Raw genomic sequence first — 144,179 nt, forward strand, 5'->3', positions numbered from 1 at the left:
GTTTTTGCACAGCTCCACGTATACTATTATCAGGATTTGTTCATGTGTACATTGAGGCTTATATCTGTTCATCCAATTTACAGAAATGATAAAACTTTCATCTGTTCTTAAATTAATATATCCACCGGCGTCTGACAGACGATAAAATGAATCAACAATGTGTAATTACTCACCTTGTTATCCTGGCACTGACTCTCACGGTTAGGCTCATTGTCGACTACATAATACATGGTTGATTTGCGTTCCAGTATAATCAATCTGAACCGCATCTTACCTCACCTGTGATTACCGGATATAAGCCTCTGGTTGTCTGTATTCCCTCATTGACAAACCATGAGGTAGGACGCAGTATGCATCTGAAACGCGTAGGCAAACATCCTTGAGTCATCTCCCTATACCTGGAAGCTATTTTCTGTTTTAAGAAGTTTCGAATAAAATTGAAACGAATGTTTCATTTTTAAAGTCTAACAAGCGCTGGATCATCGCCGCTTTCCTGTTTCAACGCCGTGTGCCATCGAGGCGATCCTGACGCTGCCTGCAGTTAAATCCTGCTAAATGGTGAGCTGGAGGATGCCTCCTTACATTTTTTTTATAATTAAATAACTTAGGTATTTAGCATACAAAGCATATTTTATAGGAAATAATTTCCAAAATGAAGTATAACAAAATCGAAAAAAGAGAAAAGGTTATTAGTACGTAGACTATTGAAGTCTATGCCTCTTTCCCTCCAAGATGGAGATTACTCAGAAAGTCATATAATCAGGAAACAAACCTGAGAATGGGGGCCAGACAGAAGCCCTCCTGGGAAAAGAGAAAAGGTGGGGTAGGGAAGGTGCTGATGATAGGCGGCAGGGAGGCAGTCAGCGATGATACCCTGAGGCCAGGGCTGTAACTAGGAAAGACGGTCCCATAGCAAACTCTTGACTGGGCCCCCCCAGGGGCCACACACAGCCCCCCAAATAGATAATGCCACCTGTAGATTGTGCCATACAGCCCCGCCTGTAGACAGTGTGACACCCCACTTGTAGATAGCGCCTCCAACCTCCCCTTTTAGATAGTGCCATACAGCCCCCTGTAGATATCGCCATAAAGCCTCCTGTATATAGCGCCATACAGCTTCCCCTGTATATAGTGCCACACAGCCCCCCTCCCTTGTATATAGTGCCACACAGCCCCCCTTAGTAGATAGTGCCACACAGCCCCCCCTAGTAGATAGTGCCACACACAGACCCCTGTAGATTGTGCCACACACAGACCCCTGTAGAAAGAGCCACATCCCGCCCCCCTTGTAAATAGTGCCATACAGCCTCCTAGTAGATAGTGCCACACAGCCCCTTGTATATAGTGCCACACAGCTGCCCATGTACATAGTGCCACACAGTTCCCCCTTGTGTATAGTGCAATACAGCTCCCCCTTGTGCATAGTGCCACACAGCCCCCCTTGTATATAGTGCCACACAGCCCCCAAAGTAGTACAAGGCAATGGCGCATCCGAGAAAGTTGTATCAGCCAGGGGGATGTCAATCAAACATGGAAAGGTGGGTTTGGAGGCAGGACTATGTGACTCTTCAGGATAGTGGCACCGACCCATGACCCTTTAATGAGTAATTAGCATATAGTGTGCACCGTTTTAAAAGTTGATTTTTATAGTTTTTGCTGCATCTGAAAAAAACATACATTTGGAAATATTGTCAGGTCATATATTACCGCATGGTGGCAGTTCAAGGGGTTAAAACTACCAGACAGGATCCCATTAAATATACAATGAATTGAAAACAATTCCATCTGCCCTGCAATTTTGTTATTATAAATATATCCTATATAATTACAGCTCCCTAACCAAGCTCTGAAATATATACAGTACCAGAACCAAGATCAGTACATATATACAGTATCACAACCAAGTTCAGTACATAAATACAACACTAGAACCAAGCTCTGACATATATACAGCACCAGAACAAAGCTCATACATATATACAGAACTAGAACCAAGCTCATACATATATACGGCACGAGAGCCAAGCTCAATACATATATACAACACCAGAACCAACCTCAGTACATAAATACAGCACTAGAACCAAGCTCTGTACATATATACAGCACCAGAACAAAGCTTAGTACATATATACAACACCAGAACAAATGCAGCTCAATTTAGTGCAACCCCTGCCACATAGGTTTGTACGGCATAAAACTACAGCTCCCATCATGGCCCGAACAATGGTAAGGATATGCTGGGAGATGTTGCTTCATAAAAAAATTATAATAACATACCACCCATCATCTAGCTGCAGATCATACAGTGACTACAGTACCAATTAGAGGCAGAATAAATATTTACATTAAATGACTCGCCGGTGACGTCTCAGATTCTAGTTCTTTTTCTCTTTTCTTCTCCCTCCGGTACAGACCTCTATGATGGATTTCTTCTGGCCACGACCCATTTCTGCAGTTCTCCGCTCAGATGTCTTCAGCTTCTCACTTTTAAAACATTTCTGCACCTATAAAGAAAGATAAAATTCTCAAAACCTCTAAAAATAATAGCGCCATACACTGCACCTTTAACTATAATAGCGCCATACACTCTGTCCCTGATTATAATAGTACCATACACTGTGCCCACCCCACACACACACAAACACTGTGCCCCCTCTAGATAGTGCCCCATAGCCCCCCTGTAGATAGTAACCTCCATAGAGCCTTTGTAGATAGTGCCCACATATGGACTCCAGAGCTGCAAGGCAATAGTGCTAACCACTGAGCCACCATGCTACCCTACATATAGCTTCCCCTATAGACAGTACTCCACGTATAGCCCACCCCTGTAGACAGTGCCCTACATATAGCCCCCCTGTAGATAGTGCCCCACAGGTAACCCACCCCTGTATATAGTGTCCCACATTTAGCCCACCTCTGTAGATAGTGCCCTACAAATGCCACTCACAGTTTTAGTATATAAAAAAAAAAAACTTTACATACTCGCATGATCCCGTTCCCATGCCGTCTGGTGGCAAAGCAGATCTGCTCTCTTCTCAGCAGGTCAGCTGGAGCTGAACATGTGGTGCGTCGTTGAAAGGCGCTGATTGGCAGAGCAGAATGACTTGCCCCGTCAATCAGCGCCTTTCAACTACGAAAGCGCTGCGATGACGTCATCGCACCTGGTAAATACCCATAAACTTAAATTCAACCGTAGACTGGTTATGGAAAGCCTTGATGTGAGCTGCAAGTGGATTTTTTTTATCTCACCCTTTTTAATGTCTGAAATGTGTTCGCCAATGCGTGTCTGGAGCGGTTGTTTAGTTTTCCGAATGTACATCTTCCCACAAGGGGAATCAAGTAGACTACTGTACTTGATCGACAGTTTATATAAGTCTGAACGTGATAGTCTTTAGTTCTTTTTGCATCGAAGAATCTATCTGTCTTAAGGGCATATTTACAGGAAGTGCATGACACGCATTTATACATACCCTTCGGGCGGTTTGTGAGCCAAGTTTGATTTGTCTCAGACTTTCTCCTAAACTCAGAATTTACTATGATATCTCCTAAAGTTGGTGCTCTTTTTGGTACCATACTTGAAACTGATCCTACTATTGATTTAATTTGCATGTTGAGAGTAAGATGTGGCCAGTTTTTAATCATAAGATTATGAAGAATATCCCAATGTGTGCCATACCTGGAGATAAAGCGAACCCAGTTATCCTCACAGGTTCTTTTTTTCTTTTTCATTAACAACTTATTTCTGTCACTTCTTCTTCTTGCTCGATTATAGCCACGTTTAACCCCTTCCCTCTTTGGCCACTTTTGACCTTCCTGACAGAGCCTCATTTTTCAAATCTGACATGTTTCACTTTATGTGGTAATAACTCCGGAATGCTTTTACCTATCCAAGTGATTCTGAGACTGTTTTCTCGTGACACATTGGACTTTATGTTACTGGCAAAATTTGCCCGATACATTCAGTATTTAATTGTGAAAAACCCCAAAATTTAGCGAAAAATTGCAAAAATTAGCATTTTTCTCAATTTAAATGTATCTGCTTGTAAGACAGGCAGTTATACCACACAAAAATGTTGCTAACTAACATCCCCCATATGTCTACTTTAGATTACCATCGTTTTTTGAACATCATTTTATTTTTCTAGGACGTTACAAGGCTTAGAACTTTAGCAGAAATTGCTCACATTTTCAAGAAAATTTCCAAATGCTATTTTTACAGGGGCCAGTTCAGTTGTGAAGTGGCTTTGATGTCCTTAGATATTAGAAACCCCCAATAAGTCACCCCATTTTAAAAACTGCACCCCTCAAAGTATTCAAAACAGCATTTAGAAAGTTTCTTAACCCTTTAGACATTGCGCAGGAATTAAGGCAAAGTAGAGGTGAAATTTACAAAGTTCATTATTTTTTTCCAGAAATTCATTTTGAATCTATTTTTTTTGTACCACAGAATGTTTTACCCAAGAAATGCAACTCAATATTTATTGCCCAGGTTCTGCAGTTTTAGGAAATATCCCACATGTGGCTCTAGTGTGCTACTGGACTGAAGCACCGGCCTCAGAAGCAAAGGAGCACCTGGTGGATTTTGGGTCTCCTTTTTATTAGAATATATTTTAGGCACCATGTCAGCTTTGAACAGGTCTTGTGGAACTAAAACAGTGGAAACCCCCCAAAAGTGACCCCATTTGGGAAAATACACCCCTCGAGGAATTTATCTAGGGGTGTAGCAAGCATTTTGACCGGCCAGTTTTTTTGCAAAAATTTTTGGAACTAGGCCATGAAAATGAAAATCTAAATTTTTTCAAATAAAATGTAGGTTTAGCTAATTTTTTTTCATTTCCACAAGGACTAAAGGAGAAAAAGCACCATAATATTTGTAAAGAAATTTCTCCCGAGTAAAACATTACCCCACATGTGGTAATAAACGGCTGTTTGAAAGCACGGCGAGGCTGAGAAGGGAAAGAGCGCCATTTGGCTTTTGGAACTCAAATTTAGCAGGAATGGTTTGCGGAGGCCATGTCGCATTTGCAAAGCTCCTGAGGGGACAAAACAGTGGAAACCCCCAACAAGTGACCCCATTTTGGAAACTACACCCCATGAGGAAATTATCTAGGGGTACATTGAGGAGTTTGACCCCACAGGTGTTTTACAGAACTTATTGGAAGTAGGCCGTAAAAATGAAAATCTACATTTTTTCAAATAAAATGTAGGTTTAGGTATTTTTTTTTCATTTCCACAAGGACTGAAGGAGAAAAAGCACCATAAAATTAGTAAAGCAATTTCTACCGAGTAAACCAATACCCCACATGTGGTCACAAACATCTGTTTGGACACACGGTAGGGCTCAGAATGGAACTAGCACCATTTGGATTTTGGATAGTGTCTGGGCGCCATGTCACATTTGCTGAGCCCTTGTAGTACTAATGCAGTGGAAACACCCCAAAATTGACTCCATTTGGGAAACTGCACCCCCTGAGGAATCATCTAGGGGTATAGTGAAAATTTTGATCCCAAAGGTTTTTGCTGAATTAATTAGAATTAAGCCATCAAAATGAAAAATATTTTTTTTTTTCCAACAAGATGTAGTTTTAGATCAACATTTTTCATTTTTACAAGGAATAGAGAAGAAAAAGCACCCCAACATTTGTAAAGTAATTTCTCCCGAGTACGGTAACACCCCATATGTGGTTATAATAGGCTGTTTACGTATATGGGAGCATTCAAAAAGAAAAGGAGCGGTATTTATCTTTTGGAGCGTAGATTTTTCTGGAATGGTTTGCGGACGCCATGTTGCATTTGCAAAACCCCTGATGTACCAAACAAAAGTGACCCCGTTTTAGAAACTACACCCCAAAAGGCATTTATCAAGGGGTGTAGTGAGAATTTAGACTCCACAGGTGTTTTTCAGAAATGAATATGCAGTGGATGGTGCAAAGTGAAAATTGCAATTTTTCCAATGATCTGCCCTTTCATCGCACAATATGTTGTGCCCCTAGAGAATCTTACCCCATAAATTGTTAAGCGGGTTCTCCCGGGTATGGTAATGCCTTACTTGTGGCCATAAATTGCTGTTTGGGCACGCTGTAGGGCTAAGAAGGAATAGACCGCCATTTTGAGCATGGATTTTGCTTGGTAGTTTTGTTTGAGTTTTGCTGGTATTTCCGTTTATAATGCGGTGGCATATGTAATCTGTGCGGAGTACATCAGGGTATAATAAGAGGGTATAATAATGGGGTAAATAATACAATTCTCCATAGATGTGTGTTACGCTGTGAAGCGATCCGCTATGCACAGGCCAGTGTCACACTGATAAACGGTTTTCTTTCTCACGCCCCTTCTGTAACGCTCTGCACCTTTTGGGGACTTTTTCTCCTTCGTAGTTTGGGAAATATTACTGGGAAAGTTTTGCGCTGGTATAATACGGGCGCCCTCACTTCCAGCGGATGTGCGATGTCCCTTCACTTTCCTAAATACTAGGGCCCTGAAACTGAAGGAATGTTCCCCTCCGGCCTGCGCATTGAGATGTTTTTCATCACCGCATTACTAGTGCCAGAACTTTTTTGTTTTTCAGTTGATTGAGCGATGTGCGGGCTTGTTTTTTGCGAGACGGGCTGTATATTTTATTGGTACCATTTTAGAACACATACGACTTATTGATCACTTTTTATTTCATTTTTTGGTAAAGGAAATTACCAAGAACAAGCAATTCTGGAATAGTTTTTTATTGTTTTTTTTATCGGCATCCACAGTGCGCCCTAAATTACATGTTAGCTTTATTCTGCGGGTCGATACGATTACGGCGATACCAAATTTATATAGTTTTTTTTATGTATTGCAGCTTTTGCACAATAAAATCACTTGTTTTATAAAATCATTTGTTTTTTGTGTCGACATATTGTAAGACCCATAACTTTATTATTTTTGCGTGCACAAAGCGGTGTCAGGGATTATTTTTTGCGGCACGGATTGTCGTTTTTCATTAGTACTATTTTGGAGTAAATGTGACTTTTTGATCACTTTTTATAGCATTTTTTGGAAGGAGATGTGACCTAAAAACAAAGATTCTGGCGTTGTTTTTCATGTTTTTTTTTTTACGGCGTTCATCATGCGGGATAAATTACATAATAGTTTTGTAGTTTGGGTCGTTACGGACGCGGCGATACCAATTATGTATAGTTTTTTTTAATTTTTACGTTTTTTCCCATAATAAAAGACTTACTATGGGAAAAAAGGTCAGTTTAGCTTTATTTTTATTTGAAATGTGTGTTTTTATTGTTTTACCACATTTTTATTAACTTTTTTTTACTTTTCTGACTTGTCCCACTAGGGGACATGAGGGCCTGATGCTCCGATCGCTACTCTAATACACTGCACTACATACGTAGTGCAGTGTATTAGCGCTGTCAGTTATTCACTGACAGCAAGCCTATGAGGGCACGCCGCAGGCGGGTCCTCATCGGCTCCCGTACAAGGCAGACTCGGACGCCATTTTCTGGCGTCTGATTGCCACAGCAACCCAACGATTGCATCACTATCACTATTGAGCATCTGAGGGGTTAATCTGCCGGATCGGAGAGTAGCTCCGGTCCTGCCAGTTACAGGAGGGTGCCAGCTGTATAATACAGCTGTCACCCCGCGGTGATGGTGCCGGCTCTGCTTCTGAGCCCGCACCATCACTGCGCCGTACATATACGGCGCTTTGCGGGAAGCACCTCCCGACAGTGCCGTACATGTACGCCGCATGTCGGGAAGGTGTTTTAATCATACTTTTAGAGTAACCCCTAGATTAAAGCCGTTCTGATATAGCTTTGGCTTCGATTTTTAATTTTTCAAAGTCAGAGCAGTTTCTGCGGATTCCCTTTTATCTGTGAGTGGAGATGGTGACTGCTTGCCGCAAGTAAGGTATTCCCAGCTGTCGGTTTGTGATATGTGTAGGTTGATAGAATGTTATTTTCTATACAGATTTTCAGATCTAAAAAGTTAATAAAGGACTGGCTATATGTATATGTTAGCAAAATGTTTAAAGTGTTTTGATTTAGTTCTCTTACAAAACATTCCAGTTCCTGGATAGAGCCCTTCCAACATATGAAGACATCGTCCATGTTCCTATACCAGCATGTCACATGTTTGTGAAAAAAGGGTTTGTATATATTACAATTTATTCCCACCACCCCAGATGCAGGCAGGCATATTATGGGGCACAAGAGGACCCCATCGCTGTCACCTACACCTGGCGGTAATATCTAACATCAAACAAAAAACAGTTGTAATTAAGTACAAACTCCAACATTTCAATTATAAATTCGTTTTGGTGCGCCCAGTAATTTTATGTTTTTTAAGAAAGTACTCCATTATCTTCTTATTGCACATTATTCACAGGGCAGGACAAATTACATAAAGGTTTTGGTCTATGAAGCTCATTTATCAAACTATGTACAACAAAAATCACTCAAATTCAACAGTAGATATGGCACTCACTACATGCATTAAATGTACTCATGGGAATGAACAGATTAAAGGGGAAGACAGGTACAGTATTGTCAATACAGGAGATTATGCAAAGAATGCAGAAAGGAAATAGGTCGGTTAGAAAAGCTATAATCTCAAAACAATGGTGAGAAATGCACTTCTTTATAATAAATAGGCTCTATTATGATTTTAGTATTCTATTAGAAAGATATGTAATTGATTATAAGAATCAATGCCCAAAATGCGGAGAATTTAAATCTTCTCTATTCCACGGCTTCTGGAATTGTAGTATTATTAAGCCCTTCATTAGAGATGCAGAAAAGAGAATTCAGTTAGTTGCAAGAATTAGACTCACACTAGAAATGTGGCTCTTTTATTGTTTCACTTTCATGAAAATTCGAAGATGGTTTTAAAACAATTTGGTAATTTTGGCAGCTAAAAAAGCAATATTAACAAAATGGATCAAACCTCAAACCCACTAAGGGAAATGATAGTAGATAACTTAACAAATATTATGAGGATGGAAGTTTGCGTGGAAAGGAGACAAGATGGGAATGTTCTTCCCCAGGAGAAGTGGGACCTTTTTTTTTAAAGCAATGCTATGGAATAACATTCCAAGATATTTTCGCCAATGGAATATTGCTTTTCCGGAGGAAAAAATTAAAATAAATATGTAAAGCACATGGGATCAGTGGCTGGGGGGTTGGAGGGAGGGGGTGGGGGTAGAAATGAATTGTAAAATGTTTGTAACATACGTTTTTTTCTTCTTTTCTCTGCTAACAAAAAAGAAAAAAAAAAAGAATCGAAACGTTATTCAATGAATATATATGCAATTTACACGTGTGTTGGAATAAATCCTCAATTTGTTTAAGCATACAAAAAAAAAAAGAATGTAAGCTATAAAATACAGCTGACACCCACTGGTGGTGGCTTCCGAGCCGTAGCTGTACAGCGATTTGCAGGGAGCACGTCCAGACAGAGCCGTAACTATATGGCAGATATTGGAATGGAGTTAAGGTTTATTTACATATTACAGGACAACTTTAATTATTACTCCTAAAATCTATTATAACTAATCACTATTCATACAAACATTGCAAAATTGTAGCTATCTATAGGTCACTTTATTTTGAATTTTGTTATTTTAATTACTTTAATTTATGTTGTCATAGAATGCGCTATTCCTAAATGAAATGTCTGAATGCAGTAAAGGAAACCAAAATCCCAATAAAAAATAAAAATAAAAATTTATTCATGGAATAATTCCCGCCCCCCAAATACTGACCACTATGACAAGTTTTTTTTAATTTAGTGAGCGATATGGCTGGGCAGTGGTTCAATTGCATTTTGTGCAGCATATTATTATGCAAATTTTATTAGGCAAAAAGAGAAAAATAAGAAACATGTAAGGCACACAGTTCTATGTATGGTGGGCTAGTCAGTTACATTTTAATAGTTGTGTGGAAAATCCATCTGTTTAATATGTTTTAGAAGCACTTCTTGCATCTAATAAAAAATAAATTAAGAGGCTTCATGGCCGGGATAAGTAGTAGGTGGTTTCCTAGGGTGCCATTGAGGAGGAGGAGGAAGCGTTTTTAATGAATAAAAATAAAATATTACTAAAAAACAAAGCTCTACCGTTAATTTGATTTTTATAGGCAAAAGAACTCTGTGTTTGAGCAGCTGATAATGCTGTAAGCGCCAGGGTTTAATAAGCCTAGGGCCAGTGTCATCACAAGGCAAGCCAAGGCAGAGGCCAGTGCCCACTTTTAAGCCAAGGGTGGGACAAACAGCAGGTCCACTGTGATTCTGTAGCCCTGAGATCCACATACACCTAAAGCTAAACCTGAATGGGCCTATTCGGAAAGCCTAGCAGTGGGCACCAAGAATGCTTGTCCCACCTCTGAAAAAACCCTAATCGTTATATCTATTTTACACTTAGTCTATGGGCTGCTTCATGTGAGAATATTTCAGGTACATTCTGTATTTGCATCCTTTTTTAAAAAAAATTGAAATGGAACCAGGAAAAGATTTACCTTTCTTTCTCCATCTATAATCCAATCTAATTTTTTCAAAAAGACATATGGAATGAAGTTTAGATGTGGAGTATGAATGTGTGAATGAGCCTTACATATAAGCAGAGCTGACCAGGCATTCACTTTGGTTAGTTCACATTTTGCAATAAATATATTGCAGTAATTTTCAAGTCAATTTCCCTTTTGGAGTGACACTATTAATTTATTGTCAGGAGACAAAGGAATGAAATGTGGACCTTTAGACATAGCATGCACATTCTTGGTATAGCCTTGGTATAGCCTCTTCCATGCCTATTTAGATGCACTATAAAATTGGTTTACTATGCCCAGAAAACGAAATTCAAATGAATTGTGTCTTTTGACATATGGTACTAGTCTCAGCCAGAACAGTGGCTTTTACATGGCATATGGTTCTAAAAAATGTTATTAACATAAGAAATTGTATTGGGTGAGAGAGATTTGACATTTACGTAAGTAGTCACTTTGACAATCATAACGTGTTCATCTAGTATATTTTAGTCATTGTTAAAACATATCACCCCATATTCAGTGATATTGCAGGTTTTTCTCTACACATAGATTTTCTACTTTAAAAACGAATTGCTCAATGGTTTATCTACTAAGTACTGGTATGAGCATTGTACAATACGTGCAAGAAAAGTCCGATTTTTCTTTTCCGATTTCCCGTCATTAAAGGGAACCTGTCACCAGCATTTCACCTATTGTACTTTACTTATCCCTCACTGGCAGCTGCTATCAAAAGTTCATTGCCGTTATCCCCTCTCCTAAACTCCTCCTCCAACTGTAAATAACGGTCTGCAGACATTTTGTGCCTTTTATCGTAATAATCCGGTGTCCCTTTGTGCGCACACACCAGAATAGGACATCAATGCACAAGCGTGGGATTGAGTGTGCTGGGAGAAGATGAGGAGCTGTCAATCAAAAGTAAGGAGTCGGGGTAAACTCGGAAAGACGTGAGGGATGAAGATTTGACTCTCTTGAAGCGAAGATTTGACTCTTTTCAAATGAAGATTTGACTCTTTTCTGCTCATTAGCATACGGTTTGGGAACACTAAAAAGCTGAATACTAAAGCTACAGAGCCGACTAAGAAGATAATTATAGGTTACATAAATATGATTTTTCACCCACTACCACCAGGTATTGCTGGTTTAATAGGTGAAATGCTGGTGACAGGTTCCCTTTAAGTACATGGTAGTCCAGTGTATTGGTTTACCTGATTAACAACCGCACTGTTCTGCGCTGCTTTTCAATCACGTGATATCCACTCTGACCACCCAAATTCTACAGCATCTGCTGTAGGAACCAGAGGTCGGTATCTAGATGCAAGTCTAGACTCATATCAAGGCTCTTTTAGACTTGCATTGCGAAACTGACTTACGGTCCCTACGGCAGGAATACGAGTTAGACTGAAAAAAAACAATGGAGTGCTTCTTTACGTCCTGATAAAGTGGTGTTTCAACACAAGCCTTGGAAGGTCTTTCTGGAGTAAAAACAATTGCAGATGATAGACTAATAGTTGGGCAAGGTGAAGATCTGGAATCAGCAGCAGAGGACCATGATCAGAAGATGATACAATTCTTGGACAGTTGCAGAGAAAACAAAGAATCAAACTGAGCTTGGGAAAGTTAAAGCTGAAAATGACAGAGGTTCCATACATTGGATATCTTCTAACCTCCAATGGTATGTGTAATGGCAGGAAGGAGGGAAGGGAACAAGTGAGCCCTAATCTACCCACCGCCCTGTCCCTGCCTACTTGCAACGACCCGCCCTAGGCGACCGGGTACAACTTGGCGGCGGTCCCTACGCTGTCTAAGTGCAAGGGAGTACAAACAGGGAACACGCAAGGGAATACAGTAGCCCACGGAACGCCGCGAGGAAACGGAGCGGAGAATGAGCCAGTGGATCAGGAAGTAGTGGAGTATACAAACGGGAGCACGGAGCAGAAGCAAGCCAGGGGCAGAGCAACGCAGGATAAACGGAACTGAAGCAAGGCAGAAGCACGGCAGAAGCAGGCTGGAGCAAGGCAGCAGTGGGGCCAGGAATCCAAGAAGAATAACAAGCAAGGAGGAAGAGAAAACGTCAGGTATAAATGGACAGGGGCGGAGCTAACTCTGACTGACCAGGCCGCGATAGGCTCTCCCACTCCTGAGCCTGCCACCCTGATTGGTGGGAGCAGGTGTCAGTCTCAGAGGTCTGGCCTCAGGTGTCGACTGATTAATCCTGGGAGTATACCCAGACGTAGTGCCTGGCAGATCCTTTACAGTACTCCCCCTTTTATGAGGGGCCACCGGACCCTTACTAAGAGGACCCGGTTTAGTGGGGAAGAGAAGGTGGAACCTCCTGATCAATACCCCAGCGTGAACATCTCGAGCAGGTACCCAAGTCCTCTCCTCCTGGGGAAGCTTGGCACCAGGCACCAAATCGATGGCGCAATCGTAATCTCTATGAGGGGGCAACACCTCGGAGGCCTCCTTAGAAAACACATCAGCGAAGTCCTGAACAAACTCAGGAAGCGTGTTTACCTCCTCCCGGGGAGAAATAGAGTTAACCGAAAGACATGACATCAGGCATTCACTACCCCATTTGGTGAGATCCCCAGTATTCCAATCAAACGTGGGATTATGCAGCTGCAACCAGGGAAGACCTAATACCAGATCGGACGATAATCCCTGCATCACCAGTACAGAGCACTGCTCCAAATGCATGGAGCCAACACGGAGTTCAAAAACAGGAGTATGCTGAGTAAAATAACCATTAGCAAGAGGAGTGGAGTTGATACCCACTACCGGGATAGGATAAGGTAAATCAATAAAAGGCATCTTTAGAGACATAGCAAATTCCACAGACATGATATTAGCAGATGAGCCCGAATCCACGAAGGCACTGCCAGTGGCAGACCGGCCAGCAAACGAGACCTGAAAGGGAAGCAAAATCTTATTGCGTTTAGTATTAACGGGAAATACCTGTGCGCCCAAGTGACCTCCCCGATGATCACTTAGGCGCGGAAGTTTTCCGGCTGCTTATTCTTGCGCCTGGGACAGGTGTTCAGTAGATGCTTGTCGTCCCCACAATAGAAGCAGAGACCATTCTTCCTGCGAAACTCTCTACGTTGTCGAGGGGACATGGAGGCCCCGAGTTGCATAGGTACCTCCGAGTCCTCCGTGGAAGAGCGAGGAGACGGGACCTCGGGGGGAATCGCAGGGCAGTCAGAGGGGAAAACATTGAAACGTTCAAGCTGACGTTCCCTGAGACGTCGGTCAAGTCGTACTGCTAGGGCCATAACCTGGTCTAGGGAGTCAGAAGAGGGGTAGCTAACCAGCAGATCCTTCAGGGCGTCAGATAATCCTAACCTAAACTGGCACTTTAGGGCCGGGTCGTTCCACCGAGAAGCTACGCACCACTTTCTAAAATCAGCACAGTATTCCTCAACAGGTCTCCTACCCTGACGTAAGGTCACCAGCTGACTCTCGGCTAAGGCAGTCCTGTCAGTCTCGTCGTAAATGAGACAGAGGGCAGAGAAAAACCGATCAACGGAGGAAAGTTCAGGGGCGTCAGGAGCCAAGGAGAAGGCCCACTCTTGGGGCCCTTCCTGGAGTCGGGATATAATGATACCCACCCGCTGGTTCTCGGAACCTGAGGAGTGAGGTCTTAGGCGGAAATAAAGTCTGCAACTCTCCCGGAAGGAGAGAAAAGTCTTACGGTCCCCTGAGAACCAGTCAGGTAACTTGAGGTTGGGTTCTAAAGGTGAGGTGAGGGGTACTACAAAGGCAGCGTCAGACTGATTGACCCTCTGAGCCAGGGCCTGGACCTGTAGGGAGAGGCCCTGCATCTGCTGGGTCAGGGTCTCAAGGGGGTCCATGATAGCGTCAGCGTAGAAGAAATGGTAGACTAGGTAAGGCTTGTTATTATGTAATGGCAGGAAGGAGGGAAGGGAACAAGTGAGCCCTAATCTACCCACCGCCCTGTCCCTGCCTACTTGCAACGACCTGCCCTAGGCGACGGGGTACAACTTGGCGGCGGTCCCTACGCTGTCTAAGTGCAAGGGAGTACAAACAGGGAACACGCAAGGGAATACAGTAGCCCACGGAACGCCGCGAGGAAACGGAGCGGAGAATGAGCCAGTGGATCAGGAAGTAGTGGAGTATACAAACGGGAGCACGGAGCAGAAGCAAGCCAGGGGCAGAGCAACGCAGGATAAACAGAACTGAAGCAAGGCAGAAGCAGGCTGGAGCAAGGCAGCAGTGGGGCCAGGAATCCAAGAAGAATAACAAGCAAGGAGGAAGAGAAAACGGCAGGTATAAATGGACAGGGGGCGGAGCTAACTCTGACTGACCAGGCCGCGATAGGCTCTCCCACTCCTGAGCCTGCCACCCTGATTGGTGGGAGCAGGTGTCAGTCTCAGAGGTCTGGCCTCAGGTGTCGACTGATTAATCCTGGGAGTATACCCAGACGTAGTGCCTGGCAGATCCTTTACACTATGAAAGAGAATTCCGAAAAGGTAAGGGCAATACAAAATATGCCTTCCCCTACAGATATACTTATAGTACAACAAATCATGGGTATGGTGAAATACCTTTCCAAATTTTGCAAGCATCTATCAGATATTTGTGTGAGCTGCTGAGACAGCTAACATAAATTTATACTGTGGTAATGAACAGAAACCCAGGAAACTGCTTTCCAGTCAGTGCAGAATGTATTGCAGACAAAGAAATATTTTGATTAAGATTAAGCGGTGGTGGTACAATGTAAAGCCTCAGAAACAGGCCTTGGCGCCACATTAATGCAGGACAAAGAGCCATTGACATTTGCGAGCATTTCACTAACACTTACAGAGCAGGGATATGCTCAGAATCAGTAAGAACTACTAACTGTAGTATTTAGGATGGAGAAGTTCCACCAGTACACCTATGGTCGATAAGTAATGGTGCATTCTTTGGAGGGCTTTATAAAGAAACCACTACTAAATGCCACAAAAAGCGCATGTTTTTATGACTTTAGAAATATGACTTTGACATCTGCAACTGTCCAGGGACAAGACTCACTGATTGCAGACGATCTAAAGGAGCTTACCTACCCCTCACAAATGATGAAGAAAAAACATTGAAGGCAATAATGTGTGTGAACACCTGTTCGGGTGAATAGACAAGCTTACTTTGTCAGAATATCATCATTTCATGTGAATCCCTAGAGGTCTGAGGTGCAACCTAATGACTACCTTGTACTTTGATAATTTTAAGATACAAACTACTGTGCCCAATTTAAGAAAATACTAAAACAGGCCTCAATGGACTGAAAGGGTTATTCCCATCTTCAAAAATGTAGCTAGGAAGCTCCCCCATGTAAAGTTAAGAATTTTTCTAATTACCGTCGCCCAGCGATGTCGTTTTCTTGCGATTCTTGATTGAAGTCCACGTCAGTCCCTCTTTGTTTCTAACTGGATGTCTAGGTTCCCGGCCACCGCTACTTACCTTTAACGGTGGCCGCGCATGCGTAATGACATCCTCTCCGTCCTGAGCAGAGGGTGTCATTTTTCTCGTGAACGCACATCTCGGCGCATAACGGCGCATGCGCAGTAGATGCAGGGCGAAAGCACCAGTCACGAGGAGAAGTCTGCGCTCCGCTAAAGGTAAGTGTACAACTGTATATATATATTATGTGTGTGTTTGTGTATATATGTGTGTTTGGGTATGTGTCTTTGTGTGGTTTTGTTTTTAAATGTGTGTTTGTGTATGTGTGTGTTTATGTGTGTGTGTTTGTGTATATATGGGTGTCTTTGTGTATATGTGTTTGTGTATATGTTTGTGTGTGTGTTTGTGCATATGTGTGTATATATGTGTGTGTGTGTGTTTATGTGTGTGTTTGTGTATATATGGTTGTGTTTGTGTATATGTGTATGTGTATATGTTTGTGCGCGCGCGTGTGTGTGTGTTTGTGTGTATATGTGTGTGTTTGTGTATGTGTTTGTGTGTTTATGTGTGTGTGTATATTTTGTTGTGTTTGTGTGTATATGTGTAAAGGATCTGCCAGACACAGCTTCTGTGTCGACGCCCGTGGTTAGTCAGTCTGCACCTGCTCCTAAGTCTGATCGAGTGACCCCTCCTTCTACCAATCAGGCTGGGAGGCTGAGGAGTGGGAGAGCCTATCACAGCCTGGCCAGACGGAGCTAGCTCCCGCCCTCTGTCTATTTATACCTTCACTTCCTGCTCCTCCTTTGCCTGTGATTCTCCTGTTTCCTGGCTCTGCTGCTGCTGCTTGAACTATTTGTCCCTGCTTCATATTGACCCTGGCTTACTGACTACTCTCCTGCTCTGCGTTTGGTACCTCGTACACTACTGGTTTGACTCGGCTCGTTCACTACTGTCCTGCTCTGCGTTTGGTACCTCGTACACTCTTGGTTTGACTTGGCTCGTTCACTACTCTTGTTGCTCACGGTGTTGCCGTGGGCAACTGCCCCATTTCCCTTAGCTTCTGTGTACCCTTGTCTGTTTGTCTGTCGTGCACTTATTGAGCGTAGGGACCGTCGCCCAGTTGTACGCCGTCGCCTAGGACGGGCCGTTGCAAGTAGGCAGGGACTGAGTGGCGGGTAGATTAGGGCTCACCTGTCTGTCTCCCTTCCCCTTCATTACAATATGTGTGTTAGTGTATATGTGTGTATATGTTTGTGTGTTTATGTGTTTCTGTGTGTGTGTTTGTGTATATATGGGTGTGTTTGTGTATATGTGTTTGTGTATATGTTTGTGCGTGTGTATGTGTGTGTTTGTGTATATGTTTGTGCTTGTATGTGTGTGTGTTTTTTTGTGCATATGTGTGTTTGTGTATATGTGTGTGTTTGTGTATATGTGTCTGTGTATATGTTTGTGTGTATATGTTTGCGTGTGCGTTTGTGTATATGTGTGTAGGTGAGTATAAGTATTGGTATTGTTCACATTACTAACTTCTTTTTTATGTTGTTGGAGATTTTGATGTACCGATTGGACTACATCTTTGATTCTTTGGACTAATGCGTAGATCTACGTTTTCTGAAATGTTAATAAAATGGTTAACGAGGGTTTAGTGGGGGATTTCTTATTTCAATAAAAAAAAATTGTACTTGTGTTGTTTTTTTAAACTTTATTAGTGCCTAGATAATGGCAGTTGGCTGATTGATAGCATCCATTATTAAGGCGGTACTTAGTGTTAGCCGGTGCAGAGGCTAGCACTAACCACCCATTAATACCCCGGTACCCACCACCACCAGGGGTGCCGGGAAGAGCTTGGTACGATCCAGTACCCGACCATCTGTTGTGATGGTCAGGCAGTGGGGCGGCCGCAGGCTGGTATTATGAGGCTGGGAAGGGCCAAAAACAGTGGACCTTCCCACCCTTGTAATGCTAGGCTGCTGCTGCTGTGTTGTATCTGGCTGGTTATAAAAATGGGGGGGACCACCACGTCGTTTTTTTTTAAATGTAACAAATTTAACAATACATTTTTAATAACCAGCCAGATAGAACGCAGCAACAGCCTGGCATTACACGGGTGGGAAGGCCAACTGTTTTTGTCCATTCCCAGGCTAATAACAACAGCCTGCGTCCGACACAGTGATCTACCATTTCTTTCTTCTTTAGTTTGGGGTGCTTTATTTTAATAAAATTTTGTATCTATATCTGTGTATTTTCCTTGAAAATTTTATTCCTACAACTTTACTAATGGACGCTGACAGATTGACAACGTCCATTACTAAGGTGGTACTTAGTGTTAGCTGGTACAGAGGCTAAGACTAAACCCCATTATTACCCCGGTACCCAACGCCAACAGTGTTGTTGGGAAGAGATGACTACGATCCAGTACCCAACTATCTGTAAAGATGGTCGGAAACTGGGGCGATCGCAGGTTGGTATTCTTAGACTGGGAAAAGAAAAAAACAGTGGCACCTCCCAACCTTGTAATTCTAGCTTGCTGCTCCTGTGTTGTATGTGGCTGGTTATGATAAATTGGGTGGAACCCCATGTCTTTTTTCAAAAAAATGAAAAATTAATAAATAAATAATAAAAAAAATGAGCAGCCTAGCATTACAAAAGTGGGAAGGTCCACTGATTTTGGCCCTTCCCGGCCTCATAATACCAGCCTGCGGCCGCCCCAGTGCCCAGCCATAACAACAGATGGTCGGGTTCTTTATCGTACCTGGCTCTTCCCGGCAACCCTGGTGGTGGTGGGTACCGGGGTAATAATGGTGGTTAGTGTTAGCCTCTGCACCGGCTAACACTAAGCCTCCCCTTAGTAATGGACGTTGTCACTCATTACTAAAGTGGTAGTAATAAAAGTTGAAAAGAAAAGACAAAGATATAGATAAAATATTTTATTGAAATAAAACACCCCCAACACAACCCTCATTAACCATTTTATTGTAGAAAAAAAGGCATCATCAAAGTAGTCCTCGAAACCGACGTAGTCCAAAGACCAAACCTGTAAAAAAAAACACTATACATTAGTGGACTATATACACACACACACACACACACACACACACACACACACACACACACACACACACACACACACACACACACACACACACACACACACACACACACACACACACACATATATATATACATACATGCAAACATGCATACATATATGCATACATACATGCATGCATACATACATGCAAGCATACATACATACATATATACAAGCATGCACAAATATACATGCAAACATACATAAATGCAAACATACTTACATACATGCACATATATACATACATACATACACTACCGTTCAAAAGTTTAGGGTCACTTTGAAATTTCCTTATTTTTGCAAGAAAAGCACAGTTTTTTTCAATGAAGATAACATTAAATTAATCAGAAATACACACTATACATTGTTAATGTGCTAAATGACTATTCTAGCTGCAAACGTCTGATTTTTAATGCAATATCTACATAGGTGTATAGAGGCCCATTTCCAGCAACCATCACTCCAGTGTTCTAAAGGTACATTGTGTTTGCTAACTGTGTTAGAAGGCTAATGGATGATTAGAAAACACTTTAAAACCCTTGTGCAATTATGTTAGCACCGCTGTAAACAGTTTTGCTGTTTAGAGGAGCTATAAAACTGACCTTCCTTTGAGCTAGTTGAGAATCTGGAGCATTACATTTGTGGGTTCGATTAAACTCTCAAAATGGCTAGAAAAAGAGAGCTTTCATGTGAAACTCGACAGTCTATTCTTGTTCTTAGAAATGAAGACTATTCCATGCGAGAAATTGCCAAGAAACGGAATATTTCCTACAACGGTGTGTACTACTCCCTTCAGAGGACAGCACAAAGAGGCTCTAACCAGAGTAGAAAGAGAAGTGGGAGGCCCCGCTGCACAACTGAGCAACAAGACAAGTACATTAGAGTCTCTAGTTTGAGAAATAGACGCCTCACAGGTCCTCAACTGGCAGCTTCATTAAATAGTACCAGCAAAACGCCACTGTCAACGTCTACAGTGAAGAGGCGACTCCGGGATGCTGGCCTTCAGAGCAGAGTGGCAAAGAAAAAGCCATATCTGAGTCTGGCTAATAAAAGGAAAAGATTAATATGGGCAAAAGCACACAGACATTGGACAGAAGAAGATTGGAAAAAAGTGTTATGGACAGACGAATCGAAGTTTGAGGTGTTTGGATCACACAGAAGAACATTTGTGAGACGCAGAACAACTGAAAAGATGCTGGAAGAGTGCCTGACGCCATCTGTCAAGCATGGTGGAGGTAATGTGATGGTCTGGGGTTGCTTTGGTGCTGGTAAAGTGGGAGATTTGTACAAGGTAAAAGGGATTTTGAATAAGGAAGGCTATCACTCCATTTTGCAACGCCATGCCATACCGTGTGGACAGCGCTTGATTGGAGCCAATTTCATCCTACAACAGGACAATGACCCAAAGCACACCTCCAAATTATGCAAGAACTATTTAGGGAAGAAGCAGGCAGCTGGTATTCTATCTGTAATGGAGTGGCCAGCGCAGTCACCAGATCTCAACCCCATAGAGCTGTTGTGGGAGCAGCTTGACCGTAGGGTACGCAAGAAGTGCCCATCAAGCCAATCCAACTAGTGGGAGGGGTTTCTAGAAGCATGGGGTGAAATTTCTCCCGATTACCTCAGCAAATTAACAGCTAGAAAGCCAAAGGTCTGCAATGCTGTAATTGCTGCAAATGGAGCATTATTTGACGAAAGCAAAGTTTGAAGGAGAAAATTATTATTTCAAATAAAAATCATTATTTCTAACCTTGTCAATGTCTTCACTATATTTTCTAGTCATTTTGCAACTCATTTGATAAATAAAAGTGTGAGTTTTCATGGAAAACACAAAATTGTCTGGGTGACCCCAAACTTTTGAACGGTAGTGTACATACATGCAAACAAACATATATGCCAACATACATACATACATGCCAACATACATACATGCAAACAAACATACATACATGCAACCATACATACATTCAACCATACATACATGCATACATACATGCATACATACAACCATACATACATACATACATACATACAAACATACACACACACATATACATATACATACATACATACATACATACATACATACATACACTACCGTTCAAAAGTTTAGGGTCACTTAGAAATTTCCTTATTTTTGCAAGAAAAGCAGTTTTTTTCAATGAAGATAACATTAAATTAATCAGAAATACACTCTATACATTGTTAATGTGCTAAATGACTATTCTAGCTGCAAACGTCTGGTTTTTAATGCAATATCTACATAGGTGTATAGAGGCCCATTTCCAGCAACCATCACTCCAGTGTTCTAATGGTACATTGTGTTTGCTAACTGTGTTAGAAGGCTAATGGATGATTAGAAAACACTTGAAAATACTTGTGCAATTATGTTAGCACCGCTGTAAACAGTTTTGCTGTATAGAGGAGCTATAAAACTGACCTTCCTTTGAGCTAGTTGAGAATCTGGAGCATTACATTTGTGGGTTCAATTAAACTCTCACAATGGCTAGAAAAAGAGATCTTTCATGTGAAACTCGACAGTCTATTCTTGTTCTTAGAAATGAAGGCTATTCCATGCAAGAAATGGCCAAGAAACTGAAGATTTCCTACAACGGTGTGTACTACTCCCTTCAGAGGACAGCACAAACAGGCTCTAACCAGAGTAGAAAGAGAAGTGGGAGGCCCCGCTGCACAACTGAGAAACAAGACAAGTACATTAGAGTCCCTAGTTTGAGAAATGGACACCTCACAGGTCCTCAACTGGCAGCTTCATTAAATAGTACCCGCAAAACGCCAGTGTCAATGTCTACAGTGAAGAGGCTACTCCGGGATGCTGGCCTTCAGGGCAGAGTGGCAAAGAAAAAGCCATATCTGAGACTGGCTAATAAAAGGAAAAGATTAATATGGGCAAAAGCACACAGACATTGGACAGAGGAAGATTGGAAAAAAGTGTTATGGACAGACGAATCGAAGTTTGAGGTGTTTGGATCACACAGAAGAACATTTGTGAGATGCAGAACAACTGAAAAGATGCTGGAAGAGTGACTGACGCCATCTGTCAAGCATGGTGGAGGTAATGTGATGGTCTGGGGTTGCTTTGGTGCTGGTAAAGTGGGAGATTTGTACAAGGTAAAAGGGATTTTGAATAAGGAAGGCTATCATTCCATTTTGCAACGCCATGCAATACCCTGTGGACAGCGCTTGATTGGAGCCAATTTCATCCTACAACAGGACAATGACCCAAAGCACACCTCCAAATTATGCAAGAACTATTTAGGGAAGAAGCAGGCAGCTGGTATTCTATGTGTAATGGAGTGGCCAGCGCAGTCACCAGATCTCAACCCCATAGAGCTGTTGTGGGAGCAGCTTGACCGTATGGTACGCAAGAAGTGCCCATCAAGCCAATCCAACTAGTGGGAGGGGCTTCTGGAAGCATGGGGTCAAATTTCTCCCGATTACCTCAGCAAATTAACAGCTAGAATGCCAAAGGTCTGCAAAGGTCTGCAATGCTGTAATTGCTGCAAATGGAGCATTCTTTGACGAAAGCAAAGTTTGAAGGAGAAAATTATTATTTCAAATAAAAATCATTATTTCTAACCTTGTCAATGTCTTGACTATATTTTCTAGTCATTTTGCAACTCATTTGATAAATATAAGTGTGAGTTTTCATGGAAAACACAAAATTGTCTGGGTGACCCCAAACTTTTGAACGGTAGTGTACATACATACATGCATACATGCAAACAACCATACATGCAAACATACATACATACATGCCAACATACATACATGCAAACATACATACAACCAAAAATACAAACATACATATATACAAACATACACACATATATACATACATACATACATGCCAACATACATACATGCCAACATACATACATGCATACATACATGCAAACACACACACACACACACACACACATATATACATACATGCACATACATACTGTACATGCAAACATACATACATGCAAACAACCATACATGCAAACATACATACATGCCAACATACATACATGCAAACGTACATACATACATGCACATATATACATACATGCCAACATACATGCAAACATACATACATGCAAACATACATACATACATACAACCAAAAATACAAACATAAATATATACAAACATACACACATATATACATACCTACATACATGCCAACATACATACATGCCAACATACATACATGCATACATACATGCATACATACATGCAAACACACACACACATATATACATACATGCACATACATACATACATGCAAACATACATACATGCAAACTTACATACATGCAAACATACATACATAAATAAACTCACCTAAGACGTTCCCACGAAGATCTGAACGGTACCGTCACTTTTCTTCTTACTGCTCCCATTCACAATAACAAAGTGGTGTGTGGAGATGACGTAATCACGTGTGCCTGATATGATTATGTCATCTGCGCCACAGCGCATTGTTACTATGAATGCGAGCGGAGCCAAGTAGCAGGAAGTTTGCAAGTGATGGGACCGTTCCGAGCTCCGTACGAACGTCTTAGGTGAGTTTATTTTTTTATATATTTTTTATGTTGTTCGCCGGGTGCTGATTCAGCACCGATGCGGCGGCTACAGAAATTACATGTAGTGAGAGGGTGGGGGAGGGAAAAGTGGCTTGCTGAAATGGCTTGCCAAACGGGGAGAATGTAGTGTAGTGTAGTGTAGTGTAGTGTTGTTGACATTCACGGTAAGTTCGTCTCAACCGGGCTTACCATGCCCGGCTGAGACGAACATTCTCCCGATGTTGCTAGAACTACAGTGTCTAGCAACTTCGGAAGCGCGCACACTGCAGAGCGGCTTGATTGACATCGAGCCGCTCACGCCCCTTTTTGGAAAAGATAACTAGCACTTGCTGAGTTATCAAGTGTAAAAAAAGGGTACTTAGGAAATGAATTTTTTTTTACATTTTAACAGCAAATGTTTTAATATTAAATTCCAGCATAGAATGTATAAAAAAAAAAATTTGACTCAACTTGGGAATAACCATTTGATACTTTATTTCTTGAAACAACACAGAAGGAATTGAGAGACATTATAGAAAAAGCTTTTATCCTTGAACAAAACATATACTCGAAACTCAAGATGAAGTGAATTCTTATAAAACAAATCTCGATCAGAAACTCGGATCGTACTGAAAGAGTCTAGAAGAACAAAAAAGGTCCAAATTCTTGAGTAAGGCACATGATTACAAAACCGGAATGATTTGTAGAAGCTTTGAAACTAAAAGAGGATTTACCAACGGCCTGCGCCGTCACTTCCAAGACTCCGGCTCAATTATTGACTCCAACGTGGATTTTCAAGGTTCGCGTAACTATCCGAGCAGGAGAAGAATAAACCAGGAGAAGGGGTAAGAGGCATCAGAAATAGAAAGCGACTAATCCCAGAGAGTCCCAATTTAAACAAGATCCCTCACTCAGAAAATAAAAAAAACTTAATTTCTTTCAGTTGGAAGAGAGAATAGAACAATTCTTCAGGAATTTACGCCTCAAAGCTTACTTATCAGTCCACAAACCTTCATGGGTTAACCCCACCACCCCAGCATTCCACAAAGCATCTTCTAAGAATGAATCAAATTCCGCAGACCAACCAGCAAGTTTACCCTACCTAGAACTTTTCCGGCCATTGAAACATACATCTTTTTTGGTAAGACTTACAAGAATTATAAGACAAGGTAAGATCTATTCATGATCTGCACAACCTTACGTTGGCTGGGAGATAGGCTAATGAGTCCCTTTAAGACCAAAAGCAAATCCTAGTCATGCCAGCAGGTAGACTCTGGCAATTGTGATTATGGATAAGAAGGAATAAAAAGAGATTTGATCCCAAGTTAGGGACAGTAAGGTGTATCAGCTAATCGATTTTGTCCCTTCTGGGAAACTCCTTAGTAAATTAAATAACATAGTCTATCATGGGATATTCTTTCTAATAAACTGAAAAAAATGTCTATTACCAGAAAATTTGAGGATACCTATACTGTACCCCCCCCCAAAGGTCCTTAAGAACTTAAGAAATCTGCCAGGGAGACCTGTAGTCTCAGGGACAGATTCAATATTACAGCCTACAGCACAGCTGCTTGATTGTCTCCTACATCCTTACGCCCTGCAAAGGAGGTCATTTTTCAAAAACACCATAGACTTCCTGAAGAAAATCACAACTGCAGACATCCAGTGGGACAGGTATCCTGGCCACTATGGATGTATATACTAACATTCTCACAAAATAATGGTATGGACATTGTTAAGAGTAAGACATTACTCATTTTGGAAATACTTGACTTTGTACTGAGCAAAATTATTTCTTATCTAAGGATCAGTTTTATAAACAAATATCTGGTACCGCAATATGCTGTAACGTGGCCCCCACATATGCAGTTATGTTTTTGAATCTTTTTGAGAGAGGTTTAGACTACAACCATACATTTTTAAGAACAATGGAAAATAATGGCTTCCATATATTGATAAAATCATTTGTATCCAGCAGGAATCTCTACAAGACTTCCTTAAGTTTCTCAACAACTGATTACCGCCCATCTCCCACTCCCTGGAACTGTAGCATGACTGAAATTCCGTTCTTGGACGTCTCAGTACAGGTAAAGACTATTTGTTGCGATATCTATTCCAATTCCACTGATATATAAGTAATGAATGATGATGAAAGATAAAGTCCACCATCCAGACTTCTTTTTAATGAATTCTCCGTAATATAAATAGAAAAGAAAAATAGATCCGGAGTTTTTTGTATATAAAAAATAGCTTTTACTTGTTTCTCTTAAAAAATTACTTTAGAAAAAACACAATCGTACAGACAATATATAAAAAATGTACTGAAGTTTTGATGCTCATTCAAAGCCTGTATCCAGTATCGTGAGGTGATACGACATTAACAGCAGTTCATGCGTGTATAAATTGAATAAAGAGTGTTCATCAATTTTCGTGTCTAGAGATCCCTTAGTGACCAACAGGTAATGATTAGTGACCAACAGGTACAAGAGTATGAGGCTCAGTGCCCCCCTACCCATATGGATGTCATCCGTTTTCTCTGACAACCTTTACAGCACTCCTGAGAATTTGGATCTAGCTGGATACGGCCCCTCTCCCCTGAAGAATCATGTGGCCGTGAGGAAACGCGTTGGGAGATTTTAACTACATTAAGAGAGTTCACAGAGGAGATCCTTTATACAGATAAGGAGAGCTTTTTCCTGATCCATCGGACAGCAAGCTGTAAAGGTTGTCAGAGAAAACGGATGACATCCATACGGGTAGGGGGGCACTGAGCCTCATACTCTTGTACCTGTTGGTCACTAAAGGATCTCTAGACACGAAAATTGATGAACACTCTTTATTCATTATATACACGCATGAACTGCTGTTAATGTCGTATCACCTCACGATACTGGATACAGGCTTTGAATGAGCATCAAAACTTCAGTACATTTTTTATATATTGTCTGTACGATTGTGTTTTTTCTAAAGTAATTTTTTAAGAGAAACAAGTAAAAGCTATATTTTATATACAAAAAACTCCGGATCTATTTTTCTTTTCAATTCCACTGATAGAAACAGTTAGTTACAGCTTTATAGCCATCATCTGCCTACACCGATTGAAGAAGTTATCCAGAATCTTAACATTGATGGCCTATTGTTAGGATAAGCCATCAATATTAGATTGGTGGGGGTTCGACTCTTGACACAACCACCGATGTGCTGTTTGAATAGGACAACGCTGCAATACTGTACCTTGTATAGCCACTACGAAAGTAATGGTGTGCACAAGTACAAACTAAAATGAAATCGATGTAAACAATGAAGAGGTTACGGCGCTTGTATGAGAGCCGCAGCCCCTTCAAACTGTTGGTCGGCGGGAGTGCTGAGACTCAGACCTTCACTGATCTAAACTTGATGGTCTGTTCTAAGGATAGGCCAACAATATTAAAATCCCGGATAACCCCTTAAACTCTTTACCCTTCTCACAAGAGAGTAATAAGAATTGTGTCTGACCCAACAGTAAGTGACCTACGGTTAAATAAAATATCAGATAAAGAGGCTTCCCCGGGTCTTTAAACCACATGTTAGAAAAGTGCATAACTTATTCTGCAATTCCTTTTTAGAGAGTACCAGGAGAGATAAGTCCCCTGAAAAGCGTAACAACTCACACGAGACATAGCCCCGCAATCAAAAGGATTATCAACAAACATTGGTATACCTTACAGAGGAATCTCCCTGAAGTGTTCTATAGACTGCCACTTATGTATTACAAGAGAGCCAGGAACCTGAATGATGTGCTTGTCAAGTCCAATATTGGGCCAACTAAAAGGTTGGTACAGACCACTAGCACTGGAAATGCCAATCCTGGCACATTTCTATGTTTTAGTTGCGCACAGTGTGACAATGTAATGAAATGTAAAACAGTCTCCCACCCACTCACCGGCAAAAGGCTTACAATAAGAGGCCATTACACATGCGATACGAACTATACTATAAACTTTATCAAATGCCCATGTGGGCTAGGATATATGGCAGAAACTACCATAGGAGTTAAGGATCGGATTAGCAAACATAAGGGACTAGCAAACATAAGTCCAATATCCACACGTTTTTTACCTACTACGACAGCCCTGCATGATACTACATGTTTCGGTTTTTACAGCACTTTAACAGCTTTTTTATGTGGTGTGTTAAAGGGGTTGTCCAGACATTTTTTATTGATTGCATATCCTTAGGACTCCCAAGACCATCGCCGATCAGCTGATTGGTCAGTTTTTCCAGTTTACAGACACAGCGCCGTACACATTCAGAGCGGCTGTGACTGAGATTGCAGGCTGTGACTGAGCTACAATTCCAGGCACAGCTGCTACCGATGTGTACGGCGCTGTGCCTGGTAAACACTGCAGAGGTTGTGGTGATGAACGCTGTGGCCCCTTCAGTCAGCTGATCAGTGGGGGACCCGGAAATCAGACCCTCAGGGATCTGATATTGATGACCTATCCTAAGGAACGGCCATCAATAAAAAAAATGTCTGGACAACTCCTTTAAGTTGTGAGACTTTGTACTGCACCGTACTATTTGTAATTGGCCATACTCCAGTTTTATAGCTGTGGCACATTGTGAAATCTTTCCTTATGCATATTCTTTAAAGAATGTATAAATGGTGCAAAGAAATGGAACAGTTGTCTGATATTGCAGGAAAACTTACAAAGCATATGTCCTTAAGCGTTTTAGGTCTGCACAATCCTTAACTGTACTTTTAAGTTAGACTTAATGGAAATAAAAAATGTCCACCATGTGGTTTATACTGGTGCCTTATGGTAGCATTTTAGGAACTGACAAATGCTGTACCAAGACTGTTAAGCAAGTTTGTGCTTTTTATTCCTTGCTGAACATATGGAGAATACATATGGAGAATGTGTTTTAAGCTGTTCTCTCAATATCATTTTTTTCTAATTTAATTTTCAAGTCACTGTATGAGAACACATTTCATTTTAAGCCATGACACTGTATAAGAAATAAGAATGCACATTATGGGGGCGGCATAATTGGGTTGATATGATTTTTATTGATATAACCAGACAAATAGTTATGCTCTCCAATTCACACAAATTGCAGCTTTGTAACAATTGATTCTACTTCCATTGACTGTTCAGATATTTTCATGCTGTATAACTTCGAATATTTTTTTTTTTTTTCACTTTTTATATTAAAAAAAAATGTACAGTACGGACTTTGTGATGGAATACATTTAGGAAATGAACATTCTGGGAAAAGAAGAGGAGCGTGTTTAGCTAAGACAAAAGAAAGTAAAAAAAATATAAGAAAAAGCATAAAACCCTCATTATTGTCGCTGTTAGGCCAATTCATGTTTTATTTCTCAACATTTTGTGTGTATGCTGGGAAAGCTCCTCACGTACACACTAAACGTGTCCTTAGCTGTCTAGAGTGTCCTTTCAGCCACTGCCTGGTTTGTATACATCAGTGTACTACAAAAATATGGTATGGAAAAGCATAGTAGACTACAGTGGTATATATAACGTATATGTTAAGTGTATATATTTTAGTATAATAAGATCTTATGCGTGAAAGACACCACTGCATGTCATCTATCACCAGTCTCTGGTAAGCATATTGGAAGCTCCAGTGATGTAACTGTTCATATATGTACAGTAATCCCTGGAGATTCCCCTTGACAGACAGCAAACCTAACACGCAGGGTGTCAACTCCCTCCCCTCCTCCTGTTCTCAACAAGTCGGTCGGTGCTGGCGGTCACAGCGGAAAAATTGCATCCTCCATCTCAACCTGTGGAAAATGCCTCCCATCAGATACCCATCGCATATTCTCTCTGGTGTCAGCCCATCACAGTGGCACATATAGGAGCATAAAGCTTGTATCTGGTGTGAGGTTGTAGTCTCCAGAGCTGTGCAGCCATAAAGCTTGTATCTGGTGTGAGGTTGCAGTCTCCAGAGCTGTGCAGCCATAAAGCTTGCACACTCATCACCTCTGTGATCCTAACTCCCAGCGTCCTGCCCTTCATCCTGCCCCTGAGCAATCTGTGGCCTACCCTGCAGCAGACCTCCAGTACAGGCCGAGTCCCTAGGACATATCATCAAGATTCATATATGGTTACATCACTGGAGCTTTCCCGGGTGCAGATAAAAATCATGAGTCCCCGGACAGAGCATCAGAAGAAATCTGAATCCTGATGCAATGTCCTGGGGACTTCGGCATGCATATGCACATGATAAATGCCCGAGTGAGAAGCAGCCTAAAGAGAGCCTTCCTGCCGGTGCTGCCTCCTACTCAGCCTCTCTGTTTCCTGACATGTGCGGACAAACATAGCTGACAGCGAGGATGGAGAAGGACAAGACGCAGGGAGATGGAGAAAAGGGCCTCAGCCTAAAGGCGGTGTATCCTGCTTTATGCCTATACAGTGGGATACATCGCAGCCTTCCATCAGAGGTATATGTCAGAAGTCTTCCCAACATATACCTCCTACGTAGGCAAAAATTATTATGTGAACAGGGCCTTAGAAATGTAGCAATCCTTAAGAAAAGCTAATACTTCACATTTATTAATAATGTGTAACGGCAGGGGGTAGGGAGACGGACAAGTGAGCCCTAATCTACCCGCCACTCTGTCCCTGCCTACTTGCAACGACCCGCCCTAGGCGACGGGGTACAACTGGGCGGCGGTCCCTGCGCTCAGTAAGTGCACGACAAACACGACAAACATACAAAGAACACGAGCAAGGAAAAGGGGCCGTTGCCCACGGCAACACCGTGAGCAACCAGAGTGGTGAACGAGCCGAGTCAAGCCAGGAGTGTGCGAGGTACAAAACGAAAAGCAGAAGAGTAGTCGGTAAGCCAGGGTCGGTATGGAGCAGGATCAAAAATAGCAGGAGCTGTAGCTGGGCCAGGAACCACAAGGAAGGAAACAAAAGCAATAACAAGCACCGAGGGACAGGAAGTGCAGGCTTAAATAGACCGAGGGCGGGAGCTAGCTGAGTCTGGCCAGGTTACGATAGGCTCTCCCACTCCTAAGCCTGCCAGCCTGAATGGTGGAAGCAGGAGTCAGTCTCAGGGATGTATTCTCAGGTGCTGACTGATTAGTTCTGGGAGTTAACCCCGCAGTGCCTGGCAGATCCTTTACAGTACCCCCCCTTTTATGAGGGGCCACCGGACCCTTTCAAAGTGGACCTGGCTTACTGGGGAAACGCAGGTGGAACCTCCTGACCAATACCCCAGCGTGAACATCCCGGGCGGGTACCCAAGTCCTCTCCTCGGGCCCGTATCCTCTCCAATGGACCAGGTACTGGAGGGAGCCTTGGACCATCTTGCTGTCCACAATCCTGGCCACCTCGAATTCCACCCCCTCCGGGGTGAGGATGGGAACAGGAGGTCTCCTCGAGGGAGCCAAGGACGGGGAGCAGCGTTTGAGGAGGGAGGCATGAAACACGTCGTGTATCCGAAAAGACGGGGGTAACTCCAGCCGGAAGGAGACAGGATTGAGGACCTCAATGACCTTATACGGCCCAATAAACCGGGGAGCAAACTTCTTGGACGGAACCTTGAGACGCAAGTTCCTAGATGACAACCACACCAGATCCCCGACCATAAACAGGGGGTTAGCAGAACGTTTTTTATCAGCCTGAGTTTTTTGTACGCTCTGGGACACCTCTAGGTTTTTCTGAACCTGGGCCCAGACTGTGCACAGTTCCCGATGAACGACCTCTACCTCAGGATTGTTGGAACTACCAGGTGAAACGGAGGAGAACCGTGGATTAAACCCAAAATTACAAAAAAAAAGGAGAGACCCCAGACGAGTTACTGACCCGGTTATTAAGGGAAAATTCGGCGAGGGGAATGAAAGAGACCCAATCAAATTGACAGTCAGAGACAAAACACCTTAAGTATTGTTCTAGAGACTGATTAGTCCTCTCCGTTTGGCCATTGGTTTCAGGATGGAAGGCAGAGGAGAAGGACAGATCAATCCCCAACTTCATACAGAAGGCTCTCCAAAACAATGAAACAAATTGTACCCCTCTGTCCGAAACAATATTGACAGGGACCCCATGGAGACGCAGGATGTGTTTGACAAACAAGGTAGCCAACGTTTTGGCGTTGGGTAGTTTCTTGAGGGGCACAAAGTGGCACATCTTACTGAAGCGGTCCACCACCACCCACACCACCGACTTGCCTTGGGATGGAGGCAAATCGGTGATAAAATCCATGGAGATATGTGTCCAAGGTCTCTGGGGAATGGGCAACGAACGCAGTAAGCCCGCTGGTCGGGACCTGGGAGTCTTGGACCTAGCACAAACCTCACAAGCGGCGACGTAGGCCTTAACGTCTTTAGGCAACCCAGGCCACCAATAATTTCTGGTAATGAGGTGTTTGGTACCCAGGATGCCTGGATGGCCAGATAGTGCGGAGTCATGATTTTCCCTAAGTACCCTTAGCCGGAATTGCAGGGGAACAAACAGCTTGTTCTCAGGAAGGTTCCCGGGAGCTGCACCTTGATCAGCAGCAATTTCAGAGACTAAATCAGAATCGATCGAGGAAATGATTATACCTGGAGGCAAAATACAAGCAGGATCTTCCTCCGAAGGAGGGCTGGCCATGAAGCTACGCGACAGTGCATCAGCCTTAATATTTTTAGACCCAGCCCTATAGGTAACCAAAAAATTGAATCTGGTAAAAAATAACGCCCATCGAGCTTGTCTCGGGTTTAGCCTCCGGGCAGATTCTAGGAACACCAGATTCTTGTGGTCGGTAAGGACCGTTACCTGGTGCCTAGCCCCCTCCAGGAAGTGGCGCCACTTTTCAAATGCCCATTTAATGGCTAAGAGTTCGCGGTTGCCAATATCATAGTTACTTTCAGTTGGCGAAAACTTCCTGGAGAAGTAGGCACAGGGGCGGAGATGGGTGAGGGACCTGGTACCCTGGGACAAGACAGCCCCCACTCCCACCTCAGATGCGTCAACTTCCACGATAAATGGCTCCATTTGGTTGGGCTGAACCAGCACCGGGGCCGAGACAAAGCACTTCTTAAGGACCTCAAAAGCCTGGACAGCCTCAGGAGGCCAGTGGAGGAGATCAGCACCTTTGCGAGTGAGGTCCGTAAGGGGCTTAGCGATGACCGAGAAGTTAGCAATAAATCTCCTGTAATAATTAGCAAACCCCAAAAAACACTGTAACGCCTTCAGGGAGGCAGGTTGGACCCATTCCGCCACAGCCTGAACCTTGGCGGGGTCCATGCGGAATTCATGAGGAGTGAGGATTTGACCCAAAAATGGAATCTCCTGTACCCCAAACACACATTTTTCGGTTTTGGCAAACAGTTTATTTTCCCGAAGGACCTGGAGCACCTTCCTGACATGCTCCACGTGGGAGGACCAGTCCTTGGAAAACACCAGTATGTCATCAAGGTACACTACCAGAAAAATCCCCAGGTAATTTCTCAAAATCTCATTTATGAAATTCTGGAAGACCGCAGGGGCATTACACAACCCAAAGGGCATGACGAGGTATTCGAAATGGCCTTCGGGCGTGTTAAACGCAGTCTTCCACTCATCCCCCTCTTTGATGCGAATAAGGTTATACGCCCCCCGTAGATCCAATTTAGAAAACCATTGGGCCCCCTGAACCTGATTAAAGAGATCAGGAATCAAAGGAAGGGGATACTGGTTCCTTACCGTGACCTTATTCAGGCTACGGTAGTCAATGCATGGCCTAAGACCACCATCCTTCTTCCCCACGAAGAAGAAGCCAGCACCTACCGGAGAAGAAGAGGGACGAATGTAACCCTTGGCCAGGGATTCCTGGATATACACTCTCATAGCTTCACGTTCGGGACAAGAAAGATTAAATATCCTACCCTTAGGAAGCTTAGCTCCTGGTACCAATTCGATAGCGCAATCGTATTCTCTATGAGGAGGTAACACTTCAGAGGCCTCCCTAGAGAAAACATCAGCGAAGTCCTGAACAAACTCGGGTAGCGTATTCGCCTCCTTAGGGGGAGAAATAGAATTAACAGAAAAACATGACGTACAACATTCATTACCCCATTTGGTTAGCTCCCCACTATTCCAGTCAAACGTAGGATTATGCAACTGCAACCAGGGAAGACCTAGCACCAAATCGTACGATAATCCCTGCATCAACAGTACAGAGCATTGCTCCAAATGCATGGAGCCAACAAGGAGTTCAAAAACAGGGGTATGCTGTGTAAAATAACCATTAGCAAGAGGAGTGGCGTCGATACCCACTACCGGGACAGGTTTAGGCAAATCAATAAGAGGCATAGCAAGGGACATAGCAAATTCTACAGACATGATATTAGTAGAGGACCCTGAATCCACGAAAGCACTGCCGGTAGCAGACCTACCACCAAAAGAGACCTGAAAGGGAAGCAAGATCTTAGTACGTTTCATATTTATGGGAAATACCTGTGCGCCCAAGTGACCTCCCCGATGATCACTTAGACGCGGAAGTTCTCTGGTTGCAACCTTACGCTTAGGACAGTTGTTCACTTGATGCTTGTCGTCCCCACAGTAGAAGCAGAGACCATTCTTCCTGCGGAATTCTCTACGTTGTTGGGGGGACACGGAGGCCCCGAGTTGCATAGGTATCTCTGAATCTTTCGGGGAGGAACGAAGCAACGGAGCTTCGGGAGGCATCATGGGGGAGTCGGAGGAGAAAACACATAAACGTTCACGTTGTCGTTCCCTGAGACGTCGGTCAAGTCGTATCGCTAAAGCCATAACCTGGTCTAGGGAGTCAGAAGAGGGATAGCTAACTAGCAGGTCTTTCAGGGCATTCGACAGACCCAACCTAAACTGGCACCTTAAGGCAGGGTCATTCCACCGAGAAGCTACGCACCACTTCCGAAAGTCAGAGCAATACTCCTCAACAGGTCTCTTACCCTGACTTAAGGTCACCAGCTGACTCTCGGCAAAGGCAGTCCTGTCAGTCTCGTCATAAATAAGTCCGAGAGCAGAAAAGAAACAATCAACGGAGGAAAGTTCAGGGGCGTCAGGAGCCAAGGAGAAGGCCCACTCTTGGGGCCCTTCCTGGAGCCGGGACATAATTATACCCACCCGCTGGCTCTCAGAACCTGAGGAATGAGGCTTTAAACGAAAGTAAAGCCTACAACTCTCCCGAAAGGAGAGAAAAGTCCTCCGGTCCCCTGAGAACCGGTCGGGCAACTTGAGGTGGGGTTCAAGAGGTGCGGTGCGGGGAACTACCAGGGTAGCATCAGGCTGGTTGACCCTCTGAGCCAGGGCCTGGACCTGTAGGGAGAGACCCTGCATTTGCTGAGCCAGGGTCTCACGGGGATCCATAGTGGTGTCAGGGACCAGGGGTAGACTAGGTATGGGCTTGTTATTATGTAACGGCAGGGGGTAGGGAGACGGACAAGTGAGCCCTAATCTACCCGCCACTCTGTCCCTGCCTACTTGCAACGACCCGCCCTAGGCGACGGGGTACAACTGGGCGGCGGTCCCTGCGCTCAGTAAGTGCACGACAAACACGACAAACATACAAAGAACACGAGCAAGGAAAAGGGGCCGTTGCCCACGGCAACACCGTGAGCAACCAGAGTGGTGAACGAGCCGAGTCAAGCCAGGAGTGTGCGAGGTACAAAACGAAAAGCAGAAGAGTAGTCGGTAAGCCAGGGTCGGTATGGAGCAGGATCAAAAATAGCAGGAGCTGTAGCTGGGCCAGGAACCACAAGGAAGGAAACAAAAGCAATAACAAGCACCGAGGGACAGGAAGTGCAGGCTTAAATAGACCGAGGGCGGGAGCTAGCTGAGTCTGGCCAGGTTACGATAGGCTCTCCCACTCCTAAGCCTGCCAGCCTGAATGGTGGAAGCAGGAGTCAGTCTCAGGGATGTATTCTCAGGTGCTGACTGATTAGTTCTGGGAGTTAACCCCGCAGTGCCTGGCAGATCCTTTACATAATGGCATATTTTGCACCAGTGAAATTAGAGTGGATGGTTGGATAATTAGAGAATTGCACGTAATTTATTATAAGGCACAAACCTCTTAAGAAATCCGGTGCATTTGGAATTGTCCGACCGCTCCATAACCGTGGGTTCACGTGACAGCGTTTACTGTAGAAACCAGATGTCAGTCTCTCAATGCAAGTCTATGGGACTCACATCGAAGCTCTCACAGACTTGCATTGAGTGCCTGCCTTCCAGTCAGTGCTTCATAGTTTTCAACTGAATGCGGGGTTTAGGGCTAAACATATATCGGGATATGTAATACGATAGCTGATTCCTTGTCTCGTTCCCAGGTGCTGTACTTCAGAAAATTGCATCAAGGTACAAAGGTCACGGGGGATCCTTGCCCGGAACACTTGTGGTCAGTGGTCGAGGTGAACTTGGTGAAGAATTCATTTGTCCCGTCCAGTGTTGAACTAGGGTCCCTTGGCCCCACCAAAGGAGATGATACTGAGGGCCCTCCTCTATCTATACAGAACGTGTAAACGGACACTTTTGATTGCATAGTAATCTATGTTGTTATCGTTGCACACACAGGACACATTTTTATTAAGATTTAATAGGTTATTACTCAATCATCTCATAAAAAATAGACTCTAAGGGCAAGTGATTGGGTCCAAAGTCTCCTCCAAATGGGGTCCTATGTTTGATCATTGGGGTCTATTATTGTGTCATAGCCAGGGCCCACGGGGGATCCCCTGGTACCCTGGCAGGCCAGTCCGACCATTGTGCCATCTATGTGGAGGAGTCATAGCAAATCCTGGAAGGTCTGGATGCGATTTGGTTGGAGTTTACTTTGGATTACTTCATGCATTGTTGAGTGTAGGGGGCATCTGCATTGGTGGTACAAAAAGGCTTAGCCAGGATAGCTTTCATGTTAAAATCGTGGGGCTTGCAGGATGCTATATAATAATTTGTAGTTAAGCAATATCTGAAATGCTGGTGTAAAAAAATGCTCTAACAGGGATCGCAGATTGAATGTTTGCTTTTTAGGGTTGCATTTTGTTTGGCCATTTTTGCAGCACTGCTAATTGGTCTGAAACAGTAACCAGGGAGCATCTTGTTTGGATGTGGTGTTATTGGATAGAGATGTAAAGCTATGTGTGACAAAGATCAAGACCAATCAGCTGGGTAGCAGTACGTGGTTGACTTTGGGTGGGTTGGGTGTTAAGGTATGTCCTTCAAAGCTTGTAAGAGATTGCCAGGTCATCAGGGCTGTGGGCCCTCAATTCCTAGTACATGCTAATGGTCTGCCATTAACTTCTCCAATTTAAAGCAGTTTTCAAGGCATGCTTGTGGCGACTTGGTGTTGAAGTATCAGATTTTAGACCACATTCCTTTAGGTTTGAGACTGAAATGAAAGCTGATGCCTTGGGCATGGGGGGAGGATAGTATAAAATATTTGTGAAGGCAGAAATCTAGTAGCTGTCTTATATGCATCCTGATCTTTTGATATCATTCATTTTTCTCATGTGATGCCTGGTGCCCACATGTCTAGATCGTGGGCTATTTGTTTGTATTTTGGGCTGCCCAGCATGGTGCACATCATTCTGTTGGTTTAAATCTAGAAGTGTCATCAGCTGACATCAATTGGTGGCGGATCAGAGGACACCGGTGGGTGCATCTGTTGCGTGAAATGGTAGCCATCAGTAGGCAATTTAGCAGGCCGGTCATTTTAGTTGTTAATGCAGGTGGGAATAACCAAAAATGAGCTGAGCTTCTAGCTTTGATTAAGTCCGACTGGTATTTTTCGGTATTTTTTTAGAACAGTGTAGTGGTATGGTCAGAGGTTGTGCCACAAAGGTGTGGAGCGTTTCTAGGAGACAATATCTGGTTTCTCACCACAAAAGCTCCTTAATGTGTGCATCTCCAGGTTTGTGCTGTCCATTGGTACCCCTCTAATTGACCGCACAAAAATTGAGATGCACACATTAAGGAGCATTTGGAAGGGGATAGTTTTGACCTTCTGTTGGAAGACGGTGTACATATGAATCCCATAGGCACATATACATTTCTGTTGGGTATTGAAGATAGGGTTGAAGATGCGTTGGTCTTGCTAGGTGGAGGTGGTCGGCGAGCCGAGTAGGTCGTTCTGTCTCCTCCCTTCACAGTAAGAAAGCAACAAAAGGTTTAAGATGATTCCAGGGCAAGGTTTTAAATATTCTGAATAATGTTTGGGAATTTTAATGAAAGCTGTGTCCACTCCCACTTGACCCAAGAAAAGTACTGTTGTGTCTTCTTAGAGAGTGTTTCGTTACAACTGTCGGTTCTGACTTAGTGCTTAGTCAGGAGCGACTGTTGTGTGTCTTTTTCTTGATTATGTCCCAGGAGTATTAAGAAGAAGATCTACAGCAACTGAGCTGTTTATTATAAGGATAGCTACCATTAAGAATAGATTGACGTTCCAACACACACACACACACACACACACACACACACACACACACACACACACACACACACACACACACACACAGAATTAAAAATCTATTTAAAGAATGTTACTAAATTATATTAAACAGTATCAGATGTTATTAACACAAAATTATATTGGCTCTTATTAGAAGACAATTCCAATTTTTCCAACTTTCCAATAGTAATTTCCAATTACTATTATACAATTTTAACAAAAGTTAAAATAGTGCCAAAAATAACTTTCCAGTAGAAGGCAAAATATTGCAACTTAGCCCCAAGTAATTTCGTGATGAAGGGGCAAAAAAGCTTGTGTTCCACAGTCAACATTCTTGTGCTGGAGCTACCAGCTCTCTGTGTACTTTGCTGTTCTTCCAGATGGAAAATTTGTCTGGAAAGTCTCTAAATAAAGCCAACAACATGATGGACATTGATTTAAGCATTTGCGTGCACAGTTCCCTGCTTGGTGTCCTTAGGCCATCTATTTTTAATCCTATTAAATTGTCTCTTCATATTTTGGTTTGATACATTTTCTGTCGTATTAAATGTTTGTTTTTGCTATTTGGCACAATGCTTTAATTCCCTTGAGGTTTGCACATGACAACATTTATTTGATATGGTGAGTAAATCATAGTGTATAGTACATCAATTTGTTTACATTGCCAGTCATTCTCCACTCACTGATGTTTATGTAATATGGGTTATAGATGCTTCTAATTTAATGCGTGAGATCAATATTAAACTTTTTGATTGTATTTTCAGAGAAAAATATTTCATCATATAGGCTATGTGCTTGAGAAAAGTTAAAGGGAAGATCTACCTTTACTGAAACTTCACTTCTATTTCAGTAAAGTGTATTATCCGTAACTTCCTAATATACTCCTTGTACCGAATTGTTCTCCTTGAATGGGCGACACGTGTAAAAGGGTAAAGGTGCTGTGCTCCCCCATGCCATCAGAATTCAGAAACATAAATTATCATGACTCTTCTCTATCAGAGCTAAACTTCTCTTGATTTTAGAGGCCTGCAGATATCAATAGAAACGGAATTATATAAGTAATTGCAATGGCATCGGGCACAGTTAAAGGTTTCTCTGCGGCTGGTATACTTATGAGGACAGTGTGGCTGGCACAGTTTTAGGTATTCTGAGGTTAACACAGTTGTGGGGGGCTCTATGTCTAGTACTATTATTTGGGCTTTTTGGCTTTCACAGTCATGGGGCTGGCACTGTTTCTGAGGCTTTGTCGCAGGAACGTCAATAGGGCATTGTTAGTGTTGCTGTTATGGGGGCACAGCGGTTGGCACTGTTATGGGAACACTATGGCTGTCACTGTTATGGGGTACTGTGGCTTCCCCTGTAATGGCCGTCACTTTTATCGGGGCACTTTGTTACTATCATGCGTCACTGAGGTTGTTACTGTTAGGATGGCACTGTGGCTGTCACTTTTATGAGACATGAAGGTTGACACTAGTATGGCTATATGTGACTGCAAATAATTTTGGAAGCACTGAGGTTGTCCCTGTTTTTGGGGCACTGTGACTTTTACTTTCTTAGACCTCAGTTTATAGGTTACTGAGTGTTTTACCCGTTATCATATGGGTGCTAAAGTGTGGTGGAGAATTCCAAACTCTTAAAAGAGACTTTCGTACATATATTGCACGTTTGTATGTATGCCGAAAAAAAATTAGTTTATGCACTGTGCCTTTAAGTGCTGTGATTTTTGTGCTGTTTTCATCCCGCAGATGGTGTTCCACAAAAGGAGTGGCCTGTCTGGCCTGTTGTACTTATATTGTTCTGTAATGTTGTTTTTACACCGTAATGTTACTTTTATTTATGGCAGGTGCAGCGCATGATGGTTTTATAAGGGGTGGTTTAAATTACTGATACCGGAACACATGGCCTGTACTCCATCTTTGTTAATATTGGCAACTCCATAAGAGCACCAGGACGTCACAGCCTGGCTATGCCACTTCCTTTTGCTGAGGGCAACACCTCTTGTATAAAATGGCTACTGTTGCCGCCAATATTGTTCAGTGTTCAGTTGGAAGAGGAGGAACTTGGCTAGAGAGAGAGAGAGTAAGAGAGCTGTTGTGCGAAGTGCTAAAGAGCGAGCTATGAAAGAAACTAAATTGGTGAGTGTGCGACAACACAAGCTAATGGACTGTAGTCTGTGGGTCCTGGAGCTGATGTCGGGGATGGGCAGGAGCCTTTCCATGTGTGTGTATGGTGCCGCTTGAGCTGTTGTCTGTAGGTGTTGGGCAGGAGCCTCCCCACATAAGACAGTGGAGCAGGGCAGCCAGTTGTAGCCTAGAAGGCCTGAATTTACCAGATGTCACCTGCATCAGGGAGATGTGCCCTGGACCAGGGGCATAGCTAAAGGCTCATGGGCCCCGATGCAAAGGTTCTTCTTGGGCCCCCCTCCAAAACTTCTCAGGGCCGATGGCCCGCAGCTTTCAGCTGCATTGCTGGGTCTCCTAAGTGACCCAACAATGCAGCACTAGCAACCAGGGCCGTCACTCAGTCACTAAGGACTTAAAACATGAGGGGGAATAGCCCCAATACATATGTGCCCCCCCCAAAAAAAAAAATATGTGCGTGTATGAATATGTGCACACACATATATATATATATATATATATATATATATATATATATATATGAGACAGCATATCTATAGCACTACGACCCTAAAGCTATGGATAAGATTAGATACAGCAGCTCAGCAGACAGTATCAGACATTATAGGATTAGATACAGTGGCTCAACAAACAGTATCACACATGATAGGATTAGACACAGTGGCTCAGTAGACAGTATTACACATGATAGGATTAGATATAGGGCCCAGCAGACAGTATCTGTCACGGACACTGGGTTTGTGGACCCACTAGGCCGCTCCGCCGTAGCGGGGAGGCAGCTGACCAGGTCACAGTCTATGTGAAAGTAAGATGGCAGACAGTAATGCTTAGGTACCTGAAATAGTCCGGGCGGTGGCTGTGGCTTCAGCACGGATGGAGGCAGGCGCGGAAAGTGGCGCCAGACGTGGCAGGCAGTGTCCGATGAGCAGATGACACTTGACGTGGCAGAAGACACTTGACGTGGCAGTTGGCACTTGACGTGGCAGATGGCACTTGACGTGGCAGATGGCACTTGACGTGGCAGGTGGCACTTGACGTGGCACATGGCACTTGACGTGGCAGATGGCACTTGAACACGGGTAGGCACAGGAACAATGCGGAATACAGGAACGGTAACAGGGCACGGGTAACAGCTGGAACGGGAGACACTAAGGGACCATTTGCGAAACAGACTGGGAAAGACTAACAACGCTCAGGCAAGGATCGGAAGGGCTGGGGCATTCTTATAGGGCAGGAAATCATGTGGGTTAATGAACATTGTTTTCATGTGCGCGCGCTGGCCCTTTAAGAGCGGGCGCGAGCGTGCGCGCGCACCCTACGGGACCCAGCCGGACGGAGCGGAAGTGAGCGCTGGCATCTCCTAGGAGGGAGACGGAGGCCAGCGCTCACAGATCCATGGCTGCGGGCGTCGGGAGGTGAGTGAACCCGACGGCCCGCGGCCATGGGCGCTACAGTATCCCCCGCTTACACCCCCTCTTCTTGGGACCAGAGTGAGAGAGGAACTCTTTAATAAGAGTAGGGGCGCTGAGGTTCTCTTCTGGCTCCCAGGACCTCTCCTCAGTACCAAACCCTCTCCAGTCCACCAGATAGAAAGTCCTTCCTCCAAAAATCTTGCGGTCCAGGATCTCCTTTACCTCGAATACATCAGAAGGACCGCTGGAAGCAACTGTGGAACTAGAGGTCTTGCTGTAGCAGTTCAGGACCACTGGTTTCAGGAGGGACACATGGAAGGAGTTAGGGATTCTGAGGGTAGGGGGCAGCCGCAGCTTATAGGAAACAGGGTTAATTTGTTGCAGGATCTCGAAGGGACCAAGGAACCTGGGAGCAAACTTGTATGAAGGCACCCTCAAGCGAATGTTCCGAGAGGACAGCCAGACTTTAGTCCCAGGAAGATACTGAGGTGGCTCTCTTCTTTTGGTATCTGCCTTACGCTTCATGCGATCTACCGCCTGAAAAATAGAGGACCGGGTCTGTTGCCAGATTTGCAGGAAGTCCCCATATGCAGAGTCAGCAGCGGGTACCTGAGATGAAGTCGACACTGGAAGAGGAACTCTGGGATGTTGACTGTACACGATGTGAAACGGAGTGGAGGTGGTGGACTCACTTGTGTGGTTATTATAAGAAAACTCCGCCCATGGTAAAAGCTGTACCCAGTTATCGTGCTGTGAAGAGATGAAGTGGCGGAGATAATTTTCCATGATCTGGTTGATCCTCTCAACTTGCCCAATGGACTGGGGGTGATAGGCAGAGGAAAAGTCCAAACTCACATCCAGGAGTTTACAGAGGGCTCTCCAGAACTTGGAGGTAAACTGAACCCCCCGGTCGGACACAATGTGAAGAGGCAAGCCATGCAAGCGGAAGATGTGCTGAATGAAGAAGCTTGCCAGTCTAGGAGCAGAGGGTAGGCCGGTCAGCGGGATAAAATGTGCCATCTTAGAGAACCGGTCCACCACCACCCAGATGGTGTTGCATCCTGCTGAGAGAGGAAGGTCTGTGACGAAGTCCATAGCGATGTGCTGCCAGGGGGCACTGGGTACAGGCAGGGGTTGAAGCAGGCCGGCAGGCTTGGTGTGAGCCACCTTGTTAGAGGCACACACCATGCAAGCAGAGACAAAGTCCAGAACATCCTTAGGTAGCGTGGGCCACCAGAAGTGACGAGCGATCAGGTCTTGGGTCTTACGGACACCGGCGTGCCCAGCTAGTTTAGAACTGTGTCCCCAGCAGAGAATTCTTTTTCTGTCTGCCAACCGAACAAAAGTTCTACCTGGAGGGATATTTCTAAGCTGCAGAGGATTGGCGGTGACAACGCAGGATGGGTCTATGATCGTCTGAAGGGATTCCACCGTGTCTTCCGTTTCGAATGATCTGGACAGGGCATTGGCCCTCACGTTCTTGTCAGCGGGACGGTAGTGGAGCAGAAATTGGAAACGGGTGAAGAACAGTGACCACCTGGCTTGACGAGGATTCAGTCTTTGAGCGGACTGAAGGTAAGTGAGATTCTTGTGGTCGGTGAAGATCAGAATGGGGTGAGCAGCGCCCTCCAGAAGATGTCTCCACTCCTCCAGGGCCAATTTGATAGCCAGTAGCTCCCGATCTCCAATGGAATAATTGCGCTCAGCAGAGGAAAACAGTCTTGAGTAGTAGCCACACACTACTGCCTTTCCTTTGGAGCTCCTCTGGAACAGAAGTGTGCCTGCACCAACAGAGGAAGCGTCCACTTCCAGTGAGAACTGCCGAGATATGTCAGGGTGATGGAGGATCGAAGCTGAAGTGAAGGCTTTCTTGAGGCTAATGAATGCGGACTCTGCCTCCGGAGTCCACACCTTGGCATTCACACCCTTCTTGGTAAGGGTAGAGATGGGGGCCGTCAGAGAAGAAAAGTTCGGAATAAACTGCCGGTAGAAATTGGCGAAACCCAGGAACTGCTGTATGGCCCTTAGGCCTTGAGGACGTGGCCATTCGAGGACAGACTTTAACTTCTCAGGGTCCATCTTAAGGCATTGATCCGAGATGACATAGCCCAGGAAGGGCAGAGACCTCTTTTCAAAGGTGCATTTCTCTAACTTGGCATACAAGCGATTCTCTCTTAGTCGCAGAAGAACTTGACGAACGTGCCTCCGATGGGTCATCAGATCTGGGGAGAAGATTAGAATATCATCGAGATAAACTACAACACATGTATAGAGGAGATCTCGGAAGATGTCATTAACGAACTCCTGAAATACTGCGAGAGCGTTACACAGTCCGAAGGGCATCACTCGGTATTCGTAGTGCCCATCGCGGGTGTTAAATGCCGTCTTCCATTCGTCACCCCGGCGAATCCGGATTAGATTATAGGCCCCTTGCAGATCTAGCTTGGAAAAAAATTTTGGCTCCTCGTATGCGAACAAACAGCTCGGAAATGAGTGGCAACGGGTACTTGTTCTTGACCGTGATCTGATTGAGACCGCGGTAATCAATGCAGGGTCGGAGAGATCCATCTTTCTTTTTAACGAAGAAGAATCCTGCCCCGGCCGGGGAGGAAGATTTTCGAATAAAACCCCTCTCCAAGTTCTCCTTGATATAGGCTGACATCGATAAAGTCTCTGGCAAGGAGAGAGGATATACTCGTCCACGGGGAAGAGAAGCATTGGGAACCAGTTCAATGGGACAGTCATAATTCTGATGTGGAGGCAACGTCTCAGCCTCTCGTTTGCAGAAGACATCCGCAAAACTGGCATACTGAGAAGGTAGATCGGTTAGTGACTGAGGCAGAGGGGGCACAACAGGACGGCCTTGTGACAGGCAATGGCTATGGCATCTGGAGCCCCATTGAAGAACCTCTCCAGAACTCCAGTCGAGTGTCGGGGCTTGTAGACGGAGCCATGGCAGACCCAGCAGGATAGGATTGATAGCCTTGGGTAGTACCAGGAAGGAGATCTGTTCTGAGTGAAGAGCTCCGACCCGTAATGTCACCGGCTCAGTGATGAGCATGATTGCATCAGGCAGCGGTAGACCATTCACAGAGGCAACTGCCAGGGTTCTCTCCAGACGGACTGTGGGTAGTTGAAACCGATCCACTAGATCTTGGTGGATAAAATTAGCAGCCGCTCCGGAGTCAAGATAGGCGGAGGAAGGATGTGAAGTCTGTCCGGTGACGATGGCCACAGGTATCGATAATTTGGAAGAGGTTTTAACGTTTGGAGACGTTCCACCTAGAGTTGCCTCTCCAACCAACCCTAGGTACTGGAGTTTCCCGGTTTCTGTGGGCATTGACGCACAAAATGACCCTTGAGGCCGCAATACATGCAAAGTCCAGAGGAGCGTCTGCGCTGCTTCTCCTGTTCCGATAACCGGACTCTGTCTACCTGCATGGGTTCCTCAGGTAGCGCACTAGGAGTGGGCAATAGTGGTCTCTGGGCAGGGGGTGCTGGTCTGTGGGCCCGGCTCTCCTGACGAACCTCTTGAGAGCGCTCCCGGATTCTCATATCAACCCGGGTGGCTAACAGGATGAGGGCATCCAAGGTAGAAGGAAGGTCGCGGGCTGCCAGTTCGTCCTTGATGTGAGAGGACAGTCCCTGCCAGAAGGTCACCACCAGTGCCTCATTGTTCCATGCCAGCTCGGCTGCTAGGGTACGGAAGGAGATCGCATACTCCCCTACTGTGGAGCCTTCTTGCTTGAGGGTCAACAGAGTGGCTGCGGCAGAGGATGTTCGACCCGGCTCCTCGAACACGGCACAAAAGGACTGCAGGAACAAGGCTAGGTCCGAGGATACAGGTCCCTGTTGCTCCAAGATTGAGTTCGCCCACGCGAGGGCCTTGCCAGCGAGGAGGGAGATAATGAACGCTACTTTAGCCTCCTCGGAGGGGAAGAGATGAGGCCGTAGACTAAAATGCACCGTGCATTGATTAAGAAATCCTCTGCATGCTCTGGGGTCACCGTCGTAGCGAGGAGGAAGAGGCAGAGGAACTGAGGATCCGGAACAAACAGGGGGAGCAACAGGCAGTGGCACGGCAACAGCCTCTGGAGGAAGAACCGGGGGTGGAACAGCGAGTAGATCCAGGCGGACCAGAATAGAATTCACCGCCTCAAGGAGTTCATCCTGACGAGTGCGTAGGTCATGCATCTCTGTCTGAATCTTCTGTACTGGGGTCTTGGGCTGGCCAGCGGGTTCCATGGCCTGAGCGTACTGTCACGGACACTGGTTTTGTGGACCCACTAGGCCGCTCCGCCGTAGCGGGGAGGCAGCTGACCAGGTCACAGTCTATGTGAAAGTAAGATGGCAGACAGTAATGCTTAGGTACCTGAAATAGTCCGGGAGGTGGCTGTGGCTTCAGCACGGATGGAGGCAGGTGCGGAAAGTGGCGCCAGACGTGGCGGGCAGTATCCGATGAGCAGATGACACTTGACGTGGCAGAAGACACTTGACGTGGAAGTTGGCACTTGACGTGGCAGATGGCACTTGACGTGGCAGATGGCACTTGACGTGGCAGATGACACTTGAACACGGGTAGGCACAGGAACAATGCGGAATACAGGAACGGTAACAGGGCACGGGTAACAGCTGGAACGGGAGACACTAAGGGACCATTTGCGAGACAGACTGGGAAAGACTAACAACGCTCAGGCAAGGATCGGAAGGGCTGGGGCATTCTTATAGGGCAGTAAATCATGTGGGTTAATGAACATTGTTTTCATGTGCGCGCGCTGGCCCTTTATGAGCGGGCGCGAGCGTGCGCAAGCACCCTACGGGACCCAGCCGGACGGAGCGGAAGTGAGCGCTGTCATCTCCTAGGAGGGAGACGGAGGCCAGCGCTCACAGATCCATGGCTGCGGGCGTCGGGAGGTGAGTGAAGCCGACGGCCCGCGGCCATGGGCGCTACAGTATCACACATGGTGGGATTAGATACAGTGGCTCAGCAGACAGTATCACACATGATTGGATTAGATATGGGGCCCAGCAGACAGTATCACCCATGATTGGATTAGATATAGGGCCCAGCTTGCTGACATTGCAGCTCCAGCGCTGGACCCAGGAAAGGTAAGAATAATAATTATTTCCCTTTTTGACGTGATACTAATTATTTTTGTGTGTTTGTTTTTTTACAAGTTCGGTTGTTGGACTACTTCAGATTCGAGGACGACTTCGATAACTGCGTTTTTTTTATTCTCAATAAAATGGATAACGAGGGTTGTGTGGAATTTTTATTTCAATAAAATATTTTATCTATGTCTTTGTATTTGTTTAAACTTTATAACTACCGCCCTAGTAATTGTCGCTGGCTGATTCACAACACCCATTAATAAGGGGGGATTTAATGTTAGACATGAAGAGGTTAACACTAATCCCCATTATTACCCTGGTACCCAGCGCCACCAGTTAGAGCCGGGTATGATCTAGTACCCGACCATCTGTAATGACAGAGGGGCACTGGGACGGCTGTAGTCTGGTATTATTAGGCTGGGAAAGGCCAAAAACTGTGACCCTTCCCACCCTGGTAATGCTAGGCTGCTGCTGCTATGTTGTATCTGGCTGGTTATAAAGATGGGGGAACTCAACATCGTGCTGTCCAATTATTTATATAAAAAAAATGACGTGAGGCCCCCCCATTTTTCATAACCAGCCAGATACAACACAGCAGCAGCAGCAGCAGGCTAGCATTACCAGGGTGGGAAGGGCAACTGTTTTTGGCCTTTCCCAGCCTAATAATACCAGCCTGCGGTCACCCCAGTATCCGACCATCACTACAGATGGTCGGGTACTGGATCGTACACGGCTCTCCCTGGCACCCCTGGTGGCGGTGGGTACCAGGGTAATAATGGGGGTTAGTGTTAGCCTTTTCACCGGCTAACACTAATCCCCGCCTTAGTAATGGACGCTGTTAATCTGTCAGCGGCCCTTAGTAAGTTGGCAGCGATAAAGTTAACAAAAAAAATACAAAGACATAGAAAAAATAGATTTATTGAAATAAAACACCTCCACACAACCCTCATTAACCATTTTATTGAGAATAAAAAAGCCATCATCGAAATAGTCCTCGAATCCGACGTAGTCCAACAACCGAACCTGTAAAAAAACGCAAAAAAAAAAAACATTAGTAGGGCCTGTACACATCACCGCTGCCCTTCCGTTGATGGGTTCCGTCGGGTTAACCCCTCAACAGAAAGGCAAACTGAAACCTAAGCTTCAGTTTCCCTCACCATTGATCTCAATGGTGACGGAAACGTTGCTAAAGATTTCCGTTTGTGACCGTTGTGGCAGGGTTCCGTTGTTTTGCATTGTTGACTGCGCTATTGATTCCGCCAAAACAACGGAACCAGTTTACAACGGTGTCAAACGGAAACCATTAGCAAAGTTTCCATCACCATTGAGATCAATGGTGATGCAAACAGAAGCTATTGTTTCCGTTTGCATTTACGTTGAGGGGTTAACCAGATGGAACCTCTCAACAGCAGGGCACCGGTGATGTGAACAGGGCCTTAGATACAGGGCCCATGTGCATGTGTGATACTGTTTGTTGGACCCTGTATCTAAGCCTAAAGTAGGCTTAGATACAGGGTCCAGCAGACAGTATTCTTATGTAGTATAAGCTGGGGCCCTGTATCTAAGCCTAACACACGGTAGGCTTTAAAGATTGTCCAGTCCCTAAACATTGATGGCCTATCTTCAGTATAGGCCATCAATAGCTGATGGGTTGGGCTCAGACACTCGGGACCCCCGCCAATCAGCTATTTTGAAGGGGTTGCAGCCGCTCGTACGAGTGCTGCTTCCCCTTCGTTTCCCTCACTTGCTCACACTGTGAATCGCTGACACGTCCGTGTCGGCGATTCAGTGAGAGAAAGTGACCGGAATAAAGGGGACGTAGCACTCGTACGAGCGGCTGCAACCCCTTCAAAACAGCTGATTGGTGGGGGTCCCGGGTGTCTGACCCTAACCCATCAGCAAGACATTAAACTTACCTCCTCTTCGGCCGCAGGTCCTCACTCCATCAAGTGTCGGGATGCTGTGCGCAGCGCATAGCATCGTGACGTTATGCGCTGTGCACAGCGCTGTGACGTCAGAACCTCCGATGCGCTCCAGGAAGAGGAGGGGTAAGTACTGTCAGTTACTATAGTAACAGGGGCCCGTGTAGTTTATTACATAGGCCCCAGTTACTATAGTAACTTTTCATTGATGTGGTGCGGGCGGCTGCGGGCCCCCCTGGCTTCTGATCTCGGTCGCAAGTGCGACCCCTATACCTACGCCACTGCCCTGGACTCTGTCTGACGAAAGTGTAAGCCAGCCATCAACCGCCGACCTGAACCACCACTTGTAAGAGACTCTGCCTCTTAAATGTAGTATGTGTTTGTTTGCCTGTGGTGGCCACGTGTGGAGTTAACGGCTTAGTATAATTTTTTTGCCACAATCTGCTGGTCTCCATTCCATCTCTTCCATGACAAACCTGCATGGGCCATACACGATCACGGGCCCTCACCCTTATACAGTGATCTAAATATTGCATCTTGGCCCACCACTGACTGCACTTTATAGAGTAGACTGCGCACTAAGATGCCAGTCAGAGCATTTGATGGGACATGGCATAAAAGCAGACATATAGATAGGTTGTCACCACTACAAATATGTTACTAGTGTATTTGTTACGGAGACTAGGATGATCATTTGCCCTGGGCGTTGGCCCCAGATTTATTAGGACCCTAGCAACAACCCTGCCGGAACCCACAATGTAAGACATAATATTAATAAAAAACTTAGTGACAGACCATGTGTTATTAAAACAAAAACTGAGTTAGGCTTCGTTCACATCTGCGTCGAGGTTCCGTTCATGGGTTCCATCAGACCTTTCCATCAGGGGACCCCATGAACGGAGACCAAATGGAAACCATAGCTTTCCTTTTGCATTACCCTTGATTTCAATGGTAATGCTTCCGTTAATAATGCTTTCCGTTTGTCTCCGTTCCGTAAGGTTTTCGTTTTTTCTGCAAAATTAATAGCGTAGTTGACCCATCTATTGATTCTGCCAAAACAACAGAAACCTTACGGATAGAGATGAGCGAACCGGGACAACCGAACGCGGTTTCGGTCCGAACTTCAGGAAAAGTTCGGTTCGCAGCGAATCCGAACCTTACCGGGTTCGGCCGAACCCGTTTTGACCGAACCCGGCTACATTTTGGCGCCTGCCACATGTTACATCTAAAATGGAGGATTACAGAAGATCACCTGACATCAGGCTACCCCATAATGCCTTGCAAACGGCTCTCCCAGCCAATCGGGAGGCAGCATAGGGGCGGGCTCAAGCCTGCAATAAAAGTCTATGCACAGAGCTCAGCGGCCATTTTACAGACAGGAGCTGTAGGGATAGCATCTCTGTGCAGTAAGGGAAAGCTTTAGGAATCTAAAAGGCAGGAATTCAGAAATCGAAGGGGCTCATCCACTACTCACTACTCAGCCAGTGTGTGAATACGCTTTTATAAGGGGCTCATCCCTATTGCATCCAACTTGCAATACAGGCAGCCTTTGTAGTAGTAGTAGTAGTAGTACTACAAGGCCCAGCATTCCCTGAGTGCACTGCAGCGAGGCTGATTGAAATTCTCATTCATTGCCATTTGCCAAGCCAGTGTCCGTGTGTGAATACGCTTTTAGAAGGGGCTCATCCCCATTGCATCCAACTTGCAATACAGGCAGCCTTTGTAGTAGTGGTAGTAGTAGTACTACAAGGCCCAGCATTCCCTGAGTGCACTGCAGCGAGGCTGATTGAAATTCTCATTCATTGCCATTTGCCAAGCCAGTGTCCGTGTGTGAATACGCTTTTAAAAGGGGCTCATCCCTGGCCGTTATTAACAGGAATAACAATCCAACTTGCCATACAGGCAGCCTAGAAGTACTACAAGGCCCAGCATTCCCTGAGTGCACTGCCGCGAGGCTGATTGAAATTCTCATTCATTGCCATTTGCCAAGCCAGTGTCCGTGTGTGAATACGCTTTTAAAAGGGGCTCATCCCTGGCCGTTATTAACAGGAATAACAATCCAACTTGCCATACAGGCAGCCTAGAAGTACTACAAGGCCCAGCATTCCCTGAGTGCACTGCCGCGAGGCTGATTGAAATTCTCATTCATTGCCATTTGCCAAGCCAGTGTCTGTGTGTGAATACGCTTTTAAAAGGGGCTCATCCCTGGCCGTTATTAACAGGATAACAATCCAACTTGCCATACAGGCAGCCTAGTAGTACTACAAGGCCCAGCATTCCCTGAGTGCACTGCCGCGAGGCTGATTGAAATTCTCATTCATTGCCATTTGCCAAGCCAGTGTCCGTGTGTGAATACGCTTTTAAAAGGGGCTCATCCCTGGCCGTTATTAACAGGATAACAATCCAACTTGCCATACAGGCAGCCTAGAAGTACTACAAGGCCCAGCATTCCCTGAGTGCACTGCCGCGAGGCTGATTGAAATTCTCATTCATTGCCATTTGCCAAGCCAGTGTCCGTGTGTGAATACGCTTTTAAAAGGGGCTTATCCCTGGCCGTTATTAACAGGATAACAATCCAACTTGCCATACAGGCAGCCTAGTAGTACTACAAGGCCCAGCATTCCCTGAGTGCACTGCAGCGAGGCTGATTGAAATTCTCATTCATTGCCATTTGCCAAGCCAGTGTCCGTGTGTGAATACGCTTTTAAAAGGGGCTCATCCCTGGCCGTTATTAACAGGATAACAATCCAACTTGCCATACAGGCAGCCTAGTAGTACTACAAGGCCCAGCATTCCCTGAGTGCACTGCAGCGAGGCTGATTGAAATTCTCATTCATTGCCATTTGCCAAGCCAGTGTCCGTGTGTGAATACGCTTTTAAAAGGGGCTCATCCCTGGCCGTTATTAACAGGATAACAATCCAACTTGCCATACAGGCAGCCTAGTAGTACTAAAAGGCCCAGCATTCCCTGAGTGCACTGCAGCGAGGCTGATTGAAATTCTCATTCATTGCCATTTGCCAAGCCAGTGTCCGTGTGTGAATACGCTTTTAAAAGGGGCTCATCCCTGGCCGTTATTAACAGGAATAACAATCCAACTTGCCATACAGGCAGCCTAGAAGTACTACAAGGCCCAGCATTCCCTGAGTGCACTGCCGCGAGGCTGATTGAAATTCTCATTCATTGCCATTTGCCAAGCCAGTGTCCGTGTGTGAATACGCTTTTAAAAGGGGCTCATCCCTGGCCGTTATTAACAGGATAACAATCCAACTTGCCATACAGGCAGCCTAGTAGTACTACAAGGCCCAGCATTCCCTGAGTGCACTGCAGCGAGGCTGATTGAAATTCTCATTCATTGCCATTTGCCAAGCCAGTGTCCGTGTGTGAATACGCTTTTAAAAGGGGCTCATCCCTGGCCGTTATTAACAGGATAACAATCCAACTTGCCATAGAGGCAGCCTAGTAGTACTACAAGGCCCAGCATTCCCTGAGTGCACTGCAGCGAGGCTGATTGAAATTCTCATTCATTGCCATTTGCCAAGCCAGTGTCCGTGTGTGAATACGATTTTAAAAGGGGCTCATCCCTGGCCGTTATTAACAGGATAACAATCCAACTTGCCATACAGGCAGCCTAGTAGTACTACAAGGCCCAGCATTCCCTGAGTGCACTGCAGCGAGGCTGATTGAAATTCTCATTCATTGCCATTTGCCAAGCCAGTGTCCGTGTGTGAATACGCTTTTAAAAGGGGCTCATCCCTGGCCGTTATTAACAGGAATAACAATCCAACTTGCCATACAGGCAGCCTAGAAGTACTACAAGGCCCAGCATTCCCTGAGTGCACTGCCGCGAGGCTGATTGAAATTCTCATTCATTGCCATTTGCCAAGCCAGTGTCCGTGTGTGAATACGCTTTTAAAAGGGGCTCATCCCTGGCCGTTATTAACAGGAATAACAATCCAACTTGCCATACAGGCAGCCTAGTAGTACTACAAGGCCCAGCATTCCCTGAGTGCACTGCAGCGAGGCTGATTGAAATTCTCATTCATTGCCATTTGCCAAGCCAGTGTCCGTGTGTGAATACGCTTTTAAAAGGCGCTCATCCCTGGCCGTTATTAACAGGATAACAATCCAACTTGCCATACAGGCAGCCTAGTAGTACTACAAGGCCCAGCATTCCCTGAGTGCACTGCAGCGAGGCTGATTGAAATTCTCATTCATTGCCATTTGCCAAGCCAGTGTCCGTGTGTGAATACGCTTTTAAAAGGGGCTCATCCCTGGCCGTTATTAACAGGATAACAATCCAACTTGCCATACAGGCAGCCTAGTAGTACTACAAGGCCCAGCATTCCCTGAGTGCACTGCAGCGAGGCTGATTGAAATTCTCATTCATTGCCATTTGCCAAGCCAGTGTCAGTGTGTGAATACGCTTTTAGAAGGGGCTCTGAAATGTCTGGGAAAAAAAAGGTTGTGAAAGGACGGGGTAGAGGAAGAAACACCCATGCCGTCTCCTCTTCCAGTCCAAATGTTGGATCTGTTGGTGCCAGACCCAGTAGCAGCATTTGTGGCACAAGACATGTGCCCAGTTCCACTAGTAGCAGCTGCCATGTGCCTGCTCGTAGTAGTATCAGCAAGCCAGACTTGTCCATCTCCTCCGGTGGGCGGGTTACTTTAGACAATACGGCCATTGTGGACTGGTTGGTTGGCTCGCGGTCATCTCAGCAGGAAGACTCTGACGATCTGGCTTCAAGCCAGGTTTCGTTGGATTCCAGATCCTCTACAGTTCCTTGGCACGGTGACAGTAGTAATATAGGTATTTCTAGCGTTTCCATTCCATCATCTATGTCTTCGCTCCCCCTTCCTAGCGGGAAGCCATCTTTCCTGAGAGTCATCTCCTCGGGTGCGAAGGCAGATACTGAACAACATAGTGATGATGATGATTTGTTTTCCGCGAGTCAGCCAACGGAGTGTGTTGCGGCGGTGGTGGAGGTGGAAGCGGTGACCGAGACGCATAGCTGCGGTAGTGGGGGTGTTGGTGGTGGTAGCCGTGGTGGCAGACGCAGTAATGAGGGGGGGCATGGAGCCCGCCATGATGTCACATCACATTCACAACACAGTGACAGAAGTGGCGGGGATGATGAGGAAGGCTATGATGATGATGTTGTTTTAGACAGGACGTGGGAACCAGGTGACGAGGTGATGACGGCGTCAGAGGAGGAGGGTAGTAGTGGCGGCACTGGATGTGATAAACAGCCAAGCCGAGGTAGGGCAGAAGTCAATCTGCAAAACGTTGCAGCGGTAGGGTCAGCTCAGGAGCCGGTGACGGCGACACAGATGCTGGTGTAGGCTCCCGAAAAAAGCCTGCCAGACAAGGGGCAAGCTCGGGTGGTTGTGGTGGTGGTGGTGGTGGTGGACGTGGTACTACCTCTTTACGGTACTCTGCCGTGTGGCAATTTTTCTGTACCTTCCCGGAGGAGGAAAACATGGCACAGTGCCGTATCTGCAAGCAGAAAGTAAGGCGTGGGCAGGGCAGCAATGTAGGAACTACTGCTCTACGTAAACACATGGAACGGCATCACAAGGCCATGTGGGACAATCAACATGCCCCACCATCATGTACATCTAATGAAGACCCCTCTTCCGCTGCTGCTGCTGCTCCGAGTCCCTGTCATCTAAGTAGTAGCCAGGCCTTATCCACCATGTCGTTGTCATCATCATCATCACTGTCATCTAGTGCTCCTCCTATGTCCCGTCAGTTATCCATTACGGAATCGTTGTCCAATAAGCAACAATATATACCCAGTCATCCACTTGTCGTGCGGCATAATTCACACCTGGCTAAGTTGTTGGTGGTGCAGTCGCTGCCGTACCACCTGGTCGACTCCGCCGGCTTCAAGCAATTGATGGCGTGCGCTCAGCCTAGGTGGCGAATACCTAGCCGACATTACTTCTCCAAAACAGCTGTCCCTGCCTTGCACAAGCATGTGGAGGAAAAGGTGTCCAAGTCCTTGCAATTATCCGTGTGCAGCAGGGTACATGCCACCGTCGACACGTGGAGCAGCAACTATGGGCAGGGACAGTACATGTCTTTCACGGCCCACTGGGTCAATATTTTGCAGTCCGATGCACCACCGCAGCAATGCCAGGCATTACCACCTCCACGCTTGTATGTTTCTAGTTCAACTCCGGACACCAGGCGCCTACCATCCTTCTCCTCCTACTCCTCCTCCTCCTCCTTGCCTTCCTCCGTGGAGGTCTTCCCGTCCCCGACAGGACACAGCGTATCTTCCACTCCTCCTCCCTCCTCTTTTCATAGGTGCAAGGTGAAGCGCCACAACGCTGTCTTACACCTGCTGAGCCTGGGCGAGAAAAGCCACACAGGGCAGGAGCTGCTGCTGTGCATCAAGGAGGAAATCGCACGCTGGCTGTCTCCTCTGAAACTCACACTGGGCAATGTTGTCTCTGATAACGGCAAGAAATTTGTGGCTGCACTGCGTCTAGGTCACCTGACACACGCTCCTTGCATGGCACATGTGATCAATCTGGTCATAACACGCTTCTTAAAGTCATATGTTGGTTTGAAGGGTGTGCTGGCCATGTCCAGGAGGGTTTGCGTTCGCTTTAGACGTTCGTATGCATTTAAGCACGCCCTCCTGGACTTGCAGCGTCAAAACAATCTCCCAGAACACAGCCTGATTTGCGACGTTCCAACACGATGGAATTCCACCCTGCACATGTTGGACCGTCTGTACGAACAGCGGAAAGCCGTGAATGATTTCCTGATGCAGCAGACGGGCAGCGTTTGGAGCCAGTGTAATTTTGAGCTCAGGCACTGGCAGCTGGTTAGAGACGCATGTCGCGTTTTGAGGCCCTTTGAAGAGGCCACACGATTTGTGAGCCGTGACGCTAGCGGAATGAACGATGTTATGCCGCTGATATTCATTATGGAGCAAACGCTCACAGCGATGATTCAGCAAAGGATGGAGGAAGGATCACATCTGGCTATGGATGTTGAGGAGGAGGAGGAGGAGGATGAGGAAACAGGACCTGAAGAGGAGCTGGATTTGGAGATGGAATCACAGGAAGGGATAGGGGACGAGGCAGCCGCACAACATGACAGTGATGGTGGTGATGACGAGTCTGACGACGACCTTGATGATGGACAACCATGGCAGTATGGGGCGGAGATGGAACCAACCGGGCCCTCTGAAACGCTGGCCAGGATGGCGAGCTGTATGCTTCGTTACTTGTGCGCTGACTGTCGTATTGTTAGCATGAAGCAAAGAGATGACTACTGGATAGCCACACTTTTAGACCCTCGGTATAAAGCCAGAATGGGGGAGTTTTTTGCGCCTTCCGAGAGGGAGGCAAAATTGGCTTATTATAGAGAGAAGCTATGCAGCCAGCTTGTCACGGCTTTCAAACGGCAGACACCCGCTGCAAGCATGTCTGACCGGGGGGCCACTCTCCGCTCCCCACTGTCTCATCGTTCCACCGCCTCTGGCAGAGCTACCTCTGCAATAGGCGGCAGCCGTGGCAGCAGCGGCAGCAGCAGCAGCAGCCAATTCAGTTTGGAAAATATGATGACAACATTTTTACATCCAATACCCCGACCTGACACACATCGTAGTACTAGTCACCAAAGGGATGTTCACCATCTCCAGGTGCAGCACCTAAACAACCAGGTTCACTCGTACCTGGACTGTGCCCTTTCTCCGTCAGAAATGCTGATCCCAGACCCCATGGACTTCTGGGTCAGCAGATTGGATCATTGGCAAGAACTGGCCCAGTTTGCCATGGGTGTACTGTCTTGTCCACCCTCCAGTGTAGCGTCAGAGAGGGTATTCAGCGCAGCAGGGGGCTTCGTCACCCCTAAGCGAACAAGGTTGTCCGCCAACAGCTTGGAAAATCTCACGTTTCTGAAAATGAATCAAGCGTGGATCGGTGAGGATTTTAAAACCCCTGTGCCTGATGCCACTGATTAGATCTGACATTGCTGCTGCTGCTGCCGCTGCCGCCTGCTACTGCCGCCTGCTACTACGGGATTCTGTCCTGTCCACTTTTTTTTTAATGTGCCGCTGTTAGTGCTGCAGCTGCTACTACTTCTACCACCAATCCACCCCAGTGCCGTCTGCTACAAGCAGGCCTGCCCCACCAGAGGGCTTTGTCCTGTGACTCTCCAGTCTCTTTTTTTAATGTGCTGCTACTACTGCTACTACTGCTTGCACCCTTGCTGTCTGTGTTGGCTAGTACCTCTACTACCACCAATACACCTACACTGCCATCTGCTACAAGCAGGCCTGAGGCCTGCCCCACTACAGGGCTTTGTCCTCCTGTGACTGTCCAGTCTCTTTTTTTTAATGTGCTGCTACTACTGCTACTACTGCTTGCACCCTTGCTGTCTGTGTTGGCTAGTACCTCTACTACCACCAATACACCTACACTGCCGCCCGTCTGCTACAAGCAGGCCTACCCCACCACAGGGCTATGTCCTGTGACTGTCGTCCAGTCTCTTTTTTTAATGTGCTGCTGCTACTACCAGTCTACCACCCTTGCTGTCTGTGTTGGCTAGTCTACCTCTACTACCACCAATACACCTCCACTGCCGTCTGCTACAAGCAGGCCTGAGGCCTGCCCCACCACAGGGCTATGTCCTCCTGTGACTGTCCAGTCTCTTTTTTTAATGTGCTGCTACTACTGCTACTACTGCTTGCACCCTTGCTGTCTGTGTTGGCTACCTCGACTACTACCACCAATACACCTCCACTGCCGCCCGTCTGCTACAAGCAGGCCTGAGGCCTGCCCCACCACAGGGCTTTGTCCTCCTCTGACTGTCCAGTCTCTTTTTTTAATGTGCTGCTACTACTGCTTGCACCCTTGCTGTCTGTGTTGGCTACCTCGACTACTACCACCAATACACCTCCACTGCCGCCCGTCTGCTACAAGCAGGCCTGAGGCCTGCCCCACCACAGGGCTTTGTCCTCCTGTGACTGTCCAGTCTCTTTTTTTAATGTGCTACTACTACTACTACTACTACTACCACCCTTGCTGTCTGTGTTGGCTACCTCTACTACCACCAATACACCTCCACTGCCGCCCGTCTGCTACAAGCAGGCCTACCCCACCACAGGGCTTTGTCCTGTGACTGTCGTCCAGTCTCTTTTTTTAATGTGCTGCTGCTACTACCAGTCTACCACCCTTGCTGTCTGTGTTGGCTAGTCTACCTCTACTACCACCAATACACCTCCACTGCCGTCTGCTACAAGCAGGCCTGAGGCCTGCCCCACTACAGGGCTTTGTCCTCCTGTGACTGTCCAGTCTCTTTTTTTTAATGTGCTGCTACTACTGCTACTACTGCTTGCACCCTTGCTGTCTGTGTTGGCTAGTACCTCTACTACCACCAATACACCTACACTGCCGCCCGTCTGCTACAAGCAGGCCTACCCCACCACAGGGCTATGTCCTGTGACTGTCGTCCAGTCTCTTTTTTTAATGTGCTGCTGCTACTACCAGTCTACCACCCTTGCTGTCTGTGTTGGCTAGTCTACCTCTACTACCACCAATACACCTCCACTGCCGTCTGCTACAAGCAGGCCTGAGGCCTGCCCCACCACAGGGCTATGTCCTCCTGTGACTGTCCAGTCTCTTTTTTTAATGTGCTGCTACTACTGCTACTACTGCTTGCACCCTTGCTGTCTGTGTTGGCTACCTCGACTACTAGTCTACCACCAATACACCTCCACTGCCGCCCGTCTGCTACAAGCAGGCCTGCCCCACCACAGGGCTTTGTCCTGTGACTGTCGTCCAGTGTCTTTTAATGTGCTGCTACTACTCACCCTTGCCAATAAAAAGGGTCAATTTTTGGAGGGCTTGTCAAAAGCCATTGCTTGTTGCTTTAATGCTTTTACATCCATGTATGGAAGAACCCCGGCAGGCATCTGCCAATAAAAAGGGTCAATTTTTGGAGGGCTTGTCAAAAGCCATTGCTTGTTGCTTTTACATCCATGTATGGAAGAACCCCGGCAGGCATCTGCCAATAAAAAGGGTCAATTTTTGGAGGGCTTGTGAAAAGCCATTGCTTGTTGCTTTAATGCTTTTACATCCATGTATGGAAGAACCCCGGCAGGCATCTGCCAATAAAAAGGGTCAATTTTTGGAGGGCTTGTGAAAAGCCATTGCTTGTTGCTTTTACATCCATGTATGGAAGAACCCCGGCATGCATCTGCCAATAAAAAGGGTCAATTTTTGGAGGGCTTGTGAAAAGCCATTGCTTGTTGCTTTAATGCTTTTACATCCATGTATGGAAGAACCCCGGCAGGCATCTGCCAATAAAAAGGGTCAATTTTTGGAGGGCTTGTGAAAAGCCATTGCTTGTTGCTTTAATGCTTTTACATCCATGTATGGAAGAACCCCGGCAGGCATCTGCCAATAAAAAGGGTCAATTTTTGGAGGGCTTGTCAAAAGCCATTGCTTGTTGCTTTTACATCCATGTATGGAAGAACCCCGGCAGGCATCTGCCAATAAAAAGGGTCAATTTTTGGAGGGCTTCTCAAAAGCCATTGCTTGTTGCTTTAATGCTTTTACATCCATGTATGGAAGAACCCCGGCAGGCATCTGCCAATAAAAAGGGTCAATTTTTGGAGGGCTTGTGAAAAGCCATTGCTTGTTGCTTTTACATCCATGTATGGAAGAACCCCGGCAGGCATCTGCCAATAAAAAGGGTCAATTTTTGGAGGGCTTGTCAAAAGCCATTGCTTCTTCTTTTACCACCTTATATGTATGAACCCTGGCAGGCATCAGCCGCCTAAAATGGTTAATTTTTGTACCTTTTTTAACAATGCATTAAGCATACAACATGCACAAGTGCAGTGGTTTCTGTTAGTTATCTCCGTGTCCCATCCGTTTTCCTAGAGCCATACATGTTGGCGTAACTTTGACACCAACTTTGCATTAAAGACAGCTCAAAAGTACTTGGATACACTCATGGGTGACCTAAGAGTGTTATACAGGGCTTCTAGGGCTTTAAAACAGTGTTATACACGATTTTTAGGGGCTTTCTTGTATTACAGGTTCGGTCAGAACTAGTTCGGTCCGAATCGAACTTTTGCACGAAATTCGGCGAACTTGCCGAACCGAACTTTTCATAAGTTCGCTCATCTCTACTTACGGAACAAAGACAAACGGACTGAATGAATTTGGAGGCATCCAGAGGTACAGTATGGACGATAGATTTTTAAAAAAGTGATCAGCAATATGGTCTTGTATGTATGTACTTGAGGCTTTATACAGTTGCCTAGTTGTAACTTCTGCAGGGCAAGTACTAGGAATTTTACATTTTCCCCAGCTTGGAGGTCATTATTATTGGAAGATACTCAATTCTGTTAATAATATATTACAAAAATGCAAGTTAAAAAATAAAGTGGCTTTAAAATGAATAGCTGCCTATAATATGTAGCTTTTAAAAAAAATAAAATTAAAAAATTAAAATAATTGCAGTCAAATGTGCAGATGAAAGTGACCTAAGGGATGAAATGTTTTTTTTTTTACAATACACTCTATAAATCAAATAATATTTAACAAATTTGCTGTGTGGCATCAACTCAGTCTAGATATGGGTATGTGCTATGATAATGGACTGTGTAAAAGATTGTTACGACCCTGTTTACTACAAAGAAATTGCGTATTTGTACAACAAATTACCGCCTACCTATTTGGTGCTGAGTACAAATTGCCTTTTCAGTTTTTAATTTGCTTCATTGGAATCTGAGTTGCAATTTGGATGAAATAACAGTGTTCATAACTAATCTAATATTAGATCGATACAACCCACCTACTCATGAAACAACCAGGCTTAATGTCTTACAGTCCTAAATAATGTCCGTCCAGTAGAACATCAGCCAAATACAGGCTAAGAAATAATATGTTACATAAACTCCAGATCAGAAATCTACTAATATGGCTCATGATGTCTATATAAGCATTGAGTAAACTGCTACTATACCAACATTCGTACCTGCGCGAGTATTTAATAAAAGATTAAGCTAATGTGAGAATTTCACACATGGTGTTTTGATAAAACGAACAAGTGTTTTACAAATATATTATTACTGCTTTGATCACAATAAGGTTACAAGTCACTCAAAATTGTTTCAATTTATATAAAATTGATACATTGTTAATGGGCTCAAAACTTCTTTACAAATATGGAATATGACATATAGTATAACAGCTAGGAGGGGTGTTTAGGTTGTTTACACATGTGTCATAACAATCTACTAGATGTGATATAAATTAATTTCCTTGTAAATTTCTCAGCTAGATAATCTTCTATAAGAATGTACATAAGGAAATAAAGACACATGGCACAGTTATAGAAAGTGCCAACAGTACGTAATACTTACAGAAATGGTGTGAATACTATATATTGCTGTACTATTGCCAAAACCATTCAATGAGGTATAGATCCTAAAGTATTATGATAAAGTGCAGTTGTAACATACATAACTATTAAATCAATTTTCCAGCAGATATGACAGGCGTGTTAGAATAATCCATTCACACATTATAGTCAACATAAAATACCCCTAGTATACCGATTTGATACTATAACTTACATGATGCAAAATTAATGAGACGTCTCATCATGCAATACCAGAAAGCACCATTTTAATCTTTTTAAAAAACCTACTGCAATGTTTAAAATTAAAATAAAGGAAAGGATAAAAAGAAAGCAATTTCAGAAAGTTGGCAATGATGGGTTTAACATAGTCATGCATTATATACAGTAGTGTCCTTTCAGTTTATTCACTTTTTGGGGCATATAAATCTGGTGTTCAAAGTATAAACATCTAACCCCATTTTTGTGATACCCTAAGGATAAGGTCAAGCGAACCCAAAATTTCCTAAGCGTCTCATCAAACAAAATATTTGGAGTATTATTGCATTCAGAACACTCAGTTATTTCAGGTTTGGTGGGTTTTATAGTTGTTATATTCTACCGATGTGATCCGGGCCGGCATCAACAGACAGCAAGCTCAGGCAGATGACTGGGCCCACTGAAGGAGGAAGGACCCACCGCTGCTCTTTGTCCTGCATTATGCACTTTGTAATTTCTTTTGAGGAATGAAGTTGTAAAATGTTATTTTTATGTACTTTTACAAAAATCACGTTTAGGACCAAAATTGCAGTAGCAATGGCTAAACTCAGTAGACGGTAAATGCTAGAATGCAAGTCTATGGCTCATCCCCACCTCTCCTGAATGAAATCAAGAGAATGTGAGGGGAACCAAATGGGAACGATGCTAAGTGTCACAGCCACTGTATTCTATAGACAGACGAGAGGTCGAGCACCAGTACTGTAATATTTACTAAGAACCTCATGTTTGTACATTTTTATGTTTCTGAGCCACAATAGATCAAGTATAGCAAGTGGATGTGTGGTCCAGGTTTACTTTTTCTTTTCTCCCCGGTGGATAGATGTATATATATATATATATATATATATAAATATATATATATATATATATATACACTACCGTTCAAAAGTTTGGGGTCACCCAGACTATTTTGTGTTTTCCATGAAAACTCACACTTATATTTATCATATGAGTTGCAAAATGACTAGAAAATATAGTCAAGACATTGACAAGGTTAGAAATAATGATTTTTATTTTAAATAATAATTTTCTCCTTCAAACTTTGCTTTCGTCAAAGAATGCTCCATTTGCAGCAATTACATCATTGCAGACCTTTGGCATTCTAGCTGTTAATTTGCTGAGGTAATCGGGAGAAATTTCACCCCATGCTTCCAGAAGCCCCTCCCACAAGTTGGATTGGCTTGATGGGCACTTCTTGCGTACCATACGGTCAAGCTGCTCCCACAACAGCTCTATGGGGTTGAGATCTGGTGACTGCGCTGGCCACTCCATTACAGATAGAATACCAGCTGCCTGCTTTTTCCCTAAATAGTTCTTGCATAATTTGGTGTGCTTTGGGTCATTGTCCTGTTGTAGGATGAAATTGGCTCCAATCAAGCGCTATCCACAGGGTATGGCATGGCGTTGCAAAATGGAGTGATAGCCTTCCTTATTCAAAATCCCTTTTACCTTGTACAAATCTCCCACTTTACCAGCACCAAAGCAACCTCAGACCATCACATTACCTCCACCATGCTTGACAGATGGCGTCAGGCACTCTTCCAGCATCTTTTCAGTTGTTCTGCGTCTCACAAATGTTCTTCTGTGTGATCCGAACACCTCAAACTTCGATTCGTCTGTCCATAACACTTTTTTCCAATCTTCCTCTGTCCAATGTCTGTGTGCTTTTGCCCATATTAATCTTTTCCTTTTATTAGCCAGTCTCAGATATGGCTTTTTCTTTGCCACTCTGCCCTGAAGGCCAGCATCCTGGAGTCACCTCTTCACTGTAGACGTTGACACTGGCATTTTGCGGGTACTATTTAATGAAGCTGCCAGTTGAGGACCTGTGAGGCGTCTATTTCTCAAACTAGAGACTCTAATGTACTTGTCTTGTTGCTCAGTTGTGCAGCGGGGCCTCCCACTTCTCTTTCTACTCTGGTTAGAGCCTGTTTGTGCTGTCCTCTGAAAGGAGTAGTACACACCGTTGTAGGAAATTTTCAGTTTCTTGGCAATTTCTTGCATGGAATAGTCTTCATTTCTAAGAACAAGAATAGACTGTCGAGTTTCACATGAAAGCTCTCTTTTTCTAGCCATTTTGAGAGTTTATTCGAACACACAAATGTAATGCTCCAGATTCTCAACTAGCTCAAAGGAAGGTCAGTTTTATAGCTCCTCTAAACATCAAAACTGTTTACAGCTTTGCTAACATAATTGCACAAGGGTTTTCAAATGTTTTCTAATCATCCATTAGCCTTCTAACACAGTTAGCAAACACAATGTACCATTAAAACACTGGAGTGATGGTTGCTGGAAATGGGCCTCTATACACCTATGTAGATATTGCTTTAAAAACTCAGACGTTTGCAGCTAGAATAGTCATTTAGCACATTAACAATGTATAGAGTGTATTTCTGATTAATTTAATGTTATCTTCATTGAAAAAAACTGTGCTTTTCTTTCAAAAATAAGAAAATTTCTACGTGACCCTAAACTTTTGAATGGTAGTATATATATATATATATATATATAATATGAAAATATTACATACGTATTGTATATTAATAGTATGGATAATGGTTGTTCTAAAAGTGCATATGTACTGTAATATTTATAATGGTAGGAATGATTTTCCCGTCGCAAATTCTGCATTGCACCATATAGGAGGTTCTCAGCTGATTATAATAAAAACATAAAAGCATAGACTAGAGCACTCTGTAGTTGTGAATTTGCAGTATTCTTTTATTCAGAAAATAGTGTAACGTTTTGGCCTGTAGTTGACCTTCATCAAACACTTTTGCCGTAGTAAGTAGGGAAGGACTGCTAAGAAGTGTGGTGCTAGGAAGTGGTGGTGTAGTTCTCAATGGAGCACCACACGTCAGTAATAGTGATATTGTCAGGTCCGTATTTCACACCGAATAACCACCTCTGTAAATTGAAAGCTGAAGGCATGCCTGGAAAGAAGTAAACCAGCCAAAGATGTTTGGTACACAGCTTCCCTTGATCAGACAAGGAGAGAACTGAACTTTATTCAGAACAAAGAAACACACAGAGAAAAGACACATGCCACTCGCTAGAGATGTGGCACTTGCTTAAGTCCCATTGGCTCCTCAGCTGTAAGTTCTCCTGTACATTCTTCTGCACACTCCTCTTTGCATTCCAGGGGGTGGTGTCTTCCATAGGTGTGTTATGCAGGCTCTTTGTGCTCCATGAATCCAATCTCTTTGTGTAATATACTGAATATATATATGTCAGGATAATATTTTTCAAACAATATACATGGTAATGATCCCTGACAGTCCCCCCTAAAAATATTATTACTCTATCCCTGAGTCTTGCCTATCAACCTACCACTCACCACTCGAACCAGGTGGGTAGGGGTTTTGGATTTCTTCACCAGCTTGAGACGAGCTACTCCTGATGAGTAACCCCTCTTTGTACCTGGACTTCCAAGGTTTCAGAGTGGTCCTAACTTTCCCTATTCTCCTCAGGATACAGGATGGTTGTCTTGGTATAATCTACAAACCGCTGCTGGTTGTAATATATATATATATAGGAGGGTTCCTCCAGCTCACCTTTGCAGATATGCTGAGTCATTCAAGCACGGATCCCCGTGTCGGCACACGTGTAAGTACAGGAAAAAACAAAGAATTGGATCCAGCGAAGAGTCTGTTAGGTTCTGTTAAAATATAGGAAACTTCTTCCAAGTTTTAATGAAGCAAAGGATAAAACATGTGCAATGAAATGTGAATTCCCAAGCATGCAGTAGAGGGATGAACAGCAAATGGAGCGGTGCCTACGCGTTTCTGACGCTGACTGCGTCCTTAGTCATGGCTGCTGTTCCTTTGCTTCATTAAAACTTGGAAGAAGTTTCCTATATTTTAACAGAACCTAACAGACTCTTCGCTGGATCCAATTCTTTGTTTTTTCCTGTACATTTTTGTTAATGGTAATAATTGTCGCACTGTCACTTACTGTCCTAAGGGACTTTTACCACTGCAGATATAACAGGTCATGGGCAGCACAGTGACCTTCACTTCACACCTTCACATAAACTCCTCAGATTGTAATTTGCAGCACCGTGGCATATTTACACACATTATAATTATAAACCTCAGACATTATAAACAATAGGGCCTCAACTAATAACATAATGCTATCACCAATCTCATGCTATCACCCTCAGGTTTCGGGTCCCATCAGTTCATTGCCAGTCCTGTACATCATCGTCCCCTTCTTCTCCTGTCTTCTGCTCTTCACTGACTGTCACCATCAGGGTAACCCACACAATTGTGGAGTCAGACTACATTGGTGTCAAGTGGGGGAGTTATTATTACCCCCTCCTAGCCACTTACTTATCAAAACACTTGATACTGCTGACGGATTCACTCAGGTCTTTGGTCTTTACTTTGATCTTTGCTGATGTCATCAGGACTTGGTTTGGTCCTTCTCATGTGTCAGACACCGTCTCCTTTAGTTTACGTCATCAGGCTGTACATAGCACCTCATACTGTGAGCCTGTGGTGGGATCCCACGTAGGCGGATTAGTGGAGTTGTATTGTGACTATCACAAACCCTCCGCATCTGTACTCTTCCTCTGGCAAGTTACTTGTCTGGGCGGCTGCTTAGAATTGTGACACTGCCGTCAGTTCATGATAAACGCGTTGTACTGGCTCAGGCTGTGCCTGCCGCATCTCAGTGATGGAGTTCATCGTGTTAAAAGTCTTTTAGTTCATGTTTACTGGCACTTGGTGGGGACCCCCAACTGTTGTCAATTGTTAAAATAAATACTAATCTGGTGATAACATCATCCGCATACATTATAAACGTTGTTCTAAGTACATACAATAATGTCAGGCCCTTAAACGACATCAAACACCTTTATATAAGGAAAAAAAAACTTCTCTGTTACAATGGACAGGGCACCTAGAAGATGTGTAATTATTGGGTACATTTGCACTTGGTGATACTTTTTCAGCAGGATTTGTACCTTGATCTCAGCTGATTGTCTAGAACATCTCCACCTCACAAAAACATACACAGGTTCCACATGTTTATCTGACAAGTGTCTCAAACCAATTTTTTCTTACTCTAATCTGGTTCGTTCTACCTGGGAAGGCCTCTCAAGGTCGGTTCTCTTCGTGGGAGGCGGGTATGATAAGGTTGGCACCGGTCTGCCAGGACTGTTCTGTAGGCAAATCAAACAGCTCTAACAGAATTTAGCAGCAACAGCTGTAAAGCCTGGGACATACCAATTAGATCTTACCACGTCGATCCTTGCAGTCTTGGGGCATATGTGAGGTCATACACCATCAATACAAGTGCTATCAAGAATGCATTGGGCACTACCGGTGTACCTTCCTTTATCCGTACACATTCTGTTAGAATCTGGTTCTCACGCCTTCTGCTCCCAGTTGGACTCTTCCTGTGAAGAACAAGCTTTTCATAGCCTAATCAGTAATTGATCTTAATCAGATAATTAACTTGAAGAAAAACATTAACAATGACCGATTTATGTTAAACGTTCACACTGGTCAGTAACTAAAACTGATACCTACAAACTGATTCTTCTTCTTTATATATATATATATATATATATATATATATATATATATATATATATATATATATATATACACTGCACAGAATTCTCTGCTCTAAAATTTCCCTTTCACAACAACACCAAAAATAAACAAATAAAAATGTTTTCGAATGGGAATATTCCGCTTCTGTACCTTTTATCTGACACATCCAACAGTCCAATGCTGAGGCTGATCCAGAACTTTAATTCACTGTATTCTACGATATATATTTACTTGTGCTCCCACAAAGTATAGGAAATTGTAATTCACTGAAGTGATATATGAGTAAAACTTATACATTTTATTTCATAACTCTCTAAAAACAGGGGTATAGTCACCACTGTGAAAAGCCCCACCGTGTGCATTAAAAACGTATTAAACACATACTCCAAATCCTGGTTCGTTTGTGAACCCTCTCTGACTGGGTATACTTGAAAGATACAAATATGGGATCAACGTTTCAACATTGGTGTAACAGTGGATTAGACCCTAAAACACACCAGAGCCTGCAGTTACCGCTCCTAAATCTCCTGGTGCTAAGGTGCACAACAGTGCCACTGTCCCCTACGCTATGATCCCTCTCTAACCTGACCCTACGCGTTTCTATACATATCATCAGGGGTCTGTAACTTGGTCATTCTGGCTAGGATGCCAGCGATATTAATTCATTAGCAGATATTCTGCTGTACAACACGGAAGCGTGCACGCATGGATGTCAGCGGCACGCTTCACTCGGGACTCAGAGTTGATATAACTAATACTCTTCCCCCGGGCCTTGGCAGTGCACTTTGAAACAGCCAATCACAATAGCCCACCTCATTCGTGACGCCTGACCATGTGACTCCCGGCCGTCAGCTGACCTACCCGGAAGTAACATCGACAACATCAAACGAACGCCCAGGCGCAGTGGGAGGCTGTAAGCGCATCTCCTTACTGCACAAAAGCCCATTCTCATCGAGGATGGAGTATAATAATAACAAATAGGTATACCTATAAGCAAAGGTCAATTAACACTCAGATGATTTATAGAAAAATTACAAAGCTTTATTAGGACATAAATACACACATAGTAAATGATAAAAATAGAACCATGCTATGCAGAGAGTGTCCTGCAGTTGGAAGCAATACAGAAAAATTGGGATCCAAAAAGTATCGTACGGTGCAGAGATTCGGCGTTTAGTAATAAACATAAATTATATAACAAAAGTCAAGTGACACATGTATTAACGCCCAGTGTTCCCTGCATGTACTATTGTAAAGTCTAAACATGGGCCAGATGTAAGGTCAAAAGAAGACTTACCCATGAGTGATTGCTCCTGCAACTGCAGAGACACCAACCCGACGCGCGTTTCGGCAGAAATGCCTTCGTCCGGGGGTGGTATCTCTCCAGCGGAACAAGGTATTTAAACAGCCAATATCCAATAAAAATGGTAGGGGCACATACGGAGAGATAATCAATGTGATAAGCCACTATAGAGCGACACGCGTGAGGTACAGAGCGAACCCGTGACGTACTTCCGGTACTGCGTCATCAGGGAGGACGGAACAGGAGCGCACCTGGCGCACATGCCACGCCCCTCCAGATGAAGACACATAGACGAAAGACGTCCGAGACACTCCCCCCTGACGTGAGCGCTGGGCTAGTCATCTATCAAAATATATAGTAAGTATGTGAACTCCGCCCTACATGGGATACACAGCTGTTAATGGAAAAGAAATAAGACAGAATAAAAGATGAGGCTACAAATAAGATATCAACACATATAGATGGAGCAGGTATTAGAGAAATAATACTGATCATAATGAGACATAATACAGCATATTATATATAGATCGAAGGTTAACAATAACAATGTGGTCTCAAAACTGTAGATACATAAAATAATAAAAAATGAGAATAGGCATAGAATATGCCACAAATATTCTATATATATATATATGCTGTTTAAAAATAATAATAAATAATAATAATAAATTCCAAAACAATATATATACACGTACATACGCAAAACATATATATACATTATATACACCCACAAAAATATGGGGAAATTATGCATAGATCCATTAATAAATAATACATCAAAAATAAATAAAAAATGATGAAAACCAATGAAAAACTAAAAGATATACGTATAAGATATATGAAATGTGAATATGATACTAAAATACATAAAAAGTGTATATTATAGTGTATAAATATGAAATAATTGTTGTGTGAATGTAATGAACCAAAATTACATGATGTGATGCATTGTGACGTGAAAACAAAAAATGAAATGTTGAATATAAATATGACAAAGTGATATAATGAAATAGAAAATGCAACATATATGTATATATGAATAAGAATACATAAACATGCATATGTGTATAAGTGTGCGAAAATATACAGAAATATAGTATAAACAAACATGTTAATAAAAACAATTATTGTTGTATATAGTGAAAGTGAAACTGAAATAAAAGTGCCTACGAGAAATTTTTTTTTTTTTTTTTTTTTTTTTTTTTTCATTGGTTTCAAATAAGTCAACTATTAAATGTACTATGTGACAGATAATAATTGCATGAATAATAATATTTACATACATATTCCAAAGAAAATACATAAATAAATAAATAGGTATATGAGCTGATCCATGTCGTTCATCATCAACGGGTTGTGTTCCAATATGTCATCTCCATCTTTCCAGAAGAAATACAAATCTATGGTGCCTCGAACATTCATCTGTCTATATATAGGAAATACAAAAAGTATAATTAAAAACAGATTAAAAACAAGTTAAAAATGGGACCGCTGGGGATACCATAGGTCAAAGAAACGGTGCAAAGCTGAGAACTTCATTTAATCCTTGTGGAGAAAGGGTTTTGAGAGTCCAAATCCATTTCACCTCGCATTGAGCCAACTTTTGGCCAATGTCTCCCATTCGAATGCCCATCCTGATGCAATCAATGCCCTTAACTCTTAAACCTTTTGGATTGCACGCATGATGTGTTTTAAAATGACGGGCTATGGGTTTAAGTTTAAGTTGGTCCATAGAATCCATATTCTCTGCCCCAGCAATATCACGCATATGTTCCCTGACTCTCACTTTCAATTCTCTAGACGTTAGACCGATGTATATTTTTGGGCAGGGACATGTGGCGTAATATACGACAGCTTTTGTAGAGCAATTAATATGTTGCGTGATTTTGTATGTTTTTTCCCCTTTTGCGTCAACAAATGTGGTGGCCCGGTCAATGTTTGGACATGCCACACAATGTCCACATGGAGTGCAGCCCCATTTTGGTCCCTTGGTCCCAAAGGGGGATTTTAAATTTTTCGGTTGATAGTGGCTTCTCACTAAATGGTCTCGCAAATTGCGAGAACGACGAGCCGATACACATGGGAATTGTGTGACATGTCTTTCAATGTTAGGGTCTGCCAAGAGAATAGGCCAAAATTGTCTCAAAATAGCGTTCATCTGAGGCCATCTGGAGTGATAGTTTGTGGTGAACCTAACTCTGGAGTCAATTTGTTGTATTTTTTTGGAGAATAACAAATTCTCCCTTGGGGTTGTTTTTGCGCGATGATATGCTGTTTTAATACACCTTTTGCTATACCCACGACTCAAAAAACGTTCTGTTAGTGCAAACGCCTGTTTCTCAAAAATTTCCTCTGATGAACAAATTCTTTTAATTCTAAGAAATTGCCCAATAGGTACAGCTCTTATAATATGTGTCGGGTGGGAAGACGACGCATGGAGTAATGCGTTGACAGAAGTCGATTTTCTGAAAACGTCTGTCTGTAGAAACCCTTGTTGGTCCTTGAACAATTTAACATCCAAAAAGTCTATCTGATCTTTATGATACTGATAGGTAAGTTTGATGTTCAGATTGTTAGTATTTAAACTGTCCATAAAGTGCTTCAAAGAGTCTGGGGTACCCCTCCAGATGATCAGGATGTCGTCTATGTACCTGGCCCAAAATATGACCTGGTCCATAGAGACATCCCGACCCCCATCCAACAGGTTCCTCTCCCACAGCCCCAGGAACAGATTAGCATATGAGGGTGCGCATGCAGCCCCCATTGCTGTGCCCTGAAGCTGTAGGAAGAAGGACCCGTTGAAGGTAAAAAAATTGTGCGTGAGAATATATTCAAGAAGACTCAATAGAAATTCTCTAAAAGATGTTTCCATATTCTCCATCGATAGAAAATAGGACACTGCTCGCAAGCCATCAGTGTGCCGAATGCTTGTGTAAAGCGACTCGACATCACAGGTTACGAGCAGCATATCATCCTCCATATTAATGCCATTGATCTTTTGTAGTAGATCTGTTGTATCGCGAGTGTAAGATGGTAAGTTTTTAACAATGTCTTTCAAATGATGATCAATAAACAGACATATTTTTTCCGTGAGACTACCTTTGCCGGAAATAATAGGGCGACCAGGTGGAATTGTGGCATTCTTATGGATTTTAGGTAGCAAATATAAGGTTGGAATAGTCAGTTCAGAAATGGTAAGTGCTAAATGCACATCCTTTGATATGATATTCTTCTGTACCGCTGTGTTCAAAAGTTTCTGAAGGTCAAGTCTGTAAGCAGAGAGAGGGTTATAGGTCATTTTTTTGTAGCATTCTGCGTTATGTAACTGGCGATAGGCCTCTGCCTCATACATTTTGCAGGGCCACACAACTATGTTGCCGCCTTTGTCCGCCGCTTTGAATACTATGTCGTCCATTTTGGCAATTTGCCGAAGACTTTGACGTTCTATATTTGTGAGATTGTCACATCTCACACTCCTAGATATTTTTTCAAATTCTCTGCTTACAGACTTGACAAACATATCAACAGCCGGGCAAACAGCCAAAGAAGGAAATCGTTTGGACTTAATTTTCAGATGTGCAGGTATTTTACCTGTTGTATCCGTATCTTGTTCATTAAGGAGCTCTTCCAGGGCACGTAAGGCTAGTTGTTCTTCCATAGTAGTGAAGGTTTCCTCAGAAACGGGCCTATAGAAAAATTTCTTATATATCAAAGACCTGCCAAATATATGCAAGTCCTTGATAGCAGAAAAAACATCAAAGTTATATAGCAAAAGGTGTATTAAAACAGCATATCATCGCGCAAAAACAACCCCAAGGGAGAATTTGTTATTCTCCAAAAAAATACAACAAATTGACTCCAGAGTTAGGTTCACCACAAACTATCACTCCAGATGGCCTCAGATGAACGCTATTTTGAGACAATTTTGGCCTATTCTCTTGGCAGACCCTAACATTGAAAGACATGTCACACAATTCCCATGTGTATCGGCTCGTCGTTCTCGCAATTTGCGAGACCATTTAGTGAGAAGCCACTATCAACCGAAAAATTTAAAATCACCCTTTGGGACCAAGGGACCAAAATGGGGCTGCACTCCATGTGGACATTGTGTGGCATGTCCAAACATTGACCGGGCCACCACATTTGTTGACGCAAAAGGGGAAAAAACATACAAAATCACGCAACATATTAATTGCTCTACAAAAGCTGTCGTATATTACGCCACATGTCCCTGCCCAAAAATATACATCGGTCTAACGTCTAGAGAATTGAAAGTGAGAGTCAGGGAACATATGCGTGATATTGCTGGGGCAGAGAATATGGATTCTATGGACCAACTTAAACTTAAACCCATAGCCCGTCATTTTAAAACACATCATGCGTGCAATCCAAAAGGTTTAAGAGTTAAGGGCATTGATTGCATCAGGATGGGCATTCGAATGGGAGACATTGGCCAAAAGTTGGCTCAATGCGAGGTGAAATGGATTTGGACTCTCAAAACCCTTTCTCCACAAGGATTAAATGAAGTTCTCAGCTTTGCACCGTTTCTTTGACCTATGGTATCCCCAGCGGTCCCATTTTTAACTTGTTTTTAATCTGTTTTTAATTATACTTTTTGTATTTCCTATATATAGACAGATGAATGTTCGAGGCACCATAGATTTGTATTTCTTCTGGAAAGATGGAGATGACATATTGGAACACAACCCGTTGATGATGAACGACATGGATCAGCTCATATACCTATTTATTTATTTATGTATTTTCTTTGGAATATGTATGTAAATATTATTATTCATGCAATTATTATCTGTCACATAGTACATTTAATAGTTGACTTATTTGAAACCAATGAAAAAAAAAAAAAAAAAAAAAAAAAAAAAATTTCTCGTAGGCACTTTTATTTCAGTTTCACTTTCACTATATACAACAATAATTGTTTTTATTAACATGTTTGTTTATACTATATTTCTGTATATTTTCGCACACTTATACACATATGCATGTTTATGTATTCTTATTCATATATACATATATGTTGCATTTTCTATTTCATTATATCACTTTGTCATATTTATATTCAACATTTCATTTTTTGTTTTCACGTCACAATGCATCACATCATGTAATTTTGGTTCATTACATTCACACAACAATTATTTCATATTTATACACTATAATATACACTTTTTATGTATTTTAGTATCATATTCACATTTCATATATCTTATACGTATATCTTTTAGTTTTTCATTGGTTTTCATCATTTTTTATTTATTTTTGATGTATTATTTATTAATGGATCTATGCATAATTTCCCCATATTTTTGTGGGTGTATATAATGTATATATATGTTTTGCGTATGTACGTGTATATATATTGTTTTGGAATTTATTATTATTATTTATTATTATTTTTAAACAGCATATATATATATATATATAGAATATTTGTGGCATATTCTATGCCTATTCTCATTTTTTATTATTTTATGTATCTACAGTTTTGAGACCACATTGTTATTGTTAACCTTCGATCTATATATAATATGCTGTATTATGTCTCATTATGATCAGTATTATTTCTCTAATACCTGCTCCATCTATATGTGTTGATATCTTATTTGTAGCCTCATCTTTTATTCTGTCTTATTTCTTTTCCATTAACAGCTGTGTATCCCATGTAGGGCGGAGTTCACATACTTACTATATATTTTGATAGATGACTAGCCCAGCGCTCACGTCAGGGGGGAGTGTCTCGGACGTCTTTCGTCTATGTGTCTTCATCTGGAGGGGCGTGGCATGTGCGCCAGGTGCGCTCCTGTTCCGTCCTCCCTGATGACGCAGTACCGGAAGTACGTCACGGGTTCGCTCTGTACCTCACGCGTGTCGCTCTATAGTGGCTTATCACATTGATTATCTCTCCGTATGTGCCCCTACCATTTTTATTGGATATTGGCTGTTTAAATACCTTGTTCCGCTGGAGAGATACCACCCCCGGACGAAGGCATTTCTGCCGAAACGCGCGTCGGGTTGGTGTCTCTGCAGTTGCAGGAGCAATCACTCATGGGTAAGTCTTCTTTTGACCTTACATCTGGCCCATGTTTAGACTTTACAATAGTACATGCAGGGAACACTGGGCGTTAATACATGTGTCACTTGACTTTTGTTATATAATTTATGTTTATTACTAAACGCCGAATCTCTGCACCGTACGATACTTTTTGGATCCCAATTTTTCTGTATTGCTTCCAACTGCAGGACACTCTCTGCATAGCATGGTTCTATTTTTATCATTTACTATGTGTGTATTTATGTCCTAATAAAGCTTTGTAATTTTTCTATAAATCATCTGAGTGTTAATTGACCTTTGCTTATAGGTATACTTATGATATTTTAAGGTCAATACACCAAGTTTTACTTGGTTTCACATCAAACCTTTGTTGTCTGTATTTCAGCTAACAACTGTAGGTTTATTCCTGAATGTACAAATGAGTCATTTGTAATAACAAATAGGGTAAATATTGCGGATCAGCTCAAAACCGTAACTCAGCTGCCATAGATAAAGCACCTTCTCTGTAAATACACTTTGTATGGATAAATAAGCGATATTTATATTTGCCACACTTTAGAATCTGAAACACTTCTTTTGAAAGGAAAGACTATACCTGTTAACAATAAATGGTGTACTGCAAGTAACTGTATTGTAACCAGGGATAACAGCTACACACACACTTTAACAACCATAAGTAGTAACATTGAGATGTGTATTTAAATGAAACAGGTATAGTTTGTTTGCTCATTTAGACCTTCAGGCTGTACGCAAGCCAGTCTATAGATCCACTGGGCCTCTTTACGCAGAATAAGATTGTCCCAGTCCCCTCCCCGTTTTGGAGGACGTACCAGTTCAATCGCCTGGAATTTTAAGCATTCTGCTCTGCCCTGATGTTTTGCATGTACATGTTTGGATATGGGAGTATCTCTTTCATTTGTAACATCTCCAACATGTTCTCTAATGAGGCGCCAAAACTGCCGCACCGTTTTGCCCACATAATTCAGTGGGCATGGACATGTTATCAAATAAACCACCCCTGCTGTTTTGCAGTTAACAAAGTCTCGAATATCATACTCGACCTTGGTGGTAACACTTTTGAATTTTCTCCCATTTTGGATAAAGTCACAAGCCTTACAACTGCCACATCTATGTGTGCCTGGTATCTGCCTATTCAGCCAGGTTCCTTTTTGTGTTATAGGGTCAAAGCAGCTGTGCATCACCCTATCTCTGATGTTTTTGCCTCTGCGGAACGTGACTGCAGGCCGTTGTGTAATCTGATCCACCAAGTCCACATCTGCACTTAGGATACACCAGTATCTTTTTAATATTTGCATAATCTCAGATTGTTTGGAGTCATAAGTACCTATAAGTCTCGTAACCCTTTCCTCTTTACGTTGTCTAGGGACTAAAAGACTCTGCCTGTCTGCATCCCTCGCTCCCTCATAGGCCTTTCTGATTACCCCCTTAGGGAAGCCTCTCTCCTTCAATCTATTTGTGAGATCCTGTGCCTGTATCTCAAAATCAACCATCGAGCTACAGTTCCGGCGTACTCTCATAAATTGGCCTCTGGGGATACCTCGTTTGAGGGGATAAGGGTGTCAACTATCCCATTGTAAAAAGCTGTTAGTTGCTGTCTCCTTTTGGTGTACTTTAGTACGAATTGTGCCTTCCTTAGTTTTCATAATCTTTAGATCTAGAAAAGATCATTCCTGATCACTGATTTCACATGTAAACCTCAGCCCTATATTATTTTCATTAAGGGCTGCCACAAAGGTATTGAATTCCTCAACTGTGGAATTCCAAAGCAACAACACGTCATCAATGTATCTAATCCAGATACCTATTGATGAAGTCCACTTTGCAAATTTATCCCCAAACACTACTGTCTCTTCCCACCAGCCAAAATATAAATTCGCATAGGTGGGAGCAGTAGGACTCCCCATTGCTGTGCCACGTTGCTGATGAAAAATGCAGTCCTCAAAGATAAATACGTTCCTTTCTAACACAAAATGTAACAATTGCAACACAAGCTGGTTGTGAGCCACATATTGAGTGCCTCGAGATCTTAAAAAATATTCCACTGCCTCACAGCCAAGTCCATGTGGAATAGAGGAATACAATGCCTCCACGTCCAGGCTAGCCAAAAATGTATTTTGTTCCAGCGTAATACCATCAATTTGTTTTAAAACATCCATAGTGTCACGCACATATGATGTAAGACCTAGCACAAAGGGACGCAACACTTCATCTATGTATGTACTCACATTCTGGGTTAGATTATTGATACCTGATACAATAGGTCTGCCACGTAAGGGAGGGTACCCTTTATGAATTTTGGGCAGGCTATAAAAACATGCCATGATGGGAAATTGTGGAAACAAAAAGTTGAATTCACTAGCACTAATCAGGGAACTACTCTTTGCATCACGTAGGATGCCTAAAAGCTCCTTTTTGAATAGTGCTGTGGGGTTCTCCTTTAAAATGGTGTAACAGTCAGGATTGAGCAAGATGTCCTCACACATCCTCTTATAGTCTTCTCTACTCATAACCACGATATTCCCACCCTTATCGGATGCTTTCAGAATAATGTTTTGTCTTTTTTCTAAAGTGGTAAGAGCTACACGTTCAGACCAAGACAGATTGTTGTCTATTCCACTCCCATCCTGACCCAAAGCCTTAATCTCATCTCCCACCAAATCAACAAACAGATCTACATTTGTAAAGTCTCCCAGTGGCGGTAGTCTCCTACTTTTAGTTTTTAAATTGGTAAATGGACCTAGTCCTGGAGCTCTACTTGATTCCTCAAGCAACCCTTCCAAGGCTTCTAGGCCTTCCAAATCAGATTCTTCTAAACCCATTTCCAGACATTTCTTTCTATTGTGATGCTTAAAAAACTTTATCCATTTCAATTTGCGAGCAAACAAATTCAAATCCTTCACCCAGGTAAATGAATCAAATTTCACTGTGGGGACAAATGAAAGCCCCTTCTCCAGAAGCATGATCTCAGATGGACTTAGATTGTATCCAGATAAATTAATAATTTGTAACTTATCTGTTCCTCTTCCCTTTATAAATCCTTTTGCCCCCTCAGCATGTAGGGTGAAATGGGGGGATTGTTGGATAAAAAAATTACTGCCACTGTTGGAAGAAGCTCTTGCCCGGCCTCTATTCCTGCCTCTGGCACCCCCCCTATATTTTTGTCTACCGCCACTAGTCCCAAAGAATGGGCCCACTCTTTCAGAGTCTGTAGTTTCACTCTCAGATGTGGAAGGGTCAGATTCTCTTAACCCCTTAATGACCGCCGATACGTCTTTTTACGGCGGTCATTAGTGGGCTTTATTCTAGAGCGCCGCCATTCTACGTCGCTGCTGTAGAATAAAGTAAACAGAGCAGGGAGCCATGAAATCTCCCTGCTCTCAGCTGCCAGAGGCAGCTGAGGGCTGGGGGCGTCCCTGCTCTGCCGAGTGAGATCGATATTAGTATCGATCTCACCCGTTTAACCCTTCAGATGCGGTGCACAATAGCGAGCACCGCATCTGAATGGTTTTGGAGAGAGGGAGGGAGCTCCCTCTCATCTCACTGACACCCGGCGATAAAATCGCCGAGTGTCTGTGTCTTCTATGGCAGCCGGGGGTCTAATAAAGACCCCCAGGTCTGCCTGGAGCGAATGCCTGCTAGATCATGCCGCAGGCATGACCTAGCAGATGCCTGTCCGTTTTAAACGGACAGGCAGTAATACACTGCAATACAAAAGTATTGCAGTGTATTATAATAGCGATCGGAGGATAGTGAAGTCCCCTAGTGGGACTAGTAAAAAAGTAAAAAAAGTTTAATAAAGTTAATTTTAAAAAAAAGTGAAAAAAAAAAAAATGAAAAACCCAGCTTTTCCCCTTACAAAATGCTTTACTATTAAAAAAACTACAATAAAGCAAAAAAGTTACACATATTTGGTATCGCCGCGTCCGTAACGACCCCGACTATAAAGCTGTTACATTATTTAACCCGCACTGTGAACGCCGTAAAAAATAAAATAAAAAACAATGGAAAAATTGCTGTTTTCTGTTAATCCTGACTTTAAAAAAATTTGATAAAAAGTGATCAAAAAGTCGCATCTACTCTCAAATGGTACCAATAAAAACTACAAGTCGTCCCGCAAAAAACAAGACCTTATACAGCTATGCCGACGCAAAAATAAAAAAGTTACAGCTCTTTGAATGTGACAATGTAAAAATGTAAAAAATAATGTAGCAGAGTTCAAATCTACATCTCAACATAACAAAGTCGGGCACTAGTTTAACCCCCTGTAATGTACAACAGCCTGAAACAAAAATGACCTTTTCCTGACGAAAAGACATTTTATCTTTACAATGACATAACTCATGTGTGAAATCAAAAACAAAACAATTGTAGTTAGTTATTCAATAAAACAGAAAATATTATATCTGATAACATTGATTACTGCAAACCAATAAACTGTATATAAAAATAGTGAACGGTGGGGGGCACATACATTTTCAAAACTCCGTGTCTCACAATATCTGTAGTTTAATACATCTGAATTAACATCAAAACACATGAAATCTGATCACATCATAACACATAAATATCGTTACTTTTATAAACAACAGCGCATGCGCAAAGAGAAGAAATGTATTTAGGTTTGTAGACATTACTGATATATATATATCAAGTGGTTCAAGAATTTCTTCCAGACAATAAAAAAACGGAACAAGACGGTAAGAGCTACTTATATAGAAAGAATATACAACACATTTACAGTATTATAAGAACAATTGCATGTTATGGAAACATATCATTCAGTATGGACACTCTCTCCCAGAAAAATGCAGTGGACGGTCTGCTCGGAGAGAATGTCCATACTGCATTTTTCTGGGAGAGAGTGTCCATACTGAATGATATTGGACTGTTACCAGTGCTGTCTGAGCGGTAAATTTAACTGTACTTATATATGTCATTTAGGGTATTTGTTGGATCGTACCCAATTTAGTTTTGCCTGCTCCGGTCTGAGAGATATATTGTGGGTATTTGAGCCAGGAGCAACTACCATTATATTTATGAAAACATAGGTTTGAGATCATTATATATAATATTGTTTTTTGGTCCTGCCATGTTAATAGAGTAAGATGACCACTGACCTCCAGCACTAGGGTCTGGATTTCTGTAAAATTACTTTTTATTAAATGTGGGTTGTGAAACGAATAAAGTTAGAAAACTGTGAGACAGCTTTTATCTCCATCAGGTGGTTGGTTTTGGTGAGAAATATATTACAGGAGAAAAACATTTACATGCCGCTCTTTTATTAGGACATACTCTAGATAACTCTTACCCTCGTTTGTCTTATGGTGCTTTTTCATTGAAATATATATTGGCACATAATTTTTCAGCAATGTACTGTGTATTTATACTTATTTAACCTGAATTTCGAACTTTAGATTTAATTCTTCAATTCTGATTCTTTATACAGAGACTCTTGACCTTACTCCAGCAGAATCTGACTTCAGGTAAGAGTCCATAAGGGTACTCACGCAGCAGTGTTCGAATGCAGCCAAAACCCTGCTCACTTGTGGTGGCCAATGGCCAAACGATTTTTCAGAATATTATCAGCAAAATTGTGCAGCCATTCGCCACCACATGTGGGCAGGGTTTCGGACGCATCCAAACACCGCTATGTGGGACCATACTGTTAGAAGGAAAGCTAATAATTCTCTATAGAAAAAACATCCATGAAATGTTGGATCAGAATAAACCTGGTTTTCTTTACTCTCACTTGTATGACACTAAACTAATATATACTAGGGAACAGATTGCTTTGTATCTGGGGGCACTTGATATACCTCAATTGTCTGCAGAGAATAGGGAATATTTAAACGGCCCGTTGACTTTGGAGGAATTGGAAAAGACGGTGGCATCCATGGCTAATAATAAATCCCCGGGGGTTAATGGCCTTCCTTTGGAAATGTATAAGACATTTGGAAATACTCTACTCCCTCAGCTGCTTACGGTCTTCCATGAGGCATTTGAATCTGGGCATTTACCGTGTACTATGATGGAAGCAATTATTGTGGTTTTGCCTAAACCTGGTTAAGACCCTCTTATACCTGATTCGTATAGGCCTATATCATTACTCACTACGGATATTAAAATTCTAGCGAAGGTGCTGGCCCTCCAATTGGCTTCCGTAGTTTCCACAATTATGCATTCTGACGAGTAAAAAATAGCGCTGTATGTGGTTGACGCTCTTTTTTTTTTTTAGCTAATGCAAAAGGATCGTTTGGGGGGTAGCCATGGAGGTGATTGCTAATTTTGGAGGATACTCTGGGCTGGTTATTAATTGGTCTAAGTCTACCTTATTGCCATTAGATGTTCTTCAGGATGAAGTTTCTTATACTCAGTCTGGATTGCAGGGGGCGTCTGATTTCAAACATTTAGGAGTGGTGGTGACCCGTTGTCTGTCGGATTATGAAAAACGTAATCTCTCTCCCTTATTAGACATATTTAAGCGCACTATGGATGTCTGGACTAAGCTGCCTTTGTCTATGGTGGGCCAGGCGAATTTGATTAAAATGATCTACATGCCACAATTGTTGTATCTGCTGCATAATGCCCCAGAGTGGATACTATTCTGATTTTTCCATCAGGTCAATAGGTGCTTTCATGAACTTGTATGGTGTGGCAGATTTGCACGTATTAGATTGGAAACTCTCCAGCGACCAAAAACAGAGGGAGGCTTGGCAGTCCCTAACCCATGGGTGTACTTTCTGGCAGGTCAGCTTCAGCATGTGAGGTGATGGGAAGGGGAAGACAAAGACTCACAGGGAATTATACTACAAGGACTTTTTGAACAGAATAACCTGTATGCAATGTTGGATGCAGGGAAATTTAATTTGCTGGCGAATCGTTTACCTACTATAAATTTGATCAATAAGATATGGTGGAAAGAGAGAGACATTCAACTCATACAAGAGACCACACAGTATACGGCCATATGGTACACCCCATGACTTTCTAATTTATACAAGCTTGAGGGTTTGAACAACTGGAAACGAGCAGGCCTTACTTGAGTGACACAGCTGGTCAGTGACGGCACATTACGCTCCTTTGGACAACTCCGAGGCTCTTATGTGCTCCCTTCCTCTGATTTTTTTTAAGTACCGTATTTTTCTGACCATAAGACGCACCCAGGTTTTAGACAACAGAAAATAGGAAAAAAATTATTTGTTAAAAAATAATATATTCTGTTTCACCACATTCTGAGAGCCCAACATTTTTTATATATTGTTTTTTTGATTTAGCGGTGTGAGGGTTTATTTTGTTCGGGACAAAATAATTTTATTATTTACATTGTGCTTGGGGAAAAATGGTAAAAGTTTTTTTTTGTTTACACTCTTAAAAATGTGTCTAACATTTTTTTTTTTTTTTACACATTTTATTAGTTCCCCTAGGGGACTTGAACCAGCGGCCACTTGGTTACATGTGAAGTTACTGAAACAGCGTAACTACGCTGTTTGCCTAACTCCCATAGTAGTGAATAGCAGTTACGGAAGCAGCGTAGCATGCGAGCTGCGCTGTTTCCGTAACTACTGTTTAGTTCTACTGTTCAGTTCTATGGGAGTTATGGAAACAGCGCAGCTCCGCGAGTTACGCTGTTTCAGTAACTCCACATGTAATCAAGTGGCCGGGAAAGCAGAGAAAGTTAGAACAGGGTTTAGGGGGCCCCGTTCTAGAGATAGGTGCGGGTCCCAGCGGTGGGACCTGCATCTATCTGACATTTATGACATATCCTGTGGATATGTCATAAATCTCCTTCATAGAAAAACCCCTATAAATGCCACGGTCGCTATTGACCATGGCATTTAACTAGTCAAAGGGGTTTGCCATAAAACACATATCCCCTATCCACAGAATAGGGGCTACATGTGAGATAGCTGGAGGTCCGACCGCTGGGACCCCCAGTAATAAGGAGAACAGGGGAGCGAAGGTCACCCAAAGCGCTACATGAGAAGCCTGGACTTCCGGGTTCTGTGTCCGGCTTATCTGTTCCGCAGCTCCATAGAGATCAATGGAGAGCCGCTCGTGCATGCGCAGAAGAATCCTATTGATCTCTATGAAGCTGCCGAACACAGAACGCGAAGTCACAGCTTCTCGTGCAGCGCTCCTGGTAACTTTCAGTCCCCGTTCTCCTTATCGATCACACATGTATCCCCTATCCTGTGGATAGGGGATGCATGTGTTTTATGGCACAAGCCCTATAAACTGCCAGGAACAGCGAAATTGCTGTTCCTGGCCGTTATAGCAGCGTGTCAGAAGCTGACACCTGCAGTGTATGGAGCGGGCTCAGCGCGTGAGCCCGCTCCATACATCACCCCACTCCATCTCCATGATGTGCCGGCACGTCATAGGTCGGGAAGGGATTAAGTAATGAAGCGGTCATGGGGCCCGGCGATGCCGGGTCCCCTGACTGCCGACTATAAGACGCAGGGACTTTTTAGCAAGACTTATTCTTGCTAAAAACTGTGTCTTATAGTCCGAAAAATACGGTATCTTCAATTGGGACACGCCAATTGGGACACGCCTTTCAGGCAGACTATACTGGAGAAAACAAGTGTATTGTCACGGATAAGGCAATTGTTAGTACTATAGAAAACACCTCAGCGTTTTGCCTAGAATTTACAAAGCACTTCTGCAGCTGATAATGGCTAAATACCCATTACGGAGCAAGGAACGGTGGGAGGCAGAAATAAAGCCATTGGAAGATATACATTGGGAAGAAATATTGGAGAGGGTGCCACAATTATCCCTGAGTGAAGTTCACAGACTGTCCCACTTATATCTAGTACATAAGGTATACAAGCCGCCAACATTTCTGAATGATATCGAACTTAAAACTAACTCGTTGTGAGGATGTTTCTGCGAGCATGCTTCATATGTTTTGGTCCTGTAGGGAGCTGGAGAGTATCTGGGGTGAGGTCATAACCCTTATAAGTGAAATTTTTCATTTAACTGTTGAATTGTGTCCACTTGTTTGTGTGCTGGAATATGTTGGGGATCTGACGACCTATGAGCTTGGTAAGCTGGTAGAGGCCAAAATGTCGTATATGGCGCGTAAACGGATAACTCAACATTGGCTGGACGACCATAGGCCTACTAGACAAGAGTTCATTATTAATATTAACTGGTTGGTAAATCTAGAGAAAGGTGTGTACAAAAAAAGGGGCACACTGGCTAAACTGGAAAAAGTTTGGGGACCGTGGCTTGATACATCCCATTTGTTGTCCGGAGAATTGATGAGATTCCGGCTGGGTCTTATTTAAATAGTTCTTTGATCCATACTTGGATTGCTTAAATGCCTGGAGCTTGGAGGTCGTTAGGTTCTTAGGGGAAGGGAAATATTTTGATCCAGAATGTGGGATAGTTGTGCTTTTGGCAAATATGTATGACTCTAGTGATTATATTAAGGAAGAGGGGATGGTATGTTTCAAGACTTATGTATATATCTATTATATATTCTTGTATGCGCATGTGGATTACTGGATACCTTATATTGAATAGAGTATATGGACTATTTTTTGACTCATTGCATATTGTATTTTCTGTAAACTTTTGTAACAGGACTATGTTTATGGGATTGGAGTTTGGGGTATGTTTTGTACTGTTTGTACTTCAATAAATTTTTATTGTGATTTTGTATTAAAGGAAAAATCATGGTTTTCTGATCACTGGTTTTTAACCCTCATTAGGCCTTATACACATATCAAAGCCTTGTGCACAGAGTTCGTATGAGAGTCCCTATGGTTCTGTATTACAGAGTTATAGGCACTATTTATGCAGCAGTATGGTGCCACAGAATACCCATTTGTAATATAGACATTTGTATGCAGCTTACAGTATTCTGTGGCTGTATATCCATAGTGGGATATGAGTCCTGTATGACATGCAGCATGGACTATGGTCAGTGGTATAAACACTGCTCAGACATTATAAATCATACACAGAATTATACCACATGTATATACCCTACATGCTCTGCTCCAGCAATTCAGACACAATTCAAAAGAGGGAAGATCACGCGAGCGGCGCTGGACCAGAAAAACGACAAGATGCGGGGATCAGTAAGTATTTTTGCTCAAAGCACCCCACTGAATCCCCAATGTACAATAAAAAAATAAAGTGGAGTGCTCCTTTAATCTTTCTCTCTATCTCTCTTTCTTTTTTTCTCCCTCCTTGTAATAGGGAATATTTATTTATCTCTGGGGAGGTAAGAGATAGTGGAGATTATATTATGTAGTGTATTATGTGCTGGGTTAGGCTCCATTTACATCACGTTTTTTGTTTGTGTTTAACGTATGCGCCCGGAAAATCTCCCAATGTATACATAAAACAAAGGCTGTGATGGATGCCTAACAGTGATATCTGTGACCCATAGACTATTATGGCATTCATTTAATGAATATGTCATATTTCACCTATAGGCTACCATGTTAAAAAAAATTATACCACGGTGCATTTTTTTGCGGGATCCCGTTGTATAAAATAACAGTCTACTAGGCTATTCTCTACCTAAAAGAATGGTATACTGATGTATACAATCATAATGAAGGTCAAAAGGATACTCTTTTAACTTTCTAGTCCTATGGATACGTTTAACGTGTATGTTGGGTGGTTTCCTGGCATACATGCCAAATGTAGGAAAAAAACTGTGTGTGTTAGGGTCTGCTCACACTGCGTTTCCTCTGGACAGTTACTTCCAAGGCTACCCCAGAGAAGCCCCAGTGACGTAACTATCCCGGATGGAGTTATGCAGCCAAAAACTCTGCTCTAAAGGTCTTGAAGTGAATGACTGACTCCCAACCCCCTCCCTCCCTTTGTCATGTCCCCTGTCTTCTTCTTCAAAGTGACTATCCCCACTTCTAGGTCTTCAAAACCCAGTGACGCAGCTTTCCTGGGCCGAGATCAAAAGCAGCCACGGACACCCGCGTATTTTGCAGGCTTATTCTTTAAACATAGGACAAAACCTCAGTGTGAAAAGAGTCTTACATAAAGAACTTCTTTGGAGGAGTGATATGTACCTCTTTCCATATAGATTCCTCATCCTGGGACATACTGCATTTACACAAACACTGCAGAGCCTGTAGCCGTATCCCCGAGATCCGACTCAGGGAGTTTAGTAATTATAATTAATCCCTCGTCCCAGACATTACTTTATCTTTTTTATTATATTTCCCTTACATAGTTGTTAATATCAGTCTCATAAAACTGTATTTCAGATGCAGCTGGAGATTGATGAGAACATCAGAGAAGAGCTGAAACAAGGTATGTTCTATATGAGATGTGGTTTTATAGAGTACAAAAATAGGGGAAATGTTACAAAAAGTTCGCTCACCACATATCCACTGCGTTTCCATTGCGTTTCCACTGCGTTTCCATTGTGTTTGAATGATGCAAGTTGGTATAAATGAATCCAAGTACTGCAGGTGCTCGTAGATATTCCCAAACTGGTCCTGTGTCAACAGCAGGTAATCAAGGCAATAGTGGTGTATAGTGTAGGTATATCCAGCACTCAAGATAAAAGTTATAAGGTTTATTAGGTCATGTTTAAAACAAGGAGGTTAAAACAAAAAATCCCGGGACCACGCTTACGCGTTTCAGACCAGTGGGGTCCTTAATCATAGCTTGCTATTTTACAAATGAAATCACATATATATATTTAGTGAGTAGTATTAGTCAGGTGACTGCCTAGGGGTGGGCTTAAAAATGCAACCATTTACTGCATGTAGTTAGATAGGTGAAGCAGACATAATATCGCAGTTGTAATATAATAGTTTACAAGGTTATTACAACGGGGTGTAATAACCCCTTATAGCAATGAGTATGGACAAATAGTATCTATCATTAACCCCTTCGCGCTCAGGTCAGTACTATTACGTCGCGCTAAGTACATCGTTCGCGCTCAGGTCAGTAATAGTACTGACCTGAGTAAACACGGCGCCATTTAATCCCGGCACGTGCTTGAGCTGTGATAACTGCTGTTTCTGACAGCACGCTATCACAGCTTAGTGTGCAGGGACCGATCGCGGTGGTCCCCGCCGATTAACCCCTTAGAAGCCGCGTTCAATAGCGATCGCGGCTTCTTAGGGATTAAGCTGCCATCGCCGGCCTGCTACACGATAGCGGGCCGTGATGGCTACTATGGCAACCAGAATCCTAACAATGGACTCTGGCTACGCCATCGACGGAAGCCTAGTGGGTCCCGACAAAATCAGGACCCACTATGCTTGCTGTCAGCGAACAGCTGACAGCTCTAATACACTGCACTACGTATGTAGTGCAGTGTATTAGAATAGAGATCAGAGCCTCCTGCCCTCATGTCCCCTAGTGGGACAAAGTAAAAAAAGTGTAAAAAAGTAAAAAAAAGTTGTGTAAAAATAAGAAAATAAAAGATTTAAAAGTAATAAAAGTAAAAGTCCCCCTTTTTCCCTTATCAGTTCTTTATTATTAATAAAAATATATAAATAAACAAATAAACTATACATAATTGGTATCCCCGCGTCCGTAACGGCCTGAACTACAAAACCATGTCGTTATTTATCCCGCGCGGTGAACGCCGTAAGAGAAAATAATAATAAACCGTACCACAATCACAATTGTTTGGTCACTTCACCTTACAAAAAATGGAATAAAAAGAGATCAAAAAGTCGCATGTACCTAAAAATGGTCCTGATCGAAACTACAGTTCGTTACGCAAAAAATAAGTCCTCGCACGACTTTCCTGATGGAAAAATAAAACAGTTCTGGCTCTTAGAATATGGCAACACAAAAAAAAATTATATTTTACAAAATGTATTTTATTGTGCAAACGCCATAAGACATAAAAAAAAACTATAAACATCTGGTATCGCCGTAATCGTATCGCCCCGCAGAATAAAGTGAATATGTCATTTATAGCGCACGGTGAACGCTGTAAAAAAAAAAATAATAAAAAATAATAGTAAAATTGCTGTTTTTTTAGTCACCACGCCACCTAAAAATAGAATAAAAACTGATCAAAAAGCCGCATGCACCCCAAGAAAACTACAATGCATTCCTCAAGGTCTCTAGTTTCCAAAAAGGGGTCACTTTTGGGGGGTTTCCACTGTTTTAGCACCACAAGACCTCTTCAAACCGGACATGGTGCCTAATAAATTAAATTAAATTAATTAAATGTCACCTCTACTTTGCTCTAAATTCCTGTGAAACACCTAAAGGGTTAATAAACTTTTTAAATGCTGTTGTGAATACTTTGAGGGGTCTAGTTTCTGAAATGGGGTGTTTGATAGGGGTGTCTAATATATAGGCCCCTCAAAGCAACTTCAGAACTGAGCTGGAAACTAAAAAAATAAAATAAAAATGAGGCAATACTTCGCTTCTTACAATATACTCATAATGAGCCGTGCCCACCCCGAGATGGCCCCAGTTTTGACCGTTTGTATAAATGAAGACCCCTATTAGACCGTTTCAGTGCCTGGTTTTCCCAAGCATTCACCCCCGAGAATTGTATTTCTATAGATGAATCCCTGGTACATTTGAAAGGGAGGGTTCAATTCCGCCAGTACCTGCCGGGTAAGAGGGCAAGGTATGGCATGAAGATGTATAAGCTGTGCGAGAGTGCATCAGGGTATACCTACAAATTTAGGATATATAAAGGGAAGGACACCAGTACTCAGCCCCCAGAATGCCCCCCCTTACTGGGAGTTAATACAAAAATTGTGTGGGATTTGGTGCACCCACTGCTGGACTAGGGTTACCACCTCTACCTGGATAATTTTTATACCAGCGTCCCACTCTTCAACTGCCTCGCTTCCAGAAGTCCTGCGGCATGCGGCACTGCTAGAAGAAACCTGAGAGGCCTCCCTAAGACTCTGCTTGGGCAAACACTCAGAAGGGGTGAGAGCAGGGCACAATCTAGCAGCAACATATTGTGTGTCAAGTACAAGACCAGGGAGATGCCACACCAGTACCCATGTACCTGTACGAGGTACCAGTACAGGGACCCCCAAACTAGACTGCATCCTGGACTACAATAGGTACATGGGAGGGGTGGACTTGTCAGATCAAGTCCTGAAGCCTTACAGTACTTCTGGAAGCGGGGCCACAGGCATCGTACCAGGGCAACACTTTTTAGGAGAAGTTCCCCAAACTGGCAAGAATGGAAAAAGTCAAAAGAGGTGATGAGTCTGCTATAAGAGGGGGATAAGGAAGGACACATTATATCAATGTGACGCGTGTCCCGAAAAACCAGAGCTCTGTATGAAAGAGTGTTTTAAAATTTATCATCCATCCCTTTATTTTTAATTTACCCCAGTTTTACTCGCTCTGATCCACTTCGCACAGCTTACCCCTCCTCATCTTTCCCCTCTGAGCCCTGCTGTGTGCCCAGGCAGCTGATAACAGCCACATGTAGGGTATTGCCGTACCCGGGAGAGCCAACATTACAGTTTATGAGGTGTATATCTCCGGTGGCGCATGCTGGGCACAATATATCGGACACTGAATTGGCATATATGTATAGAAAATTGAAAATTTCACTCTGCACCAACTGCTGCACATTATCTTTTACACAATACCTGTGGGGTCAAAATGCTCACTACACCTCTAGATGAATGCCTTAAGGGGTGTAGATTTTAAAACAGGGTCACTTCTTGGGGGTTTCAACTGTACTGGTACCTTAGGGGCTTCTGCGTACAAGACTTAGCACCAGAAAAGCTCCAGTAGGCCAAATGGTGGTCCTTTCCTTCTGAGCCCTGCCGTGTGCCCAGGCAGCTAATAACAGCCACATGTAGGGTATTGCCGTACCCGGGAGAGCCCACATTACAGTTTATGGGGTGTATGTCTCCGGTGGCACATGCTGGGCACAATATATCGGACACTGACATGGCATATATATAGAAAATTGCAAATCTCACTCTGCACCATCTGCTGCGCATTATCTTTTACACAATACCTGTGGGGTCAAAATGCTCACTACACCTCTAGATGAATTCCTTAAGGGGTGTCGTTTTTAAAACGGGGTCACTTCTCTGGGGTTTCAACTGTACTGATACCTCAGGGGCTTCTGCACACACGACTTAGCACCAGAAAATTCCCAGTAGGCCACATGGTGGTCCTTTCCTTCTGAGCCCTCCCATGGGCCCAAACGGCAGTTTATCACCACAAATAGGGTATTGCCACACTCAGGACAAATTGGGCAACAAAATGCGGTATTTTATTCCTTGTGAAAATAAGAAATTTTGAGCCAAAACTACCTCTTATTGGAAAAAAATTTTTTTTTTTAAATTCACAGCCCAATTCGAATAAATTTTGTGAAAAAACTGTGGGGTCTAAATGGTCACAACACCCATAAATAAATTCTTTGAGGGGTGTAGTTTCCAAAATGGGGTGACTTCTGGTGGGTTTTCATTGCTTTGATACCTTTGGGGCTCTGCAAATGCGACATGGCACCCGAAAACCAATCCAGCAAAATCTGGGCTCCAAAGAACACATAGCGCTCCTTTCCTTCTGAGGCCTCCCATGGGCCCAAACGGCAGTTTATCACCACAAATGGGGTATTTCCGCACTCAGAACAAATTGGGCAACAAATTGGGGTATTTTATTCCTTGTATAAATAAGAAATTTTGAGCCAAAACTACCTCTTATTGGAAAAAATTTCATTTTTTTGAATTCACAGCCCAATTCAAATAAATTCTGTGAAAAAACTGTGGAGTCTAAATGGTCACAACACCCATAAATGAATTCCTTGAGGGGTGTAGTTTCCAAAATGGGGTCACTTCTGGTTGGTTTCCATTGCTTTGATACCTTTGGGGCTCTGCAAATGCGACATGGCACCCGAAAACCAATCCAGCAAAATCTGGGCTCCAAAGAACACATAGCGCTCCTTTCCTTCTAATACCTCCCATGGGCCCAAACGGCAGTTTATGGCCACAAATAGGGTATTGCCGCACTCAGGACAAATTTGGCAACAAAATGGGGTATTTTATTCGTTGTGAAAATAAGACATTTTGAGCCAAAACTACATCTTATTGGAAAAAGTTTTTTTTTTTAAATTCACAGCCCAATTCAAATAAGTTCTGTGAAAAAACTGTGGGGTCTAAATGGTCACAACACCCATAAATAAATTCCTTGAGGGGTTTTGTTTCCAAAATGGGGTCACTTTTGGTGGGTTTCCATTGCTTTGATACCTCTGAGGCTCTGCAAATGCGACATGGCACCCGAAAACCAATCCAGCAAAATCTGGACTCCTAAGAACACATAGCGCTCCTTTCCTTCTGAGGCCTCCCATGGGCCCAAACAGCAGTTTATCACCACAAATGGGGTATTGCCGCACTCAGGACAAATTGGGCAACAAAATGGGGTATTTTTTTCCCTGTGAAAATAAGAAATTTTGATAAAAAATGACATCTTATTGGAAAAATTGTCATTCTTTTAATTTCACAGCCCAATTCAAATACGCGCTGTGAAAAAACTACGGGGTCAAAATGGTAACAATAACCATAAATTAATTCCTTGAGGGGTGCAGTTTCCAAAATGGGGTCAGTTTTGGGGGATTCCTACTGTTTGGCACCTCAACACCTCTCCAAACCTGGCATGCTGCCTAAAATATATGCTAATAAAAAAGCACCACCAAAATGCACTAGGTGCTTCTTTGCTTCTGGGGCTTGTGTTTTAGTCCACGAGCGCACTAGAGCCACATGTGGGACATTTCTAAAAACTGAAGAATCTGGACAATACATATTTAGTTGTGTTTCTCTGGTAAAACCTTCTTTGTTACAGAAAAAAAATAGAATAAAATTGAAATTCAGAAAGAAAAATGAAATTTGCAAATTTCACCTCCACTTTGCTTTAATTCCTGTGAAATGCCTGAAGGGTTAAAAAACTTTCTAAATGCTGTTTTGAATACTTTGAGGGGTCTAGTTTTTAAAATGGGGTGCTTTATGGGGGTTTCTAATACATAGGCCCCTCAAAGCCTCTTCAGAACTGAACAGGTACCTTAAAAAAAAGGTTTTTGAAATTTTCTTAAAAATATGAGAAATTGCTGTTTATGTTCTAAGCCTTGTAACGTCCAAGAAAAATAAAAGAATGTTCAAAAAACGATGCCAATCTAAAGTAGACATATGGGAAATGTGAACTAGTAACTATTTTGGGTGGTATAACCGTCTGTTTTTCAAGCAGATGCATTTAAATTCTGAAAAATGCTATTTTTTCTAAATTTTCTCTAAATTTTGCAATTTTTCTCAAATAAAGACTGAATATATCGACCAAATTTTACCACGAACATGAAGCCCAAAGTGTCACGAGAAAACAATCTCGGAATCGCTTGGATAGGTTTAAGCATTCCGACGTTATTACCACATAAAGTGAAATATGTCAGATTTGAAAAATGGGCTCTGAGCCTTAAGGCCCAAACTAGGCTGCGTCCTTAAGGGGTTAAACGTTACTTACCCATTCTAGATAAAGATCATAGTTTAAAGAAAATACTAAAAACAGGTTGTAATTTTGTAGCAAAAAATTCAACTACAATAGGAAATCGCATTTCACCAACCATTTTTCCGAAAAAAACTATTAATCAAAGTACATGGTTAAAATATACCGGTTCATACAAATGTGGTGGCACTAGATGCACTACATGTAAACTAATGACAATCACCGGTACTCTAGTTTCCTCATCCAATAATGCCTCTTTTCCAATAAAGTCTTTAATCAATTGCAACACTACTCACGTAGTATATGTCATACTCTGTGATAAATGTAACATACAATATGTAGGGTGTACAATTAGACTTCTCAAGAAAAGGATAGCGGAACACTTAGAAGACATAAGAAATCTCGACAAAACTAATATCTCAGGAGCAGCAAAACATTTTAAAGTAATGCATCATGGAAATACCAGTACATTGAAAGTCTGCGGTTTAGAGAGAGTATTTTGTCCGAAAAGAGGAGGAGACTAGAGAAAACTCCTACTTAACAGAGAGGCATTATGGATCTTAAAATTAGATACCCGCTTTCCAGTGAGTATGAACTATAGAAACGATTTGATGTACATCTATTAATTAAATTTCAGCATTCCATCCTAAATAATCCCTAATCCATACATCACAATATTTAAACATACAAATTTTGATAATATACATCAGATGGAAATAAAAAGAGTTATTCTACATTTATCAATCCAATCTCGGATTTTGTCTTAGATCAATTTCAATATATACTCATTATACACTCTTTTCACACTTTGAATAAAATTACAAGTAGAATGAAGAACCTAAACATAACTACATATTAAATTATACTCATATGTAGTTCAATCATATGTATTTCACCTTTTGTATGTCTGTTGGGGAGTTTTTCGTCAGCGCGAGCCGTTTGTGCTGCCTGGTATGGACACACGACATTCAGATCTGATAAATCAAAAACCTATTGATCTATTAATACATGATCATGATCTATTAATACATTTAATATAATGTGATATATTATATAAGATAAAAAAATTCTATCAATAAAAATATCACAACTGGAAGTACATCGATTGAATTAATGTCTAATACCAGCATATTTTTCCATTATGTATTTAATTATAACATTTGAATCAGATAAATCAATGAGAACAATACATCAATATATTATTTAAAGAGGCTCTGTCACCAGATTTTGCAACCCCTATCTGCTATTGCAGCAGATAGGCGCTGCAATGTAGATTACAGTAACGTTTTTATTTTTAAAAAACGAGAATTTTTGGCCAAGTTATGACCATTTTTGTATTTATGCAAATGAGGTTTGCAAAAGTACAACTGGGCGTGTTTAAAAGTAAAAGTACAACTTTGCGTGTATTATGTGCGTACATCGGGGCGTTTTTACTACTTTTACTAGCTGGGCGTTCTGACGAGAAGTATCATCCACTTCTCTTCAGAATGCCCAGCTTCTGGCAGTGCAGACACAGCCGTGTTCTCGAGAGATCACGCTGTGTCGTCACTCACAGGTCCTGCATCGTGTCAGACGAGCGAGGACACATCGGCACCAGAGGCTAAAGTTGATTCTGCAGCAGCATCAGCGTTTGCAGGTAAGTAGCTACATCGACTTACCTGCAAATGCCGATGCTGCTGCAGAATCAAATGTAGCCTCTGGTGCCGATGTGTCCTCGTTCGTCTGACACGATGCAGGACCTGTGAGTGACGACACAGCGTGATCTCTCGAGAACACGGCTGTGTCTGCACTGCCAGAAACTGGGCGTTCTGAAGAGAAGTGGATGATACCTCTATACACAACGCCCAGCTAGTAAAAGTAGTAAAAACGCCCCGATGTACGCACATAATACACGCCCAGTTGTACTTTTGCAAACCTAATTTGCATAAATACAAAAATGGTCATAACTTGGCCAAAAATGCTCGTTTTTAAAAAATAAAAACGTTACTGTAATCTACATTGCAGCGCCTATCTGCTGCAATAGCAGATAGGGGTTGCAAAATCTGGTGACAGAGCCTCTTTAAGATAAAGTAATCCTATTAATTAAACACACAATAACTAAAAACACATCCACTGAACCAATGTTTATTACTAATATACTTCTCTATTAGGCAGCTTATTATAACAACGTAAGCTTCATTCAAGGGAAAGCTGTTCTTCAGCACTAGACAATACTTTTGGATTATCATTTAGAGTGGAGCTGTTCTTCAGCACCATGGACAAAATACAAATCAGGGAATCTTACTATTTATACATAAAAACTTCACAAATCATTAGATAAAATGAATAGTTTAAAATATATACTTGACACATTCTAAAACAGACTATTTAATATACATTTTTCAAAGAAATAAACTATCTTTTTTCATTAAAATACACGCGCAGCACACCAGCTGTCTTTTCTGAATCAAGTCTGACTACACAACACACCTGAACATTAACTAATTAGTCTATATGTTTTGTTCCTGCCAATATACTGAATATTCCTTTGGTTTAAATTAAAAGATTTCTATTATTTTATATTTGATAACTGGAATGTCAATTTTGTACCACCCCGGTGTAATAACCCTGTAAACTATTATATTACAACTGCGATATTATGTCTGCATCACCTATCTAACTACATGCAGTAAATGGTTAAATTTTTAAGCCCACCCCTAGGAAGTCACCTGACTAATGCTACTCACTATATATATATATATATGTGATTTCATTTGTAAAATAGCAAGCTATGATTAAGGACCCCACTGGTCTGAAACGCGTAAGCGTGGTCCCGGGATTTTTTGTTTTAACCTCCTTGTTTTAAACATGACCTAATAAACCTTATAACTTTTATCTTGAGTGCTGGATATACCTACACTATACACCACTATTGCCGTGGTTTTATAGAGCCATATTTATTGTCAGTGGCATTAATAACCTGACCAATATGACACCAGTACATCTACTAACCAATAAAAATTATATATATATATATATATATATATATATATATATATATATATATATATATACTGTATATTTTTATAAATCATATACCTCATCTATAGTATATTTAAATGCACAATCAGGAAAATCTGTAGTAATGATCTATTAATCCCTTAATGACCAAAAGGCGTATTGGCAGTTAAAGGGTCAATATGGGGCATGGAGCTCAAGACATTACATTAATAATTATTTATTACGCTCACAAGCTTCTCTGCTCATATCCAGGATGCACTTCATATTTATGTAACCTATATAAGAAAATCTTTCTATGTATCATATGTATATGTCATACATTATTTCTATGTTTTATTTTAGCCAACGCTGAACTAATATCTGAATATACCAGACCCTCCCCCGGTACTCCAGTAGTCAGTTCACCTGAGGACTGGTGAAGATGAAGTATCAAAAGCACAACAGGAGTACTGAGGAGACATTACATTACATTACGTTTTAAACATCACAACAACAAACTTTACCATCTTTCAAATACAAATTTTAATAACTAATGTCAGTGAGAAAATGATATCATTTGTTTTTTAACCTTCATAGTTAATTGTCATTAAAGGGGTTTTCCCATGAAGGACATTTATGACCAATCCACAGGATATGTCATAAATGCCTGATAGATGCAGGTTCCACCTCTGGGACTCGCACCTATCTCTAGAATGGGGCCCCCTAATCCCCGTTCTAGCTTTTTGTGCTCACGCTGACTCCCGGACACTTCCTGATTGGATATGTCACAAATGTCCTTCATGGGAAAACCCCTTTAAATATACTGCAGTGTATTACAAGTGCCGTCTGACTAATATCTCAGAAGCTTTGCATCTGCAGTATTCATAAGCCTTGAGTTTTATTTTATTTACATGATTATGGGGGTATTCTTCTGGCTTGAGCGGTATTGCAGACACCTGGGCATAAGAAACCTCAGTCAGAAAAGGACTCATTGACTTTGATGGAAGAAGGTTGTGGGCATTCTTTATGATATACAGAGCTCACTGTTCAGGAAAGAGGAGGAGGGAAGAGGTAGCTGAAATGTCCCTGTTGTCCAAGATGTGGTTATATGTTATTTGCCTCCAGCTTTATAATATAGGGGGTACTTCTATACCTTTGATTGTAATCCTGAAAGGCAGCAAGGAGAGAATAGGAGCCTGCCTGAGATAAGACAATGGTGTCGATACCCGATATGGACTTAGATTAACCCCTTCGCGCTCCGTGTCATACTATTCCGTCATGGTAACAAAAGCGTTTGCGCTCCATGACGGAATAGTACGTCACAGGAGGAACGGCCATTTTGGCCGTCTTCCCGACACATAAAGGAGCTGTGACAGCAGTTGCCGCAGCTCCTATAGCGGGGACCAATCACTGTGTCCCCGCTGATTAACCTCTTAAAAGCCACGTTCAATAGCAATCGTGGCTTCTCAAGGCTTAAACCACCATCGACGGCCCGCTACATGATAGCGGGCAGCGATGGTTGCTATGGCAACCGGACACCTAACAATGGCGTCCGGCTATGCCATCTACGGAAGCCTAGTGTGTCCTGACAAAATAAGGACCCACTATGCTTGCTGTCAGTGAGTAGCTGACAGCTCTAATTCACTCCACAACGCATGTAGTGCAGTGTATTAGAATTGTGATCAGGGCCTCCTGCCCTCAAGTACACTAGTGGGACAAAGTAATAAAGTAATAAAAAGTAAAAAAAAGTTGTGTAAAAATAAGAAAATAAAAGTTTTAAAAGTAGTAAAAGTAAAAATCCCCCTTTTCCCTTATCAGTCTTTTATTATTAATAAAAATAAATAAATAAACAAATAAACTACACATTATTGGCATTGCCGCGTCCGTAACGGCCTGAACTACAAAAGTAATTTGTTATTTATCCCGCGCGGTGAACGCCATAAAAGAAAATAATTATAAACCATACCAGAATCACAATTGTTTGGTCAATTCACCTCCCAAAAAATAGAATAAAAAGAGATCAAAAAGTTGCATGTACCTAAAAATGGTCCTGATCGAAACTATAGTTCGTTATGCAAAAAACAAGTCCTCACACCGATTTCTTGATGGAAAAATAAAAACGTTCTGGCTCTTAGAATAAGGTAACACAAAAGTAAATGATTTTTTACAAAAAGTACTGTATTGGGCAAACGCCATAAGACATAAAAAAAAACTATAAACATATGGTATCGCCGTAATCGTATCGCCCCGCAGAATAAAGTGAATATGTAATTTATAGCGCACGGTGAACGCTGTAAAAAATAAAAAATAGAATAAATAGCAATAGTAGAATTGCTTTTTTTTTTAGTCACCACGCCTCTTAAAAATAGAATAAAAACTGATCAAAAATTTGCATGCACCCCATGAAAACTACAATGAATTCCTCAAGGGGTTTAGTTTCCAAATAGTGTCACTTTTGGGGGGTTTCCACTGTTTTGGCACCACAAGACCTCTTCAAACCGGACATGGTGCCTAATAAAAAAGGAGGCCACAAAATCCACTAGGTGCTCTAGGCCGGTGTTTCAGTCCATTACCGCACTAGGGCCACATGTGGGATATTTCTCAAAACTGCAGAATCTGGGCAATAAGTATTAAGATGCGTTTCTCTGGTAAAACCTTCTGTTTTACAGAAAAAAATTGAATAAAAAGGATTTTCTGACAAAAAAAATAATTATGTAAATTTCACCTCTACTTTGCTCTAAATTTCTGTGAAACACCTAAAGGGTTAATAAACTTTCTAAATGCTGTTGTGAATACTTTGAGGGGTCTAGTTTCTAAAATGGTGTGTTTGAGAGGGGTTTCTAATATATAGGCTCCTCAAAGCAACTTCATAACTGAACTGGAACCTAAAAAAAAATAAAAATGAGGCAATACTTTGTTTCTTACATTATACTGATAATGAGCAGTGCCCACCCCGAGATGACCCCATTTTTAACCGTTTGTATAAACGGAGACCCCTATTAGACCGTTTCAGTGACCGGTTTTCCCAAGCGTACATCCTCGAGAAGTGTATTTCTGTTGATGAGTCCCTGGCACATTTTAAAGGGAGGCTTCAATTCCGCCAGTACCTGCCGAGTTAGAGGGCAAGGTATGGCGTGAAGATGTATAAGCTGTGCGAGAGTGCATCAGGATATACTTATAAATTTAGTATATATGAAGGGAACGACACTAGTATTCAGCCCCCAGAATGCCCTCCCTTACTGGAAGTTAATGCAAAAATTGTGTGGGATTTTGTGCACCCACTGCTGGACCAGGGTTACCACCTCTACCTGGATAATTTTTATACCAGCGTCCCACTCTTCAAGTGCCTCGCTTCCAGAAGTCCTGTGGCATGCGGCACTGCTAGAAGAAATCTGAGAGGCCTCCCTAAGACTCTGCTTGGGCAAACACTCAGAAGGGGTGAGAGCAGGGCACATTCTAGCAGCAACATATTGTGTGTCACGTACAAGAGAGATGTCCTTGTATTGACAATAATACATGGCCACACCAGTACCCATGTACCTGTACGAGTTACCAGTACAGAGACCCCCAAACCAGACTGCATCCTGGACTACAATAGGTACATGGGAGGGCTGGACTTGTCAGATTAAGTCCTGAAGCCCTACAATGCCTTGCGGAAATCGAGGGTGTGGTATAAGAAGCTGGCCGTGCACATCATACAGATGGCATTGTGCAATGCATACGTGCTACAATCGATGTACAGGCCAGAGGGGAACTTTCCTGGAATTTCAAGAGGTGGTTATCAAGAACCTAATCTTTAGGGACCAAGAAGGGGGACACCCAGTACTTCTGAAAGCGAGGCCACACACATTGTACCAGGGCAATACTTTCCAGGAGAAGTTCCCCTGGCAAGAAGGAAAAAAGTCAAAAGAGGTGCAAAGTCTGCTTAAAGAGGGGGATAAGGAAGGACACAATATACCAATGTGACACGTGTCCTGAAACACCAGGGCTCTGTATGAAAGAGTGTTTTAAAATTTATCATACATCCCTTGATTTTTAATCTACTACAGTTTTACTTACCCTGATGCACTCCGCACAGCTTATCCCCCTCATCTTTCCCTTCTGAGCCCTTCTGAGCCCTGCTGTTAACAGCCACATTGAGAGTATTGCCATACCCGGGAGAACCCACATTACAGTTTATGGGGTGTATGTCTCCGGTCAAAATGCACACTACACCTCTAGATGAATGCCTTAAGGGGTGTAGTCTTTAAAACGGGTTCATTTCTCGGGGGTTTCAACTGTGCTGGTACCTCAGGGGCTTCTGCATACATGACTTCGCACCAGAAAATCCCCAGTTGGTCAAATGGTGGTCCTTTCCTTCTGAGCCCTCCCATGGGCCCAAACAGCAGTTTATCACCACAAATGGGGTATTGCCGCACTCAGGACAAATTGGGAAACAAAATGGGGTATTTTATTCCAATAAGAAATTTTGAGCCAAAACGACATCTTATTGGAAAAAATTTAATTTTGTTTAATTCACAGCCCAACGCAAATACATTTTGTGAAAAAACTGTGAGGTCTAAATAGTCACAACACCCCTAAATGAATTCCTTGAGGTGTGTAGTTTCCAAAATGGGGTCACTTCTGATGTGTTTCCATTGCTTTGATACCTCTGGGGCTCTGCAAATGCGACATGGCCACCAATCCAGCAAAATCTGGACTCCACAGAACACATAGCGCTCCGTTCCTTCTGAGCCCTCCCATGGGCCCAAATGGCGGTTTATCACCACAAATTGGGTATTGCCACACTCAGGACAAATTGGGAAACAAAATGGGGTATTTTATTCCATGTGAAAATAAGAAATTATGATGAAAAATGAAATTTTATTGGAAAAAAATGAATTTTTTTAATTTCACAGCCCAATTCAAATACGTGCTGTGTAAAAACTGTGGTGTGAAAATTGTAACAACAACCATAAATGAATTCCTTGAGGGGTGTAGTTTCCAAAATGGGGTCACTATTGGGGGATTCCTACTGTTTTGGCACCTCAACACCTCTTCAAACCTGGCATGCTGCCTAAAATATATTCAAAAAAAAAAAAAGAGGCCCCAAAATGCACTAGGTGCTTCTTTGCTTCTGGGGCTTGTGTTTTAGTCCACGAGCACATTCGAGCCACATGTGGGACATTTATAAAAAATGCAGAATCTGGACAATACATATTTAGTAGTGTTTCTCTGGTAAAACCTTTTCTGTTACAGAAAAAATGTAATAAAATTGAAATTCAAATAACTTTCTAAACGCTGTTTTGAATACTTTGAGGGGTCTAGTTTTTAAAATTAGGTGTTTATGGGAGTTTCTAATACATAGGCCCCTCAAAGCCACTTCAGAACTCAAGAGGTACCTTAAAAAAAAGGCTTTTGAAATTTTCTTAAAAATATGAGAAATTGCTGTTTATGTTCTAAGCCTTGTAACGTCCAAGAAAAATAAAAGGATGTTCAAAAAATGATGCCAATCTAAAGTAGACATATGGAAAATGTGAACTAGTAACTATTTTGGGTGATATAACCATCTGTTTTACAAGCAGATGCATTTAAATTCAGAAAAATTCAATTTTTTCTAAATTTTCTCTAAACTTTGCAATATTTCACAAATAAACACTGAATATAGAGACCAAATTTTACCACGAACATAAAGCCCAATGTCTCACGAGAAAACAATCTCAGAATCGCTTGGATAGGTTTAAGCATTCCGAAGTTATATATGTCAGATTTGAAAAATGGGCTCTGAGCCTTAACCCCTTCCCGCTCCTGGACGTACTATTACGTCATGGCAGCTGTATCGTTCGCGCTCCATGACGGAATAGTACGTCTCGGGAGTAACGGCCGTTTCGGCCGTCCTCCCGACACATACAGGAGCTGTGACAGCTGCTGTCTTGTTCAGCAGCTGTCACAGCTCCTACAGCGGGGACCGATCATTGTGTCCCCGCTGATTAACCCCTTAAGAGCCGCGTTCTATAGAGATCGCAGCTTTTTAGGAGTTAAGCTGCCATCGCCGGCCTGCTACGCGATAGCGGCCGGCGATGGTGACTATGGCAACCGGACACCAAACAATGGCATCCGGCTATGCCATAGACGGAAGCCTAGTGGGTCCTGACAACATCAGGACCCACTATGCTTGCTGTCAGTGAGTAGCTGACAGTTCTAATACACTGCACTACGCATGTAGTGCAGTGTATTAGAATTGCGATCAGGGCCTCCTGCCCTCAAGTCCCCTAGTGGGACAAAGTAATACAGTAAAAAAAAAGTTAAAAGAAGTTGTGTAAAAATAAGAAAATAAAAGTTTTAAAAGTATTAAAAGTAAAAATCCCCCTTTTTCCCTTATCAGTCATTTATTATTAATAAAAATATATAAACAAACAAATAAACTGTACATAATTGGTATCGCCGCGTCCGTAACGGCCTGAACTACAAAATTGTTTCGTTATTTATTCCGCACGGTGAACGCCGTAAAGGAAAATAATAATAAACCGAACCACAATCAAAATTGTTTGGTCACTTCACCTCCCAAAAAATGGAATAAAAAGAGATCAAAAAGTCGCATGTACCGAAAAATGGTACTGATCGAAACTACAGTTCGTTACGCAAAAATTAAGTCCTCGCACGGCTTTATTGATTGAAAAATAAAAACGTTATGGCTCTTAGAATAAGGCAACACAAAAAGTAAATGATTGTTTACAAAACGTATTTTATTGTGCAAACGCCATAAGACATAAAAAAAAACTATAAACATCTGGTATCGACGTAATCGTATCGCCCAGCAGAATAAAGTGAATATGTCATTTATAGCGCACGGTGCACGCTGTAAAAAAAATAGAATAAAAAAACAATAGTAGAATTGCTGTTTATTAGTCACCACGCCACCTAAAAATAGAATAAAAACTGATCAAAAAGCCGCATGCACCCCAAGAAAACTACAATGCATTCCTCAAGGGGTCTAGTTTCCAAATTGGGGTCACTTTTGGGGGGTTCCAAATGTTTTGGCACCACAAGACCTCTTCAAACCGGACATGGTGCCTAATAAAAAAGAGGCCTTAAAATCCACTAGGTGCTCCTTTGCTTCGGAGGCCGGTGCTTCAGTCCATTACCGCACTAGGGCCACATGTGGGATATTTCTCAAAACTGCAGAATCTGGGCAATAAGTATTGAGTTGCGTTTCTGTGATAAATCCTTTTGTGTTATAAAAAAAATGGTATAAAGAGGATTTTCTGACAAAAAAAATATTTAAATTTCACCTCTACTTTGCTCTAAATTTCTGTGAAACACCTAAAGGGTGCATAAACTTTCTAAATGCTGTTGTGAATACTTTGAGGGGTCTAGTTTCTAAAATGGCATATTTGATAGGGGTTTATAATATATGGGCCCCTCAAAGCAACTTCAGAACTGAACTGGAACCTAAAAAAATAAATAAATGAGGCAATACTTCGCTTCTTACATTATACTGATAATGAGCCGTGCCCACCCCGAGATGACCCCAGTTTTGACCGTTTGTATAAACGGAGACCCCTATTAGACCGTTTCAGTGCCCGGTTTTCCCAAGCATTCACCCCCGAGAAGTGTATTTCTATTGATGAGTCCCTGGTACATTTTAAAGGGAGGGTTCAATTCCGCGAGTACCTGCCGGGTAAGAGGGCAAGGTATGGCGTGAAGATGTATAAGGCTGCGAGAGTGCATCCGGGTATACCTATAGGTTTAGGCTATATGAAGGAAAGCACACCCCCAAACCATACTGCATCCTGGACTACAATAGGTACATGGGAGGGGTGGACTTGTCAGATCAAATCCTGAAGCCCTACAGCGCCATGCGGTGTGGTATAAGAAGCTGGCCGGGCATATCATACAGATGGCATTGTACAACACGTACGTGCTACGTCGATGTGCAGGCCAGACGGGAACTTTCCTGGAATTTCAAGAGGTGATTATCAAGAACCTAATCTTTAGGGACCAAGAAGGGGGGGCACCCGGTACTTCTGGAAGCGGGGCCACACGCATCGTACCAAGGCGGCAACACTTTCCAGGAGAAGTTCCCCAAACTGGCAAGAAGGGAAAAAGTCAAAAGAGGTGCAAAGTCTGCTATAAGGGATGACACAATATATCAATGTGACACATGTCCCGAATAACCAGAGCTCTGTATGAAAGTCAGTTTTAAAATTTATCATACATCCCTTGGTTTATAATTTACCTCAATTTTACTTACCCTGATGCACTCCGCACAGCTTATCCCCCCTCGTCTTTTCCCTCTGAGCCCTGTTGTGTGTCCAGGCAGCTGATAACAGCCACATGTAGGGTATTGCCATACCCGGGAGAACCCACATTACAGTTTATGGGGTGTAGGTCTCTGGTCAAAATGCTCACTACACCTCTAGATGAATTCCTTAAGGGTGTAGTTATTAAAACGGGGTCACTTCTTGCGGGTTTTAACTGTACTGGTACCTCAGGTGCTTCTGCATACATGACTTCGCACTAGAAAATCCCCAGTAGGCCAAATGGTGGTCCTTTCCTTCTGAGCCCTCCCATGGGCCCAAACGGCAGTTTATCACAACAAATCGGGTATTGCGGCACTCAGAACAAATTGCGCAACAGAATGGGGTATTTTGTTTCTTGTGAAAATAAGAAATTTTCAGCCAAAACTACATATTATTTGAAAAAAAATATTTTGTTTTCATTCCCAGCCCAATTCAAATAAGTTCTGTGAAAAAACTATGGGGTAAAAATGGTCACAACACCCATAAATGAATTCCTTGAGGGGTGTAGTTTCCAAAATGGGGTCATTTGTGGTTGGTTTCTATTGCTTTGATACCTCTGGTCTCTGCAAATGCGACATGGCACCCGAAAACCAAACCAGCAAAATCTGTACTCCAAAGAACACACAGCGCTCCTTCCCTTCTGAGGCCTCCCATGGGCCCAAACGGCAGTTTATTGCCACAAATGGGGTATTGCTGCACTCAGGAGAAATTGGGCAACAAAATTGAGTATTTTGTTCCCTGTGAAAATAAGAAATTTTGATAAAAAATTACATCTTATTGGAAAAAATTTCATTATTTTAATGTCACAGCCCAATTGAAATAGGTGCTGTGAAAAAACTGTGTGGTCAAAATGCTAACAACAACCATAAGTGAATTCCTTGAGGGGTGTAGTTTCCAAAATGGGGTCACTTTTGGTGGGTTTCCATTGCTTTGATACCTCTGAGGCTCTGCAAATGCGACATGGCACCCGAAAACCAATCCAGCAAAATCTGGACTCCAACAAACATATAGCGCTCCTTTCCTTCTGAGCCCTCCCATGGGCCCAAACGGCAGTTTATCACCACAAATGGGGTATTGCCACACTAAGGACAAATTGGGCAACAAAATGGGGTATTTTTTTCCCTGTGAAAATAATAAATTTTGATCACAAATGACATTTTATTGGAAAAAATGACATTTTTTTCATTTCACAGCCCAATTCAAATACGTGCTGTGAAAAAACTGTGCGGTCAAAATGGTAACAACAACCATAAATGAATTCCTTGAGGGGTGTAGTTTCCAAAATGGGGTCACTATTGGGGTATTCCTACTGTTTTGGCACCTCAACACCTCTTCAAACCTGGCATGCTGCCTAAAATATATTCTAATAAAAAAGAGGACTTAAAATGCACTAGGTGCTTCTTTGCTTCTAGGGCTTGTGTTTTAGTCCACGAGCGCAGTAGGGCCACATGTGGGACATTTCTAAAAACTGCAGAATCTGGTCAATACATATTTAGTAGTGTTTCTCTGGTAAAAACTTCTGTGTTACAGAAAAAAAATGAATAAAATTGAAATTCAGCAAGAAAAATTAAATTTGCAAATTTCACCTCCACTTTGCTTTAATTCCTGTGAAATGCCTGAAGGGTTAAAAAAAACTTTCTAAATGCTGTTTTGAATACTTTGAGGGGTCTAGTTTTTAAAATGGGGTGTTTTATCAGGGTTTCTAATACACAGGCCCCACAAAGCCACTTCAGAACTCAAGAGGTACCTTAACAGGTTCCCGACCGCTGGCCGTAAATATACGGCCAGCGGTCAGGGTCTCTAAAGTCCGGCGTATAGTATATTTATACGGCCGCACTTCAGAGACTGTGCACGCGCGATCGCGTGCACACAGCTCTATGCCCTGGCTGTTGCTAACAGCCATGGGCACTGGGCAGAATGTCAGGGGTCAATCTTTTGGCCCCTGAACATGTGATCGCTGTGACAACCAATCACAGCGATCACATGCATTTCTGCTTAGAAAACAGTGTGCACGCGATCGCGTGCACACAGCCCTGTGCCCTCGCTGTTACCAACAGCTCTGGGCACTGGGCAGAGTATCAGGGACCAATCTGATGGTCCCTGAACATGTGGTCGCTGTGACAACCAATCACAGCGATCACATGCATTTCTGCTTATAAAACAGTGTGCACGCGATCGCGTGCACACAGCCCTGTGCCCGCGATCGCGTGCACACAGCCCTGTGCCCTCGCTGTTACCAACAGCTCTGGGCACTGGGCAGAGTATCAGGGACCAATCTGATGGTCCCTGAACATGTGGTCGCTGTGAAAATCACAGCGACCACATTTGTTTTATTTTGAGTTTTCTGGCAGTAAATCTCCTGCCTCTTTTCTTCTCCTCAAATATTGTTTCAGTTTGAGGAGAAAAAGAGACTCGGGAGAATTGCTGCCAGAAGATTACAGTGAAAAAAAAACAAACAGTTACACTATAAAACATTCTCTGTATAGATAGATTTCTATCTATCTATACAATCTATCTATCCATCTATCTTTTTTTCTATCTATCTACCTTTCTTTCTTTTATTCTATTAGAATAGGCAGGTAGGGAGTATATAATTATATATATATCCACATATATATAATATATATAGCAATAGCGGTTTATTTTTTTGTTAGCGGTAGTGTAGATATATATAGCAGTTAGGCCCCATGCACACGACAGCAAAAAACCTCCGTTTTTGCGGACCGCAACTGCGGTCCGCAAAAACTGAGCCATTCACTTTCATTGAACGCTGACACCTTTCAGTAGCACTACGGAAGGGTGTCAGTGCCGTGGAAATGTTCCGGGAATTATGGAACATGTCCGTTCTTTCGCATTTTGCGGGCCGTGCTCCCATACTTTGTATGGGAGCACGGCCCGAAAATGCGGCTGTCAGTCAGCGGCCGGCCGTGCCCGCGATCGCGGACAGCAATTGCGGGCACGGTCGTGTGCATGGGGCCTTAGTTTGTGTGTTTTATAAAAAAAATAAAAAAATAAAATTTGTTTAGTTAGTGTTAGTGTTAGTTACGTTATGGCGAGGAAGTTGTTTAGCGCCGAGGAGGCATACGCCATGCTGTGGTCTGAGTCGGAGACCGCATCAGAGATGGCGTTCGAGATGGAACCTGTTTTAGGTAGTGACGATGACAGCGTCACTTCAGGTTCATCTTCAGGGGACGTTGTCCCTGATGCAGTCGAAACTGCAGAACATGAAAGCGCAGGGCCAAGTAGCGCTGTAGCACGGGACAGCCTGGTCCCTCCAGTCCAGGCTCTTGTATGGGCACCTGCCCCATCTTTTGGGCCTAGAATCCACGGATTTACTGCCACTCCTGGCATAACCGTGGACAATACAAATTTTGTCCAAATGGATTACTTCCATTTATTTATAACGGACGACATCCTAAATCAGATTGTCCACGAAACAAATTTATATGCCACGCAATATATAAGGCAGAAACCTTCATCCACCCATGCCAGAGATTGGACGCCCACCAATTTGCAGGAATTAAAAAAAAATTTGGGGCTCACCCTAAATATGGGTATTGTCAAAAAGCCCTCCATTAGGTCTTACTGGTCAACAAGACCCGCCCAAGCCACCCCAGTATATTCTGCAGTAATGCCCAGGTCTCGTTATGAGACAATAATGAGGTTCCTCCACTTCAATGACAACGCACAGGCCCCCCCAAGTACCGATGCAAACCGGGATCGGTTGTTCAAAATAAGACCGCTAATAAATTCCCTGAATAATTTATTTCTGCAACTCTACACCCCTGAGCAGAATGTAAGTGTGGACGAGCAGATATTTTGGAAGTGTTATAGAAACTCTGTTGAGTTTTGTAAAACCAGCTTTGAAAAAAAGCGATATGTGAAATAATCTTCTTCTATCGTCCGCCCTCCTACATCTCTATGTGATAAATAAGGCCACATATTTGGTATCCCCGTGCACGGGAGAAGTGGCAGAATGTGAACGGAGATTAATTTTGACCGTGGTCTATGCCGTGTGTGAAAAATGCTGGTATAAACTGACGCATTTGCTAAAAAATTGCTAATTTTATTTTGTTCCATCTTATTCAAGAAACTTTCAGAAGAAAACTGGACTGTCTAAAAATATGATAAACCCCTTGAAGAAAACCTTGTGGGGTCTGCTTGCGTGAATGAAGTCATTTATGGGGTGATTCTAATCTTTCAGCAGCATTACACCCCCCAGAAAACAGTATGCGGCTATAAAGTCAAGTGCAGAATTCCTGGACCGAAAAGGCCAAAAAGCCTCCTTTTATGCCAAGCCCTGGCACATGCCCGCACAGTGAATAAGGCACACATATTTGGTATCCCATGCACGGGAGAAGTGGAAGAACGTGAAAGGAGATGAATTTTGGCCGTGGTCTATACCGTGTGTGAAAAATACTAGCCTAAACTGACGCATTTGCTAAAAAAGTGCTGATTTTATTTTGTTCCATCTTATTCAAGAAACTTTCAGAAGAAAACTGGACTTGCTAAAAATATGATAAACCCCTTGAAGGAAACCTTGTGGGGTCTACTTGTGTGAACGAAGTCATTTATGGGGTGTTTCCAATGTTTCAGCAGCATTACACCCCCCAGAAAACAGTATGCGGCTATAAAATCAAGTGCAGAATTCCTGGACCGAAAAGGCCAAAAAGCCTCTTTTTATGCCAAGCCCTGGCACATGCCCATGAATAAAGCACACATATTTGGTATCCCCATGCACGGGAGAAGAGGAAGAATGTGAAATGCGATGAATTTTGTCCGTGGTCCATTTTGTGTGTGAAAAAGCTAGCATAAACTGACGCATTTGTTAAAAAAAAAAGCTAATTTTATTTTGTTCCATCTTATTCAAGAAACTTTCAGAAGAAAACTGGACTGTCTAAAAATATGATAAACCCCTTGAAGGAAACCTTGTGGGGTCTACTTGTGCGAATGAAGTCATTTATGGGGTGATTCTAATGTTTCAGCAGCATTACACCCCCCAGAAAACAGTATGCGGCTCTAAAATCAAATGCAAAATTCCTGGACCAAAAAGCCTCCTTTTATGCCAAGCCCTGGCACATGCCCGCACAGTAAATAAGGCACACATATTTGGTATCCCCATGCACGGGAGAAGTGGAAGAATGTGAAAGGAGATGAATTTTGACCGTGGTCTATACCGTGTGTGAAAAATGCTAGCCTAAACTGACGCATTTGCTAAAAAAGTGCTGATTTTATTTTGTTCCATCTTATTCAAGAAACTTTCAGAAGAAAACTGGACTGTCTAAAAATATGATAAACCCCTTGAAGGAAACCTTGTGGGGTCTACTTGTGCGAATGAAGTCATTTATGGGGTGATTCTAATGTTTCAGCAGCATTACACCCCCCAGAAAACAGTATGCGGCTCTAAAATCAAATGCAAAATTCCTGGACCAAAAAGCCTCCTTTTATGCCAAGCCCTGGCACATGCCCGCACAGTAAATAAGGCACGCATATTTGGTATCCCCATGCACGGGAGAAGTGGAAGAATGTGAAAGGAGATGAATTTTGACCGTGGTCTATACCGTGTGTGAAAAATGCTAGCCTAAACTGACGCATTTGCTAAAAAAGTGCTGATTTTATTTTGTTCCATCTTATTCAAGAAACTTTCAGAAGAAAACTGGACTGTCTAAAAATATGATAAACCCCTTGAAGGAAACCTTGTGGGGTCTACTTGTGTGAATGAAGTCATTTATGGGGTGTTTCTAATGTTTCAGCAGCATTAGGCCCCCCAGAAAACAGTATGCGGCTCTAAAATCAAATGCAAAATTCCTGGACCGAAAAGGCCAAAAAGCCTCCTTTTATGCCAAGCCCTGGCACATGCCCGCACAGCGAATAAGGCACACATATTTGGTATCCCCATGCACGGGAGAAGTGGAAGAATGTGAAAGGAGATTCATTTTGTCCGTGGACTATACCGTGTGTGAAAAATACTAGCCTAAACTGACGCATTTGCTAAAAAAGTGCTGATTTTATTTTGTTCCATCTTATTCAAGAAACTTTCAGAAGAAAACTGGACTTGCTAAAAATATGATAAACCCCTTGAAGGAAACCTTGTGGGGTCTACTTGTGTGAATGAAGTCATTTATGGGGTGATTCTAATGTTTCAGCAGCATTAGGCCCCCCAGAAAACAGTATACGGCTCTAAAATCAAATGCAAAATTCCTGGACCGAAAAGGCCAAAAAGCCTCCTTTTATGCCAAGCCCTGGCACATGCCCGCACAGTGAATAAGGCTCACATATTTGGTATCCCCATGCACGGGAGAAGTGGAAGAATGTGAAAGGAGATGAATTTTGACCGTGGTCTATACCGTGTGTGAAAAATGCTAGCCTAAACTGACGCATTTGCTAAAAAAGTGCTGATTTTATTTTGTTCCATCTTATTCAAGAAACTTTCAGAAGAAAACTGGACTTGCTAAAAATATGATAAACCCCTTGAAGGAAACCTTGTGGGGTCTACTTGTGTGAATGAAGTCATTTATGGGGTGTTTCTAATGTTTCAGCAGCATTAGGCCCCCCAGAAAACAGTATACGGCTATAAAATCAAATGCAAAATTCCTGGACCGAAAAGGCCAAAAAGCCTCCTTTTATGCCAAGCCCTGGCACATGCCCGCACAGTGAATAAGGCTCACATATTTGGTATCCCCATGCACGGGAGAAGTGGAAGAATGTGAAAGGAGATGAATTTTGACCGTGGTCTATACCGTGTGTGAAAAATGCTAGCATAAACCGACGAAATTGTTAAATTCTTGCATTTTTTTCCAATTTTGCCCACTTTAGAGAAAAAAAAAATAATTATATATACTGACAAATGCCACTAAAACAAAGCCCTATCTGTCCTTTAAAAAGAGTGTAAAATTCAAAGATGAACTTTATTCACCTGCTGAGTTATAGTCATCTAAAGAAGCGCATAGCAAAATTGTGAAATTTGCTCTGGTCATTTAGCTGTAAAACAGCCTAGTCCTTAACCGGTTAAAAAAAAGGCTTTTGACATTTTCTTAAAAATATGAGAAATTGCTGTTTATGTTCTAAGCCTTGTAACGTCCAAGAAAAATAAAATAATGTTCAAAAAACGATTCCAATCTAAAGTAGACATATGGAAAATGTGAACTAGTAACTATTTTGGGTGGTATAACCATCTGTTTTACAAGCAGATGCATTTCAATTCTGAAAAATTCAATTTTTTCAAAATTTTCTCTAAATTTTGCAATTTTTCACCAATAAACACTGAATATATCGACCACATTTTACCACGAACATGAAGCCCAATGTGTCACGAGAAAACAATCTCAGAATCGCTTGGGTAGGTTTAAGCATTCCGACGTTATTACCACATAAAGTGAAATATGTCAGATTTGAAAAATGGTCTCTGAGCCTTAAGGCCAAAACTAGGCTGCGTCCTTAAGGGGTTAAGGCCCAAACTAGGCTAAGGGGTTAAAAAAATAAAATATTGCACAAATATTAATAATATATGAATTTGTAATAGTCATGATTCATTATATACTAGCCGGATATAGGGATGTAGCCATCTTTATCTTGACTCTGATAACTTGCTGCAGCGTGATATCACACAACACAAAAGCCATTGAAAAGTCATTGAAAAAGTCAAGATAAAGAATCTAGCCACTGTGTATTTAATGCGCTAAAAGTCAAGATATAGATGGCTACATCTGTATAACACAGATGTAGCCATCTTTATCTTAACTTTTAACGTATTTTAAATACACAGTGTCTAGAAACTTTTAATTGACTTTTGCAATGGCTATTGTTGTGTGATATCACGCTGCAGCAAGTTATCAGAGTGAAGATAAATTGGCTACATCTGTATTATGAAAGTAGTAAGGCTAGGTAGTCATTTTGGGTAGTAAGGATTAATGGGCTATTAGTTTCAGTATTAGGATGGATAAAATTAAGTACTTAACGTATTTTCATGTACATGCATGTCACAGGAGGGATCCCTTTCACGCAGATGTGTATGTACGTGACCGCACCGGAAAAGAAGCTGTGACTGACAGCCGGGCTCCTGCTACAACAGCCAGGATCTAAGTAAGGCCCCTAGGACTATTAGGCCATGTCAGAGGCATGTTTTACACTGTCAGGCAGTAATGCTGTTGTATGCTAACTATACCAAAGCACTATATCATTGATCAGAAGATCGCATTGTAAAGTCTCCTAGTGGGAGTAAAAAAAAATAGTTAAATGCAGTTAACTGGTTATGGACCAGGCACTGTTTAGACATTTTTAACACGTTTTTTTTTTTTTGTGACCTATGCAGGTTTCTTTTCTGATTATTTTTATACACATACTTTTTGCTTTAATAGCATTTTTATGCTTAGGCCTCATGCACACGAATGTGTTTTTGCGTCCGCAATTCACCCGCAAATATGCGAGTGAATTGCGGACCCATTCATTGCTATGGCACCATGTACACAACCGTGGTTTTCACGGTTCCTTCCAGGACCGCAAATATGAGCCGCGGAAACTCAGGACACAGGGCCGGCCTTATGGGTGTGCAACCTGTGCCATCGCACATGGCGCATCACTTCAGCACTGTCTCTCTCCCCCTGCTTGTTTCAGAAGGGCCCGTGCCCGGCGACTCAGCAGCTGCCTTTACGCCCGGGCACTTCTTCTCTCAGTGGCGTCGCTGCCAGCGGCGACACAGGGCATGAGGGCGCACTCTCTTGGAGTGGAATCCCCAATGCTGTCACCGGGGATTCCACTCCAGGAGAAGCCCCTGATGTCACTGTCCATAAATGGACAGAGACGTCAGGGACTTCTCCTGGAGTGGAGTCCCCGGTCACAGCGTCGGCAACGCTGTGGATGGGGATTCTGCTTTAGGAGTTACCCCTCATGTCACTGGCCATATATGGACAGAGACATTAAGCGCTCCATCCAAGAGTGGAATCCCCGGCCACAGGGGGATTTCGCTTCTTCAGGGAGCTACAGTGGCGCTATATACAGGAAGGGGGGAGTGCTATCTACAAGGGGGCTGTATGGCACTACTTACAAGGGGGCTGTGACACTTCCTACAGGGGGGTGTTGCAGTACCTACAAGGGGGCTGCGTGGCACTACCTACAAGGGAGCTGTGTGGCACTACCTGCACGGGGCTGTGTGGCACTACCTGCAAGGGGGCTGTGTGGCACTACCTGCAAGGGGGCTGTGTGGCACTACCCGCAAGGGGGCTGTGTGGCACTACCCGCAAGGGGGCTGTGTGGCAGTACCCGCAAGGGGGCTGTGTCGCACTACCTACAAGGGGCTGTGTGGCACTATCTACAGGGAGCTGTGTGGCACTATCTACAGAGGGAATCTGTGAGCGGCGGGCTGATGGTCATTTTAGTGAGAGTGGCAGGCTGATGGTCATTTTACTGTGAGTGGGTGGCTGATGGTCATTTTACTGTGAGTTGGGGGCTGATGGTCATTTTACTGTGAGTGGCGGGCTGATGGTCATTTTACTGTGAGTAGCGGGCAGATGGTCATTTTACTGTGAGTGGGGGGCTGTTGGTCATTTTACTGTGAGTGGGGGGCTGATGGCCTTTACGTGGTTTCCACCACTGACCTCCAATTGAAATTAATAGGTGGCAGAAAATACCTGCAGCGTTCGTTTGGATTAGCTTCAACTACTTAAAGAAAACGCAAAATAAAAACATCAAATAACGCTGTCAATTCAAAATCTGAAGGAATTTTTAGGCAGATTTTTTCTGCCTTCCAAAAAAACGCTGTGTGAACATACCCTAAGAGTGTAGTGAATATTTGTAGCCGTTTTCTGTCTTTCTCGAAACAATTTTTGGTAGGGGTGCCCTGAGGACATTTTTTGTTTCCAGGGGCGCCTCGAGTCCGAAAAGGTTGGGCAACTCTGTACTAGGCTACAGGATCATGCTGGCCTACGCATGGATCCCGTTGTGGAGCAGCTCAGTTCGTCGTGGGAACGGGGCCTAGATGAGTACAATTTTTCTTTGTTTGGGAGCAAGGTCTACAAGGGGGAGGTGGGGGTCTGTATGGCACTTTCTACATGGGGGAGGTGGGGGGCTGTATGGCACGATGTACAAGAGGGAGGTGGGGGGATGTATGGCACTGTCTACAAGGAGGAGGTGTTGAATTATGGCAGTGTCTACAGGGAGGCTGTATGCCACAATCTACAAGGGAGGACTATCTACAAGGGGGGGGGGGGGCTGTGTGAGGCAGCCAAGGGAGGGGGGTAACTATACTGCGTGGAGACCACTAGGTGGACATTATACTGTATAGGGGCACTAGAGGGGGCAATATACTGTGTATAGCACTTAGTGGGCAATATACTGTGTGGGCACAAAATACTGTGTCCTTGAAGGGGTTATAATATATTATTATTATACTGTATGGGGGGGGCACTAAAGGGGCATTATACTGTGTTTGTAGGCAGTATAAAGGGCATTATACCATGGGGGGGCATTATACATTTTTATGGCGCATTTTTTTTATGGTGGGGTGCCGAGAGATAATTTTGCACGGGGCGCCATCTATCCAAAGGCCGGCCCTGTCAGGACATGTCTTATTACAGCCCACAAATTCGCTAATGACTTGCCCATAGAAGTCAATGGGCCCGTGGAAACTGCGGAAACAACTCCGTGTGACATCCGTAATTTGCGGATTTGCTAAGTGAAGTGTTGCTCAGCTAAGATAGCAAGTTTTCTGTGCACTTTTTTATATGATCTGCATGTTGTGGATGACACACTGATGCACTACGGATGACGTTTCTTCAGCAAAATACGAACTACTGCTCAGGAATTTGCGGACCAGAAAAACACTACGGTCGTGTGCATGAGGCCTTATAGTTTGAATTAAATAGTAAAAAAATAAGCTTTTTTACTTTTAGTAAGTATAGACTTTTTTTTTAAACTCACTGTTTTCAAAGTTAATCAATAAATCCAATGTACCCAAAAATAGTACCAATGAAGACCGCCAAAACAGCTCTGACTCATCGAGGCCTCTTTTCCACAAGACCTACTGTATGAAGGTGTATCTGGCACCAAGACCTTAGCAGCAGATCCTTTAATTTCTGTAAGCTGTCAAGAGGGTCCTACATAAAAAGTACTTGCTTTTTCAGTGCATTCCACAAATACTTGATCTGATTGAGATCTGGGGAATTTAGAGGTCAACACCTTGAACTCTTTGTCATGTTCCTCAAACCATTCCTTAATCATTTTTGCAGCGTGGCAAGGCATATTATCCTGCTATAAGAGGCCATTGCCATTAAGGAATACCTTTGCCATGAAGGGGTGTACTTGGTCTGCAATAATGTTTATACAAGTGGTATGTGTCAAAGTTTCATCCACATGAATGCCAGAAACCAAGGTTTCCCAGTAGAACATTGCCCAGAACATCACACTTTCCGTAGTTCATCCTGGTGCCATTTTTCCCCAGGTAAATCCTGCACATGCACCCGGCCATCCACATGACGTAAAAGAAAGTGTGATTCATAAGACCAAGCCACCTTCCGCCATTGCTCCATGGTCCAGTTCTGAAACTCATGGCTATTGGACTCTATGCCACAGGATATTGTTACATTTCTCTCTTGAAAGATTTGATTTAAGGTTTCCTATATTTGATTGGTTGAGGGGGTATCTTATGAGGACCCCCATCCTTTATATATAGAACAATTGGCATCTCATTGATAGTTTTTGATGCTTTTGACTATATTTTCTATATTGATATTGGGGAGAATGAGGTATTTATAATTTATGTGGTAAACTGTACTTAGAAGGTGCTGTCATAGTGACATGTCAGCAGTTTTGATCAGTGGGGGTTTGGGCACTGAGATCCCCACCGATCGCTAAAACGAAGCTGCAGAAGCTCTCGGGTGACCGCTGAGCCGCTTAATTTCTGATCGGCTTTTTTCAGAAAGCCGAGCAGTTGGTGTATCATAGACTTTCTATTGAGTCCATACACCGTTACCTCAACTTTCTGAGAAAAGCCGATCTGAAACCAAGTGGCTCAGCACTCACCTGAGTGCTTCTCCCACCGATCAAGACTTCTGACATGTCACTTTGACATGTCAGAAGTTTTCTGAACGTTTAGTTACCCTTTAATAGTAAGGCCCTTAATAAGACTGAGAATGATAAATAAATTAAAAAAAAAGACAAATAACATTCATCCTTGTGCCTGTGAATTATGCAAAATTTACAGCAATGACTACTCAACCTATGTGTTGAATATTGGTTAAAACTATTTCTGAAAATAAATATGTGGACAGCACTGCATCAAAACTGTTTTATGTTTGGCCTACTTAGAGACTAATTAGATAATAATGTTTGATGTGTAAAATAAGGCACATGTCTATTATATGAAATATGTGACACAAAGGCACATGACAATTGTTATATAAACTGACAGTAATAACTTGGGAATTATAATGAACACAATACAAGTGTCTATAAATGGAGTTTGTCAAATTACTTCACTACTAAATGTGCTAGTAACATAAAAAAAACATACAAAAGAGAAATGGTTGGCCATTATTGTCATTACATCTGCACAGAAAAAAACATTGTTTGTGTGGGTGCCACTGAAGTCACGTAATGAAAATATTTTTTTCAATTTAGATTATTCTTCTGCATTTTACATAACTTGTGGTTTAATCTATACATGGAAAAAACACAACACCTACTAGCTCTGTTAACAACTGCTAATTAGATTATATTTTTGGTATTCCAGATTTGCACCTTATGGCGAAACTTTTACTGTGAATTTTCAAAAATAATTTGTGTTGTTATTATAAATGTGACTTACTTACAGAATAAGAAACAGACATTTAACATACTGTTCCTTTTAATCGTTATTTAGTCTCAGTACTAAAAGAACAGTAGTAAAAAGAAGGTCTTAGGGCTAGTTCACAAAGAGTTTTTTGCGCTGTTTTTTATGCCGAAACCGCTTCAGAAACGGTGTCGAAAACCGTCCGAAATAGCCTTCCATTGATTTAAAAAAAAAAAAAGTGGCATGCTCTTTTTACCCGCGTTTTTCGTCTCTGACCTATTAACTTCAATGGGAGGTAGAAAAAGCGTTTTTTGAAGGAATTTTGAGGCAGATTTTTATGCCTGCAAAAAACTCCCTTGCATTATTAGATGACTTCATTATTCTATGTTCACACGGGGGAATTTTGCTGCGAAATCCATGGCGAATTCCACTTCCAGGTCATTTCAATGGGAGGCAGAGGCAGATTTTTTCAGCTAGCGGAAAAAATAAGCATCAAGCACATTCTTCAGCCGGATTCCTGCCTGAAAACTCCCATTGAAATGAATGGGAGGCAGAGACGGTTTCAAGCAGTTGCATCACATTCTTCACAGGTGACATGTAAATAGTTGCAGTCACCTGTGCAGAATGTGGCTCAACTGCTGCGGTCACTCACTGGACTCAGAGGTATAAAGACTGGACTCAGGTTTGAGTATATACTGTATATTTTTGGGGGAAGTTTTGTAGGTTCCGCTCGATTGTTTGGACTACGTAGATGAACTAGGATTTTTAGTTTTTTTTAAATAAAATGGTGAAATAGGGGGAACTCCACGTGTTTTTTTTTTCAATTTATTTATAAAAAAAAAAAAAAAAAGACGTGAGATCCCACTTTTTATCATAACCAGCCACCTACAATAAAGCAGCCGCAGCCTAGCACTACCAGGGTTGGGTGGGCCACAGTTTTTCTCCCTTCCCAGCCTGATAATACCAGCCTGCAGTCTCCCCAATACTCGACCATCACTTCAAATGGTCGGGTACTGGATTCTACCCAGTTATTCCCTATAATCCTGGTTGCGGTGGGTACTGGGGTTATAATGGGGGGTAGTGTTAGCTTTTTTTACTGGTTAACACTAAGCCCCACCCTATTAATGGATGCTCTTAATCTGACTGCGGCCATTACTAATGCCATAATAAAGTATTAAAAAAAAAAGAGAAATAACCAAATTTTATGTTATTGAAATAAAAACTCCCCCACACAACTCTCTTTGACCATTTTATATAAAAAGAAAAACTAGTTCATCGACGTTTGATCAAATGATGCAGTGGAACCTGCAAATTAAAAGAAAAAGTTGACGGCCAGCTACTCTGATTACTTTAAGCGCACCAGCAGTCATGTTAAAGTGTGCCTAAAGTTTTGAGAAGTCATAGTGACAGAAGTTTTAATTGGCAGGGGTCCCAGCACTGAGACTCCCACCGATCAAAACTTCTGGCATATCACTATGATGTCTCAATTTTTTTTATAAAAGTATAAGTAAATCTTAAAACGACCCTCCAGTCCCCTCAAAAAAATTAACTAACAATGGTAGAATGAATTATAACTTACTTAGTGTCCATCCCTTTGGTTTTTCTCCCTCCATTCCCTCGTTCTCGGTCCCCATTGTCTTCCATCAAAAATGGCCTCCGCTGTCTCAGACTTGCATAGGGAGCACAGTCTGCAAGTTTGAGACATGCCCCCTCCTCCACTGTCCTCTAATGGACCAGCTCTGATAACGTCAGCGCTGGTCCATCGCCAGTGACGCTTCTCCAGCCGATATCCCTGCAAAGTACCGGCAGGGGAAGGGTCAGTAGCGATGGACCAGCGTATCTCAGACTTGCAGACTGCGCTCCCTGTGCAAGTCTGAGACAGCGGTGGCCATCTTTGATGGAAGACGACGGGGACCGAGAATGAGGGAGCGGAGAGAGAAGAACCAAAGGGATGGACACTAGGTAAGTTATAATTCATTCTACTATCGTTAGTTAGGTTTTTGTGGGGACTGGAGGGTCATTTTAAGGAATGCTACATCTGTAACTGAAATAAACTGTTATTGAATTGTGCTGGCTAGCATCTATTTTATATTTTGTTAGATGTGTGGAAATGTTATAAAAAAATCTAAAGAGACCTTTTTTCTCACTCTTATTAATGCAGGTACATTCAGGGCCCAATCTCTGGGACAAAGGAGACCAAGTTTATAGTGAGGTAGGAAGTTTATATACAGGTAGGATGCTTGGCTGGAGGTTTTTAAAAACTTGTATCCAGTCTAGTTTAGTAGTGCGGAAAAAAGCTAAACTGGTGAGAATATTATTTGGAAATAATTTATTTCTATAATGGTGTTTTTCTCTAAACAGGAGTCTTTAGTTGCTGCATTTTTATTTACTAATAATATGGTTTTCTTTTCAGAGAAACACATCAAAAGCTGGTGGAAAAGTGTGCGAGACCGCTTCATGAAAGACATCTGGAAGGCAGAGAGGAGTGGGTCATCTTCCAAAAAAACAGAAAATAAATTATAATGTGCTGCTGTTCCTCCTGCCCAGCAGAGGACAACGCCCCTAACTATTGAATGCATAGGAGACAGAGAGCCAGCAAGAGTCCCATGCTGTCCAAGAGGAACAGCAGCAGCAGGAGGAGAGGGAGCCCACTCTATTAACATACGCTGAGGTCTATTATGAAGCGGAGGGGCAGACAAGACAGAAGACCTACCGGGGTTGTTATTGTTGCCGGGGGAGGAATCAGCAGCCGTGTCGCACACAGCTCCAATACCATCACCATCAGCAGCAGAACAAATGGGCGTACTATATAGCCCACCTGCTGGTGCCCCCCCCCAGCAGCAACCTGACAGAGACGACCTGCTCCCACTTCCCGCACACCTTCCACCAGGGAGCAGACAACAAGGCCCCTCGGATAACAAAAAGGCAATTAGATGTAGAGACCGAAGCCCCGTTCCTTATCCGGTGATGATGAGGTTGAGGCCCGCATGCCAAGGAACTTTTATGACCTTTGTCACAGCCTTGGCGGCAGACCTCAGGTCCGCTCCCAACCTTCCGGAAGTGGGTGAATTGATTAACCGTTTCTGGCAGGTAGTAGGGCTCACTCAGGGCCCTTCTCAACAAGACTCAACACATGCCACCCAGACTGACCCTGTATATTTTTACCACCCCCCTTCTTCCCCGCTCACTGCTGGTTCCAAATTTTACCATTCCTTTTTCCCTCACCAACAACTTACACCAGCATTGGGAAAAGCCATGCACCCCAACCTGAGGATGACTCCTCTATTTTTATACCAAATTTATAATTTTTGTTTCTTTTGTGTTCCAATCTGGGTGGAGGTGGCATTTTTCTTTATTGTTAGGAGGTAATTGGGTGGGAGCTCATATTTGGCATGGGTTGGGGGGAGGTTTATTGGGGGAATGGGAGGGTGGTCCTGGGGGATATTTATTTTATTTAAATAAATATTGTATATATTAAACATTGGATTTATACTTATGGTTTACAAGTATTTAGTAGGCCAATAGTATAAACCTAAAATTAAATTGTTCTACTCAGTGTATGGTTGCACGTTGTATACTTTGCCCGTGTGTGATCCAGATTTTTACTGTCTGGAACACTAAGCATGGAGATGGACACTGAAGTAGAACAATTACATTTTTAGTTAATAACATCGGTAATGTGAATGATAGCTAGAGCCCCCCACACATTGTAATGCCACATTTGCTTGGGGATTGCACGTATGATTTTCATTACTCACTCGTTCTATGCTCTGGGTACTTAATCACACATCAAATCAGTGTGTCCGCACGTCAGTAGCATTGAAGGAGTGGGGTTAATTAAATAGGGGCCTATTCACACGACTGAGTCTCGGCCATGAGACTTGGTCCGTGTGTCTGCCGAATTTACTGGCTTGAGCAGTATGCAGGGAGACTGACTCCTAGCATTATAGTTCTCTATGATGCTAGGACTCAGTGGCGTAACTACCGCCGTAGCATAAGGGGGCCCATTCTGCCCTCCAGCATGGCCCTCCCATGCCCAGTGGCGCCGTTAGCAGCCACATTCGACCCCACATTCAATAGTACCTGCGTCCTTAGGATGCAGATACTGTTGAACATTATGGCAGAGCAGGGAGGTATCTACCTGCTCTTCCATTTACTAGGCTACAGGCTGTCACTGGATCATGCCAGCCTATGCAAGGATTCTGTTGGCATTGTGGAGCAGCTCCATTAGTCACGGGAACTAGGTGAGTATAATTTTTTGTTTTATTTGTTTGGGGGGCACTATTTACAAGGCAGAGATGGGGGGCGCTATCTACAAGGGGGAAGTGGGGTGCTGTATGGCACTATCTACAAGGGGGAGGTGGGAGGCTGTATGGCACTGTCTACAAGAGGGGACTGTCTAGAAGGGGGAGGTGGGGGCTCTGTTTACAAAAGGGAGGTGAGGGGCTGTAATTGCATTTTTTTGTTTTATTTGTTTGGGGGCCCTATCTACAAAGGGGAGGTGGGATGCACTATCTACAGGGGGGCTGTATGCCACTATCTACAGGGGGAGGTGGGGGCATTATCTACAAGGGGGGCTATATGGCACTATCTACAATGGGGTGTGTGACACTATCTACAGGGGGGCTGTGTAGCACTGTCTACAAGGGAGGCTGTATGGTAGAATCTACAGGGGGTTGTATGGCATAATCTATCGGGGGGCTGTATGGCATAATCTATGGAGCGGGGTGTATGGCACTATCTATGGGGGCTATATAGCACTATCTACGGGGGCTATATGGCACTATCTACAGAGGGTCTGTATGGCAGAATTTACGGGGGGTTGTATCAGACAATCTACAGGGGGAGCTGTATGGCACAATGTACAGGGGACACTATCAACAAGGGAGGACTGTGTGTGGCACCCAGGGGAGGTGGGGGGTCCCAGTCAAAAGTTTGATATAGGGCCCAGTCTTTCCTAGTTTTGCCCTTCTTAGACTCGCTGTTCCATACTGATTACAGTACGATACAGTATTTTGCAGGGAGGCAACAACATAAATATTTACAATATTAGGAGTCAGTCTCCCCTACTGTTCACACCGGTAAATCCAGCAGAAGCTTAGACCAAGTCTCATGGCCAAGACTCGGTCATGTGGAAAGAGCCTAAAGAAAAAAAACAATCACCGTGCACTCCCTGGTCCTACCGATAGCAATAAGCATTTAAACGATAGTTCTAGACTGATCACAGTTCAGGGAGCTGAACTACTAACATTACAGTTATGTATGATGCTTAGAGTCCATGACTCCTCCTGGAAATACCGACCCGCACTGATGATTACAGTACAGTACAGTATCCATTATCCATGGGGAGTCATCTATGATTCTCTGATTCCAGCTCATTGAACTGTGTTCAATCCGTAAAGCACAACTGAGATACATATCATACATACAGATCACAGAACAAAAGCAGCTGTTTGAAGTTGGCTAAAAACACATTTTAAAAAGGGGTTTTTCAGTCCCATAAAATTGATGACCTATCCTCAAGATAGGCCATCAATAGTTTATCGGTCGGGTGTCCGACTCCTGGGACCCCCGCCAATTAATTGCACTAACAATATCAGGGTTGTACAACCAAGGGCACTGCAGTGGTGGGAAGTCAGATTGTCATAAAAAAAATATAGTTGAAATTTCACCACAGTTAAAAAAAACACATCATTTCTGGTGAAAAAATAAAATATTAATTAATTATAAAAATAGCCAACTTAAACGTGGCATTAGTCCAATATGGATAAAATAAAGTATATAAAAAAACACCAATTGGCCATGTAATGAGGCCAAAAGCAATTGTCCATGAAATAAGGCTAGGGTAAATTCAGAATTGAGTGTAGGACAGGGCAAAAAATTCGAGGTGTGCAGGAATCCATGAGAAGAATCATCAGTCCTGGGCAGACTGCTCTTCACGGAGGCTGCTACTGTAGATTGCCAGGGAACTGCATCTTTGGGATTTATGAAGTAGTCTGTGAAGACATTTCTCACCCATACAGCTGAGCTGATGCACGACCAAAATTACAGTTGACCTGTGAGTCACCAAAAGCCACCTATTCCCGTACATAGTTGTGGAGCACACAGGCAGACCAGATCAATTGTGACCACATCAATTGTGTCAGCATCCAACTGCAGTGCACAGGTGAAAAACCTCCACTTACTGCCATGATCTCGAAGGTGCACTCCACGAAGTGTCATGCCCTGGTCAGCCTCATGTTGAAGACCCTCTTACAGGCATCCAGTCCCCTCCATGGGTATGGGCACAGCAGGTTGATCATCAGCGGAAAGGCGTCATCTGATACCATGATGAAAGGGACTGGACGAGTGGTACAGTGAAGAGGTCTTGGAGGAGGTAGAGTCACCTGATCTATCAGTACTCGCCGGCTAAATGTGGATGTCAGTAGCACTGTCAGTAGCGCCCGGGAGTCCCCAGTACTACCATTGGTGCCAACGTTGATAGCAAGAAACTTGTACATGGCATCAGCTACCGGGATCAGGACCACAGAAAAGTACTTCTTGTAATTGAAGTAATGTGATCCTGAACGCGGTGGCACACGTGCATGCTTACTGTCTACGGCGCCTATGTAGTTTGGAAAATTGGCCACAGACTAAAAGCCTGCTGCTGCTTGCAATTAAATCTCCTTAGTCAGACTGGGCATCTATATTGGCTGCAAATACTGTCAGATAACGTGGCATTTGCACCTGACAAATCCAAAGATGGTGGATTTACCAATCCGGAATTGGAGGTGCAAGGATGCGTAACTCTCCCCAGTTGCGAAAAAAACTGGAAGATAGGAAAAAAAAACAACAAAGTAATAAATTAGCATTAATGACATAATTTCATGCCTATCTTGAACAAACCCATCAAACAAAAAAAATTAATTGGTAAAGTTGTTCAAGGAGGCAAGACATTTATTAAATTAGAATTTTAAGAAAAAATACTCACAGCAACGTGATGAGCAGCCTTTCTATTGGACTGATGGCTCTCCTCATGGTATGATCCTCCCGATGCAGGTGTTCTGAGAGGATACTATGCAACCGGTCAAAGGCCTCCATGGGCATTCTGCAAAATTGCATGAATTTGGTGGGATAGCTGTAAAGAAACACTTGATATAAAAATATAATTTCCCCCATTGAATTCACCTGTCCTACAGTCAGCGTCTCCCTGGCCTGAAATGGCTGATAACAGGGAGTAAAAGATTACATTCCCCTGTCCTATGGTCAGTATCTCCAACCCATCATCACCCAAAATGGGTGATTACAATCCATTTTATCTGTTTTAACCTGTCCTACAGTAAGCCTCTCCCCGGCCTGAAATGGCTGATAACAGGGAGTAAATTATTACACCCATCCTACAGTTTAATGTAAAGGAATGTAATACTCACTGTCTTAATTCATGATACAGCTGTCCTATATGGCATCTGTGTTGTCGGAAAATGTTTATTAGATGTACCCACACTGTCTTTCTTGTTCCTGTATAAAAAAAAAACATGAAATACATTAATAAAATGCATAGCTGCTAAACATTTGATCAGTTAAAAAAATAAAATATAACTTTCACATATACATACCTGCTGCATCCTACGTCGGCGAATTGTTAATGATAATTTTCATGAGGAGGCACATTTCTCGCCTCCTCACCTTTATTTGTTATTCTGCAGGGGTTAAGGCTTCATCAGAGGAGATTGTGGCCCCAAAAGTGCCAGGTTTCGCTTAAGAATTTATAGTATCTTCTTCTCGCAAATAATGAAGACTATGGCGCCTGAGAAAATGCTGGGGGGAGTTTTTCTATGTTCTGTGGTCTTTCCAACCTCTAGAAGGCTTATCCCAAAAAAAAGGTTAAATAAACCGTTTCAACTTCAAAATTCTGCTTCAAACTCCTGAAGCAGAAATTTTCAGCTTCCTCATTTTCCTCCGTGTGAACAGGCCCATACCTGCAGTCATTGTGCCATTCACATAGTTCTACCTGAGAACAAGAATAGATAAATGCCAACATATTTCTCTCTTCTACAAAGAAGCGTGGGTGGATAGGTGTTTTCTTTCCTAAATTGATTCAATTTGGAGGTGCCATTAATGTTTTGGCACTGCGCAGCATCTGTACTGGCCTCTGAAATCCATAATCCCATTTACATTTCTTTTTTCTTAATGTCAAAATGTCCAAAATTACTTGGACGGTGTTTCTAATATTTTGGCACTGTACAACATCTGTTCTGGCCATATGGTGCCAGAAGCCAGCAATAGCAAAATAGGCCTCCAAAATCCATAATTCTCTATAGGTATTTAAGTTATGTAAGTTAAACCCTTCCCGACATTTGACATATCCATACGCCAAAGTCTGGTAGGGGAAGTAAGTAACGGGCTCACGGAGTGAACCCGCTCCATACGATGTGGGTGTCGGCTGCATGTTACAGTCGACACTTCAGAGTAATGAGCCAGATCACACTCAAGTGCGATCCCGCTCGTTTAACTCGTTAAATGCCGCGGTCAAATCGCCATCTTTGTGCTCCTATTAAACGCTGCCTCCCGGCAGGTCTAAGTAGAAGCATGTCAAAATCACGATATACTGCAAGACGTTAGTATTGCAGTATATAGTGCAAGCGATCTAACGATTGCTGATTGAAGTCCCCTTCGGGGACTAATAAAAAGAGTAAAAATGTGTAAAATAAAGTTAAAAAAAATAAAATATATTAAAAGTTTAAAAATAAAACCTTTTCCATTTTACCCCTAGAGCATAGTAAAATAATAAATAAATAAACATGATTGGTATCGCCGCATCCGTAAAAGTCTGAACTATTACAAAGCTAAAACATTATTTAACCCACACGGTGTACGCATAAAAAAAAAAAAAATGTAAGCGCCAGAATCTCTATTTTTTGGTCACCTAATCTCCCACAAAAAATGAAATAAAAAGTGCTGAAAATGTCGCATGTACCCCAATATTGTATCATTAAAACCTACAGCTTATCCTGCAAAAAATTAGCCCTCATACCACTTAATTGACGGAAAAATAAAAAAATTATGGCTCTGAGAATTTGGCGACACAAAATAAATTGTATTTTTTACTTGTAAAAGTAGTAAAATATAGAAAAGACTATATATATTTGATATCGCCGTAATCGTATTGACCCACAGAATAAAGTTAACATGTTGTTTTAATTGCACAGTGAATTCCATAAAAACAATGCGCAAAAAACTCTGGAGGAATCGCTGTTTTTCTCATTTTCTACCCCACAAATAATTGTTTTACCGTTTCCTAGTACATTATATGGCACAATAAATGGTGCTACGAAAACTACAACTCGTCCAACAAAAATCAAGCCCTCATAGGAATATATTGATGGAAAAATAAAAAAGTTATGGCTTTTGGAAGGTGGGGAGGAAAAAACGAAAATGAAAATCTTAAAAATGGCAGCGGGAAGGGGTTAAAGGGGTTCTCTGAACATTTTATATTAATGGCCTATCCCTAGAATATGTCATCAATGTCAGATTGGTGGGGTCCGACTCTATGTACGCATCCCTAGCGCGTGTGCCTGGGAATGCAGTTCCTGTCTGATTCGTGAATGGGACTGAGCTGCAATCCCAGCAACAGATGTGTATGGTGCTGCGCCTGGTAAACACTGAAGGGGCCATGGCGAGGAACACTGCAGGCCCTTCAGTCAGCTGATCGGTGGGGGTGCCGGGAGTAAGACCCCCACCAATCTGATATTGATGGACTACCCTAAGGATAGGTCATCAATATAAAATGACGTGAGAACCCCTGTAATTTCCTAGATAGGCTTATTCATTCGAGTATATGACTAAAATTTACCTCTCTATTTTATCAGGCTTGTTTGACTTCTCTTCTGCTTTGTCCCCGTTGTACCACATACTCGGCTCTGCCACATCTCTGTTCTGGACTGCCTAACCATGCTGTAGATGCCATCTTCTATAACCATTCCAAGGACTTTACCTTTGTTGTTGCCTATAACAACTGTACTTCTTGCTGTCCCCATAGTATCTCATTTAACCCCTGTTAGCTTTTATCCAGATAATTAACCGGTAGACTAGCTAGAGGTGCCTAAGTCCTGGGGCCAAATGAGTACCACGACTTTAACCGAAATTGGGGGAAAGGGGGTGCTATAGATGAAATTCTGCTGTCCAGCTGGTTCTGTCTCTTTGAATAACAGGAAATAAATTGTTACATATGTAAATAGAAACCTATCCACACTAATTCAAGGCTGCCGAAAGTGGCTCTTATAATTAATGGGCAATGAGTATTAATGCCGTGCAGTGGCAGAAAAAAATTAAAAAGGGGGCACACTACTTTTTATAGGCACTGCAATAATAGTTAGTCCATTTAGGCTTTTACTCATTTGTGCAATTGTAGAATTGTAAAAACATAAAAAAAAAACACAAAAAAAACTTCTTATTTCTTTGGGCCTGTGTCACTGTCTGAAGGAAGATTCGATATCCAGAAGCTGAAGCAATCGTGAAGGATGGTAGTGATGGTAGGAAGAATGATAAGGCAAGAATAGCTAAATAATAGGCCAGTCTAAAGAGTCAGAAGTAGATAATAATCTGACAATATTCTGGAAAAATGGAAATCCACGAGCAAGATTTATAAGAAGTCAGAGGGTGAAGCTAAGGAGTTCTGGAGAAAGTAGCTCAGCAATTATCAGATGTGGATTAAGTCACCTGACACAGAAAAGGAAGCTGTCCAGCATCTCATGTAAGGGTGCAGTCACACGCGGAAGATTTTGTTGCACAAATTAGCTAGGTTAGTGTAGAACCTTTTTAACTTCTTAAATGGTCACTGTTGTTTCAACAAACTTTGCATAAATCTATAGTACAAGCGAATATGAGAAACTTTGTAATATATCAATTAGAGAAAATTGTCTCTTTCTCTACTTATTAGTCACTTCTTTCCTCTGGCCTTCTGATCATTAACTCTCAATTCACTGCTAAAATCCATCATATGCTTCCCTCACATCCCGTTCATTCCCTATGATTAGTGTGTACGTTGGGAAACCTCTTTGCGTACACACTAAACTTGTACATAGGGGTCCATTAGTCCGACAGAGGCCAATAGAGTAACTTTTTTTAGGTTTGGAATAGCGTAGTGATCCCACCCAAAAATATTCTGTGCGGTATACATTTTTTTTCTTTATGTGGGAGCCTATGGGTGACGGATGCTATTGTCACAGGCATACGTTTAACATATAGGTCATGGGCTTTGTAAGAACATTTCATGACACATATGTTTTACGGATGACATAATAGTGCATGGATGACAGATGCGATAAACGGATGCCTATAGTGGTATCCATCACCCGTAGACTATAATGTTTAATGGCTACCTCATTAACTCGGCGTATACGTCAAACTTGATGTGGAGGGGGCCTTAAGTGGTGAGAGAGATTATAAGCTCACTGATGGATCAGGTTACATGCTGCCTGTGGAGAGGGGGAGGCAGCTACTTGAATGAGACAGAGACAGGAACACACACACAGACACTGCTGCAACTTCTAGTAAGTGTTCTCTCTCACCCAGAGCCGTAGCTAAGGGCTCATGGGTCCAGTTGCAAAAGTTCAGCTTGGGCACCCAAATCTTCCCACCCCTACCTCCACGTATGCCAAAACCAAAATCATCTTTAATGTTAAATGATGATTGACATATACAGCATATGGTAATATATATATATGGTATTATATGTTCCATGCATGATGCAACAGCACTTTGACAAATACATTTTTCTCGGGTGCCAGTGAGCTTAACCTTGAGGCAGGGTTCTAGTAGCTATAACTTAAAGAAATTATAGCTCTCCAAAAATGTTGGTAGTTATATAGTAAGTGATTTATTGACGTTGGCATTGACATGGGTGAATAAATCACTTATGCTTACTGAAGTTTGAAGACTGCTGTGATTTGTTCAACTTATGGTGACAAGGCTTGACAAAGATCCCATAGAGACGGATCGAAATGTTGCCTGCCTGGGGTGAATAAACACACCACTTTTTTTCACCAATTTCCTTGGAGTGCTGCCTCTTCATTTTTTTGGATTTCATTAACAAGGGTTCCTAGCCTCAACCTAGGAGGCCTGCACCCACTGCTGTTGCTGTGCTGCTTTACTCATTTTCTCATTATATATATATATATATATATATATATATATATATATATATATATATATATATATAAAATAGAGATCTTGCAGCACTCAAAGTGGTGAAAACAAAGTGGTTTATTCAGCCAACAAACAGCGACTGCTGTTTTCTTTTGTTGCTATATATATATATATATATATGTCTTTGTTCACACCATGTATGTAGTGCATGTTCAGCATATGAGTCAGTTGAATCTCCTGGCGCTTTGCTAAACAGGTCCATAGACACATAGACCTCTAAAGAATGTATATCTCTTTATTTACTGTATAGGAAAGTGAAGCCTGCTGCAGTTTCCTATACAGTCAGCCACTGCAAAAGTAATTACTGTGCAGTGCATATTATTTTAAGATGCGGACGGAAGGATGCCATATACCACTGTATGGGTTGGAAGATTTTCCCAGCATATATGCCAAAGCTAGATGCTAAACATGATATGAACCCAGCCGTATATATGTAATAATTTCTGTAGCATATATATATATATATATATATGTACAGTTAGGTCCAGAATTATTTGGATAGGATAGTGGCACAAGTTTTGGTGTTTTAGCTGCTTACCAAAAGATATTGAATATACAGTTATATAATCAATATGGGATAAAGTGCAGACTCTCAACTTTAATTTGAGGGTATTCACATCCTAATTTGAGGAAGGGTTTAGGAATTACAGCTCTTTAATATGTAGCTACCTCTTTTTCAAGGGACAAAAGGTAGCTGAACAATTATCTCAAAAGCTATTTAATGGGCTGCATGGACTATTCGTTAATCCATCATCAATTAAGCAGGTAAAAGGTCTGGAGTTGATTCCAGGTGTGGTATTTGCATTTGGAAGCTGTTGCTGTGAACACACAACATGAGGTCAAAGGAGCTCTAAATGCAAGTGAAACAGACCATCGTTAAGCTGAAAAAAATGAAGAAATCCATCAGAGAGATAGCACAAATTTTAGGAGTAGCCAAATCAACAGTTTGCTAGATTCTTGGAAAAAAAGAGCGCACTGGGGATGTCGTGAACTCCAAAAGACCTGCACGTCCACAGAAGACAACAGTGGTGGATAATCACAGAGTCCTTTCCATGGTGAAGAAAAACCCCTTCACAACATCTACCCAAGTGAAGAACACTCTCCTGGAAGTAGGTGTATCAGTATCTAAGTCTACCATAAAGAGAAGACTTCCTGAGAGCAAATATAGAGGGTTCACCACATGGTGCAAACTATTAATCAGCCCCAAAAATAGAGATGCTACATTAGGTCAAAAGGTTCCCACCTTCAGGTCCGTTACATGTGAGTGGTTTTCAAGCTTGAATAAGGCTCGCACCCACACGCTGCCAGTGCTGTTGGATTTTGTATATATCTGTATATATATATATATATATATATATACTGTATATGTATATATATATATATATATATATATATATATATATATATATATATATATATATATATACAGTGAAGGAAATAAGAATTTGATCCCTTGCTGATTTTGTAAGTTTGCCCACTGTCAAAGTCATGAACAGTCTAGAATTTTTAAGCTAGGTTAATTTTACCAGTGAGAGATAGATTATATAAAAAAAAATAAAAAGAATCACAAAGTCAAAATTATATATATTTATTTGCATTGTGCACAGAGAAATAAGTATCTGATCCCCTACCAACCATTAAGAGTTCAGCCTCCTTCAGACCAGTTATACGCTCCAAATCAACTTGGTGCCTGCATTAAAGACAGCTGTCTTAAATGGTCACCTGTATAAAAGACTCCTGTCCACAGACTCAATTAATCAGTCTGACTCTAACCTCTACAACATGGGCAAGACCAAAGAGCTTTCTAAGGATGTCAGGGACAAGATCATAGACCTGCACAAGGCTGGAATGGGCTACAAAACCATAAGTAAGACGCTGGGTGAGAAGGAGACAACTGTTGGTGCAATAGTAAGAAAATGGAAGACATACAAAATGACTGTCAATCGACATCGATCTGGGGCTCCATGCAAAATCTCACCTCGTGGGGTATCCTTGATCCTGAGGAAGGTGAGAGCTCAGCCGAAAACTACACGGGGGAACTTGTTAATGATCTCAAGGCAGCTGGGACCACAGTCACCAAGAAAACCATTGGTAACACATTACGCCGTAATAGATTAAAATCCTGCAGTGCCCGCAAGGTCCCCCTGCTCAAGAAGGCACATGTACAGGCCCGTCTGAAGTTTGCAAATGAACATCTGATTCTGAGAGTGATTGGGAGAAGGTGCTGTGGTCAGATGAGACTAAAATTGAGCTCTTTGGCATTAACTCAACTCGCCGTGTTTGGAGGAAGAGAAATGCTGCCTATGACCCAAAGAACACCGTCCCCACTGTCAAGCATGGTGGTTGAAACATTATGTTTTGGGGGTGTTTCTCTGCTAAGGGCACTGGACTACTTCACCGTATCAATGGGAGAATGGATGGAGCCATGTACCGTCAAATCCTGAGTGACAACCTCCTTCCCTCCACCAGGACATTAAAAATGGCTCGTGGCTGGGTCTTCCAGCACGACAATGACCCGAAACATACAGCCAAGACAACAAAGGAGTGGCTCAAAAAGAAGCACATTAAGGTCATGGAGTGGCCTAGCCAGTCTCCAGACCTTAATCCCATCGAAAACTTATGGAGGGAGCTGAAGATCCGAGTTGCCAATCGACAGCCTCGAAATCTTAATGATTTACAGATGATCTGCAAAGAGGAGTGGTCCAAAATTCCATCTAACATGTGTGCAAACCTCATCATCAACTACAAAAAACGTCTGACTGTTGTGCTTGCCAACAAGGGTTTTGCCACCAAGTATTAAGACTTGTTTGCCAAAGGGATCAAATACTTATTTCTCTGTGCACAATGAAAATAAATATATATAATTTTGACAATGTGATTTTCTGTTTTTTTTAAAATATAATCTATCTCTCACTGGGAAAATTAACCTAGCCTAAAAATTCTAGACTGTCCATGTCTTTGACAGTGGGCAAACTTACAAAATCAGCAAGGGATCAAATACTTATTTCCTTCACTGTATTTACAGGAAATACCTGTGCGCCCAAGCGACCTCTCCGATGGTCACTTAGGCGCAGAAGTTTTACGGCTGCTTATTCTTACGCCTAGGATAGTTGTTCACTTGATGCTTGTCATCCCCACAGTAGAAGCAGAGGCCATTCTTCCTGCGGAGCTCTCTACGTTGTTGGGAAGACACGGAGGCCCCGAGTTGCATTGGTTCATCCGAGTTTTCCGTGGAAGAACGAAGCAATGGAACCTTGGGAGCCATCATGGGGGAGCCAGAGGCGAAGGCACAAAAACGTTCAAGTCATCGTTCCCTGAGACGTCGGTCAAGACGTACCGCTAAAGCCATAACCTGATCTAGAGAGTCAGAAGAGGGATAGCTAACTAACAGGTCTTTCAGAGCGTTCGACAGACCCAATCTAAACTGGTTCCTCAAGGCAGGGTCATTCCAGCGAGAAGCTACACACCACTTCCTAAAGTCAGAACAGTACTTCTCAACGGGTCTCTTATCCTGACGTAAGGTCACCAGCTGACTCTCGGCAAAGGCAGTCTTGTCAGTCTCGTCATAGATGAGCCCGAGAGCGGAAAAGAAAAGGTCAACAGAGGAAAGTTCCGGGGCGTCAGGAGCCAAGGAGAAGACCCATTCTTGGGGGCCGTCCTGGAGCCGGGATACAATTATACCCACTCGCTGGCTCTCAGAACCTGAGGAGTGGGGTCTTAGACTGAAATAGAGTCTACAACTCTCCCGAAAGGACAAAAAAGTCTTCCGGTCCCCTGAGAACCGGTCAGGCAACTTGAGATGGGGTTCAAGAGGTGAGGTGGAGGGCACTAGCTGGTTATCATCATGCTGGTCGCACCTCTGAGCCAGGGCTTGAAACCTGTAGAGAGAGACCCTACATTTGCTGAGCCAGGGTCTCAAGGGGGTCCATTGTAGTAGGAACCAGGGTAGAAAAGGTATATGGACCTGTGATTATATAATGACGGGGTAAGGAGACAGACAGGTGAGCCCAAATCTACCCGCCACTCAGTCCCTGCCTACTTGCACGACCCGTCCTGGGCGACGGTCCCTACGCTCAATACATGCACAAGAGAGAAACAGACAAGGGTACACAGAAGCTAAGGGAAATGGGGCAGTTGCCCACGGAAACACCGTGAGCAACAAGAGTAGTGAACGAGCCAAGTCAAACCAGGAGTGTACGAGGTACCAAACGCAGAGCAGGAGCGTAGTCAGTAAAGCCAGGGTCAAAATGAAGCTGAGGTCAATAATAATAGCTGGAACAGCAGAGTCAGGAAACAAGAGAGAATCACAGGCAAAGACAAGAAGCAAATGAAGGTATACATAGACCGAGGGCAGGAGCTAGAACCGTCTGGCCAGGCTGTGATAGGTTCTCCCACTCCTCAGCCTACCAGCCTGTGTGGTAGCGGATCGAGTCACTCTATCAGACCTAGGAGCAGATGCAGACTGATTAACCACGGGCGTCGACACAGAAGCTGTGTCTGGCAGATCCTTTACACTGATCCTATATTTGTTACATTTAGTGATATAGACCATGGGATCAATGAATAATTTTTAGCTTTTACCTGTCGGACGAAAGGTACCATTTCGAGGTAAAAACAAATTAAAATTAAATTTTTATAAATTTCTATTTTTTTCAAGGTTTACTGTTTTATTTAGTGTTTTTACCGTTCAAATTTAAATTTATTCAGTAATTTTTTACTTGATCTTTATTTGATTTTTTTGTGGTAATACACCTATCTTCTCTCTTGGGTGTCTGGCAGTCCCTCACAGTTGGACACCTAACATTTGGTAACATAATCACTCTTGCAGCCAGCTTAAACCTGTTCCCTACATACAATATAGTGCAAGTTTAAAACTTAGTGCCATGAGATGTACATTTATGTTTCCAGATTAATTTCAGAAAAATCTGATTTGGATGAAAATTTACATAGCTTGACTGCCATGCTGTCAAGCTGCTTTTTTTCCCTTGTCAAAGTGCCTGGTTGCTAAATAAACACTGCCTAACAACCCCAGTTTTCTGCTTAGCAGCCAGTCTGCCTATAATTAGTCAGTTCTACAACTCAATTACTACTGACCTTAGCAAAATAAGGGGAAATTCTTATTTGACACGTCAAAAAAGAGCTTGATTAAGCCTCCCATTGACATCAATGGGAAAACACGTCATTAGTCCATTCAACGGACATTTTTTACGCAAGCGTATTTAAATTACTCATCGCGTAAAAAACCCCAAAAAAACATCATGTCAATTCTTCGGAGTGTAAAGCGCGCTGATAACACACACATGTTCCCATAGTCAATGGGAGTCCTAATTACCCGCCAAAAAACAAGCAAAAAGTATGCATGAAACGCGTAAAAAAATTCTTGTATTTTAAAAAGTGCTTTACAGAAACGCTACCGTATTTGACATGTTTACACTTTTTACAACACAGTTGTTTTTTGAAGCGCCGTATGAACATGGCCTTTATCTGCATTGAAGGGAACCTGTCAGCTGTCCTATCTATGGGCAGCATGATTCTCTGACAGGTGCCTTGATTCTATTAAGCTGTTTTACTCTAAGGCACTGACATGTTTTTGAGGAATCACAGTTTTAGCACTAGCTCGCAGAGATTGCCAGGTTTGGGGAGGAGTGTCTATTGGGTGGCTTCCCTCTGGTTACTCTGCGCCTGACTAAGGTTCATTGATATTCCTCTCCCTATACACAAATAGGATGAGAACTGTCAATCAAGCTCAGCTGGGTGGGGACAAGCCATAGGGGAGTCGCCCAGCGGACACTTCTCCCAGAGCCTGGCGCTTATTAACACTATGATTTTTCTGAAATGCCGTAGCGTTAGAGTAAAACATAGTTTAATAGAACCAGGACACCTGTCAGTTAATCATGATAACCATGGATGGTGCCGCATAAACGTGCTGACAGGTTCCCTTTAACCATATATTTGTAAAAACAAAATGTAGGTGGAGAACCTCTTAAATCTTCTATCTTGTTGTGTCTGACCAAAACAATCCTAACAGTTTTGCCATGTTCACATCTGCGTAGGGATTTTCCGTAGTTCTGCTCAGTCAGTAAAGAAAAACAAGGGATAACCGGAAGTAACGGTCCCTTTGCACTACGGACATCAGCGGCCGAATTAATTAAGTGACTTTAATGGGTTACATTGGCTTTCTGTCAGTGTACCGGAAACAATAGCACAGCATGTATTGTTTCCGGTAATCTCTGCCAGATCTGCAACAAAGGCCCCTAACGGAGCCTCCAGCACAGATGTAAACAAGGCCTAATTTCATTTCAGCAGACAGGTTTGATTTGTTAATGTCAAGCTCACTGTCCAGTTTTATTTAATTTAATTTTCTTTTTCTCAGGTATACGAGATCTATCAAGTGCCATGTGACTTGCATAATCAATGTGTAGCATGTTTAGAATCTGTTCTTATAGAGAACCAGTGATAATTGTTATTTGAGATCAGTGTTCTAGAAGTGCAACATTTTTTCTTAGCAACAATGCTTCATTTTTGATAAATTTAGCATGTCAGTCACAACTTTACAATGCCTTGCAGGAGAAAGGAAGCAAGCGAACAGAGAAATCATCTTGTCAAATGAGGCAGTATAAAGCAAAATTGTACAATGGCTAGCGGCAAAGTCAGGACGAGTCTGGGGAGCTAACCATGAATGATGTGGTTCTCTATTATATCATTTATCATTAAAAGTCATGCAAAATGAACAGACAATACAGAATGCAAAACAGTCCTCTTACAAATGTTCATAAAAATGACATGTAATAAGTACATCAAAAATGTAAATGCGCACAAACTGATTAGAACTCTATCAATGAACTATTGAAGTGTAAGCTTCAATCTTCTTTCACTGACAAAGCTGTTGCTCTTTTCTCTATGGGATTTTCTTTTTAATAAATATGTATAGAACACTTGCATTACAGAGTTACCTAGTAAGTACAATTGAAAAATGACACATGTCGATCAAGTTTAACCAGGGGATCGGAGAGGATGTAGCCAAAGGTAAGGAATGGGTGTGAACTGTATGACTTCATTTTCCCCCATTGATGCAGAGGTGGGCAAAAATAAACCCATAAGGCATGAGCCAATCTTCCCTTAAAGGGAAACATTTCCATCTTGATCCTTGAGTTGGTCAACATTCAAACAAGAATTCTATATACAATATTTACATACTGTAATTCTTGATATAACTTTCTAGCCTTTCTTAAATTCTTCAAATGTTTCTGCTAAAACCTCTTCCTGAGATAGGCTATTCCACAGATTGACAGTTCTTACAGTAAAGAAGACTTAATACCTCTTGAAATTGATCTTTTTTCCAGACGGTGGTAGTGCCCCCTTGTCTTTTGAGGGATTTTACATGGAACTGTTTTACACCATATTTTTTGGTATGAGCCAGTAATATTTTTACTGTATATGTATTTATCATGTCCCCCCTTAGTTATCTCCTCTCAAGACTAAATAAATGTAATTATTTTAGTCTTTCTTCATAACTAAGATTCTCCATGCCCCTAATCATTTTGAGGCACTTTTCCAAATTCAGGGCATCCTTTCTATGAACTGTTGCCCAAAACTGAACTGCATATTCCAGATGAGGCACTCGCCCTTCTCCATTTCCTTACTAAAGATGCCTGTATAGATCAGAAGTCCTCAGAAGGCACAGCTCTCCTGCGGACGTCTGATCTTAAGTATATTCTGAACTACCAAGTGGGGAACCACAGAAAAAAAGACAATGCATGGGATCAGTGAAAAAAACAAAAGAACGACAATAATGGCTACATGGAAGACCACAGACACAAAGAATCGAATTCCAACCTCTACAAATTACCCAGAAATCAATAATTATAAAATCATCATGTGCGATTTTATTAAAATATGTAATAATGATCCTACTTATTGCTGGTGCTGTGGAGGCAGCTTTGGTATCTTTTTACATACTTGGCGGTCGTGTTACAATCATTTTGGTCCTCTTTTATAGAAACCATAAATAATTGTAGGTATATAAATTTTGTGAATGGTCCTAAATAGAATTATATGTCAATCATTCCTACACCTCCTACACCTTTGCCATCATCCACAAAAAAAATCTAGTTATGCAGGACTGGGAGACTAAAGAGCTAGTTGTTCTGACTATGGTAAAAGTACAGGGTGGGCCATTTATATGGATACACCTAAATAAAATGGGAATGGTTGGTGATATTAACTTCCTGTTTGTGGCACATTAGTATATGGGAGGGGGGAAACTTTTCAAATTGGGTGTTGACCATGGCGGCCATTTTGAAGTCGGCCATTTTGTATCCAACTTTAGTTTTTTCAATGGGAAGAGGGTCATGTGACACATCAAACTTATCGAGAATTTCACAAGAAAAACAATGGTGTGCTTGGTTTTAAAGTTACTTTATTCTTTCATGAGTTATTTACAAGTTTCTGACCACTTATAAAATGTGTTCAAAGTGCTGCCCATTGTGTTGGATTGTCAATGCAACCCTCTTCTCCCACTCTTCACACACTGATAGCAACACCGCAGAAGAAATGCTAGCACAGGCTTCCAGTATCCGTAGTTTCAGTTGCTGCACATCTCGTATCTTCACAGCATAGACAATTGCCTTCAGATGACCCCAAAGATAAAAGTCTAAGGGGGTCAGATCGGGAGACCTAGGGGGCCATTCAACTGGCCCACGATGACCAATTCACTTTCCAGGAAACTGTTCATCTAGGAATGCTCAGACCTGACACCCATAATGTGGTGGTGCACCATCTTGCTGGAAAAACTCAGGGAACGTGCCAGCTTCAGTGCATAAAGAGGGAAACACATCATCATGTAGCAATTTCAGATATGCCGTTGCCTTGAGATTTCCATTGATGAAGAATGGCCCCACTATCTTTGTACCCCATATACCACACCATACCATCAATTTTTGTGTTCCAACAGTCTTGGAGGGATCTATCCAATGTGGGTTAGTGTCAGACCAATAGGGGTGGTTTTGTTTGTTAACTTCACCATTCACATAAAAGTTTGCCTCATCACTGAACAAAATGTTCTGTGTAAACTGAGGGTCCTGTTCCAATTTTTGTTTTGCCCATTCTGCAAATTCAGTGCGCCGATCTGGGTCATCCTCGTTGAGATGCTGCAGCAGCTGGAGTTTGTAAGGGTGCCATTTGTGAGTAGCTAATATCCGCCGAAGGGATGTTCGACTGATGCCACTCTCCAGTGACATGCGGCGAGTGCTACGCTGTGGGCTCTTGCTGAATGAAGCTAGGACAGCCAATGATGTTTCTTCATTAGTGACAGTTTTCATGCGTCCACATTTGGGCAAATCCAACACTGAACCAGTTTCACGAAACTTGGCAAGCAGTTTGCAAACTGTAGCATGGGAGATGGGTGGTCTCGTAGGGTGTCTTGCATTGAAATCTGCTGCAATGACCCGGGTACTGCGTTCACCAGACATCAACACAATTTCTATCCGCTCCTCACGTGTTAACCTCTGCTGTAAACAAAGAGAAGCTTGTAAATAACTCATGAAAGAATAAAGTAAGGTTAAAACCAAGCACACCATTGTTTTTCTTGTGAAATTCTCGATAAGTTTGATGTGTCACATGACCCTCTTCCCATTGAAAAAACTAAAGTTGGATACAAAATGGCCAACTTAAAAATGGCCACCATGGTCAACACCCAGCTTGAAAAGTTTTCCCCCTCCCATATACTAATGTGCCACAAACAGGAAGTTAATATCACCAACCATTCCCATTTTATTTAGGTGTATCCATATAAATGGCCCACCCTGTATTATATTTTGTTACCCAGTTTTTAGCTGACTATACACATGAGATAAGATGTTTCCTCCCTTAACTTATCTCTAAATCCAGCATTACCTGTGATGTGTGGCGCGAGATTTTTATTGAACATATAAAAAAAACCTGTATGCCTCTGATGGATGCATCTGATGGATGCAATCCGTTAGCCATTTGTCGCTCCAACACTTCCATGTTGAAAAAACTTATATTTTAACGTATATTTTTTTTTACTGGATGGCGCAAGATTATAATGAATTGGTCACAGGGTATGTGGACCCACTAGGCCGCTCCGCCGTATCGGAGAGGCAGCTGACCAGGTTACAGTCTATATGGAAGCCAATAGTAGATAGTAATGCTTGGGTACCTGAACTAGTCCAGACAGTGGCTGTGGCTTCAGCACGGATGGAGGCCGGTGCAGAAGGCAGCGCCAGATGTTGCGGGCAGTATCCGATGTGGCAGAAGACACTGGATGTGGCAGAAGACACTGGACATGCTAGAAGACACTGGACGTGGCAGAAGAAACAGGACGTGGCAAACGACAGCAGGTGCAATAGACACGACTCCAACACTGGTAGGCACAGGAACAAGAACAGTACGGGATACAGGAACAGGTAACAGGGCACGGGTAACAACTGGAACGGGAAACACTAAGGGACCATTTGCAAGACAGACTGGGATAAACTAACAACGCTCAGGCAAGGAACAGAAGGGCTGGGGCCTTCTTATAGACCAGGAAGTCATGGGCCGTTGATGATGATGAACGGCCGGGCACGAGCGTGCGCGCGCACCCTACGGTACACAGCAGAATGGAGCGGAAGTGAGCGATGGCGTGTCCTAGGAAGGAGATGGGTACCAGCGCTCACGGATCCATGGCTGCTGGCGTCGAGAGTTGAGTAAACTAGTAAACTAAAACAGCATAACCGTGGAAAGGACTTGACTAGGACTAAAAGGCAGCCCTGGTTTAGTAAATACACAGGGGATGTTCTGAATAACAATTTATTTAGACAAGTAGATAATAACAAGAAGTCTGAAAATGTGTAATCCTCTAAAAATACGTTAATGTCTTGTTAACCGCAAAGATCAGATATCTGATCGTTTGTAATCCACTAGGAATACGTTAGACTTCTTAATTATAATCTGCCAAGAACAGATGTCTGCCAATCCACTAAGAACAAGTAAATAATCCTCCAAAAACACATGGCTTTTTCTTATGTAATCAAGTAAAAACATGTAAATAATCTACCAAAAACAGATGGCTTTTTTTTTCCTCCTGGTTCCTTTGCCTCAAACTACGACTCACATAAGCAATGACCCATACTTTTCCATCTTGACATTAAGCTAGTACAGCTCCAAATCCTTTGATGCTACCATCCCTATATAAAGTAAAAGTTTTTTTGAAATCCGCATATGCCAGGATCAATGGTCAATAATCCTTTCAGTGTTTGGAAGGCCCCGTGTTATTCGGGTCCCTAAGATAGTGTTGAATATCTTTTGGATTTTCGTTCTTTTCCTTTGAAAAATCTTTAAAGGGAGACTGTCAGCAGTTGCGAGGTCTCAAAACTACTGACAAGGTGATATAGGGGAGGGGAAGTGTACTTTAAACCTCCCTCTTTTTCTCGGTCATGCAATTGCCACCAAGGCGGGACTGGCTGTGCAAGTGCTCCTGTACTACACACGGCAAGCCCCACCCCTCTGCTATGAGTAGCGACTCTAGCGGTCTCCTGATTGGCCGCTGGAGCCGTCACACAGAGCAGAGAGTAGCATTTGCGCCCATCACACCAGGGGAATCGAATGTCAGTTTCTCAGTCATGCAACTTGCATGACCATTAAAAACAGGTTAGTTTAAAATGTCCTCCCCTATATCACCCTGTCAGCAGTTTTGAGGTTTCAAAACTGCTGACAGGTTCCTTTTAATAAAACATCTGTAATAGCCAGTGAGGCCCAATAACGTCTGCAGTTCTGTCACTTTCAGGGGTGTTTGCCACTGTCGAACAGCCCGTAGTTTGACTTGCATGGGTTGTATACCTTCTCTGGTGACTACATGTCCCAGATATATAATTTTCTCCCTGAACATCAAACACTGGGTTCGAGAGTTAGTCTATGATGTTCGATACAGGTCAACATCAGATCTAGTCTTTCAAGATGTTCTGTGAAGATGGCTGAAAAGACAATTACACCGTTCAAATATCTCAGTAGGCATTCAAAATGTGGATCCCCAAGGAAGAGTTCCATCAGTCGTTGGTAGGTGACTGGGGCATTTGTCAACCCAGAGGTCATCCTTAATAATTTAAATAAACCCATTGGAGTCACAATGGCTGTCTTTTTCGGTCTCGTTCATGTGCAGGTACTTGTCAATGTCCGCTAGATCTAGCGTGGAGAATTACTCTGCTCTGCCCAAGGTGGTTAGTGAATCTTCCATTTGTGGAAGCAGATAGGCGTCTCTAATAGTGCATGCATTTAGGTGCTATTGGCACCTACACAGAAGCTTATACTTCCATTCTTCTTCTTGACTAGTACAACCAGTAAAGCTCATGGACTTTTACTCACTCTTATTATTTGGTTTTGTAACGTACGTTTCAACAGTTTTTGCACTTCTTAAAATAAGGATGGAGGAATATGGCAATATTTCTCCCGCATTGATCTGGTGTCTACCATGGGGATCTCATGCTCTATATAGGTAGTTTAACCAAAGTCATCTCAAGTCTTAAATAACACTGCTGTCTGGGATTGGAAAAAAATTGACTACTAACTCCTACTAACTACTAGGCCAAAGAAGAACAGATTGTTCAGAAATGTTAAAGATCCTTGTTACTACTTATCCTGACTTCACAGCGCATAATGTTTGAGTAAAACTAAGACCTTCACGTTGAAGTATAGATTCTACTAGAACAGTGGCTCCCTTCAAAAGCCAGTGGGTACCAACTGGTACCGACACCACCAATTCGTGTCATGATGGAATGGACATAGGGGTTGCACCTTGTATTGTAATGCCTTGCAGATATGTGAGTAGTGCAGTCATCTCGGACACTGGACTTGGCTAGGAAACCGGACTGGAATAGTCCTGTCATCTTGGAAACTGGACTTTGCTAGGAAACCGGATACAGCTGGTGAAGTCAACTCGGACATTCGGTATGGCACGGGTACCGGACACAAATGGTGAAGTAATCTTGGAAACTCGGTATGGCACGGGCACCGGTCAAAGATGGTAAACTCGGCTCGGACACTCGACTTGTCACTGGAACTAAACACAATTACTGGTTATGGGATACGGGATATAGGATACAGGAAGGAACCATTTTCAGGACAAGCATGGGTAGACACAACATTGCTCAGACAAGGAATGAATGAGCAGAGTGCCTTATATAGTTCCTGGTATGCTGGGATAGGTTGGGGAGATTTTCCTGGTGCGTGCGCTGGCCCTTAAAGAGCAGGAGCGTCGGTGAGAGAGGACAGTAATATGCGCCGGCATCTCAGAGGGCGGAGACGCCGGCAGGAGTTTAATGGTCTGCGGTCCCGGCCGCTGGTGAGTAAGAGATGTCGACAGTCAGCGACCGTTATAGTACCCCCCTTACACCCTCTCTTCTTACGTCCAGAACGTAAGAGGAATTTCCTGATGAGAGCTGGGGCAACCACATTATATTCAGGCTCCCAAGACCTCTCAAACAATCTGTGGGAGGGATCCTCCAGCTCACCTTGATGCAGGTTTTCACTGCGCTCTGCGCCTGGATCTCCGTGACGGCTCACGGTGTTGTAGACAGAAGAAACTAACAAAAGTAGATGGTCCAGCGCAGTCAAACTTAAAATAGAACGTAGTTCCAATTTTATTTGGATGATTAAAACAAGTTCGTTCCCGAATGCAAGGGTGAAAGTATGGATAAGGTGCATACGCGTTTCAGACGTACACCACATCCTTCGTCATGGCTTTTTTTGCTTGGGATATAGGATACAGGATACAGCTAAGGAACAAAAAAGCCATGAGGAGGACGTGGTGTACGTCTGAAATGCGTAGGCACCTTATCCATTATTTCACCCTTGCATTCGGGAACGATCTTGTTTTAATCATCCAAATAAAATTGGAACTACGTTTTATTTTAAATTTGACTGCGCTGGACCATCTACTTTTGTTAGTTTCTTCTGTCCCAAGACCTCTCCTCAGGACCAAACACCTGCCGTCCACCAGGTAGAAGGTCTTCCCTAATACCTTCTTGTAGTCCAGGATCTCCTTTACCTCAAAGACATCATAGCAACTGCAGGGAGCTGTTGCAGAGCTAGGAGATTTGCTGTATCGGTTCAGGACCACCGGTTTTAGGAGGGACACATGGAATTAGTTGGGATTTTAAGGGTAGGAGATAGCCATAGCTTATGACACAGGGTTGATCTTTTTCAAAACTTCAAAAGGACCTAGGAATCTGGGAGTGAATTTGAAGGAAGGGATCTCCAGATTAATATTTTTTGAGGATAATCAGACCTTGACTCCGGGGGGGGGGGGGGGGGGGACAGGAGGAATTCCTCTTTTCTTGTCGGCATATCTTTTCATGCGATCAACTGCTTGCAAGATCGCAGACTTAGTTTGCTGCCAGATGTGAAGGAAACCTCTGAAAGAAGTGTTGGCTGCAGGCAATTGAGACATAGCTGGCACAGGAAGAGGAGCATGTGGATATTGACTGTACACAAAGAAGAACGGAGAAGAAGCAGTAGACTCACTAGTATGATTATTGTATGAGAATTCGACCTATGGCAAAAGCTGTACCCAATTGTTGTGTTGAACTGAAACAAAATGACAAACATAATTTTCAAGTACTTGGTTGATCCTTTCAACTTGACCGTTAGACTGCGGGTGATAAACAGAAGAAAAGTCCAATTTCACATCTAAAAGTTTACATAGGGCTCTCCAGAACTTAGATGTAAATTGTACAGCCCGATCTAACACAATATGGAGGGGTTGTCCGTGCAGACGAAAGATGTGCTGGATAAACAAACTTGCCAGACGAGGAGCTTAAGGAAGGCCAGTTAAAGGGACAAAATGTGCCATCTTGGAGAAGCTGTCCACCACGACCCAGCCAGTAGTACATCCAGCAGAAGGAGGAAAGTCAGTAATAAAATCCATGGCAATGTGTTGCCAGGGAGCATCAAGAACTGGCAGAGGTTGGAGTAGACCTGCAGGTTCAGAATGGGTAGCCTTGTTTTGGGCACAGCTAGTACAGGAAGAAACATAGTCCAAGACATCTCTAGGTAGCGGTTGTCACCAGTAGTGACGAGCAATAAAGTCCTGAGTCTTATGAACACCAGAGTGCCCAGCCTGTTTGCAATTCAGTCCCTAGCAGAGAATTATTTTCCTGTCAGCAGGATGGACAAAACATTTTCTAGGAGGAATATCTGTGATCTGCAGAGGGTTAGCAGCCTTTTTACGGCACTGCATCAGGATAAAGTAAACAGAGCAGGGAGTGTCAAATCTCCCCGCTCTCAGCTGCTAGAGGCAGCTGAGGGCTGGGAGCGTCCCTGCTCTGCCGGGTGAGATCGATATTAGTATCGATCTCACCCGTTTAACCCTTCAGATGCGGTGCGCAATAGCGTGCACCGCATCTGAGTGGTTTTGGAGAGAGAGAGGGAGCTCCCTCTCTCCCCCACCGACACCCGGCTATACGATCGCCGAGTGTCTGTGTCTTAATGGCAGCCGGGGGCCTAATAAAGGCCCCCAGGTCTGCCTGGAGCGACTGCCTGCTAGATCATGCCGGAGGCATGACCTAGCAGATGCCTGGCCATTTTAAATGGACAGGCAGTAATACACTGCAATACAAAAGTATTGCAGTGTATTACAATAGCGATCGGAGAATCGCATATTATAGTCCCCTAGTGGGACTAGTAAAAAAGTTTAAAAAAAAGTTGAATAAAGTTAATGAAAAAAAAAAAATGTGAAAAAAAATGAAAAACCCAGCTTTTCCCCTTACACAATGCTTTACTATTAAAAAAACAAAATAAAGTAAAAAAGTTACACATATTTGGTATCGCCGCGTCCGTAACGACCCCGACTATAAATCTCTAACATTATTTAACCCGCACGGTGAATGCCGTAAAAAATTTAATAAAAAACTATGGAAAAATTGCTGTTTTCTGTGAATCCTGACTTTACAAAAATGTTATAAAAAGTGATCAAAAAGTCGCATCTACTCAAAAATGGTACCAATAAAAACTACAAGTCTTCCCGCAAAAAAAAAGCCCTCATACAACCGCATCGGCGAAAAAATGAAAACGTTACGGCTCTTCAAATATGGAGACACAAAAACAAATAATTTTGAAAAAAAAGCGTTTTTACTGTGTAAAAGTAGTAAAACATACAAAAACTATACAAATTTGGTATCGTTGCAATCGTAACAACCCGCTGAATAAAGTTATGGTGTTATTTATATCACACGGTAAACGCCGTTGATTTAAGACGCGAAAAAGAGTGGCAAAATTTCAGGTTTTTTTCTATTCCCCCCCAAAAAAAAGTTAATAAAAGTTAATCAATAAATAATATGT

Source organism: Rhinoderma darwinii, chromosome 3, assembly GCF_050947455.1.
Source record: "Rhinoderma darwinii isolate aRhiDar2 chromosome 3, aRhiDar2.hap1, whole genome shotgun sequence".
NCBI lineage: Eukaryota > Metazoa > Chordata > Amphibia > Anura > Rhinodermatidae > Rhinoderma > Rhinoderma darwinii.